The sequence below is a fragment of the Sinohyriopsis cumingii genome, chromosome 5 (assembly GCF_028554795.1).
Source record: "Sinohyriopsis cumingii isolate HCF-2022 chromosome 5, ASM2855479v2, whole genome shotgun sequence".
Lineage (NCBI taxonomy): Eukaryota > Metazoa > Mollusca > Bivalvia > Unionida > Unionidae > Sinohyriopsis > Sinohyriopsis cumingii.
This window is the reverse complement of record NC_142965.1, coordinates 74,394,056-74,528,541: the sequence shown is the minus strand read 5'-3', so window position 1 is coordinate 74,528,541 and position 134,486 is coordinate 74,394,056. Positions and strand designations below refer to the sequence as shown.

The 134,486-nt window shown below is 35.1% G+C and overlaps 1 protein-coding gene and 1 pseudogene across 5 annotated transcripts; both read right to left on the bottom strand.

Annotated features, from left to right (window-relative positions):
* Positions 1–3,384: 3,384 nt before the first annotated feature.
* Positions 3,385–29,444, bottom strand: LOC149799456 (P2X purinoceptor 7-like; annotated as a pseudogene).
* Positions 29,445–65,398: 35,954 nt separating this feature from the next.
* On the bottom strand, positions 65,399–112,851 carry LOC149799455 (baculoviral IAP repeat-containing protein 7-like). Of its 5 annotated transcripts, none has more exons than XM_089958812.1 (10): positions 112,740–112,851; positions 106,311–106,557; positions 104,035–104,198; positions 100,058–100,100; positions 95,793–95,945; positions 88,292–88,467; positions 80,071–80,140; positions 78,665–78,763; positions 77,835–77,960; positions 65,399–71,839 (listed from the first exon to the last, which is right to left on the bottom strand). In XM_089958812.1, the coding sequence occupies exons 2-10, from the start codon at positions 106,441–106,443 to the stop codon at positions 71,655–71,657; spliced, it is 1,149 nt and encodes a 382-aa protein (XP_089814938.1). In that variant the 5' UTR covers positions 106,444–106,557; positions 112,740–112,851; the 3' UTR covers positions 65,399–71,654. The 5 variants fall into 5 exon arrangements, with proteins under 5 accessions (XP_089814938.1, XP_089814940.1, XP_089814942.1 ...); XM_089958814.1 differs by having other exon boundaries at positions 65,399–71,836; XM_089958816.1 differs by having other exon boundaries at positions 80,077–80,140.
* Between the last annotated feature and the right edge of the window lie 21,635 nt (positions 112,852–134,486).

Sequence of the window (134,486 nt, the reverse complement as noted above, 5' to 3'; positions counted from 1 at the left end):
TTTATGTGTATTCGTAAACAATTGCACAATTTGTTTGCGATGATTATATTACTGGATTTAGTTTTTTCCTCCTTAGGCACTGCATTTTCTTATTGTATTCATTTTATTAATTTCAGAAATGTCCTATCGTACCATCAAACACTCTCATGATATATGGCATGTTGCAAAAAACCTTGTTAAGAAAATAATGAAGGTAAGAATCATGTCTAGTCTACCTATTACTCAGCAGTCTAGGACATTGGTATTCCCCAATGTACCTGATGTTTCACTGATGTTCTTTATTTTAGTAACATCTTTTATCTTACTGACAACTTAGATTGTTCTAGAAATGAATTTGTTCCCGTCACCCTATATCTCTTTTTGTGCCCTATTCGTTTGATCTTGTTTACTTGAAAATTTACCCATTCTTGCATATTTCAGTCTTATTGTTGTGCTCAGTATTTGATTTGGGTTGATTTATCTATTCATTGGATATATCAAAGTATTCATCTATGATATTCTTGCACTTGAACATTAACATGGAATTATTGTGAATTCAGATAAGGACACCCTGGATTTATTATTTGAATTATACTATAGTCAGATAATATCCTAGATTATATTATTGTAATTCATCAAGACTGTTGGCACATCTCCATATCACAGGCGACTAAAAACACATCAATACATTCAGAGGTGAATTTGATTTTAACATCACTGGAATTTAATTAGAATTTTATTCATTAGGACTGGTGATGGAACTTATTGGACCTTTTGTGATTTAATTCACAATGCTGTTAAGTTCTTTTTAAATGTTCTTTTTGTATTATCGAGAATTAAACGATTTGTTGAATTGTACAAAACTAGTTGGTTTTCATTCTTTCATGTTATACAACTTTGGTATTGTATAACTTTCTGTTTTGATGATTGCTCTTCTTGCACTTTTAACTTAATTTTATCTACCTTCTTCTCAAGGTTGCCAAACAAAAGGAAAATGCGGCTTTATTACAATGGTCCAAAGACATCATGAATCATTTCTGGTTTTCATGCAAGACTGCTAGCAGCTATGAGTAATTTTTGGTGAGATTTCTGTCCTTGTATTTTTGAACAGATGTATGTAAACGTTTGCAACTGTATATTTATTTATGAAATCAAAGTTACAGTGCATAATCCTTATCTTCCGATTTATTTTAATATATATTTTATCCATGTGTATACATCACCAAATCTTGCAGGTATGTAGTCTACTGAAAGTAGTTTACTTGAAATGTCAGAGTAATTATAGGTTACTGCATTTGTATGGGAAAATATGAACAAGTTTTTCGGATGGACACTGCACGACCATGGGAGTGCAGTATATCCATCCGACAAAGGAGTTCATATTTTCCCATATAAATGCAGTAACCATTTTATTATATGCTCATTTTCTTATTCTTCATAAGGCCTGATTATATAAACAAAAATATACTACAAGAAACAAAGTGACTAAACGTATGCAGTATACAACAACATTATTAATGTGTACATAACTCCGCCCAGATAAATTTGAACTTAGTCGCGTCCTAGACATAACTTTCGAAAGACAGTTTATGCCTTGTCACTTGCATGTTATTTGTAGGAACCCATCAATTTTATGAAATCTGGCATATAAAACAAAAATATTGTATCAAAAGTTAACTCGGAATGTGGCAAAGCAGCTGCTATGTGGCAGTCCATGAAACATCAGCTTTAGTTCATTCAGAAACATATTTAATTCAGCCAAAACATAAACCGGCCTACTACGCGAGTGCACATGATATGTTTACAATTAAAAGTGCTGGCGTCTCTGTCCATTGTTTGTTCACAATAGAAAGTAGTTCCTTTCTGAGTTCAATATGAAGTGCGCGCGAGTTCAGTATCGTAAAATATTGAACGATTCTGACAATGCAAAGTTAACGGAAAAAAGGGGCATAATAATGTGGAATATTGAAGGAACATTGATCCGAGCAAAACTGTAATCCTGCTACATTAACCATTAGTCAAATCTAGAACATATCTTTCCCTTGATTATATAAATCCAGCTGTATTATAATTTATCAATTTAGAGTCACCATGACAAAAGAGACCAGCTTTAGGTGCTTTGAATATTGATTGTGTCATTCTTTCAGAGTATCTGGAGGAGTGTTCTTCTCATCATATCACCAAAAAACATGAGTGTATTTTCTTACATGGCCAAGGCATTAATAAATGCCTACATGAACCTTTGTCAGAGAATGAAAAAAGGACAAAACCTTGACTATATCCCATGAAGGATGCCAAAGTCCTGAAAACCTTGGCACAGGTACTATTGGACCAATGGTTCCTAAACAGTGCGGACTATTACTTGAATTTCAGGTTTGCAACAATTATATGTTAAGAGTGCTTTAAATGTTATTATTCTCAACTTAAGAATAAGTTACCGTATATATTTACCATTTGAATATCTGAATAAGTTAGCATTCATACGATGTGTGTACATGATACATGTACAGTGACTGTCCTTCTCAAGTCGTTTGCAAGTTCAGGTATAATACATGCACATCAGATATAAACAATTCCATGACACTCTGTATAAACACTGCAGTAAAAAAATTATATATGCAAAATTTACCAACATTAATTAGTACTTAATAATTGTTAGGAGATTGCAAGTGACACATTAAAAGATACATTTTCTTGATAATTGCAGAAGTTCTTCATCAGCATATAATAATGTACTGAGCCAAGAGATTTTCATACACCCCTCCTGTGTACAGGATTCGGAATGATCTACCTGCTTTGGATCACAATATCCATAGTGGCAGGGGTGTAATGAGAACCAATGAAGGGGATATAGTGTAAGTTTGTTTAAATACAGGATATTAGAAATAATTTTATATATTGATTGTACATTATGATTCCAGCTTGGACATCAAGGCAATGGAATATTATCCACATTTACAAATCATAAAAATTTTGCATTAGGTATAGTCATTTTGTAACAACTGGCACACATTGTTTTACATTTCTGTTAAAGAATCTTAATATTTTCATGTGTGCAGATCTTGTAATCAGTGTTATCATTCTAGTGGAAGTAAATTTTGATTTGAACAATACAAGTTTAATAATTAAATCCAATGATATATATATATATATATATATATATATATATATATATATATATATATATATATATATATATATATATATATATATATATCACTTTCCCAGAGGACCGACCCACTTTATTAAATATATATATGGGATTCATAGAATTTCCTCAGGAGGTTTGTGCACAATGCTGTCATCATGATGATTACTAATACCTGCTCATGAAAATATGTTGCCTTCTGAAGAAATGGGTAAAAATGCAGCCTGTCTCAAGTAGTACTTTGGAGATAGCAAAAACAACCCCTCGACAAATCCTCCTTAGGAATTCGACAGGAGGCTCAAATATTGGGTGAAAAGTCAATATAGGTTAACATATGGGGATGCTTGTCACACAAGTTAAGAAAATAAAATTTTCTTTAAAACAGGTATCATCGCTGTTACAACCATAAAAGTGGCAGATGGTTCGTCTACCCTTGCAAAGAAAAGAAAACGTATCCCCACATAAGGGAGATTATTCATAAAGCCCTCATCTGTCGACTTGAGGACAAGCAGAATATGAGGAGGAGAAGAGAACTTAAGGAAGATGATCCCAGGAGAACTAGCAGAAACCTGGCACCTCAAGAAGCACCATCAATTCAAGTTTTGATGAAGGAGAAGATCTCCCGAATTTAGCTATGTAATATATGAAAGGTGTCTGATATATGGATGTGTCTGCTAAGGCAGATTACACTTTATATACAGTAATGTAAATATCAGTAGCTGAAAACAATGTATAATGTATCTTCAAGTGGTGAAAACTTTTATATTGATTATATATGACCTTATCCACATTGTTTATTGGCAGAATAGGCTGGTGTTTAAAAATATCTGAATGGGAGCATTATTGTTTGATGGGATATTATGTGCAGTTACAACAAAACAAAGAATGAAATCAAATGTATTCATTTATATATAAATTTTTGCCTGTAAGAAGTGTTTAGAAACAATTTCAGGCAAGCCTGGAGGGGATGAAACCAGTGTATTGTCCAAAAGCATCTGGATATTTGTCACATATCCGCCAAACACAGCAAAAGGGAATGACACGTCTCTGTCCAGACTCCAGTCTTCCATAGTATGAACTGCCTACAGGCAGCATGCCTTTTCGCGCTCATCAAGTCAACTTCATCGTCAAGTGCAAGACCATCCCGTCTGTAAATCCTGGCCAAGGCAGGTGCAGCCTCATCAAGGATTAGAACTTGAAAATCCTGAAAAATTATTCCAGTTTGTAATATGCTATTTTGAAAATGTAAAAAATATATTTTAAAAAAATAATAGGAACATGCATGCATTCAAGGTTTATTTTTTCTTTTACCAGAAATATCCATTGTAAAATAAATACAGATACAAAACTGCAGATTTTTTTATTTTGAGCGCTGAGTGTTCCATCGCAATCAGAACTGATATTAAGTGTATTTGGAGCATTTCTAGAAGTCAGAGACACCTGCATTGGGATCAAATAGAAATGGCTGATTGCCGATGAAGATAGAATCTTATCTTACTATCATCATCAGCTTAGATTTGTTTATCATAGTGAGGTACCCACATTGAAACCAGGTAATGAATAGAATCTAGGTGATGAGTATCAATTGTAAAAAGAAAACTCCTTATCATTTGCTTATACACGCATCTCTATTCGTTTTTGGATGACTTACGATTTTAAAATTTATTCACAGTGATTGCAAAGAAATAATCCAAGCATGTCTCATTTTGTAAGAAGTCTCGCTAAAATTCCTGAAACATTCTAAGTTAAATAAACTCTTAAGCATATCAAGAATAATGCATCAAGCAACAATGTGCATTATAAACAAAAGCAGCAGAGAGACTGAGCCCACCAACCTTAAAGTCAAATAGGACCATCTATCAAAAACCTTTCCGATAGAAGGTCTTATTTCGCAAAATAAACCCTTCCAGCCAGAAACTATGATGACTAAATCCTCTTTTCTGGCCGGAAGGGTTATTTCGACAGCGGCGAATAACTCGCTATCGAAAACAGTTTCTTCACCAGGGTGACGTCGACGAAACACTTTGTGGTGTAGTCCCTCTGCTGCTAATCATTTTAGGATTTTTAGTTAAAAAATGTATCTAACCCAACTCGGTATCGTGTCCGAGGATCATGTAAATTTATCGTCACAAACCCGTGTGGTTTTCGTTGAGCATGACTAAAGAAATTTTTAAATTTATTGATGTCCATGTCACCACTGCACCAAGTCTGATGAATATTTCTCAGCGTGTGTGCGTCAACTCCGTTAAACACTGCAAGAACGTTACAATTATCTCTGATCACTTTTGGAATTTGTGTATACCGTTGAGTCACATAAATGACATCAGTGTTTTTATGACGCCCACGGGAAAATATTCTCGCAGGGTTTGTTTGTTTATCCAGCATGACATCATCGTACACTACTAGATTATTAATTGATCCATCGATGTCATCAATGCTGGGTGCATCATTTATGTCAGTTATGAATTCAACTACGTTTTCGTCGGTTTCAGAAATGCTTGCTTTTCCAATGATTATTTTTGCACTCTCGTTAAAATCTTTTAGCACTTGATAACATCGCTGATCGTCCACAGACGGGGCAATCAAATATAATTTATCCCACTTCATCCACTTCATTATCAAATTCAACAACAGCTGTGTTTTACCCGACCCAGATGGACCTATGATAATCATTCGAACAGAATTTGGTAGCACTGAGTTATGCTTGAATGGCTCTCGTCGCTTTGTTGCGGAAAAGTCAGTGATTTCCATTAGATATATCATAAAATAATATGGATTTATGTTGTGTGAAATGCCGAGCACGTACCCCAACTACGGATACGACAACAATTACAACAAAAAATAATCGACAAGCGCTTACAGGCAAGTGTGAACGATGTGGCACAAAAAAATTTAGATTTATTTTAAAAAATGCGGAGGTGATATCGCAGCCAAGTTAACAGCGCTGCCAGGAGCTCCGTGGGCTAAATACCCAGGAGAAAAACATCTTCCAGGATATAATTACTGTGGTCCAGGAACCCGACTTGATATCAGACTTGATGTTCAGGATCAACCCAAACCAGGTGAGTATCCGATAAACTCTATCGATGCAGCGTGCAATGCTCATGATGTAGCTTACCGAAGCAAGGATTTGCAACAGCGCCATCTCGCGGACGTGAAATTAATTCATGCGTTAAATGCCATCCCTGATAAATCTTTCAAAGAAAGGTTAGCGTCCTGGTTGATAAAAACTGCAGTGAAGGGTAAATTAGCGTTAGGTACTGGTATATAATGGAGTCGATTTATTATTCCCCAAACGGATACTGGAGAGGTAACGCAGCAATTAGTAAACTCGCTGAAGCAGCAAAAGTTACGGCGGTTACTGCCAAAAATTGGTTATCCCGACAGGCAATATGGCAAATTTATCTACCGCGCCCTAAACAAATTCACTTTGAGCATTTCGTTGTTAGTGTGCCAAATGAGGTTCATCAAGCTGATATATTATTTCTGCCACATGATACTATCCGAAGACGGACATACAAGTACGCGTTAACAATAGTTGATGTTGCCAGTAGATACAAAGATGCGGAACCGTTAACGATTAAAACAGCATCTGAGGTTGCTTCTGCGTTTGAAAGAATTTATCGGCGAGGACCTGGACCACAAGGTCGTCTACGATGGCCGCATCTGCTACAAGTTGATCCTGGCAAAGAATTCCAAGGTGCGGTATCATCGTTGATGAAACAACATAACGTCACCATACGACGAGGACACACTGAAATTCACCGTGATCAGGCAATTGTTGAGCGATTCAATCGAACACTTGCTGAGCGGTTATTTGGATATCAATACGCGAAGGAATTCATTCAAGATACGAGATCGCGCGAATGGGTTGCAAGATTACCAAGTGTGATAACTGCGCTAAATAATGAAATAACTCGAACAACCAACATGAAACCTTCCATCGCGATCACGAAAAAAATTATACCCGTACGACGTGATTCTTCAGCGCAGCCGATACTGGGTAATGTTACTGTAAGATATTTATATGAACCAGGCGAACTTGAAGGTGGTAAACGAAGAGCGACTGATCCCATCTGGAGTGTTACCACACATAGCATATCCACCGTGACAAGATCCACTGGCAGACCAGCAATCTACAGGTTGGATTCAACTGCTCCTCAACGCGGATTCACCCGTGAGCAACTTCAGGTAATTCCCGAGGACACACAATTGCCGCCAAAATCACTGAAGTGACTTAACTAGCGCTGGCACCCCGACGTCGATTACATTCAAGACAGGTCAACATGACATTATCACGTGTATGACCGCGACTGTTATCTTTTCTGTCTACGGTAAATTGTCTTGAATTTTTATTCGAATACTGCCATAGCATTATACAATTACAGCTCGCGCAGTGATTATTCTGCTGTTGTTTCAGCGCAACGACGAAGTCAACATCAAGATCAAAATCGCGATTTTTTTTGTCACTCTGTTTGTAACCGGCGAGTTTTTTTCTTATTACATCACCATCGGTGATGCTGTTGTTTTCATCGCTATCAGCGTTTGATTTAAAATCCGAAGGATTTTCCAAGACAATTCTTCGCAGTTGAGATATTCTTCTGACTCTGGACACCGCCAAGTAGACTAAGTTTGACCATTCGATTCGATCATCAATGATCCAGACAGTTGTATCAGAGATAGTCAGTCCTTGAGAACAATGAATTGTCATTGCGTATCCTAGCGTCCACGGGGATTTATTCATCGCTAGTGCATCCTCAACAGCATCGATGTCAACTAGCACAATATCATTCAATACTAAATTCTGTTTCTCTGTCCCTGACGCAGTCAGGCGCCCTGGAATATCAACATCTATATTTTGTAACCGCGTATCAGTTGGTCTATAACATAACGGCGTTGGCAGCATTGGAAACTTTTTTTGTTGTAACCGAAATAGCTGTTGTTGAAGTGTGTCTCTGACTATCTTTCTACTTGCCACTATCAAATCGTCTGGTTTCCACACGCGTAAAAAGTCACTCATCGAAGTTTCAGGAATCATCTCGCGCATGATTTCACATTGAATTGTATTCGGTTGTAGCCTGATTAGTGTTTCAAATTCTTTCAGCGTTGCATCAAGTGCTCGGTAATCATCAGACACTTCTTCGTGATAATCAACAAAATTCCTCAGCCAATCATGCGGAGATGCGCCGACAAACGGAGGTGGTTGACCGTGATCGCCGCACATAATCACTGCGGTATTTTTCGTTAGCAGCCAATCAAGAAATGTTTTTAACGTTTCCAGCGGCACCGTACATATCTCATCCCAAATTATTATATCATTGATATATTTTGTTCCCATTCGATCTGGCGTCCACGTACCGCCGCTGTATTTGAAAAAGCTGTGATAAGTACAAGAATTGACTCCTCGCTGTTTCATCTCTCTGGCAAGTCTGTGTGTAGGTGTTAGCACAATCATATCTGAATTCCGAAATAATTCAATCGCTCGAGTTGTTTTACCAGACCCGCCCGGCCCGTTCAAATAAACAGTTTTATGTCTGGTGATTGGATCATCCACAGACGGTGTGGAAGATATTTCTGGCATTGTTGATTTATAATAATCGTCCTCGATTGCAACATCAGCGGATTCACAATACTCGTGCAACATCTCGGCTTTTATTCTCCACGAACCCCATTCATCTCCGCCGCAGAATTTCATTATATCGGTCAGTGATTCTGAATATTTCTTGTCGATGTAAAATGAATCCCTGGCAACTCTGACTGCCATACCAGTATGGTAATGGCCAGGAAATCGATTTACCATTGATAACAAATTTATAGAAACATAAGCCAGCATTGAAGATCTCAAATGTGTGTATTGAGGCGATTCTCCGTCGATATAACTTACAATTGTGCCCAACTTTTTCCAGTCGGACAATAACACATCCTCCCTATTACAAAATATGTCTCTGGCAACCGCGTCGGCGATTATAAAATCCAATTCAGCTTCATCGATAATCAACCGCGAGTGATGCATTTTATGATCAAATGCTGCACCCTGAGTAAATTTACCGATTATTCTTCGTCCAAGATCTTTCGATGTGATTTCACTGTTTTTGAGTTTGATCTTGAGAAGTTTAGGAGCCTCACTGACGGGGTATTTGGACACTCTCGTGCATACTCTCCGATAACTTCCTCGAGGGTAACACGTTCTGGTGTTGGTAACCAAACTGATGTCTGCGGTCGATAACATATGATTGCTTCGCTGACAGTCAACGATACCAGTATGCCGCTGTCAAGCATGTATTGCAATAACACTATTGGTACCCAGCGCTTTTCGACGAAGAGTCTGCCGAACCAAACATAACAGCACGGATGAAGTCCCGTGGCGAATTCAAACGAAGTCACACGAGCAAATCCTGTCAGGTCAGCGTCGGGTAAAACGCCGTTTACGGCGACTCGTGTCATCGAGTTCGTGGGGTGTCCAAACCGCGCAAAGTATTCGCGGCACTCGCCGTTCCCGAGAAAGCTTCCTGGGTAGCAGGCAATCATATCCACGGAAATCATGTCCCGGTAGTCATACCGGGTATTCCACAACCCGCCATGACCATACTCGACACAACTTAATTGTATATCCGAAAGAAACTGACTTCGGGTTGGTCTCCACGAATTTCTTTCTCTGGTGGCGTGAGCGGCAACACTTGGAACTGTAAAACAATTAACCAATAATTGCTCATCGCTAGCATCTCTCATATACGTTTTTGCGAGTTTTTTCATTTGTTGGTGCAACGATTCTGTTCTGTATAATTCTCCGTTGGGTCTCACAAATTGATCATAGTCGCCATCTTCGGAGCTCCTAAATAACCACACCGACACAGGGTCGGTTTTACTCAGCGCGTAAATAACCTCGTATATGTTTCCACGATAAAACTTGACAACACGGTCTCGTGGAAATATTGTAACCGCATCAGTCCACGCGTGCGAATTATGATCAATAATTTCAATCGGTGTTCCTGACTTTTTATAATGCTTCGAACTGTATAATATTTTCCCGGTTAGTGTTTTTACTGTTATTGAGTATTTTAATTTACTTGATAGCGCAGCAACATCATTCATTGTTGCCCCGGTATTCTTAACCGATTCACCCCAGGCTGTTATTTTTTCACGTCGCAGGTCGGTTAAACCGTTTCCTCGTTTTGTGTTTTTAAAATGTTCCATTACTCGCTCGGCTACACAATTCAGCGTAGAAACGCTTGCGTTTCCAGAAATGCGAGCATTTCCAGAAACGCTTGCGTTTCCAAATCGCATCGGAGCGAGTTTATCAATTTTTGGTTTTTTTACAGGATATATTCCATAAATGACTGCGGTTACAGGATACGCTCGAGCGTAATATGGTATATCAATCCCGGTCAGCATTCCTGGTTTACAATTGCTGCTTAACAGAGCGGTCTTTCCGTTAGCAAGAACAGGGTCGAGTTTGTCACGGATAATCCACGTATCGTCGTCGACGTTGACAATAAATTTTATTCTGAAAAAATATTTCTTGTCGCGTTGATGAATATAATCAATAATTGTTTTTGCTCGGGCATCAGTCATTGTAGCATCGATAATGTCCTCGTCGCGGATAATTTTAAATGTCGACCATACATGAGATGCGCCGTCGTCGCGGAATTCTTTCTTACCCTCGTTGATAATATCGAACAGATCAGTTAGATGCCGTCGTCGTGGATTCGGGTTTAGCCTGTCAAGATCGAATCTCCCAGCGCCAACTGCGGTTAGCCTAGAAAACTCCTCCATTGTTATATTTAAGACAAATATTTAAATAAGAAAATATTATATATACAATGAACACCTGCAGATGGTTAAAAGTTGGATCTGTAACAGTCTGTGGTAAGCCCTGTAGGGAGGAATTCTGCGGTGAACATATACAGAGCATCAAACGAGGAAGCACAGGACCTATTCGTTGCCTGCGATGTGGCATTGGTGTCAGGGGTAAAACACAATTATGTGCGGGGTGTTGGGGGAAACGATACCGGGAACTCAAGCGATATTACAATAAAAAAAATAACGGAGACGCGCTAAAATCCGAGAGTGATTATATAACTAGGTTTTCAGACAAATTATAAATTAGACAAATATATTATTATATAAATGAGCCAAGAATATGTCTCACATCCCACAATCAAGAATTATGAAGCATCACGACAGGGAATAGTTAGAAATAGCAAGTTGAAAAAACCAGTTGGTGTTGTTAGTAATGCTGGTTATTTAATGTTCACTGCTGGAAAGAAACGTTATCTTAATCACAAGTTTGTGTTCGAGTGTTTCCGCGGAGAGATCAAAAAATGTCTTGTAATTGATCATATTGATGGAGATAAACTTAATAATAATTTATCCAATTTGACAGCTGTGACGCAGAGCGAAAATTGCAAGGCTGGTAATACTGGGGGGAAGAGAGAGTCTAGGGCAGTTGTATCCATAAACTTAAATACAAAAGAAGAAATAATATTTCGCTCAATGACCTCAGCTGGCAAGTATTTCGGTATTTGTGCACCCTCAGTACGAAAAGTCGCAGAAAAAATATATAAATCCGCGTTGGCAAAAAGTATAATGATCAGAAAATTATATTTCGTTATCACGATGATTTTCCTAACGGAGATAACTCCGTTAGGCATATCTCATGCAATTAGTCCCCTCCCCTTGTGCAATAGGTAAATTTATCGAGCGCAGTATTACAGGTACGAGCAGACGATTTTCTGCACAAGGAAGTAAATAACCCCCCTTGTTTTTCCCCTTGACGCTATCAAGGTGACAGCGCAAGAATGATTTTATCTTCCGGATTTTATCAGGTAAACGTGTATTTATCTTTTTTTTTCACAGACAATATCGCTATTTTATTACACTTGTTCGGGTTTATGGTTCATCTGTAGTTTCCACACGATAATATTTAAGAATATACGTTTTAAACAAATCACGCTGAGCTATTTCTGGACTTTCAAGTATCAGTCGGTTTATATACAATATCGTCCTAATACTATATTGGGGTTTCGAAACCCAACGAAGTTGCACACGTACTCCGTTATCGCCCCGTTTCGGGGTAACCTTTTACCCGGAAACAGGATTGATTTCAGGGGTACGTGTGCAACTTGTTGGATGTAGAATTATAACCCCGCATTGTGTTTGTACCGTCCTAGGATAAGTTATGTGTTTGTGCCGTCTTAGGATAAGTTATATGTTTGTACCGTCCTAAGATAAGTTATATATACAATTGTAAAATACAACTGCTGTAAATAGCTTCTACTGCTGTAAATACAACTGCTGCTGTAAATAGCTTCTACTGTAAATACTATATGTTTGTGCCGTCCCTATGTGTTATGTGTTATCCCCATATGAGCCTTGCTAGCATATCAAATGGTAAGCTAGGAGGTTCACAAATGGGGAATGTCTCGTCGTTTCGCAAACACACCCTCTGAGCCTTCTAGACTGTTATTTGGCAGTTTAGGGGCTCAATCGGGGGTAAGTGTTTCCGCCCCCTCCTGAGTTTGGTAGGATGTCATAAGACACCCTAGAGACTCAAAGGAGATGTGATGTTGTTTTATTTTAAATATTTAAAAATATATATAAATATGAATCAAGAAAATATCAATAATGTGATTGATGCTATTCAAAAATTAGAAAAACAAGGATTTAAAATATTACTAAATGTTGAAACTATTCTGTCAGATTTTGAATCATTATACGAAGCTAAACGCGTAGGGCGTTATATTCTTCCTGCTCAATATCGATTCATAAAGATGATCCAAAATAATTTGTATAAATCGCTAGCCAGCGTAGTGGAGTCACAGATAAATGAATTTGTTCCACTGTCACGTGCAATCGAAAAGATCAGGCTGGCACTGGCAGCCGAGTACGAAACTAAAAAGATAATTAACAATCGGGTCCGGAAATTAAAGCATTGTATGTCCGCTGACAGCGTCAAGGATGAAAATCCAGAGAATTTAGAAAGCAATGATAGCTTTGTCACCGATGACGAAGTCATCCTTGACGAAGTCAACGGGAAGTAAAAATACCTTACCTTGACTTCGTTAGATGCCTTGATAAAATCAAGGAAGTGAAATCGGGTACCCTTGATAAAATCAAGGAAGTGAAATCGAAAGTAAAAAAAAGTAATATTTTTTTTTACTGTGTAAATTATGCAACTGTCCGATTTCGTTGGTTTTCATAGCAAAATACCGTTATGAAATCGGGAAAATGGTCAGTGAAAAATCTTCGATTTTCAAAAATATATATAAAGTAAAATATTTTTGAAATTCTTCGAATTTCAGGATGGAAATGTCTTTGACATTTTTAAAAATCCTTTGGATTTTCACTGCAGGATCTTATCGAGATGATCCCGTGAAATGCACGAGTGAGCAACATTGAAGATTTGGTCTGCATCACAAGTAATCATCGTGATATTGTTTTCGCGGAGTTGCTTCAGCTGAAAATCTGTCAGTAAAAAGTCATCATTGCCGTGTTTATCGATGATTATTTTAACAACGCCCGGGGAATGATTTCCGGTAAATATTTTTCGGATGAATTCTTCAAGCGCACGCTTGTCAACGATGGAACATTTCACGTGTTGATACATACTATTATTTTCGCGTTCATTTAATATAATTCATTGTGACAGTGCTGTCGCTGATGATGATGCCGTTAGCGTTTCCCACAGTGCTATCATCGTCATCGTTGTCACTGTCAATAAAATCACTGTCAGAATCACTCTGTGATTCACAAAAACTTTGTGTTTCATCATCTTCATCACTGACAACAAAATCACTGTCAGAGACATCCTCGTCATCATCATACTGTTGGTAATTCGAAGACTTTTTGGACATTATTATGATATGAGATTATTAATTGAAACTCCTTGAAAAATACTTTGTATTTTTACGATGGAAATCGTTTCTGAAATTCTTCGAATTTCCATTGAAAGTCCATAGGACGAAAATCCTTGAAAAAATCGAAGATTTTTCAGGATTTCACCAGCAGATTAATACTAACAGTCTCCCCACGCAGGTCCAACAGTCTATGTTGCTGGTCAGTGACTTTAAAATTTATCCTTGTCAGCGTCTGATTCAAACACCGCAACGATACTGGATTAATTGGCTCTTGCACAATCAAAAATCCAGGCGGTTGTGTCGGAGTAAACGAATACAGTATAAACCCTTGCTGGGCTTGATTCGATGTTGTCGTGTCCGCGACGACATCAGTGATTGCTACGATGCCCGGAGAAATATGCCGGCCATCGCTCGCTGTGGAATTATTGTGTGCTAAGATAACGGGTTCTGGTAGTATTCGTTTGTGTTGTGCAAGTATGTCATCGAAGTATTCATCGACGATATCAGTGACGAATTTTCGCAAGATGACCGGGGAAACATATCCTGGTAATTTAAAATTCGGCAGTTCAGCTTCGGTCAGCGAGTACTTATCCAAAAATTGTTGTTTAATGATGGAGCTACTGTCGGTTACTACCTGAATCATTCGTTGGTTAATATATTCCATATCTGCGGCAATCTGATTTAATATTTCGATTTGCTTAATAATTTCTCCACGTGAACCTGTTACATCGGAAATGTGTTCTTGGAAGCGTTGCCGTAGATGCGCTAGTTGCGCGCGGTGCTCCACATTAATAGTTTTAAAAAATTCAGTAATTTCGCTCAGATAAACACGAAATCCTAATCCTCCCACCCCCGTTGAATATGTTGCACGAGTAAAAGTCAACACAATATCGCCGCCGTCACTAAGAGGCGGGATCCACCTATCCACCGTTGCACCTTTTATATCATCCAGACGCGGCCTATAACCGGGTGTAATTCCGTGATATGACTTCGCGTCAGTGATATAATCGGATTTTTCTGGTGCAACGGGTGGTGTCGGTGGTGCCGGTGGTGATTTCGAGGCCATCCTAATACTGTTCTGATTGAACTGTTATAGATATCAACGGCGTAACCCGGCGTTGAGATTTCGATGATCGTGAACAGCGTTGGCTCGTGTGCAGTGATTGATATTTTTGCTTCTTTTCCGGTGATACGTTTTATTTGACGCTGTATTTCTTTGTTGATTTCTTCGATCTGATAACTCCCAGTGGGTAACGCAATGACGTTCCAATCTGGGGTTCCATCAGCGTTATTCTGATACGAAAAAACAAATGAGTTATTTGGCAACTGTCCGTGAAATGATGTCGACCTGATATTGTGCCAACTGTGATATACTCGTAATTGTGCCAACGCGATTTCGGTGACCGGAATTGCAGTTGGAAAATTAATGCTGAACTCTGCTTGCGTCGAGGACACTGATATCATTGTGGTCCTTGTCGGAGTTGTATTCGCGGCTATGTCGAGCAACGCTTGGCGCTGAATTATTTCCATCGTTATTGTTATTGTTGGTTTTCAAATGAAAACCGTTTGCGGTTTCTACCCCCCGCTCATAGTCGTTATATATACCGGACATCAGCGTGAATTCAGAATCTGATATGTTGTTGTCGTCTACACTGGATGATATCAACGAGGACAATTTCGAGTAGGCGCTGTTGGCCGCGTTGGCTAGTTGCTGATACTCGTGTAATTTTGTTATCGCACACGAGGATATTTTTTTTTGGCGATGATGTTGGCGACTCCCGCAATTGTCGTTGAGGCCGAAATCGCGATGGGGATAGCGATTGCAGCAGTTACTGGTGTCAGCGCAGACAATAGCACACCAGTGGATGCAACTACCGCGGATACCGAGTACACTGTTATGTCCAGCACGGTCACACGGCGTTTGTATTTTTTTATTTTTGTTGCGCATCTGTCAATGGTGTTTTTCAACGTTGATTGCCATTCGCGTACCTGATCATACTGGTATTGCTGAGCGCTTAATGACTCTGTCATTGATGACGTTGTCATCGGTGTTGTCGTTGATGCTGATTTCATTATTCAATTACGCGATAACCAATTGAGGCGTTTCTGCGACGAATTCCAAACACCACCAGTAGGATGTTGCGGTTAATTTCTTGTCTGCGGCTTCAAGTATAAATATTTCTTCGGTTCCGCTGTTTAGTATTATAGTTACAACCCCGGAATACTTATCGGTGGAATGTCTCCGGGGAAACGTTGTGAAGATTTCAAACTTAGCGGCTGAAAACACAGACAACCTCTACACGCCAGTGACCATTGCTGTGTATTTGATAGTATTATTTTGTCGGGACCATGTTGCGAATCCCGATGATACCGTGTATACGATGTTGGTGATATGCCCGGGAGTAACTGTAACGGGGACTTTAATCAAACTGGTTTTGTTAACGATCTCAGGAATACCTGATACGATATCCTGCTGTGTTTGTTTGATCGTGTCAATGTTGGTTTTGATTTCAGAAAGCTTCATATCGACGACCAAAGGAGCCCCAAAGAACGTATCCACGGTCTCGTCGGTTTTTTGATAATTTCTGCGAAATCTTGCAAACGCGCCCACGTGAACATCATACTCTGCCCGCAACGTGGCTAGTTTACCGTCAACGGTGTCTACGTATTGTTTGTTTGCGGCATCTTCGGGACCTTCCGGATTTTTTAGAACGGTTATTTTGTTGCCGTTCATGCTTAGTTCACCTGTCATTGTATCACCGGTCTTCGCTACGCGCGTCGCTGCGACTCTTCGTGCATCATCTCGCAGCATCGCAATTGATATCGACGAATCTCTGATTCTGCCGCTGTCAGTAAATACAACGATGTTGTCCGTGACAGCTCCAATAATCCTGCGAATTATGTCATTCCACTTAATGTTACTGGTTCTTAGTTTGCTGTGCCTGTCCTGAAAAATAACAACCTCATCTGGGTCTATCCCGGTTAGATTTAAAAGATCATCAATTTCATCTTTGGTCGCATACTTCGATAAATCGATATCTTTTTTTTCTTCCTTGGTTCTGCTTGATCTTCCGTAAATATCAACCATTATCTGTTATGGGGGTGTTTAAATTTGGAGATGATTTTTCAACGTGTATTCATGCACGACTTTATGAGGAGGAATCGCTGGATGTTTTGTTATCGCGGCGAGAACATTCAAAACCTCTTGACCACATATCGGAGGATCGGTTAGTGTTTGTGTTGGTAACGTTGACTGCCAAACTGGAATTGAAAATCCTTGGACGTACCTAAGAAATTCAACTGGCGGTGCTAGCCCGTACGAATCGAAATAGATAATTCCACGCGGATCGATCGCGTAAGCAACCCAATGAGTCCCAGGGCCTTCCTTGTTGTCAAGATTAATAATTCCTGTTTCTGGATTATTCGGTCGTGCTGGCAATTCATCTCGCATAAATACACCTTTGAAGGATTTTATGCGTAATTGTTTAGCAGCATTAAGTAAATCAAAATTAGAAGCTGGAAGCTTCAATGCTGGAAGTGTTTTCAAAACCTTTTTGGGTACCATGACGCCGGAGTTCCCGGTAGTCTTAGACCCGCTCCGTATTGTTCCACTGGAAGTTTTAAACGATTGGGCTGAGGCATAGTTGTCTTTCGGGGGCGTCTTGTTGGTTTTTGTGTTCCTGTTTGTCTTTTTTTAGACTTTCCTTGTGTAAAATTCCCTTTCCGGTTACTTTCTTTAGTGCCATTCCAGCAGCGGTTCCAACTGCTCCTAACGCGGCCGCCTTTGCCGCGGCGGTTGCTGATGGTGCTAACGCGGCGGCAATTATTGGAAGAAATGGAAGTATTCCGCCGGTCTTTTTGACCATATCTTTGACCGCGGCCGGAGAGAGATCAATTCGAACTCCAGTCGTGCCCTGCTTCGCGCTGTTGAAATGTTTTAGCTGAGTTTTAGTCAGCGACAGCTTGTTGGGACCGCCCGCTAGCTGATCGTGCTTTAACGTCATTGATGTCCCACATGTGCTCGCATTTTTCGATTGTAATTTCTTCACCTGACCAGGAGACAGTGACACATTAACGTAACTGTATAACATTTTATTTAATACGATATTGATCTAATTGTTTACAAGTGGAAACCTAAAAGGTTTTGGAGCACCTACAGGTTTTCTACTGGGGCATCGATGACTCTCATTCGTCCGCCAACACCCTCAAGCAACATTGATTTATCAGAGAGTATAACAGCAATTGCTCTAAAACCAGCGGGACCTGCAAGTACGACTGGAGGTCCGGCTGCATCAACTGCTGCAGGTGGGAAATGGCCCACGTCAGCCTTGAAGTGTATATCAACGACAGATTGTTTGGTTAAATCCATATGTTCCAGAGAAAAGTAATAAATCGGATACTGCGTTGTGAAATCCAACTGAGATATCTGTAGACCGGTATCAATATTTTGATCACGTCCCATAAATGTCAGCAGACGGTGATACGCACGTGCAACCTTATTGTCGTTAAAATCTATACGTATATCCTCGGACGGTTCTTGATGTCCGTTTACCCGCAACGAAACCTCTCTGACCTGAAGTTTGTCAAATGCCATAGGATTTCTTGTTTGATCGTGTAATCTCTTATATTCTTGGAATGCAACGAAAATATGTCGTGGAGCTGATACTCCCTGCTGTGATGATATATGCCACGTAAATTGCCCGGCTCCCGAACCCACAATTGAATCTGTTGTTGTTGTCAACCACGATATTAATGATTTACCACCAGAGTCCATGAAGGAGAGTAGCCGTTGCTCTTCAGTGATCGATGGGGACATCACTGGCATCCACAACGCAAGCTTGGATAATACTACTTTACCATGAAGTGCTCTAGTTGCGTCAACATCAGCGCCCCCCCCCCCCCCCCGTGCCAGATAGCATCATTGCTATCACCCTTTCTGACAAGTACAACAGTATGATTGGCTCCAAAAATAACCTTTCGGACACCTCTGCAGAATCCAAAGATGTGAGACAGCGGAATTGCACATGAAAATCTTTTAGGATCACCTGATAACATTGATTTGCGCGCTGAAAACCCCAGATTGTAATTAGGGTTGGGAAATGATAAATCTTCTATGTCGGCAGGAGCAGGAGGACCAGCACGGTCTTTTGGTCGTCTTAAAATATGGGGTCTATGATCCGGATAATCAGAATTATCCTTAGCGAACATCATGGTCGGACCGGCTGATCTGGTGTAATCATCTGAGTATCTTGCCAATCCGATAATTGTTGTGGCAACGTCGACGTTATCCTGAATTGTTTCAATTTCTCTCCCGTCAATGCTATATGAAGCACTTTTGAACAGCGCCATGATGCCGTTGTTAACAAAACCAACTTGGTCATTTGCTCCATAGTTTGTGTTATCGAGTTTTAAAATACTACCTTCGACTTTAAGAAACGCTTCCGACGGCAGAAAATATCTGCTTGTATCCTGAACTCGTAATTCAATTCGGCTCGGCTGATTGGGTGCTGTTGCTTCGTAAGAATAATACTGATAATCACGCACAGATTCATCTTTAAGCGTTGGTGCATCCATGTCGAACGCTGGATCAGATACACGTTTGAACATTATATAAAATTATCGTCGTCTAAAACGAAGACCACTTCCTGATATCAGGCTCGTATTTATTTGTTCGGGTATTTGGTTTACTAGCTCCGCAAGTTTTTGATTTGCGGATTGATTTATTACTTTACTGACATCCGCGGGCATAAGTTCAGTGCTCGGCAATTTTACTGGCGGTGGTTTAACCGCTTTTGGTCTACGTGCTAACCGTAACAGTCTGTCCTTGATTGACGTGAATGCTTTACCCACAAGATTAACAATTGCTCCAGGGGCTTTATCCTTAACAACATCAACCGCTTTCATCGACAGTTGTTTCGCAATCGGTAACGCCTTAGGGGCTATCCTTGAAAACAAACCCGTAACAACATCACCGAGACCATCTCCGTAGGTTGCTCTGTAGACCTGTAATCGTGAATTCACTACTCTGACTGGGCTGGGTCGAGTATCGTGTATGATCATTTTATTTAATTGTTGTTTTCTCTAACTAAAATTATTAGTCGCTGTAATAACCATCTGCGAGTTCGTTAACAAGTTCACGGTAGATGCCGATATCCATGATACCACGCTGAAATAGTCGTTGACAGATATCTGCGGCTTCATTAATTATTTCCGGAGAGTTATTTCCGGCACGTTTTCCTCCGATGAGCACTTCTAACCGAGATACATCATCGACGATATTATTAGGACAAGCAATAAAACCAGACCCGGTTTTAGGTTCAAGCATCCCCAGTTCTTCAAGAACATCCCCCTTCGGAAGATCAGAGTAAGACGGCGCTGGTTTCTCTTTTTTAGGTCTTCCCTTTCGTTTAGGTGGTTCAGGTGGCGGTGATTGATCTCTCTCTGCGGTAACTTTCTTTTGCACTTCCTTCGCTTGCATTTTCGCGATTTTTTTTTTCTTCCTTTATTTTTTTTGCTTGATATCTCAGTTCTTTATTATACCCAATTATTCCTGTTTTTATAAAAGTATAGGTATCATCATTTGGAGGTATTCGGGGGAGATCTCGATTTATTTTATACACATAATCCCTCCACTCAGCTTGAGACATGCCCTTGGCAGATTCTGGTTTTTGAAATTCATGTCTGCGACGATAATTTTCGACGATCCAAACAGAAAACTGCCGAAGTTCCTCTACATCAGTCAGTGGAATATTTCTTATTTCGTCGATACCATCTTCGGTAAATTTTTAATAAATGTTTCCTTGACAGTTACAAGTGGACCTACTGCACCTGGATCAGCTGCGGCTGCTACTTGTTGTTCACTAAGTTGTTTTATTGCTTGAAGCAAACCCTGCTCTGGTTTTCCACCCTCAATTTCAGCCTCTTCAGGAGTTCTTCCTTTGATCGCAGTTAAAATCTTTCCAGTAACTGCAGTGATAGGTTTAAATAATTCCCCTGTGGTCGTTGCGAAACCTTCCTTTACTTGCTGTCGTTGTTGTAATTTTTCTCTGACACTATCTCGCACAGGAATAAATTTTTTGATTGCTTCTAGTCGCTCTCGAGCTAGTCTAGCAGAATGTGCTTCTCCGATGTTGGCCATTATTGTTTACGTGAATTTTTAATTCACAACAGAAATCCTAAAATGATTAGCAGCAGAGGGACTACACCACAAAGTGTTTCGTCGACGTCACCCTGGTGAAGAAACTGTTTTCGATAGCGAGTTATTCGCCGCTGTCGAAATAACCCTTCCGGCCAGAAAAGAGGATTTAGTCATCATAGTTTCTGGCTGGAAGGGTTTATTTTGCGAAATAAGACCTTCTGTCGGAAAGGTTTTTGATAGATGGTCCTATTTGACTTTAAGGTTGGTGGGCTCAGTCTCTCTGCTGCTACAAACGTTTATATATTCATTACCGGCAAAAGTGATATACAGTGCTGTCTCTCACAACACATCTTTTCCAGGTCTATGGGCATCTCCCTGCATTTTCCACACACACCAATCTGGCAATCCTGTGACGGGGGATTGGTGATAACCACTACACTGCCTTGATCCTGGCTCCAAAACATTAAAGACAGGGCTTGGGTGGAACTGTAACATCTGTATGAAAAGTTCCCTCAGCCGGTCTGGCTCCACATTTGCTATGATCTCCTGGAATCGGTTTCAAAGATTAAGCATACTGAATCCCCATTTGTATGTGGTACAACAAGCTTGAAAGCTAAAATCATGATACCATGGACATTTCAACAACATGTATTTACGTAAGGTATCAATCTTTGCAAGTACAACTTGGAAATAGAAGTGACTGCACATGTTGTATTGTAAGAGTAACTACCAAAGTTTTAATTATGTGTATACATGGATGCAGTATTTGATTTTATCAGTACAAAGTGCAAGTTACATATTCGTAGTCAGTTGTTGCACATATCATGTATAGTGAAAGAGGTTTTCTGTAATGTAGCCCACATACCTGTCAAGTTTTTCACACCTTTTGTGATATATATATTTTGTACATAAAATTAACATGCTCAACAAATACATAAAAGTTGTTGAAAGAATCTAAAACAGTTTCAAAACTGTCATTACATCAAGAAAATGTGTTATTTAAGAAATCATTTACAGTATTCACCCAAAACTGCATGGAAATCAGAGAGGGCAATCAAAATTCGTACCCAAAAGGTTATATCAAATATGAAATAAAAATTCTGGTTTCTTGCAAGCCTTCATGTCATTCTAAACTCTGGGCAAATAAAACATTCTTGCATTCTTAAGTTTTTATGTTAATAATGATAGTGCATACATAATATTATTTTGATATATATTGGCAGGCATCATATTGAAAACAGAAGAATTAAAGCTTAGTCATTATTTTACAAGGAATAATTAGATATATGAATTTTCACATGTCTAAATATTTTTTAGAAAACTGCAACATAGTCAGATCTAATCTCTGAAGATCTCATAGACGTTTTGTCATCATTTTGACTTTTTAAAAATACAAATTATAAATGTATTACTTAAATTGGAAAAGGGGCAGGTTAAACTTGACAGTATCAAATATTTGTTGTGTATACCATTAGTATAGATCATTTCTACCAATATATATGAAATGATTTTAGCTAGTTTATATTTTGATTATCACAGGAATTTAAAATTGTACCACAAGCATTTATTTACTTCACTTATGTATTTTGCTACGTATGGTCACTTTAACTCCTAAACAGATAGCCCTATATCAGTAAGTGACTACCATAGACAAAATAGATGACATGTATTATATAAGGCGGCCATATAAATGAGGTAGCCTCTGTATTTTCAATGGTATCTGTGCGTGGGTTTTCCTTATCAAATGATATTGGGGTGGGGTGGTGAGTAGCAACAAAACGTAAAGTAGTTTAAACATACATTGTTTGGTAAAATAATCAGTCAATAGAAGTATGCATTTTCTAAGTTGTGCAAAACACTTCTCACTTATTTCACTCCAGACCAAGGCAGCCACGAGGGACAATACCACCCTATAAAATCTGGTCAACTGCGTGTGGAACTTCAGTTTACAGAACCTCTACCCCAGACGGTGAACGTCATCATGTATGCCGAATTCGATAGCACCCTAGAAATCAACAGTTTGAGAGAAGTCATTTTAGACTATTAGAAGCCACAGAAGACCGTTATCCCTCTTTACATAGGTCATTATGGTTATCTTTACTCTTTAACTAGGAAACTTAGTGTACATCAATGGCCCAATGACTTCCAACAGTGGAAATCTCAATTTAATACACAATGTTGTCAACCTTGTCCAAAATAGATAGTTAGTTGAAAAAATGTTTGTTTTTTGATTGAATGGTTAATTTGTAAAATAAAATGTTAATTGTTAGTTGTGAGTTATTTGAATAACAAATGTTGTGTTTTGAAGAAAAAATGCGTTTGTCGTTTGTTTTGCTATGGGTTTCATGAACCATCCTCTTTGAATTCTCTCTATCCCTCACATCACACTAATTTAGTGATCCGACTCGAAACCGTGTATGGATGTTTTCCTTCACGTCCGCGATTTTAAAATAAAAGTGGAGTAGTCTTCAGTCTGACCATCCATTGTCGACTCATCCTCCTACGAAGATGTGCTTAAGATTAGCCAAGCTGAACGAAGCCTCTGTCAATTTGCATCGTGTCAGGCAAAGCCTGATACAGAAACCTGAAGAGATAGAGAATGTCAGAATGTTAAAAGTCACTGAAGACCTGATAGAAGAGCTCTTCAGAGAGGAAATAAACAAGGAAAAAGAAGAATGGACGGAGAAGTACAGACTTCAGAAACAGCAGAGACAACAGATAGAGCAGCAGCAACAGCAACAGCAGCAGGAACCTGACAGACGCTTTGTCGACTGCCGTGTCGACACCCAAGAGTTCTTCTCTTTCCGAAGAAGCAGACCCTATCATGTGAGAAAATCTGCCATCAGAGGAGACCACAATCTTAGATCCTAAAAGATTGCCATCACTTCGTTCACACAAAAGACAGCCAATTTCAGGGCTGCGCCATCCTCTCGAAAAGAAATAAGCATTTTATTGCCTATGATATGTTAGTCAGTTAGAAAAAATAGAATTGCGTCAATACGCACATGATTTCTTTATCTTGGTTAGAAAGTGTGACTCTAAGTCCTTCGTGTCCGTCACTTGACAAAAAGATTTAAAATATTGCTTGTCAGTATAAAAAAGTGAGTGAGTGTTTCTTTTAGGTCCGCGCTTTTTTGGTGATCATATGGGTAATGTCAGATTTGGGTATTAGGGGATGTTTTTTTACTTCACGTCCGTGCTTCGGTAATATATACGGATCACTGGCTTTCATTGCCAACGAGACAAGACTGAAAATGAGCAGCAGACTAACAAAACCGTTGGAGCTCCAGATGCGTCTTCAATAGGCAAGGATATTATTGGACGTGCTGGCTATGGGGCAATAGCAAAGGAAGCCAGGATAGAGGAAGAGGAGGAGAAGAGGAAAAAGAAAGAAGAGGAGGAAAAGAGAAGATATATCCTACCTCACGTCATGATGAGAAAAAGTTGTGAGGTGAAGCCTATGGTGAGGGAACATCAACAGCCAGTAGCTGCACCACAGTCACAGCCACAACGTACATAGGAGGCAAGGAGATCAATTCATCCTCGAATGACACACGTAAGAGAGAGGGAACAACAGCAACAAGTGTTCACAATCACTCAAACGGAGGAGTGGGATAGTGAAGCCACTCAACCCCCGTCTGCTCTTCCAACCACTCGAGTGAATTGGAACAATGATTGGAGTCGTCGTTGTGTCTGTGGTGCCAGACCCAGAAGGTTCAACCATTTGCCATGTGCATCTGGAGTTCCAGAAAAACAGCCCTTTTCAGGGCTAACCAAAGTTCTAGAAAATAAACACTATTCAATTAGCCAATCGTATGAGTGTGGAGTATTGCGATTATAAACACTCACTCCTTTAATAATGTGGCTGTGTGTGTGTATGTGTGCGCGCCCGCGCTTGTATGAGCTCATGTACGTTTGTGTGGATAGTAGATTGTCAGGGCTTGTAAGCACTCATGTACATTTGTGTGGATAGTAGATTATGGGTTCTGGAAGCGCTCACATACGTTTATATGGATAGTAGAGTGTGTGGTTTATTAACCTTCCCTTCTGTGTGTATCGCATGTTTGGGGGTGTTTTTTGCTTCTGCGCTTGTGTGGATAATATATTTGAGTTTCAGTTTGCTGCTTCACGTGTGTGGATAGCATAGTTTGGGTTTGATTTGGCTTCTTCGTGTGTGTGGATAGTATAATTGGCGTTTGATTGTGCCTGATCGCGTGTGTGGATAGTATATTATGGGTTTAATTTTCTTCTTCTCGTGTGTGGATAGTATATTTTGGGGTTTGATTTGGCTTCTCCACGTGTGTGGATAGTAGATTGTTTGGGTTTGATTTGTCTTCTATAAGTGTGTGGATAGTAACTTGTGGTTATGCTTTCAGCTTCTTCGCGTATGTGCATAGTTTAATTTGGGTTTGAATTGGCTGCTCCGCATGTTTGGATAGTAGATTGTTTGTTTTTGATTTGGCTTGTGTTTATGTCTTTAGCTTCTTCGCGTGTGTAGATAGCATAAATTTGGTTTGTTTTTCTCCTTCCATATATTTTGGTTAGTTATGTGTCTCCTCACCTTTGTGTAGATAGTAGATAATATGAGAGGAGAAAAATAGGGGATGATTTCCTTCACGTCCGTGCTTTAGGTATAAAAATTCAAGCGTCCGTCGGTCGCGAAATTCTATGGAATAACGAAAATAAGATGGTAGTGTCGGCTTTATTCAATAATTTAAGAAATAGTTTCTTTTGTATGGTAGATGGTGAATTAGCTGTTCAAAGAATTGAAAGAGAATGGATGCTAAGAAACAGTCTTGACTATGTAAACCAACTGAAATTAGCCACGGAGATGATTGGGGGAATAATAGTGAAGATGTTAAGAATATTAATTAATCTCCTCTATGTCAGAGTGGGGACGATAAAAGAGGCTATGGATAAGGTTAGAGAAGTCAGATGTTATTTGGTAGATATCGAGCAATGGTCAGACTGGCCATTTGTCAAAAGGGGACGTGTACAGCTCAAGAAAGCGGAAGAACTCATGAGAGAGGTGTTAACAGAAGAAGTGACGAAGATCAAAGAAAGTTGGTCAAAGGAGAGAAAAGAAAGAGAAAAAATAAAGAAAAAGAAAGAGTTTGAGAGGCTCAACAATAACTGGATCAAAATCCAGAACAAGTTTAGAGCATTGGGCCACCCTGACTGTATGCCTGAGTCCGAAAAGAAGAAAGGAATAGTGGGAAAGGTCAGGAGATGGCTGAAGAAATGGTGGAAATAGAAGAAGAAGCTAAAGGTCCTATTCAGGTCCCCTCATGAGCCTCAAAAAGAAATGACTTTCCTGCCTGAATTTTTTTTCTCATGTTGTATCAGTGTTTGCCTCTTGTCTGTTGTCTGTGTTATATCAATATCCCATGTTAATTTCCCTTGACGCTATACTTCCATGTTAAATTCCCTTTGGGGCTAGAGTCGCCCACGACCTTTTCCCATGTTAAATTCTCCTTGAGGCTAGAGTGCCGGAACCCTGTTTGTAATGGCAAGTCCCATTGAGGTTAGGATACCCCACATAACTAATCACGCACAAACGAAGAGGAACAATGTTTGAGCGGAATTTTGCTTTGGATACTGTTGCAGTTGGGTGCTGTAGAAATCTCACAGAAAAGGTCGAATGGGATCATTCGCTAGACAGAATGCTTTCGTTGTTTTGAATTTTCCTGTAATGATGTAGATTGCTTATATTTTGTTTTATGTCTTCATTGTTAACTGATCAATGTGGCCTTGCGAAAATTGCAGTTTATTTTTCATTATCAGCTTATTTCGGTCTGCAATAATCAGTCACCCAAACCCCAGTTTATTCACCGTTTTCAAACATGATTATGATTTTGATGTGCCCTAAGCTCGCTACTGAAAAAGAACTTAGTATCATATTTGATCAACAATTTATTTTTTCCTGAAAATGTGTAAGTTTTTTCGTATAGAGCAAAAGGTACAGGGTAAAAATGGGTATCATGTAATATCCAATGCAATATGTCACGTAAGTTCATTGACAGAAATTGTGATTGATTCATCTGAAATCTGAACATTCAGAAGTACAACACTCGATGCCAAATGTTCTATTGGTTGGGGTTCTCTCTTTTCAATTGTAAATATATTCACCATAGTCTTATCTATATGCATATAGTCTACCTGCCAGTGAGAAAGAGCAGCTTGAGAAGAAAAAGAAAAGTGATATAGTCAAAATATTGAAATAAAGGTTGTAATTAGATACAAATTGAGTTTGAGAGTTTGGTGACTAAATAGAGGTAACTCCTTCTCTTATCTCTTAATGGGTCTCTTTATCAAGCGATCTTGGATGTATAATGAATCAATGCGGTCAAACAAAGAGAGATCAGACTCTGCTGCGACAGGGAATACGGAAGGTTCCACAAACGAAAACCTCTATTGTGGTCTAATACGAGAGCGTAGTACTGCTAGATCGGTCGTCTGTCGCATTCAGCATAGAAAATACTATGCAGGGATACGTTTAAATGTATTTTTTCAGGGAAAGTTCAATCTATCAAATACAGATGCTGTGCGTCTTTAGTTCTCAACGAGGAATATGCATTTCCTTTCAGGTAAGTTACCCTGTAATTAAACTTGTTTAATGCGGAAAAAATACGATTATTGTTGGTGGACGTGCCAATAATAGGTTTTATAGAGATCAAATTGAGTTGCGCACAAAGCATGAAAGTCAAACTTTACATTTAACCGTCAGTATTTAATACACAGTTAGGTTCCCAAAATTATTCGGGAAATAGCCCTGTCGGAAACTGCCTCAAAGCTTTTTACGATGACGTTGAACATCCTAGCGGCAAATTCGCAGTTTTAAAAGCCGTCGAAAGTACCACCGTTAAAAGCATATACTATATTAAAAGAATGTATGTAGGTAGCTAATATGCGAAATACACTGACGGATCAATTGCTCATTTCTAATGTTATAGAATGGTTATACTCCTTGTCTAGCTTGAATGCGTAATTTCATTTAATGAAATAGGCACACAAACGTTGTCGAGTTTTTTAAATACTTGTCCTGATGTACTTGAAAAGTAATCGTGTTAGGAATCACTTTGGAGATAGCACAAAGAACACAGGGCGAAGAATATAACAACCTGTAAAGTCATTGTATGATATCACTCAAGAAAGCAATGCAAGCATATGATCATAAATGGGCCAGTGGTGGATGAAATCATGTTACGTTCTGTGAAATTACCACAAAAGCAAATCAGTTAGATTACAGCTGTAGCGATTTAACATATCAATGGTATCCATAAGACTTTAATGAGGTATAAGAATGGAAGTACAACACCGAAGAAGCGGAGCACCGCACACCAATATGATCAATTCTCTAAAGACATTACCAGGGTCATTGAACAAAAAGCCATACCAGTAGTGAAGTGGGACGATATAGCCTCAATGGGAAAATACATTACAGACACCCACCCACCCCGGACGATATAGCCTTAAGATTTATAGCCTCAATGGGAATCAGCATTACAGACCCACTGGGACGATATAGCCTCAAGACATTTAAGTATACCCTGGGACTCTATAGCCTCAAGGGGAATTGAACATGGGAATAAATCATGGGACTGTATAGCCTCAAGGGGAATTGAACATGGGAATATTGGATATGTTTACGAACAAGGAGTTTGTATAGCGTCTGACGTCACGATAGGGGAGATTGGTAACAATGTAGCAACTAGGAAAGGTCACGTCACAGCACTGAGCAAAGAGCGGAGTGAACAGAGAGAACACAGACAAGAGACAAACACTGATACAACATTTTTTTTTAAAAATGTGGGGGGGTTAGGCAAGAAAGTCATTTCTTCTCGAGGCAAATTAGGGGCCCTGAAAAGGACCTTTGGCTTCTTCTGCTTCTTCTTCTTCTACATTCTCCATTTCTTCATCCATCTCCTAAATTTTCCCAATATTCCTTTCTTCTTTTGTTCCGACTCTGGAATCCAGTCAGGATGACCTTATCGCTCTAAATTTCTATTAGACTTTAATCCAGTTGTTGTTCAGTCTCTCAAATGCTTCTTTTTTCTTTCTGTTATCTTGTTCTTTCCTATCTTTTGCCCATGTGTCTTTAATGCTCTTGACTTCTTCTTCCAGGACCTTTTTCATAATTTCTTTGGCTTTATTGAGTTGGTCCCGTCCCCTTTTAACAAAAGCCCACTCTGTCAAATTGAAGATATCACCCAAAAGGACACATGACTTTGATAACAATTTCAAGAGACTGCTTCAATGTTCCGACTCTTACATATTCAGGCTGGATGAAACCTCTCAGCTTCTTTACCTCTTCTTCTATCATCCCTTCTATGTTCTCCCTGGCTATTTTCAGGTTGTTCGCAAAGTCCAAGATGCCTGGAAACTTCTATTCTCTTTCAAGTCTTTCCACTACATACTATGCCTCTATCATCCAATACCAACTCTCCTTGAAATTGTTAAATAAGTCTGATACTGCTGCCATCTTCGTTTCCTTTATTCCGTAGAATGGCGCGAATGACGGACGCTTTCACATTTATTTCTAAAACACGGATGTGAAGGAAAACATCCCCTACTTTTCTCTTTTCTTATTATCTACTATCCACACAAAAGTAACGAGACAAAAAACTAACCCAAAATCTACTATCTACACACGCGAAGAAATAAAATCACACCCAAATTATGCTATCCACACAAACGAAGAAGCAAAATCATAACCATAGTCTACTATCCACACACGCGAAGAAGCAGAAACATAACCATAATTTACTATTCACACACGCGGAGAAGCAAAAACAAACCCAAAAATCTACTATCCACACACGCGAAGAAGCAAAAACATAACCATAATATACTATCCACAAAGGCGGATAAGAAAAACCAAACCCCAAAATCTACTATCCACTCACGTGGAGAAGCAAATGATAACCACTAATCTACTACCTGTACACGAGGAGAAGCCAAACAAATAACCAAAATATACTATTCACACACAGGAAGAAACCAAATTAAACCCAAAATATACTAGCCACACACGCGAAGAAACCAAAATTCCACACATGCGAATAAGCAAAGTCAAACCCAAAATCTACTATCCACACACGCGAAGAAGCAATATTAAACCCAAAATCTACTATCCACACACGGGAAGAAGTCTAAACAAACATAAATCTACTATCTATACACGCGAAGATGAAAAGAAATAACCATAGTATACTATCCACACTCGGGAAGGTTAAAAAGCCATGCTCTCTACTATCTAAACAAACGTACGTGAGCGCTTACAAAACGCAATAATCTACCATCCACACATACGTACGTGAGCGCTTACAAACACAAACACACACATACACACACACACAATCACACCAGGAAATGAGTAAGTGTATATAATCACACTACTCCACACTCACACCAACTGGCAAATTGAATAGTATCTCTTTTCTAGAGCTTTGGTTAGCCCTGAAATGGGCTGTTTTTTGTGAACTTCAGATATATATATATATATATATATATATATATATACCTTTCTCATCCTTTGTTTATTTAGACGTTTGTTGTAATTAGTTGACAAATAACCAGCAAGACCTTTTCATAGGGTTCCTATAACTAACTGACAACATGTCTGCCGATCTGGGATATAATTTATTTCACTCATCTCTACCGTTAGGTTATATATTTACAGTACAAGATTTATTCGTTCTAAAACTTTTGATTAAAGCTTTCTACAAACCCTATTTCAACCTGCCTCTGTGGAGAAGTATTAGATATTTCTTTCCCAACTTGTTCCTTAACATTTTAGATGCAAAATATTTTCTTTGATCGACCTACGTTTTCTGGTGACCTCTCATTACAAACATTCTGTACTGTCCTTGATGAGGCTGCCACAAAATACTCTCTTACATGTTTTGTCATTAGATTGAATAATTAATTGTATGTATTCATTTTTAATTGTATATATTATGAAATAAGTTATGTCCTTTTTTCAAACTTCCAGTCTTGCAGCTTCGATTCGATTAATTTTGCACTTCAGTATCACCATCTTGTGGTAACATCGGCAAAATTAACGGCTAGGATTTTCGAATGTTATTGCGGACTACTCGTTATTTATTATTAGTCACTGAAAGATTCCATAACTTTTAAAAATCCACGAGTTCAACCTCATATCATTGACACCAATTTGATGGCATACTTGCAACAGACTGGCAGAGACTAAGCAGCGCTGTTCTGTCAAATTGAGAGATATATAATTTACTGGTTGCTCCCATATTTGTATAGTGGTTGTGGGCCCTTAATCATTGGTACTAACTCTACGTCACTGGTTGTATTTAACATAGCCTTCAGCTATCATTTTACGTTTGCTAATTAAACAGTTAAGACAAGCATATGCAATTCATCTTATGGAGCAAGACGTCATGTAACATCACCCTAGTTTTGTATCTTTTAACCAGGTGAAACGGTTACTTCCGTTCCATATTTAAATAAAAATAGGACCGTGCCCACTATAACAGGTTAGCGTACATAATGAATAAGTAGATAATACTCGACGTGTTGGTAACTTTGCTTTGTCACTGGTGTCACGTTTGTACTAATTTTACAATAAAACTACAAATTTATATATCAATTAACTATTTGTTCTGCATATCTAAATATTAAATTATGTCTGTTTTGGCCCGATAATAGTTCTCTCAAGTACAACACACTGCAGACTGATGAGTACAATTAGATATTATTTACTGAAGACATCAACAACCTAGTTTGGCTAGCACATTTGAATCTACTATCTGAACTGTTGATTTGCAACTTCTCAGTTGTATATGTTTGCTATCGAATCTCATCATTAATACCCATAAATAGATGTGATTATTAGCTCCATGATTTATTCAACTATTTTTGTCAGCTTTATGAACTAAATAATAAAGTTATGATTTGAACACCACGGCCAACGTTCATGAGCTTATCGTAATTAAGCAAAGGCTAAATATATGATAAATTTACTTGAAAATTTTGACCTCATCTGGGTATAATTACTTGAGGATTTGGATTCGTCGTTATTCACACTTACTAGAAACCTTTAAATTACTCTTAGATTCTGAGCTAGGTATTCGAAAAACAATTGAATAATGCTTTAGCTAAAACCGCAATTTGAGTCTTAGGGTATGTATGTATGTATGTACGTATGTATGTATGTATGTATGCTGTTGTTCTCGGGTTTAAAGCCATTTTTCAGCACAAGATAGGCTATACATGGCGGCCAGTATAACTGGTGGAGGAAGAACCATGGAAAACCCAGGGAAGAACCACCGACCCACGAGAAGCTACTGGCAGGCTTTCCCACGTACCCACGCTAGCCGAGCCTTGGACTCGAACCCACGCAGGCAGAGGTGAGATGGCAGTGATCCGGAACGGTGAGCGCTTTAGACCACTCGGCCACTCGGGTCCCCTATGTATGTATGTATGTATGTATGTATGTATGTATGTATGTATGTATGTATGTATGTGTGTGTGTGTATGTGTGTATGTAGGTACGTACGTATGTATGTATGTATGTATGTATGTATGTATATTTTGAATCTCAGGGGTAGTGGTTGAGGTGTGACTACGAATTATATTTTTTTTGTATTAGCTAATGGACACTCCGACTTTTAAGAGCGCAATTGGTTTTAGTCATAAGTTTTCAGAGAAAGCTAAGAAAGTTGCTACAAGAAAGGAAACAGAAAAGTATTATAAAATTTTTAACTATTTCGATGGCTAAAAGTTAAATGAGAACAACTGTATTGCTAAATTCATGTTATCTCAAGAAGCTAATAATATATTTCTAAAACTGATCGTGATTGTGCCAAATAATTAAGCGTTTGGAAGAAAGGAATTTGAAATATGTACAAACATTAATAGAACAACTAGATAATAAGTTACAGCTATTAATCAGGGTATGTCCTAACAAAATTACATAACTTGAAGATCTACAGAAGCATATTGGTAATGACATGAAATATATATTTCATACGGAGGAACATTAATCAGAGATTTAATATCTTGTTTAACTCATTTCCGGAAGCTAATCAAGATATATAATTGTTAACTAGCCTTTAAAAGCTTATTTTCGACTAATGACATAGTGTACGAATCAATTTAATTAGACACGATTTGAAGGTTCTCTTGACACCTGGCTATTGGTAGTGATCCGTTTGAATTATGTGAGTGACCGGCTGAAGTTTTGACACTTTAAGACCCATGTTAGTGACTATTACGAGAAGCAATCACTGGACAACATCCAGACCTTAATTGCTAATCAAGTCGGTAACCAATTACAAATAATACGTGTCTTAGGTCTTAGATCGATACACAAATATAAGCATGCTTTATAAAAGTGGCATAATCATAACAAGATTTTGCCACGGAGATTATAATTCCTTGGTGAACATTTATATTTGTCTTTACGATTTATGAACTTCACCAGATACTGTTCATTGAGATTAATGGTAGGATTCATTTGGCTTGATTGGCATAAATCGTATGTGACTTAAAGTGCATGTGCGTTGTGAATCAATTATAGTATAAATAAAAAGCGTGTTTCCTTCCTCATCTCCACCTAGGATGTCGTCGAAAATTTGTAAGTGAGTTTGACGTAAGTGAAGAAGGTCACCGTCGTCTTCTCATTGAATATATCCAATTAAATTATATATTTTTGTAATATCACATGAAGAGAAAATGTTTTTCTTGTAGTCAATTATCAGATCTGTTCGTGGATTGTCAACATATATTCAAAACTTAGCAGTCGAATATTTAAAACCAAGAGACACTATTATACGATCACCATAGTGATGTAAATTTCGGAGGGCTTAAATAGTGATCAACCATACTAATGTTCCATTCACTCCCGTTGATCCAACGTTTATCCCATAGTGACTCACCGCATGCATCTTACATTTCCAAATATACACATAGCATATCGACGCACTAAAACTATCTCAATATATTATCTATGTTCACCTCCACATTTCTGTCATATTTACCAATTCTTTATGTTTAGATACCCATATAATTTTTTCAGGCTTTACTGTCATTGGCTGTTTCCATGAACAAATTTAATAAAGTTTCAACTAGAAAAGTTACTGTAGTCCTCACAAATAAATATGCAGCTTATCATACCGGAAACAGTAAGAAGTGATTATAAAGAAAGCTATAGCAATATATAATGTTTCATTTGCAGTACAATAATTCAAAATTGTCCAAACTTTTATTGGATGTAAACGGTCACGTGGCACTGATCTGGATTTTTTAAAACATATTAAACGTTTCTAATAACTGCTTTTTGGTTCCCTGTTTGCAAGTCATTTTATGTGAAGTTTTATCTATATCAGCACCTTGCACCATAATGATAACAACACCAAACACAACCAATCCACTCATGTGATTTGCGACCAAATGTACAAATCCCAGATTAAAATCGCCAATTAGAAGTTACGACAATGTAATTGCACATACCTTTATGCACTCCAGTAATAAGCTCTTTTGCCGAAGAAGGCATTTGACAGGACTTACAATCCAACATTCAGAAATCATTCTCCTTTGCTTCAGTAGCAGGTTACAGCAGCTGTTATTAAAGGTCAGTGTCATGTGACGAACAAGGGATCTCACAAACAGGATACGAGTTTGCTTTTGATAGATCAAAATGCGCAGAAAGCAGAAACAAGGAAGACATTAAGAACACATGACATACGCAAGCGTCATGTTAAGAATATGAATATCCTGGTTTAAAGAGCAACAACCATTCTTTTAAATTAAAGAAAACAATGATCAAGAAATGTTCTGTTTGACAAAGTGACATGACCCGCTTGGTCACTTTATCTACATGACTACATACAAATTTATCAGTCTTAGCTAACGAAGATGGGGGCTTTGAACTCTGTGTCTTGAAGAGCCTAGTGTAAGAAAACTTCTATCTAGCTAAAACTATTGCTTTGTTAATAAAATCCTCTGATATGATGAAAGAAAGAAAGTAAACTGGAATTATAAAGATTAAAGAATCATGGTTATCTATTTATCGATGAGTAAACTGTTTCTATCCCATCAAAAAGTGAGCATGAAGTTTTTCGGACTTTATTTTACTTATTTATTTATTTATAGATAAATTCCCAACCAAGATCATACGATCAAATCATGTATCCTCTGTGTGTGTTTTATTTCTGTGTGTCCTAGGGGTATATACTTTGGTATAGTGTGCGTGCGTGCGAATATACTTTTTACTTTCAGAACAAAGAGGAAAGTAAATATCATCATAAATGAAGACAATATTGGCTATTGTGATATTGCAACACCTTCAAGTGGCCTATGGTATGCAACAAATATGTGAATCAATCAAAGCAAAAGAAATTTGTATACAAAAAAAATAAATCTGAATTAAATACTGTTGTACATTTCATCATGCTGAAAATAATAGTATAAGCTGAATCGGACAATATATAATGTTTTCTTTCTTCTGATTTACATACGTTACAAAATCAGTGCATAACTCTAGCCATTTTTATACCATACGATTATATATACATATGTAAAGAATCAAATGCACAAACTGCTTACTATAAGGGTATGTATTAATAGAAAAACGGTCAAAATCTAAGTACTAATTAATAACGAAACATTTACCAAATTTCAAATGTATATTTAGCTTCGTATGATCTTTAATTGATACTCATATTTAAATGATATACTTTTTCCCATCAAAGGTCAGAACTGTAATGCTGTTTACAAAACTCTTCCTCACTTGGAGCACCGGGCGCGGAGCTATACGAAAGCTGCGAATGAAATGTACTTGACCGATGATAGACTGGTTTACAAATGGTATAATGTTAGGAAGATGAATATTCCGAATGACCATAAGAGTCCAGTGGTTACAATGTGTGGCACATATTACCCTCTTTGGATGGATGATCAGTTTTCTGTTTACAATTATGTTTCTTGTATCAAATAATAAACGGAAACCTTCCTCTGTATTCGTAGGCAAAATAATCCTGTCAACAATGTTCATTTTATCGAAGCATAGATCGTAGAGATACTACCTACTATTAGTCATCGCCAAAGAGATATAAACTGTCGTGTATTGCATACGAATCTGTATCATTAGATTAATCTCTGTTTCCCAACGTAATGTTAAAAGGTTAAATAATAATTAGTATTTTGTACCATGACAGCTGTACTAATTTAATTGGAAACTTTACCATTGGATCACCCCGTCATTTTAACAAACATAAATAATTATTCATTATTCTACCACGTCTAATGGAAATGAATTTAATGTTCGAAGTTAACAGTCGGTCTTTTTTAATAAAAGGTATGCACAAGGAAACAAATGAACAAACAGACGTTGATACATGATTACCCGTTAGGAATAGCAGTATATGTTTTCATCCCACTAGCCTCCCACTACTACAAACAAACTTAGAGACAATATTAGCTGTCCTAAATGTATCCAATCATCTACAACTAGTTTCAATTTATCATCTGTATGTAGTTTGTACACATTGTATGATCTTTGAGCACAGGGCATATGATCATAACATTAATTCCATATTTGACAGTTCATAGCTGACGTAAATGCATCCAGATAATTTATGCAAATCAAAACAGATTTTGTGACATTGGGTTACTATACTAAGCACATAAATTTGACATAAAAGTATTGTTCATGTTTGAAACGTAAGTATAAACAAATAGAAGTGTCATCATTCAATACTTACACATATTGAGGACTTAAGAATTGTTCACATATTAGCTTCCTCAAATGAATCCTAGTTTTCGCGTCGCTTGAATGACTATATGAGAGTGATTGGACCAGGAGAAAGGACGCTACTGCATGCCTGCGCTATGGTAATTTGCATTATTTGTTAGCAGTAGACTCGTCTTACTTGCCTGCGCTGTGATATGACGATTTTGTAAGGCATTGATTGTTAGAGGTAGGATATTCTTTCGCTGTATTGTAACTGATATATATATATATATATATATATATATATATATATATATATATATATATATATATATATATACATGTTATTTATCTAATAACGATTGAATTGATATATGCTCTGCACAAATGCCATACCTCAAGTGCGTCATTTAAGAGCTATAACAATGTCATCTTCAGACAATATCGTTGTTTTCAACAGAAGGTCTCTTCTGTAATTTACAAACATTTTCATCTTGGTTATTTCAAAATTCCATGTGTTGTTCCTATCGAAAATTGCTATATTTCATTGCATGGAATGGTTAACAGTTCTTATACATGTACATTTAACACAATTACTTTATTTTGGACCAGCAGACATTTTAAGCTAAGGTATATTTTAGAACGACGTGGCAGATGTTCAAAAACAATAGTATATTGCAAAATGTAATTTTAAAGTATTTCCTATTTACATTTTTCATTAGCAATACTATTTATTTATCAATTGATGTTAATAAGGTTGACGATTCCCACACAAAAGCAAAGAAACAAACAATACATTTTAGTCATGATCTTTATATATAGCATGATGTGTACAGTCGATAGCATAAAACTACACCATCTGAACAATGCAGACGTCTGTAGGCAATAGAACAAATGTTTACATGTACAATGCGTGTACGCAATCACAGTTTATAATACCCAATGGAGATTCTGATTCTATAACAGTAATTTTACTTTTATATATGTAGGCGCAGTACCCGATGAAACCGATGGTGTTGTGGTACGAACTGCGTGCATTTTTTCATTCAATGCCTTCTGTTCTACCAAAATACCAATAGAAGTACGCAACTGTGGCACACATATGATCTACAAATTAGGACCAACCAGATCTTATAATAGCGCCTACTGCTTCGGTGAGTCTTACATTAGAACGATTGGATTCTAGTTCATTTACCCACATATCATTTGCCTCCAAAAAAATGTATATCATGGAGTTTCTTAAAATATAGACCACTAATATTGAAACGTTAGACAAACTATATAAATATGTGCAGCACGTGAGGTTTGGAATCATACGGGATATTAAACATTCTTTCTTATTTTTGTTTTAGACCTTTCATCACTGATCACGTATCTGCAGCTCAATGACCTTGTATGTGTTTTGAAAATAATACTTTTAACAAATATATAAGATAACACTAATTCTTGAGACCAAAGAAATATGTTTTATCAGTTTTTGCAAATAGGAAAAAATAACTTTTTTTCTCCAAAAGGTTTGAAGTAATATTAAATATTTTTGCCCTAATGGCCCACGTTAATATTGCTGCTTTTATGTTGGTGTTTGTGGTGTTACTAATGATGTTGGATATAACCAGTTGATAAATACATATTTATTTAACATTCCAATTAGTACATACGAATACCGAAAGCTTTTAATGCAAATAAACGTTATTCAATAATATCTGAGCTAAGAGTCTTTGCTATCTCATTTCTGTCCCCGTGGTTTAAAGTCTCCGGCGCAGCCAATGTGGTATATCATATAGCTTGTCATTAGCTTCCTAATTGTCGTTGGTTTTTATGGGAATTTTCCAGGAGTATTCCTCTTCCAGCTATACGGGCCACCACGTATTGCCCATCCTGAGCTGAAAAACAAAAACAACTGCATTAATTAATACATACCTTTGTCTTAAAGTTGGTTCTATAAGGATGTCAACAATCATATGAGATTTGCAGTGCGAGCTACTTGTTTCAAATGTAATTTATACGGTAGTGAATGTCTTTTGGGAAATGACATGATAGCCTATGGCATTTACCGTTACGAAAACAATAATGACGGTATGAAAACTTATGAGAATTATCTGCAAGTTAACATCTTGTGACATTTTTGCTATCTATGGGAATTAAACGATCTGTCTCCGTGCACATTATGCACATTAGCATCACACCTGAAATGGTACGGTATGGACACGCAAACGACATAACATTATGTCCAAAAGTAAGGTATGTTTGACCATGTAAATGTGTCGTTATAGACCATGTGGACAATTTGCCATTACGGATGGCAATGTAGCTACATATAGGAATTTAACATGAGCGATCTTTAATTGGCAATGTGAATTTAGTATAGCAGCTTATAATCCACTGTGTGAAAGTAATATTGGCGGATTATGGCTCACTATACCGAATGAACATTTACCGATTATAGCCCCAACCTAAGTATAACATTACCGGTTTATGGAACAACTATGGTTACAATCTTTTATAGATGGTTAATCTCGCTCTTGAAAACATTTATGAAAAAGGAAAAGGTTTCATTGAAATGTTATTATTAAAGCTATATTAATTGTTTACCTCATTTTTTAACCATCATCAGTACTCATACTCCATATTTATCACATAGTCGGTATAGTTTTCCAATAGTATGTGCAGCTTCATATTTAGAACATGACAGCCTGTTACATATCACTTTATATGAATTCGATTGGTAAAAACGCCCATGAAATTATCGTGTAGTTTTCATTTTACTGATTGGCTCCGATCGTGCGAAAACATGATTTACCCCGCTTTTGGAAATGTTTCTTTTTCAATAAAAATTTCGCTGTCATTTTTCATGTCGTTGTAAGAAATGAAATTGATAAATTTATTTCACCTGTCTGAATATGGACAATTGACCCCAACGTGGGTTTGCTATGTCCTGTATAACAATATCATCGTAAGAAAAATGGATTCGAAACTCCAAGACAAGAACAAAAACAAGAAGTAAAACTAGGGGGTATTGCTCTTTTGATAGCTAGTGGCGACCTGGGGGAGGATGGCGGTATATCTCTAGAAATAAAATTATATTCAACCATATATACAACCGGGGTTTAAATGTTGACTTACAGAAGTAAATTCACTCACCTCTATTCACAGAAAAATATGGACATAAACTGGTCTCCCAACCGACAGGACTTTGACCAACCACATCATATTTACGCAGAAATTATGTGATACAAATCGGACTCAGAAAGAATTTTTCTAGGATTACTTAGTACAGCATCAGACAATGTGACCTCATATCGCATTGATCATTCTGTTAGGACATTATTCAACTCGTTTCCTCAATTCAATATATAATCATTACCCGTTTGAGATTTTCTATTTAGTATGTACTTTAAAATAGCTGTTCTGTTTGATTCCTGCTACCAAGAATTTGAGAACTATATATTGAAGAGTAATTAGATTGCTAGTGCAATCCATCCTTCTACTATAGAAAGTTATTATGCTAATATTTCTAGCAATCAGAGTATATGCCGACCATAAAAATAGAAATATATAGACATTGCACCACATACATAAATTCGCAAAGTGACACGAAATTAATGCAGTTCTAACTACATATGGATAACAAGAAAGCTTAGTGACGTGGGGCTATATTATGAAAGAGAGTGGGTTAAATTATGAGACCTTTCTTAATTAAGTGTCTTTCAAGAAAATGGATATCGCTGGGCGTTAGACATACGCTAATAACAGTTGAACCAGGGCATATGTTAGATTATATATTAATTCTCATAAGACACAAACCAAGACATATATAAGTCAATACATAGCAATACAAATAATCACAAAATAGGAGATTGTTATCCATTGATTCTACAAAAGAATGAGTCGTAAAAATAAATTAATTAGTATTAATACGACAAAACAACATGCAGATCAGAATTACTTAGTAGAAGAAAAAAAACATTTCTCTGTTGTGGAAAATAATGATATTTATTTGTGTTCATAAAACATTGTGTTGGTATAATAAAGCACTTATCCTCTCTGCTATATAATTTTAACTCCAAAAACACACACATCTTTCTATATACATAGAACCATTTTGCTCCTTATTGCGTGCATCCATGATGTAGCACACTCCAAAATATTGTCTTAAAATATTCATAAATATTTGACAGTACAAATTTCATATTAAATAGGAAAGATACGATATAAAGGGATTCCGTCATATACAAGAAATATTAAAACTAAAGTCGAACGTTGGAAGGTTCTATCTCAAAACCTACCCAATGACACTTTTCCTTGAGGGTTTAGGCTATGTAGGTCAAAGCAGATGTACATTATCGCATGGTTCAAGCAGCTACAAATTTATGGAACCATTTTCCTCCTGAATGCTCGCATGGATGATGTTACCGATGCCAAAGTCTTGTCTTCAACAATTCATAAAAGATACATAGTCATTATCGATCTAAAAGTACACCTAAAGATCCGAGTTTCGTAAAGATGCGGAAAGGAAATACACCATGTACCTGATTAGTGTAAAACTCGATTAAAATCTTTTTCATCTCAAAATTCGCTATACAAATATTCACAACACGAATTTGAAAGCAAACATTATGGCAAGAGCTTTTAATGGAAACCATAACGATCGTTATCCAGCTTCATTTTTCATAATACATTATATCCAGCTGGAATTCTCTTTCAACTGCCCATCCTATTGACTCATATAAATATGTTAACTATGAATGTCAATTATATCATTTAAAAAACTAATACGAATACCAGAAACTTGAAGGACATTAAAGAAAAAGTAAAGTAAGTTTACTGTACCGCTTAATAACAACCTGTTTCCTGTCAAAGACCTCAAGACCTAGCATATGACACATTTCCTTGAGGGTCTCGGCTATGTAGGTAAAACCAGATGTACACTATAGCATGGTTCAAGAAGCTACACATCTATGGAAAAATTTTCCTCCTGATTGCATGTATGGATGATTTTAGAGATTCCAACGTCATGTCTCCAATAATTCAGGAATATTTCACAGTAATTGGAACATTGATACTTTGTGAATATTTTCTTTCCCGTACACTAAAAACACTCAGAAACATGCAACACAATATCAGAAAGTTCACACATTCTTTTCGACGTGTAAGGCAGTTTTGAACAACAACTTTGGTGCTACACCATTAATTAAAGTCTTTGTTTTAGCACAATTCAAAACTAAATGCGAACTGCTGCAGGTTGGACGTACAAAGTTCATATTAATTAAGGAATATACTATCTAAAGGGACTCCGATTGTGAAATGTAACAACATTTCTTCTATTAAACATAAAGATAGGATGTGTCATACGGTGTGTAACTTTTTGCTGAAAGAGGAAAATATTTAGAAAAGGTGTCAACCTTGCTAACACAATGAAGTAAAATGCTGCAATTTATCATGTAAAGCTCAATTATTAACTTGAGTCCCTATGTATATGTGTCTTTTCTGTGTTTATTAAAACTTGCATATTTAAATAGTTTTCGAAAATGACTACAGTTTTAATCATTTGAACAAAGCAGTAAGTTCGGGTCCTCTAACAACCACTTATAAATGTATATTGTTATGAAGGAGTACACAAATGCTGTCATGTGTGCCGACTGGAACTTAGTTTAATATAGTGGTCTAGCTGTATATAAATACAGAGCAATAAACAGTCGAAAATAAAGAGACATACTACTAGATCTAAAAACCTAATTAAATTTGTACGATCAGTAGAGACGTTAAAACGCAGGGAATGAAAAGTAAATTCAGAAAGATTCGTTTAATATGGCAAGTTTAGATTTTTGTTTTGGATTTAAAAAAACAGAGCTTAAATTGTACTAATTTCAAGAATACATTCATATATCCCACCTTTAAATATGATTATCCACCGACGATATTTACCTGTCAACTTGCCAAACTTAAATAGGGACTAGTTTTCTTGAAATCTAATAACTCGTTGCTAAAGGACAAAATATATTTATAAAAGGTAAATAGAACATCAAACGAAATAAATAAAGTTACTATATTATAAAAGTCCTATTACTGCTACCGGCATATATTACTTTTCAATAAATATTAGTGTCTTATTATACATTTTTTAAAGTGATTTGCAAATATCTCCATTATCTAAAAATCTATGTATCATTGTATGTATGTATATGTATGTATGCATGTATGTATGCAACCTCTTTAAATTATAAATCCAGTAGTTTGTTTAGTCGGCCTATTTATCTCTCCATGAAAATTACGATTAGCATTAAAGAAAAAGCACTTAAAATGTATTAATTGCATTAAAACCTGTTGAAAAAGTAGATGAGAACCATGGACCCATACAGTGTTGTATATGAAGGTGATGAATATTCATTCCTTTGGAATTGTTTGAAGTGTTTGACCAGCATATTGCATGTTCCCTGTTTTATAGGGTATCAAATATTTCACATCAATTTATATGCGGTCAGTGTGATAAAGTATAGCCACTAAAATAAGTACTTTCTTTAATATTTGTACATTGCGAGTGCCGACGTCACCTACATATAGATGATGAGAAAGATAATTTGATATTTCCTGTCGATTTAGTTCTGATTTATTATTAATTAGAATTTTATTAGTTCATTAGTTAGAACGTAATTTTGGAAAAGGCCAAGTCCAAATAATAATTATCCATAGCATATAATATTATGAAAAATATGAACAAACTAACAACCAAAATATGCAAATCAAATATATATATATATATATATATATATATATATATATATATATATATATATATATATATATATATATACCAAGTTTTTGATAGCTGTACTTTTGGACAGAATTTGCGATAAATGTAACAGACAGAAAATTCCTTGAAATTTAAACCGACGGTACCTGGAAAAATAAAAGTAAAATGATTAACAACATTCCAAAATGAAAAGACTGGTGGAATAAGGCATACCATTACTTTTTATACAACGTGATGGTGACTCCAGTTTAGAATTAACTTCGATATACTGACTAGATATTGTTTCTTAATCAAATTGTTTTGTTTGGTTTTTTTTGCAGATGAAAGTATGTGTTATTTCTATAATACTGAGGCATAAACAAGGAAACATTTATTTTGCAACAGTATTTTTATGAAATCTTTATTTCGTCGGCTTTACATTTTGGTAGATTGAAATTGAGTTAACATGCAAGTTCGCACACATACACATATTACTACTACTATCAATACTAATATATTTAAATAACTCGACCGACAAGATTCATTTAAATCTCCATATAAAATAATAATTTCAGAAATATTGAAATTAACTCAATTTCAATATTTCTGAAATTATTATTTTATATGGAGATTTAAATGAATCTTGTCGGTCGAGTTATTTAAATATATTAGTATTGATAGTAGTAGTAATATGTGTATGTGTGCGAACGTGCATGTTTTGGTAAATTAGCGTGCCTGTATATACATGCTCACATGTTTGTTTCCCAGAAACATTAACATTTTCCATATGTATTCATATGTTGCATCAAAAATATATCTGTGTGTAAATAATATTTCTGTGTTTTTTATCCATTTTGCTCTTCCTTTTTACCATAATTCATTTCATTTTTTTTCTAGAAGCTTACAGTGGGAACATTATTGTGTACAACCGTATACATGTGTATTTGATGGCTTAAATATTATAATAAGATATATGTATAACATGCATTCATTATCCATCAGTATGTCAATAAAACTTTAAGAAAGATTGTTCGTGTAATGTACCTTTCATTTTAAAATCGTTATGATGCTTTATCGGAGAAGAAACTAAACAGGCTGACGAAACAATAACTAAACTCCAACATTTATGTTGCTTCACTCAAGAACACATTCTCCACACAGCCACTCCAGTCAGCCATTTGCAACATGCAATAACTGTCAATGACGTATCAGCACTGATTAATGAAAATAACCATGCATATAGCTTAGACACGTAGAAAACTAACTCTGTTTCAGTTTAATTATCTGGTGACGATGAACATGGGCATGAAGAATTAATGCCGGCAAATATGAAATGCATAGGTTCAACTCATTTTTATCAGGATTGACAGACCTTTTACAAATATATGCATGCCAATGAAATAGGAGGAGATCATTATTATAAAACTAATTAGTCGAAAATGAACTGAGTTTTTACCTAGTATCGTATGTCGTCGGTACTTGGTAAGCATACACAATACACCATACGCTTATTGCTCATAGCATGACCTCTCAGTATGTCTGCGGCGACTCAACCGTGCCTAAACACAGTCACGCCATACTTTAGTTCTTTCATCTTAATAAAGCAAAAGCAAATATATTTTGAAAGAATGTTTCATGGATTTGTTCAGTTATTTCTAATTTCATGGATTTCAAGGATTTTATTTCATTGCAGTTCCATGTAAAAAAAAAAAGAATCGATATGTAAACATATAGAACAGTTTAAACTTTTGGATCTTGTAATCTCGATATGAATACAGAGACCCAATTCTACTTCAGTTTTGCTCACAATATAAATGCAAACGCCAAACGCTTCAATCTATAAAATGATAATATTTGTAATGTTTCCTTATTTAGGACTACTTTATAAATGAATCACTTGTTTTTTACAATCGGACTTTACCATTGTGAATCACTCGTCAATAATTGGACTGAAGTTTATGTATTAGCACAAGTGGAGAATTCTTCCACAAAAGTACCTTTCTGGGGTTTCCATTTGAGCACTAGCATAGAACTATGTTAGTAACAACCAGTCAAATGTTATTCTTGTGAACGTCATCGTAAGTGCAATTAATAATGCAAAGAATGCATCGCAGAGACTTAGATCTCTGTCATTTACGTACTTAGTAGGTATGTCAATATTAGATCAGAAGATTATTCTCCGTTTCTCCGCCTTTGCCTTTATGCATGTCCGTTATCAGGTCTACTGGTTGATAAACCAAAATATATTTGATTATGCACCATTGGATATCACTGGTCAGTATATATATTCATGGTTGATATCAAAGCACAATGATTCTTTAATTCAGCACAACTAACGGATTCATTGCACAAGGTACAAAACAATATTTAACTTATCTTTAACATTGATATAACATATGTAACGTTTGGATAATAGCGTTTGCAAATAGTGTTACATGCATGTGTGATGTTGAACTTAGTGATGATTCTGGAATGTAACATGTACAAACTCATTTCTTGCAAAAGCCTGTTTTATATATTGATATACCTAAAAATATATGCTGTATGGACATACCGGTAGGTTTCTCATAAGTATTTTCTTTGCAAATTAGAGCTGCTATATTTTGGTCTTAATTTGTTACTGAAAATATTTATAACATGCTTAATTATTATATCACATTATCGTACACGATTATGTAGCTTGCATATGCAATTTTAAGTAGCTCTCCTTTTTCAAACAAATATTGTGTGATTAAGGACTGAACAAACTCAGTCATTTCCTTTCGCTGAGTAGTAAATGAAAATTGCCATAATAAATCTAGTATATATATATATATATATATATATATATATATATATATATATATATATATATATATACAAACTTGGCATTCAATTGTGTGTTTATGCCTCTAAGGGTAGAACGTATCGCATTGATAAAAATGTTATAATTTTGGACAAATGCTCATATATCTTACTTTTAATAAGGTTTCGTACAAGGAATCAAACGTTCGCATAAAACGAAAACACTGAGAAATTTGAAGTTATCTGAAGGGCATAACTTAACCCATAGTGTTCCATTTTTCGAAGACAATATAAACATCTGACATAATCTGCAAGAATAACTTTGATTTGAGTTGGTTGACAATCGTTTGGTATTTTACTATTTACAGGATATGTATTGTTATGGCAATTTTGTTTAAGTTGACAGCACGTTTTATGTAATTGCATATTCCAATTCCAAATACCAAGAACAAATGCTTCCAGTGTTGCTCTGTGAGCCAATACAATTTAATATTATTCAATTTTAGCTACACTATAGATCATGTGCTCTTGTTGCTGTAAGCAAGAAATGAAACTCAGGTTTATCCAGGTTTTCCTTAACAAATGAAAACGAATTAAAGCGTTATAAAGAGATTCATTGCTCAAGAAACATCAAACGTGTGGATGAGGTAACTGACTCGGAGATTATTAAGCCTACTGAAATTATAGTTGTCCACAAATAACTGGCAACTGTCTACATTAATTTTGCGAGAAATAGTAATGAGACTATTGTGGAAATGAATCCAGAAGATCTAAATATTCTATTACCTATATTTGGTCACAAAATTAAAATGTACGAAGTAAATTTTAACATGAATCTTATATACAAATATAGGATATATAATGGGATTTGTGTATAAATTGCCATTGTTGAGAGTATTTGGATTTATTGGACGTAGGACATCCTTAGATCGTTTTATATCAGCGTAATGACTAGATATCGTCTCCAATTAAAAACTAAATAAACGCAATGGACATGTATCATAAGCCTAATTACATACATGCCTGTTTGGCATGGTGCATCTATATGACATTGTTTCCTATAAAACACGATCTTGCAATATTATGACATATTCAAGAACATTTCACAAGCAGCAGTGTATTGTGCTCTCGCCGTGCTACTTATTCTATATGAAAGACCCCTACACATATCAAGATGTATGTATGGCTTACATTAGTGTCATATATGCACTTGTGCAATGAGATATTAAGAAGACATTGATGATGCTTCAAAACCACCACTGCCACCTCTCAAGGAGAATGCAACTATATTCGCATAACAATGCAGACTTTTCAGCCCAAAAAATGTTTATTTGATACATTGTTATTATTTCGCACGTGCGCGCTACTGAGTAACGACATACGGAGATTCCTGATGATGGCCCACCGTCATATAACAGACAAGATACAGTAAACGTAATGAATAAGGACAAAAGGTTGGATAAAATATAGATTAAGTCACATGATCTTTTTTAACATCAGGTGTTATCTCGGGTTTGCAGATACGAGTATACAGCTACTAATAATATTTGTTTCATGTAGCAGTGACTTCCGGGGCCATCCATTCGTTTGCAATGTTCAGGCAAAATGTGCATTTTAAAGTAGAAATTATGTACAAACAATATATACAGGATGTATTGAGAAAGACTAATTGTGAGCCAAGATACATAGTATCAAATGGAAAAGTGTATTATCAGCATATTATGAAAACCAATAAGAAGACGCAATGTACTAAATTGAAGGAAACATAATATCAGCTGCCATAATTTGTAGATGATACTACAGTGACTCTTGGATCTTTCTAATCTTTTGAATCTGACAGTGAGATATTAAATTTGTGTGCAAGGATTTCAGACCTTAATCTCAGTATTACCTAATCAAACGTTATCTCGATTGAAAACAAAAAGTATAGTATAGGAACAGTTCTTCATAGGTTAAAAACTGCAATCGGTTGATTAATTAAGTCGTATTTTCAGTCGATTTGAAACAAATGTGAAAGTAAACCATATATAATGAAAAAAGAGTCTCGGGAGGCAAAAAACGAATACTAACTACAAATGGCAAAGTAACAGTTTTCATATTTTTAGTAATTGCAAAATTCCACCTTTTCTCCAATTTGTAAAGCATTGAGCGAATCATATTTTGGATTTATATGAAAGTCAAAAGTAGATAGAATTAAAAACTAAACTGTGCTTGAGAACATAAAAAGTAGGTGTGATACATATATTACAAACCTAAGGTAAAATTGGTCACTTGTTTGAATACGAACTCTGTCGGATCAAACATTGCTGGGTGTAGAGTATCTTTATATTTGTACCTCCTGGTGCATAAGTTTAACTAAGTTTTGTAATATTTATTTATGACTGTTAATTATAGTTATTTCCCATTACTTTTAGTTAATTTTTCCCTACGTGAGTATGGTCTCTTTTTAAATTATTGAGAGCGTATAATATTCTTGAAGTCTTTGGGTTATTTTCCTATTGGCTGATGGGGTTTGGACGGTTTTAGAAGAATCATCTAATTTCCCATTGTTTGGGCTAGAAAAATTGACAAAGCAATTTAAAAATAAATTGAGTAGTATGATTGATCACTTTGTGGTATGATGTGAAATATAGTAGTCATAGAAGGTATATATAAGGAGAGAAATTAACATTCAGATTCATTTATATTTTGGATTCATTCTTATTTTTGGTCCTGCTTTAAAACTGCAGATGTGATTTGTGTTGTAGTTAGATATTATTGGAGGGGAAAAGCAAAACTAAAAAAATTTCAAAAAACATTTTTGTGGACTGTTCTCTGGAAATAGAAAGTGCCCATTATATTGGTTATAATATTATTCTGTATCTTTTGTGAATTATTCAAAGTATTTCTGGACAAGGCCACTTTGAGAACCTTGCGATTCTTGTCTGTCCAATACATTTCTAGCTTTGAAATAGATGCTGAACTTGTCAAACTTTTGGATTTTCATCGTACTTTATCATGATTATTTTGGATTCGCTTCATCATACTTAAGTTCCTCTCACATTTGCATCTATAACATTGTTACTTAAATTATTTGTTAAATTTTACAAAACTTGTTGGTTTGGCTTCTTTCTGTTTCTTAATTTATCACCAAAGAGTCTTAACAATATATTTATATATGTACATATAAATGAGACAGATATATAGTATTACCAATAAAAACAGGAACATCACCAACAACAATAGCAACAACAACAACAACAACAATAATAATAATAATAATAACAATTGAAATATATACAAGGATACAAAAATATCTGTTGGCGTCATTTTTATTTCTTTTGGAAACTTTTAATAGAATGAGATGTACTGCAAACAGTAGTAGACCTTCTGACAACGAACTTGTGGATAAACACAATAATATATATTAATGATTTACTCACCTACTAGACAACTTTGTTTTAATTGAATGCATTAAAATAGAGTGCGACATTAATACACATTGTATTACCTCTCATTGTGTTTTGCAGTCTATAACATCATTTTGTAGATAATTCAACATACAATTGACTCAGACTCATCACCTCACAAGACCAAATGCGTATTGTCAGATATGCGTATACTACGAGACGATTACATTCTGCTTAAGCGAGATTGCCAGCAGTTGTTCCCGTTTCATTAGGTAAGGAATCGATAGCAGGTACATTCAATATTAGGATCAGGCCACAAATTCATTTTCAGTTTGAGAAAATACAAAAATATTGTCCTCTAGATAACCCAATACACATCATATGTAAGTAGTGATAAATACCCCTAAATCGGTGTACTGAATACAAATCTTAAGTATTTACCCAGTTTCTCATCGGAATAGAAATATTTGATTTGGTCCTGCACAAACTGCGTTAGTGTAGAAATTTTGAATACTGATGAAAGCTTCAAAAACTGAAATAAAAATAATTCCAAGTTATTGATATAGTAATTTGCCAGGACTCAATAATTATGTACTATATGCATTGCAACCGCCAGTACCACCACTTTGATAATTATATCCTACTAAACAAAGAATTACTTGTTGGATTTCTTAGAAACATGACTTGCATAAAATATTATTCTTTTTTGTTTAAAGCTAGCAGCACAAGGTTAAAACTAAGTCATTTCATGCACATTGTACGACACTGCATTTATTTAAACTATTTATATTAGTATACCACTGGCCCTGCATATGCTTTCACAATGATGAAGATGAATCTTTCAACAAAATGTGTAAAAGGTGCCGTCAATACATTGCGTGTATTATTTTTATGGTAACCATTTAAAGGGGGGTCTTTTTTAAATTTATGCAGGCACTGCACAATCTAATTTTTATATAGTATGTCATTTTATATATACAATATAATGCTGCTGACTGAAGTACAAGGCAAGTGTTTGACAACGTCTTCTAAGTTTCTTTTTAAATATTGTATATTATAACAAAGAGATAATTCCAGTTGACGTGGAAGAACTGTACGTACCCAAGTTTGTACTACTACAAGTTGCCTCCCTTATAATTTTATTTAACGTCAAATTCTTATTGCTACATTATACAAATAATGATAATCTAATCGTATCAGAAATCATGATACATAAAACCTGTCTTAAAATTCCGATCTGAACGTAGCCTCACATTGCATCGATTTCTAATTAAGTCTGTCAGCATGCAAGGCTCGTGAATGAGAAACATTTCTGCAATCGTCAAATTCTTAGCTACCTGAAATTGCTGTACGAAAATTTTAAAAACGTCTATATGTCCTGCCTACAGCGACATGAGAAAATAATTAATTATTGCAGTCATGTACAAAAGCGCCATTTTGGACAGTCAGCTAGCCCTGTGATTTCCAGTACACATCTTCAAAATGTCTCCACTATCTGACGAAATAATATACAATAAGCAAATTAAAGTTACGCCATAGTTGATTACCTTATACAAATTACCCATAATATATTACGATGTGATTAAGAACGTGAAGGATTTATTTACAACACAAAAATAAATACCTTGTCAATTAATGTTACAACAACAACAATAATTTATGGATAAGAAACAGGCAAAATTTTACTAAACTGTACGTTCCTGTCCAACATTTTATTATGGTATACCCATGAGCTCACGTGCAGTTAGAGATGATATACCTTGAATGCAGTCAGAGGTGAACCATCGTTTTCGCATGGTAATTCGTCACAAATGGGTATTTCTAGAGATAAATAAAGAGTAGAAATACTATCATGCAAAAGAGCATCTTTTAACATAATTGTAAGATGAGATTGCTACGCCTGGACCAGTGGTTAAATTTTGAAAGGCGTGGAAGTTGCAGAACAAATAATTTTAAAAAAAAACTATCAGCGACATTTTGATTTGCTAATTCGTATTATCTAGCACGAATGCTGATCATTTATTTACATTGTACACCGTTGGTCATCTCTCTTACGGTGATATATAGTTTTCTATCACATCCTGTTTGTACATACAGAATCAATAGTTAGTATATGTTATTATCGATTTTAATAGTAGAATTCATATTCTAGTCTTGATTTCATCCGTAAAATTTTGCAAGGACATTGTAGTTGCTTGGTGCTGTGACCAGCCAATTTGTTAACTGTTCCTTTGTTTCTCACATATAGAACATGTTGAAAAAGATTAATGTCTTGTTGGCCAGTAGGGCAAGGTGAGTTCTTAGCAGAATTTGTTTGTTTCACAAAACCTGTTGCATTTGCATCTTTTTGTTACTTAGAGCATGACCAAATAAGAAATTTAGGACTCGTTCAAGATACGATTTCCAAAATACATCTCAGAGAAATTATAATTTGTTTTCCAAATTAAGTTTTTTTTTTTCTTGTGGGCTTTTCTTTGTCAATGTTATTTTGATTTCACAAGCTTTCACGATGTCATCAAATATGAGTTTTCTTTTAAATGAGGACTCGGGAGGGGTTTGGGTGTTTAAGCAAAGAGAAGTTGCTGGAGCTTGAAATACTGTAAAGATGCATTTGTAGGATGGCGGTCGATTTGGATCCTTTTTACAAAAACGTTGCCCTACATTGATCGAGAGTACATCAATGAATTTTAAATATTTCAGCCAATAACTGAGTTTTAATGATTTCAGTCAAATTGACAATGAATTTGGAATATAACAAGATCTCGGATATGTTGATAAATTAAGCATGATTTTGACATATTTTACCTCGTTTCTTCCTATAACTGACATAGTAAACTGAGATTATGTAAGCAGCGTACATATTAACCTCGGGATCACCATCTAAACACACAGATGAAATAAGGACTGGTTGCTAAGTTAACTTGATATAACGATAGTAAAACATGACAAGCAAGCTTGCAAATACTGTAAGAACGCATCCTGCTTGTTTGTTTATCGAACGGATGATTTAGTTATTGATGTATTGTGTTTATATTGTTTGTCTACTGTAGCCCAATGTCATCGAACTTGCTTGTGCTGTACTATCACAAAATCTTAACAATGTTGGAGTGCATCGAGCGCGCCGCCTTTGAATAATTCAAATTCATTCAAATTGCTTCACGCTTTATTACGTTCAAAGGTTTGTTTCTGTTTTGCTTTGTCAAATCAGCAAGAGACATTTTGTGAAGACACTTATCTCCTATTTCCACCGGCCATGCATGGCTCAATAGTTTATCATACCAAATAAATTCTTGAGGTTTCAGTTTCATTTCCTGCTTGAATTTATATCGTGAGTCAGACAATGTACGAAAACTCGAATCTAGCATGACATGTAAAGGGATGCTGGCAATTGAGATCAAGAAGTATGATGTTTGTATCAAAACGCTTATAACGAAATTAAAATGATTATATGTCTTCATGCATGAACAATTAATACAAGAAGGGACAACAAAAGCATAAAATCATTTATTTTAATTAAACGTGAAATATTTAAACACCTTTATTAGTCAAACAAGAAAAAACATAATGTCAGTAGCGTACAGTCAACCGACAGTCTAAGTCCGAAGAAAACTCTGACCTATATACGTTGAAATCGTAAAATGATATTACATGCAATATATGAGCTGGAAAAAAATGCAAGTTAAAAGAAAAACAAATATGATGACTGGTAAGAAATGGTTCTGCAGCCCCACCACTTTTATAAATTAAATGGTCGATCATCTATACTCATTAGAGTGCAAAGTCGCAAGAATTGTCTATGCCACACCTGTGAATCAGTGTAGTCGTGAATAAGTCGGACATTACTTGCTAGAAACGCACTATTCGCGAAATGTAAATTACGAATAGTGACATATCCCATTTTTTTAACTATAGTGCACAATATTTTTTAAAAAAAATGTGTTTTCTTATTTTATGTCATATATCCATGCTATTAAAATAGTTGTAAAAATCCCAGTAGGTCGCCCTGTATGCTGATACCGCTTTATTTAACATAAATTATGGAAACCTAAGAAAGCCATGGGTTTACACTCTCTCATAGGCGCTGAAAATGACGCTATAAATCAGATGAGATAATTTGGAATGTTCCAGATATTTCACAAGAGTTTTGTTCTTTTGATTAATCATTTTCATTGAGTTTCTGTTTTAATTTCTTAAATTTTCTAATAATAATAAATGCTCTGTAGGTGTTATTTCATTATGCTTTACGTATTGTTTGCAATGATTGACTGTTCATTATCAAAGTGTGATCTATTTTTTAACTTTTTTTCTATTCCAAATTGCCTGTAGTATCGTCTATTTTACTTAATTTATGTCTAGTCCAGGACAACTACTTTCATAGTTGCCTCATGATATCCAAAGAAATTGAATTTTGCATGGTGACTGTTGTGTAGGAGAAAAAGCTAATGTTGGCAAAAGCAATTAGATAGATCACTTTTGTTACAGACACTTATCCCATTTTAACCAACCAAGGAATTAATCGCCTACCATCACATTTCACTCAATCTAAATATATTTCAAAGGCTCCAGAAACTGCCAACAGTTGCTTATGCCGGGTTTTCATTCCGGCGGTAAAAAGTCCTGTGTCAGTTTAGTCTGACAGAAGGAATTGTGCTTTAATTTGTGCAGCAGCGTCAATATCAGCTGCCACGTATGTGTATACTGCTACAAATTTGACTTCTAGCCGACTCTGAAGTGGGCCGTGTATATTATACGATTAGATTGCCAGTAACCCAACATTATTATATGCTCATTTTTTTCCCCGTTAACTTTACATTGACAGAATCGTTCAATATTCCCCGATACTGAACGCGCGCGATAATACACATATAGCATTCACGTGAATAAACGAACTACTTTATTTTGTAAATAAACAATGGACTCAGACGCCAGCACTTTTGATTTGTAAACAAATCATGTACACTCGCGTAAGAGGCTCTTTACGTTGTGGTTGTTTATTTGTTTCTGAATGAACTAAAACATGCTTCGTGGACTGCAAAAAAACCCAGATGTCTTGACATTTTGCGTTGATACAATGTTACGGATTTAGGCTAGATACCTTGTATAAATGACGGATTTGGTCCTTACAAATAGCAAGGCATATACTGTTTTCTTTAGCTGGTGATAAGAATGGCAAAATAAAATATACTTACAGTTTTACATCCTGAATTTCCTCAAAATGTTTTTTCTTAATTCTGCAAATCCGAATTACATGAGCCATGTCATAGGTTTTCAATCTGGATCACACATTTCGAAAGAAGTGTGCTGTAATTTCGATGATAAGTGCAATTACATCCTCCTTACTGCACTCAAATTGAAATACACATTAAATTCCATAGCGTCTTTTTGAAAATTGCAATTGAAAGACTTCATATTTTCCCCAAGTTATGATTTCAAACATTCAGTGACAGAAACAAAAACACATTTGCAGACGTAAACACGCTTCTACCGCGCCACTTCAATCCGATGTATTTCATGTATAATTTGCACAGATGAATCCAGTCCAAAATCACAAACTTTCGTTGAATCGAAACAAAATACCAAAATATATTCACTCCAGATCAAATGGAAAAGTCGCGGCAGTGTGCATTCATTCACAATATGACTGCAAATTTAAATTTTAACTAGACACGCCATTTTCTTTCGAAAGTTATGTCGACCGCGCGACTAAGTTCAAATTTATCTGGGCGGAGCTATGCGCGCATTAATAATGATGTCATTTTGTAATGTCAAATATGCGCTTGTGTATTTAGTTTGGAATACGTCAGTCATTCATTTACGTTGTTTCTTGTAGTGTATTTTGTTTATATAATTAAACCTTAGGTTGAATAAAAAAATGAGCATATAATAAAAAGGTTACTGCATTTGTATGGGAAAATAGGAACTCGTTTTGTCGGAAGGATATACTGCACTCACAAGTTCGTGCAGTATTCATTCCGAAAAACTCGTTCCTATTTTCCCATACAAATGCAGTAACCTATAATTGCTTATCTTTTACCCTGTTAGTACGACGTTAGTACGACGTTGACCCATCCCTGCTATTAATGTCATGGTGTACATCTTGGTAAATTATGTGTGTCAAGAGAATGTTGTTGTTTTATTGTTGTTGTAGGGTTTAACGCCATTTTCAGCACAAGATAGGCTATACATGGCGGCTAGTATAAGTGGTGCAGGAAGAACCCTGGAAAACCCCGGGAAGAACCACCGACCCATGAGAAGCTACTGGCAAGCTTTCTCACGTACACACGTTAGAAAAGCCTGTGACTCGAACCCACGCAGACAGAAGTTAAATGACAATGATCCGGAATGGTGAGCGCTTTAGTCCACTCGACCACTCGGGGCCCCAGAGAGAGAGACAGAGACAGAGACATAGAGACAAAGACAGATGGGGGGGGGGGTGCTAACGAAAACAAAGTCGTTTGAACAAAGGGGAGATTCCGATGATATTGGGGAATGTGTTTCGGTCATACAGAAAACGAGGCTGTTCAAGTCCTTTTTTAGTTTTATTAAATATTAATACTGGACAGCCATCATTAATCTAGAGAGCATAGGCGTATTGTATGTCAACTATTATATGCGTATTCATACGCCGTGGACGAATCACAAAATTTGATACCCCAACATTAATAGTATATGAACTTTCCTTTTTACGTAAACACATTATAAGATATGTTATATGTGATTTTACTCGTTTTTATTAATCTCAGCTACTCAATAACAAACGGCGGTTATGCACCTAATACTAACGAAAGTTATTTGTGTCATCATAACATATACTCGCTGATGTGACTTTCCTCCGTAAAATATGACAACGCCAAGACTTTGATATGACTTTGAAATCTCAATAAAAACAGGAAATTACATGAAAAAAATATTATTATGAGAATAAAATAAATATTAATATGAGAATAAAAATAAATATCATTATCAAAATAAATATTATTATCAGAATAAATATTATAATCTTATTCTTCGCTGATTCTCAAATTTGATAGGGTATATTTAACTCGCAATTGTAAAAATCAGTCAGATTTTATAATTTGAGAGAGTGAATGTTACTTAAAATCATAAAATCAGTCAGATTTTATAATTTGATAGGGTGAATGGTACTCGTAATTGTTAAAATCCAACTAAAAAGAGAAAATTACATAATAAATATTATCAGAATAAATATTATTATCAGAAAAAAATAGTATAATCCGAATAATTATTATTATTATTATTATTATTAGTATCAAATGATCTTTGCAAATCCGTTAAATTACTGATTTTTCAAAGGGTCAAACCTCATGCGCTTTTCTAACTGAATTTTATGATTTGTTTATTAATTCTCATGAAACAGTCTGAAGTAATGTTTTCTATCTGATTCTGGTTACATTTCTACTAAAAAAATGAACAAAAGTTTAAAAAATTATCAATAAATCCTAAAATCACTTACAGAACTGCGTGTGGTCTGATGTTTCAAAAATCAGTAATTTAACGGATTTTCTACTAACAATTCGACTAACATCGATGAAAAAACGAGAAATATTGACTAAATTTCATCAGAATCTCAGATTTTTCTAAGAAATTCAGCATCATTAATAAATATTATTACCAGAATCAAAAATATTATTTTCAGAATCAGAATAAATATTATCAGAATAAATATTATTATCCAAATAAATAAAAATCGTATTTTTTACTGATTTTATAATTTGTTAGGGTTATATGGTGATACTACCTTTGTGCATTCAGCAGAATTGTTTTTAGATATGTTCTATGGTTGTCAGGTAATTTTTGGCCTATGGTGAGCCTATGTAGCGACGTTCCTTTGTGTTGCTTATACCAATTTATTTATCCATTCACTAATTAATTCATTTCTTTATACATTCTGTAACTTCATAAATATTACTGGGATTTACAAGGATATATTGTCATAATATTAAAGAGGGTATCGTTATATATATATATATATATATATATATATATATATATATATATGCCAGTCTGACAATTTTATCTTATCTACATGTTTAGTACAATTATTTAAAATGATGCGTCCATGTATCTTGTTTACAATGATTACGTTGCATTGAGGAGGCCCCGTGTGGTCGAGTGGTCTAAAGCGCTTTCCGTTACGGATCACTCCATCTCACCTCTGTCTGTGTGGGTTCGAGTCTCGGATTCGGCTAACGTGGGCATGTGAGAAAACTTGCCAGTAGTTTCTCGTGGGTCGGTTGTCCTTCCCGGGGTTTTCCCGGATTTGTCCTCCACCATTAATACTGGCCGCCATGCATAGCCTATCGTGTGTTGAAAAATGGCGTTAAACCCAACAACAACAACAACGTTGGCTTGAGACGGTCCCTCACTGAAAGCACTTGTCGGCTTTGAATGAGATCGACCGACAATCATTTTATCAATTCTGATGATTATTTCAACACGTCACTATGTTTTGAGTGACTGTTAGATACTTATGTATTACTAGATGACGATATTTTATGCTGCCTTATTTGTTTACGGTGTATTTGAATCAAATATTGCCTCCCGAGACATGCTCCGCTAGGTTTATCATGACGCCATTGTTCACAGAATTCTATGTTGCTGAGCACGAGGTGGAGAGTATAAATACTGCCCCGTCGTTGCAGCCAGATGTCAGAGCCGTCTGTCTCCATTCGGACCAAAATTTCAAAGTTCTAAATCCAAATTTGCATCAGTCGAGACTAATTTTATTCAGGTACAAATAATCTCTAAAAGTGTTTTGTTATTACAGTACCCAAAAATTGGCTTTGCCCAGATTTTGGATTTATGCAAATTTCAGGCTTGTCTAGATTTTAAGTTATCCGAATTTCGGATTTGTCCAAAATTTGGATTTCACCAGATTTTGATTTATAATAATTTCGGGTTTGTCAAAAATTTCGGAATTGCCCCGATTTTTATTTATTTTTAAGTTTTTTTTATAGAGAGTTTCTACAAATAGGGTTAGTACAATTCTCGGGGCCCCGAGTGGCCGAGTGGTCTAAAGCGCTCACTGTTCCGGATCACTGCCATCTCACCTCTGTCTGCGTGGGTTCGAGTCCAAGGCTCAGCTAGCGTGGGTACGTGGGAAAGCCTGCCAGTAGCTTCTTGTGGGTCGGTGGTTCTTCCCTGGGTTTTCCAGGGTTCTTCCTCCACCAATTATACTGGCCGCCATGTATAGCCTATCTTGTGCTGAAAAATGGCGTTAAACCCTAGAACAACAACAAGTACAATTCTCCACCAATAGGATTATAAATTGAAGTTATAAAAACATAATCTTCTTTTTATCAAATTTAGTTTATAAAACATTTATGCTAAAAATGTTGTATCTTCAAGTATACATGTCAGTTTGTGTTTTCTCTCATAAATATGTACGTTACGAAGTATGATTATTTTCTTTCAAAGAATATCAAAATAGTTTGTTTAAATTTAGTCTTTTCCTAAAACCTATCTTACATAGCATCTACTTGTTTGTTGAAGAAAAAGAATGTACAAACTATTGTTAAGTTTGGCCGAATTGTTTTTCGAATTGGGCCGAATTGTCTTTGGGCCAAAATCACTATAATCCGGCATAAATGATATAACTTTCCCATCCCTCCCTATTCGATTCCACAGATTCAATCCACTTTTTATGATAAATATGGTCTTTCGGAAAAAGAAAGAACCCTTTGTCCCATCATCACTCTTTTGGTTACATCCGTATGCAATACAGTGCACCATATTTGCTGTACAAAAGCACGATCGTACGCTATATAACATAGACATTTACGTGGGGAAATTAAATACTTGAATGGCTAGGTTAAATAGAAGGGATAAATGTACGTCATATCCCGTTTTGGTACGCAGAAACTACTGACTGTTTACAGAGATTGCCGAATAATTTTTTCATTTATAAAAGCGGAGTTTAAAGCCTAATTAAACATTTTTATCGTGTGCATACATAACCAATGCATTTTGTTTATAACTATAATAATATCACACGTTTGTACAACATAGGTGGTGAGTGACCTTTAATCATTATTCAGTTGCACAAGAAAGCATTAGCAATTACATTTTGACATTGCAGCTACTGATTCTTGTTAAGAACAATATAAATAATAAGAAAAAAATTCATCCATGATGTAGGGGACGTAACCTATCTACTCCAACTCTTACCTTAGCACAGATAGTTGAAAATTAGATTAGAAAGCACCATGCAGCATAACGTATTAGACTGTTAGACAAAAAGGTAATATATTCATTCAATTCATTTCCGATCCAGTGAGAAGAGCATATACAGGAAACATGTCTTTATAATTGTCCACTCCAATATCTGCAACAAAAAATTGACATTTGTAGTGTATTTATATTTCTGAGATGGTTTTTGGACCAACCAATAAGAGAAACAGAGACTACAATCTATGATTACCATGAAACAATGGTGAAATATGCCTGCAGAGCAAAGATTATTCACTATAGAAGACGACAAAGTAATTTTAAGAGGATATGTAAAAATGTAAATATTGTAAGAATAAGATAGAGTTCATTAAACATGATATTAAAACTTCTGCAAAGCCTATAAAAGAGCTATAAGAAGACATAATCCTACAGAAAATATCCAAACAAAAGGTCTATATTACAAGAAGAATTGAAAGGTGTTAAGAGTAAAAAGCACAAATAGTTGGGTGAATCTTATTACAATGTTAGGTTAAGGGTTTAAACAACTGTACAAATGAAAATGTGCAACAACAGCAATTATTACAGCGATTCCAATGACAATTATCAACTGCTGCTCTATCAGTAGAAAATTTGGTCTCACAACCATCAGTATCATGGTTAACAATTGTGAGTTTATGCTATTGTTATTATTGATTTCATAATATCTAAATTATCATATCTCTTTTAAGTGTCAGGGACTCTAACACAATGTGCAGATGGGAAGTGCAGAATATTGTCGCTGTAGGCGAGATATTTTGAAGAAATATCAACGCCAAGGTCTTTGTTAACTGCATCATTATAGTCAATTTGAATTCATTTTATTCCTTTACAGTGTTTCTGTTTCGCTGTCAAGAGTTGTTTGTTAGCCTTTGGAACACATCTCTTGGTTATATCACTAATGATGGTCTGATTTAACCCGAGTTTAAACGAGCCACTGGATTTCTGAAAAATGTTGTTGCATCTACCAATAATATCAAATTTTTACCTTGTCACTAGATAACAAAAACATACACATTATGGTGAGATTTCTTATTTAAATCTCGTGGGTGTTATTAGAATTAGGATGTTCTCATCTGTATTGTTACTTTGCTGTCTTGTAGAAGATGCCCCAAGCTCCACAACAAACTTGGCTAATGTTAAATTGAAGTTCGGGACAATAGTAAGGTCATTACATTTTGGATTTTAAAATCTGAAACATGTTGTTTAAAATAAAGAAATCAGTTTGGAAGTGAAAATATGCTCTTTACTGTAGTTCTATGATGGACACGATGTATAATCGTTTCATTTCCACCATTATTATACGATCTTCATCTTGTTCATTTATGCAGCCTATTTATCTAGGGTACATTGTATATCCTTTTCCATCTACTCCAACAGCTTTTGTCTGTAGCATATTGCAACTGCTATTGGACTTTGCCCAGTGTTGGGCGTTTAATCTAATACTTCAGATTCTACTGGATATCTGTGAAAACTAGCTGTTCAACATATGTTTATCTGCACAGTATGAAATTTGTACTGGTTTTACTTCATTGTGTGACATCTATTCGAAATAAACTGTTTATCGTTATTTATTTATTCATTTATTTATTGATTTATTTATTTATTTATTGTGTTTTTTTCCTTCAAAATTCTTTGCGCTTGAAGGTTTTTGGGGTACCATATTGTTCATGCTAAATATTTAATCCAGGAAAGGACATAGCTGATTGACTATTTCATTGACTCACTGTTATACGTTCCTCAAATTAAGCTTGAGACAAGTTTAAATTTCTTTACTTTTGCACAAACTTTTATTTGATTTTCATTACCTTTTTATTTGCTCAGATTCTTGTATGGAAGATTTTTTATCTGTTTCTTATTAAGCTTTATTCAAATGTAGCTTGTTAATTATATACTGATTCAAGATTCTTTTGCATATTTAGCCTCGTGATCAATACAAATTCACATGATGTGAATGTTTAAATTCGTTTGTTTAATAGTGTCATGTTTTTGTTACATCTGTTACATTCTAGAAACTCTTAATCGGTCAAAGACGGATACTAGCAATCCTGCTAGTTACTGCTATATATGTACTGCATTTCCTTCATGTTAATGGAATTATAGTTTATCTTGACTCCTATCTATTAAAGGAATAATTATATATCTTCCGTTTCATGAGAAAATACTTTATTTCCATTTAATTTTGGTATCTTCAAAATATTTTTCATTTTTCTTTACGTCACAGCGATAACCCATGGTCACAAAGCAAAATATATATCCTCTCCATTCAAGACTCAGTATTACTTGCCTGACTTTGAATATTTCCTCTATATAAGTATAGGGGTAACCCTTGAAAAATTATTTATTTTGAAATTCTATTTCAACAAGTTTGAAAAATATACAGGCCTAGGATGTGTTTAGATACTTATTTCCAAAGAAACAATGACCGTTTAAGACTACATGAATAACACAGATGATTGTCTCTCAGCAAATATTATAATTTAAATTTTTGCTTTGAGTCAGAATTTACTAGCACATCAAATGAAAGAGAATGATAGTACAACTAAATGTAATAAGACATACTTTCTAATCTTTCTGTAACAAGTCCAAGGCCTTTTCTGTAACAAGTCCAAGGCCTTTTCTGTAACAAGTCTAATGCCTTTTCTGTAACAAGTCTAATGCCTTTTCTGTAGAAGATGTATTAAATCATAATGACGTGTGACATCCATTTTCTTTTTGGTCTTGTTTGGTGTATGTGGTGTGAATTACATTGGAGGAAGTATCAAAACTAATCAAAATAATAATGTTGTTGTTGTAGTTTTGACCACATTTCAACGCCAATAGACTATACATGGTGGTTAGTATAGCTAATGAAGGAAGAGCGCAGGAAAAGTCTGGTAAGAACCACCAATCCACGATAAGCTACTAGCAAGCTTTCTCACAAACTGACATTGGCCAGAAATGAAACTAGAACCCACATGGACAGAGGTGAGATGAAAATGATCAGTAAAGGCAAATGCCTTAGACCCCCAAAATAAAAACTAAATATTGTCATCAAAGCATACAAAAATAGCCATAATAACTTCTGTAATGAATTGATAATGCCATATATATATATATATATATATATATATATATATATATATGTGTGTGTGTGTGTGTGTGTGTGTGTGTTTACCATTATATATCTTGCTAAAGCAATCAAGTTCTTTTATCAATATTTGTTAATATAATATTCCTCTGTCGTTGAAAAGATTTAGTTCTAGTAACCAAATTATTTGAAGTTTGGAAAACAAGTCAACTGAATTTAAATTACTGACTTTAGTATTTAGGAACTGCCAGTGCTTTTGATTATAAATAAATGATCATTTTACAGCCTTCATATAATCAAATATAATAATGTTTTTCACTGCATGATGCACCTTTTTTAATCATTATTGGTCCAAAGGTTATCGAATTTGGTGTAAAAATGATTTAACAATGGCATTAATGTTATGATACAGGCATAATTAATCTGAATAGTTTGCAAACTGATTTCACTAGAATGGATTTGTAATGTTTATTTAACTTAATCTCACAAGTATGGTTGTTTGTGAAGGTCTCAATATTGTCTCTGGATGGTTCCAGGTGTTTCCTTCACCATATTGTTTTGATGGAATTGTTTCTCTAAGGTTATTGGATGAGTAAAATTATGGAACTGTCTTCTGTATATGTGCTTGCACCTCTTTGGAGTCAATCTCAGGGATAGCCATTGAAATCGCTTTGGTTTGTTTCTGCATTTTGTACGTTGTCTAGCTCTTCCTCTTGATTTTTCTGCAGCTGCATTGACAAGTAGAAGCATTACTGAGTCACTATACTTCTCTCTTCTGTCTGTAATTTGTCTGGATCAGATTCTTCATCAATAAATTATGTATATAACAGAATGCTAGTTTATATGCAGTTGTCCATTGATTTCTTATGTTCTGTCTTGGTAGTGTATAGTCTCCAAGTACAAAGCTGAAGCTGTATTTTCTTCATACTTTTTGTCCCTCTTTTATTCTTTGTGTTTTCTGTCCTTTTTTAATATCATTTGAGGTCAGGAAAATGTGACCTAAAATTGTATAATTTCCTTTCCTTTGTGTTACTCCAATAACAAAATTAAGTTAAAACGTCATGATGTTATATATCCTACACAGAACCAACTGGTAAATATAAACTGGGGTCAGAATTGATGTTTTGAAGTAAATAGTATTTGCATGATCAACAGATTTGACAATCATCATATTAGAATGTTTGCAATATCCATTTAAATATACCAGAATAGTAAGTGTAATATAAATAATTTTTAAGCTGATCTCACTAGGACAAAATGGTAACAGACAAAAGGGTACAGACAAAATGGTATGGACAAAATGTTAAGTGGACATAATGGTATAGGTAATTATTATAAATTATCCATGGTCAGTTCACAATAGCAGCCTATTAATGTTATTTACTACAAACTTTGTACCATTTAATCCAAGTACCATTTTTTCCATACTAATTTGTCCAGTACCATTATGTTCACTTAACATTTTGTCTGCTACCATTTTGTCTGGCCACCCAGTTAAATCTTAATCCCATTTAACATTGTTGCCTGGTATTAAACCAAACTTGTACCTTTTCCACCAAAAGCACGTCCTTATTTAGTTTTTGTCTTCTGTCAACACACACACACAGATGGAGGGATGGACAGACAGACAGACAGATGTACAGATAGATAGATATATAGGTATAGGTTTTTCTTACTTCTGATTTATGCATGGCACAACAACTCAATTAGGTCAAAAGCAATTTTACAACATCTAGGAACACAACTGGGTTACTTGGGTTATGAGCCAATAATTTTATATATCTCTAAATAAGTCACTCATTTTATCACACTCAAAATATTATTCATAAAAATCACTGGGCTAACCATATAGAAACAAATATGGATAGAGATATGCCTTTTTCATTACAATTAACACTTCATAGTAAAAAGTATGACCAATGTCACTACAGTCATAATGTAAATGAAGAAATCGGCTTTTACATGACCAGGACTATTAATTTTTAATCCTTTTTTCAATAATTGGGTACTCTTTGGGTGTCATATCCCTATTCAAAATATTATGATGTGCATTTCAATCTCTCTGGTATCAAATTTTGTTATAATAACACTGCTTAAATGTACGTGAGATTTAACAAGTAATGTAAACAGCAACATACTGTACATTTGTATTTTGCTCCAATATATAAAACAATAGACTTATAAAAGAGTATACAGACACAAAGACTTGAAAACAAGCAACATACATCTCATTTGTTTGGTCAATGTGAAATTTTGTGGCTTTTAGACTGTCTTGCCTTCAACAAGAAGAAATGTACCCTTCCATATTGCAAAAATGTTTATCCCAGCTGCAACAGTATATGATGATCTGCATAAATTGACAAAGTAAGTCTTTTTATGTGGTGGCAAAATTTATTTGCTTCATTCAGTTTGATGTAAACAAGTCATAAAAAACAAAATATATTGAAATGCATTTCCATTTTGAATGAAGATATTTTTTAATTGTTGGTTCCTGATAAGAAGATTAAAAGATCAGTTTAAAAAAATGACTGTACATGACAAAGTTTAACAATACCAAATATGAAATATAATATTTCATGTTTCAAAGATAAGTTTTCATGACAATACCATCAACATTTCCATAGGCAAATTGTGATAGAGTCCATAAACAATATCAAATAAACTGATTTAAACACAAAAAAATCACAGCCACTCAAATGACTGATCAATAATTTGGACCACAATCAATATTTCAAAGAAATAATCTGAATTCTAGAATTCCCTGTAGATTTTATGGTACCTTTGGTATCCAAAACTGTTTAGAATTTTCCATACCCGTTGTATGCCTCAAGAAGCCAAAGTTTGTTTCTGAATTTGATATTTCATATCTATAGTAATTCCAGCCATAAAAATTTATAAAAATATATAATAAATGACAGCAGCTTGAAATATAAAATGCAGAACAAAAGTTCTGATTACAAATTACTACATTGCAATAAAGACCAACTAACAAATGTAGACATGCTTGGATTTTAAAGCATAATTTCAGCAATTCAGCTGTAAATTAAAAACTAAGAAAAAAGATAAAGAATTATAACTCTGTTTTCATGGTAATTGACACTTTACTAAAAGAAATAATGATATTTTAAAAAGAGAAAACAAAGTCTTTAAAGGAGCAAACTGTACATGCTTCTGTAAAACATGATGCAATACAGTACTGAAATGGTATCACTCTAAAAATGTCAAATAGTTACAATTCATTTTAAAAACGGTATTTCCAAATGAACATTAGTTAAACTTCTCTAAAATATATAAAATTTATTTACCTGCAGACATAAATATTCATTTTATTTCAATATTTATTTCAATATAATTTTAAACTTTGTATCCTTGAACAAAACAATAGTGCAATATTTTATGCCAAAATGTTATGCATGTACTTAATTTATTTGTCTTAAAAATTATTTATAAAAAGCTCTACCAACTCTAAAATTTCAAAACTACGCAAGCTGAGTGTGCAACTAGAACTTTTTTTCTTGATGGTTACTATAAAACAGTGACCAAACCACTCTATGCTTTAAAGATGCATTTCAGTTTTGTTTTCCTTTGAGAACATCACCTGTATATGACAAGTACAATCCATGCAGATGTATTGGATTTAAGATCAAATGAAGCAAATGCTTCCACCACCAATATGTCAAAGTTTCGGGCATTTCTGCCCCACTGAAGAAATTTATTACATTTCTTCAATGAAATCCATTCTTGTCTCTGCCTCAAGAGTTCAAATGACAGCATCTTAAATTTACCCAAAAAAAATGCCACCACTATCATTACCTCCCAAGTTCGAGTATAGAACTTCATTTGCCCCATATAATTAACTTAAACCATCTTGCCAAGAGTTCAAATGACAGCATGCCCATCTTAAAATGACATGCAGTCACTATCATCACCTCCTGAGTTAGACACGTTTAAGTAATTATTTCAATCATAATATTTTTCAAGATTTTTCTGAAGATATACGAGTTCTTGATGATGCTGTTTTCTTTTCATTTTAAAAAGCACACAGACTATGCATACTTCCTAAGTCTCGTGTGTACCTCTTCACAATAATGCATGGTTAATGTAATGTGTTGTTCTCTCTGCACAATTTGACACCAACATTTTCATTACATCTAAATTTGATATTGACTGAAAAGGTCTGTACCCATTCACAGTGGTTATATAATTTTGGTCCATCCCCTGGGGCTGAGGATGGAAATGTGAATATCAAGCTCCAAAGGGAGAGGAATGGATGTCTTTCAACACATTAAATAATAACATACAGCTTTTCTTTTGTAAAAACTTTTCTTGTTGTTTTACTTCTGCTATTAACATATTTTCATTTTTAGTAATTCTCTTAAATTTTCCAAGTAATTCAACTGACTTTTGTTCACTGCTTTTCTTTCTGCAAACAATTTTGAACTCATCTATTGTACTTTATTTTCTTTTTTCTTGTACCTTTTACTCTTTTTTTTGTTTTTTATCCCTAATCAACTTAGAAAACTTTTAAAAAAGGAAATATCGAACTTTTTCCATGATTATCAGGAATCTTTTATTGATTGTCTTTTTATGTCTGTAATGCTTTTGCATCAATCTGAGGTTGCTTTAGTCATGATTTGGCATCAATCTGAGGTTGCTTTTGTCATGATTTGGCATCAATCTGAGGTTGCTTTTGTCATGATTTGGCATCAATCTGATGTTGCTTTTGTCATGATTTGGCATCAATCTGAGGTTGCTTTTGTCATGATTTGGCATCAATCTGATGTTGCTTTTGTCATGATTTGGCATCAATCTGAGGTTGCTTTTGTCATGATTTGGAATCAATCTGAAGTTCCTGTTATGATATTTCATCAATCAGAGGTTGCTTTTCTCATGATTTCACATGAATCTGAAGTCACTTCTCTCTAAATTTTGCATGTCTTTGATAACCATTGCTCTTGTCATGATTTCGCAATCTGAAAGTTCTGCCAATTGTTCTGTTCTTTGCCTTCTTAACTTTCTTAAGAAATTTATATCTGATTGGCTGTAAATTTAGTCAGATCGACTCTTATTCTATCATGGTACATAAAGTAGGGGTATTGCTGGTAAAAATGCTCGTACTTTTAAGCTCAAAGAAAAAAAATCACTGTTAAACAGCCACTTGCACAGGATGTGACAAAACCCAGGCTTTGTGATGCAATCAAATGTATCCATGACATGATGGTAGTCATGGAATTTTCAATTTTTAATTTACATTAATACATGTTTTTAAAATCATTTCCCCTGGATTATCGATTAATTTTTTCTGATATCGTAAAACTATTAATTTACTCTGATACCATTAGCTCAAATATGTGAAGCTACATACCCTGGTGTAGTAGTCCTGATAATACTTTATTTAGAATATTTCCCCATCAATGTTCTTGGCCTGCTCTGGATGTATTGATTTTGTTTCATGCTTTACAGCACTGACTTGTCCATTATGTACAACAACCAATCAGATTGTAATATGATGGTTCTGGTTTTGGTTTGGATTTATGTCTCACGGCACAGCATAATTAGTAGATTATTCAGTACCGAGGCAATTGGAGTAAAGTGCCTTGCCCAAGAGCACACCATGGTAGCCAAATTGGGCTGATCTGATGGTAGGATTTAAGTCCACACCATTTTGGTCACAAGTCCAGCATGCTAATCACTATGCTACCATGAATCCTGCCTCCACTAGTTATGATATACAGGAGGGTGCAATGGGTCTCTTCTACATCACAGAGTCCAAAACAGATGGCTCAGATTGGATCTGCATAGAAAATTTGCAAATATTAGTCTGCGAAAAATACTGTAAAAAATGTGCCTCCTTGTGGATTGTTGACTTAAATGGATAGATTTTGATCCCAGCCAATCAGGAAGTGCTTAGATCAGAGAGAATAAGATGTCACACTGATCATATCAAGAATGACATTATGCAATCTACTACAAGAAATGTAATCTTTACAACATTTTTCCAAACCTGCATTTATATAAAATATTTAACTAATACGTGGGAATTGGCAAGCTTTCTTTTCATGAATAATTAAGTCAGCCCTCATGCCCTTTTTATTTCCCTTCCTAATATAGTTTTAAAAAAATCATAATAAAAAATAATACAACAATCTTAGCAGCTTTGAGTCACAAAATGAAAATAAACGTTTGGCAAAAAGAAAATATGTCTCCTCAAACTGAGATTAACAATATCTTGTTTATGATACATTAATATTTTTTTCAAACGTTTAATGAAATCATGAAGATATATTCATGTAATGCATATACCAGGGTTAGTAGCATATTTATTTTAAAATTTTCCAGGTTTTTTCAAGGTTTTTCATAGTTCATTATTACATTAATTTTAAAGGATTCATAAATTAAACTGTACGTAAACACAAGTTACTCCTTACTATTCCTTCATACGATGAACATTTCTTGCAAATTTTTAGAAAAAAAGATGAAGTGAAGAGTATTATCGTTGATACCCTTCCCATTAATACTAAACATCCTATATCTGGGCATTAGAATAATGTACAGTCACTGGACAATGTTCGTTTGACTCGAATAATTTTCAAGGTGTTTTCAAGGCCTTGAAGGACAAATTCATTTTTCAATGCTTTTCAAGGTTTTCAACTTCCCCTATGGACCATGATATATACAGGGCCAATATTTCAACCAAGAGACAAAATTATGTATAGTTCTATACATCAATTTCATCACTGTCAGAAAAAAAAAGAATCTTAGAATGGGACAGTGGAATAGAAAAAGAAGTATTATTTATGTACATATTTTAAAGATAACATACCAATATATATGAAAATATCAGCATTTCTACAAAAGACAGCTGCATATATAGACATACTCATTCACAAAAGCCTCCCCCCCAGTATCAAAACAATTGGTCAACATAGCCTACATCATATATATATAGACACATTTCCAATACTGTAGTTCATGACTAAGAAAAGGTCTGCTACCTTAAGCATGATATTACCTACTTACACGTGTCAGTTTTATATGTGCTATATTTTTCAACATTAAAGTTAAAGGCAAAATTCTTTATGAATTGAAACAAACATAGCCAGTCTATATTAAATCTTCATTTATAAATACTCTGAGTCACATATATAATTAACAGATTAATTATAGCATTTGCCTGAGCCATTTGTGAACTCCAAATTATTTGCATTGCTCACATTTACCTTTTATCCAATGTAAAATATCATTTAAAAATACTAGTAATATGACAATCCAAATATATATGACAAATTGTCTCAAAATGTAACATTCAAGTTTATTTGAGACAAGTTTGATTCCTTTGAAAAATGCAATAATATACAAAATTTAAAGCACTATTTTCATCTGCAACCATCCAAGAGTTTGAAATTTTAAACTTGTATATGGTAACAAGAAAAAATCCTAACAGTCATCATCTCCTAAACTGCCAAATTCAAAATTCCATTTTATTCTAGAATTTGGTACTTCCTCGTTTCCAACCAGTATTTCATATATCCATTTTTATTTCTTAGAGTGGTACACACTGAAATATTTATAAAAAGTTATTGCAGATATGAAGTGTAATTGATACTAAATTTACTTTTATGTAACTTTAATGCTGCAAGTATGCCTTGAAAATCAATGAAACAATTTTTAATTTTAAACTTATATTTAGAACTATCAAAAACTATCCAGGAATTAATAAAATCATTCACAAATCTAATGCACCTTTGACAAAATTTTCTTAAATAATGTTATATCATTTGTAATTAAACAAATATATGCCACTAATTACATTTTACAATATTATATTTGTATTGATAGTCTTAGTGATAACATATCTATGGTAGTGCAGCATTACATCTATATTTATAGCGCTTTAAATATATATTGGCATGTTAACTATATGTACACAAAATAAAAAAGCACTATCAATGTCAACCTAATAATAACATTTGTAAACCTTACTCAAGCATGGGAAAACCAATTTTCTTACGTACTTAGAAGAGTTATTTCCCTTGCATTACACAACAACAACAATAATAATAATAATAATAACTATAGCAATAACAATAATAAAAAGGGGTACTGGTCAGAGATGAAACATTCAAGTCTACTTTTACAAATCAACACCTCACAGCTCAACCCTATGTTTCTAATGTAGAGACTTAAAATTATAATTTCAGCTACATGTTTCCAAAAAGGAAAGGGTATTTATTTCCAACATCAAAACAATGAAACTGTCTATTTCCAGGTCTAAGATTATCCAATTAGGGTACAAGCTGCATGCACTCTCTTTAATGAGACATACTTACTTAAGAAAAAACATCTATATTTCCTGTTATAATTTTATTATGGAATGATAATAGATATAAATCTATTCTGAATTGTGATTTTTTTCAATGTTGTCATTCCTGACATGAAAACCTTTTTGTTTTAAATAAAGAATTGAGGAGTTCCTCAAATTTGTGAAATCTTCCAAATTTTCTCAGATATGAAGCCAAACTCCTTTATAGAAAATTAGCATTTGTGAAAGCAATAAAAAGAATTAAAATATGTCAATTTAAGGATGAAATTTTGAGATATTTAGTAAATTTGTGGCCTGATCATATTTAGGTGTCGCTATCTCTAACTGTTCTTGAACAGTAAGAACAGATAAATTTACATCCTGCACAATTTCTAACAGTGCTGTGATAATTACATGGTAAAAACAATATTTCTATCCTTCCACAACTGGCACATCGCATACGTTGTTGCAGTGGTTGTGTTTCTTCAACTGAGGACTGATCAGAACCTGCTAAAAGAAAATATTAATATGCAGTAGATTTAGCCTGATTCAAGCTAAGAACAAAATTCTGTTTATTTCTAACCAAAGAAGCAGACACATAGATATAGAAAACCACTGGCAAGGAAATGAAAACTAAAAACAGACTAGACCCAAGTGGGCTGGGTATAGTTCATCTGGCTTACCTTCCTGCAATTGATAGTGCAATCTGGAATTCTCACAGTTTTCTCACAGTTTTCCAAGCAAATGAACATGGAATCATCTGTAAACCTTGCTCTTAGAAGTGAATCTCTTCAGTAGAAACACTGACTACTTAAAATAGGTGGCAATGTGCAAAGATCATGTCCATAATAAAATTCAATCAAGGTCTAAGTATTCAAGTTTACATCAGCCATGAACAAAACTTCCTCCTGGGCACTCAACGGAAAAATGATTTTTAAAGTCACACTGGATCTGGCCCATGGGCTGTATTCTACCCACCCTGGATTATGTACTAACTGTGATTAAAATCTGTTCAGAAATTCAGCTATGAATGAGGTCATATAACTAGGCCAACAGATCCACAAAATTATATTAATATGCGCTGATCATAACTAAATTTGTCTGTGATCTTGATAATGCAAGTTTACATTACCAAGTTTGCTTTTTGTTTTAGATTTTTAACATAGCTTTAACAGTATTGAGTCATATCACTATGATATCTGCAGTGTGACAGTTTATAATGATGTCTAGCACTGAGGCATCATGCCGCAGAAACATCATGTCACACCCAGTCACCTCATCCTGACACCAGGCCAACCAGTCCTAACACTAACCTCTGAATGCTGAGCACCAAGCGAGGCAGCAGGTAGTACCATTTTTTCAGTTTTTGGTATGACTTGGCCTGGGTTTGAACCTGCAACCTCCCACATCTGAGGTGGATGCTCTAAATACTTAAGCCATCAGAGTAGTCTCAAGTTTGGTTTAATGTAAATCCGTAAGAAGCGAATATCAAGAAACTCCTTAAGGACATATGACACATAACATAATGGATACTGGGGCTTGAATTAACACACACTCTTGCCCTTTAAATATTTTCTGATAGCTTCCTATAAGTAAAGAATCAAGACCTAATGTTATACAAGTCTAAAACTAGAGGAATGGTGTGCACTTTGCCACCCTAAATATAACTGCAACAATGGAACTGTGTCCATTACTAGTCTTCACTGACAATAGGGCAAATAGGACAAATAGTTTCCTACAGCTTTAAGCTATAATGAGAAATAATTCCAGTCTGGGACACTGACCTAAGCAGATCGTGTGAGGTGAGAGCTGTAAGCTATAATGAGAAATAGTCCAGTCTGGGACACTGACCAAAGCAGATCGTGTGAGGTGAGCCATGTGCAGCAAGGTGCCAGTCAGTTCAGTTTACTGCAACAGTGAAGATGGGAGAAACTAACTCAGCTATTGAGTTCTTGCAAACACTGGAGTAGGAAAACTAGGCATGTAGCGACCAGTTAATCTAAAATCAATGGCTTCAAGATGGACTAAGTGATGCAAATGAGATCACCACCAAGATAAGTACTCATAAGAGCAGAGCTACAGGAGCACCTAGCTAACCTAGTAATAGGGTTTTCATTCTGGCCTCTGCAAACCTAATTTCAGATATAACTAATGCTAATTAAATTGCCTTTGGTGACATTCTGCAAGACTACAAAACAACTAACATAAGTAGTATGTCCTCCACACCAACTAAAGTTCACAAAAACAAAAATAATTGAAAACGTTTGGTTCCAGTTGGTACACTTTATGAACATTTATGGCGTTAAGTACCAAAAGTTATAACATACTCAATCAGAGTAGGAAAATTAAGCAAATATAGAATAGTATTTTTGCAACCAACACACCTTTGGTAATAGGGACTGCCCCAATACAGGAAACTGGGCATAATTTGATGATAAGGACTGCCCCAATACAGGAAACTGGGCATAATTTGATGATAGGGACTGCCCCCATACAGGAAACTGGGCATAATTTGATGATAAGGACTGCCTCAATACAGGAAACTGGGCATAAACTGATGATAGGGAGTGCCCCAATGCAGGAAACTGGGCATAATTTGATGATAGGGAATGCCCCAATGCAGGAAACTGGGCATAAATTGATGATAGGAACTGCCCCAATACTGGAAACTGGGCATAATTTGACAAAACATCATGTGGCACCTGCGGTAAGCTGCCAAATTAATCTGCACAAAATTACACATTTTATTGTAGTCACATACGTCAGTATAACAATAAGCAAGTTTGATTAAACACTATAACAGCCACAGATGTTAGCTACAAATGTCAACAATTCCTATAAAAATCATTAAATAACAATGATTTCTCCATATATGGTCAGATAACTATATATCTGAAGTAATATCTACATAAGTAATTGCTGTCAACACCCAGCTGTTAATAGAAAAGATTAGTAGCTCTTGAAAAATTCATGGGAGTAAAGTGAAAAGATCAACTGTTTTCATATATGGTGTGTTTTCCTTTTGGGTATTTAAATTTGAAGCTGCTACACTTTTGCATTACTCAGAGTCTGTCATGGAGATAATATTTCTGCACAATTATACAAAGCCAGCTGTAGGCACATACAGTTTAAAATACATAAAAAAAATTCATTATTGTTTTTCATAACAATTTTTCAATATCTTCTAACATCTCTGCTTATCCTGTACCCTCATAATATCAACATTCATTAATGTTATTTCAATTCCAATAAGAATTATTATTAAAGTTCATATCTTTGATTTTCTATTTATTTTACTTAAAAACACACATCTAAATCTTTTGGGTACTGCATAATATAAAATAAGCATCAAGCTGTAATAACCAATATCTGAATCAAAATCAGACTATTTTGATCCCCTCCATCCCCCCACCCCAAAGATTGTTTCAGACAAAATTTGATCCCATCTCTTGGAATATTCTTCACATGATAGAAATTATGACATTATAATGTACATGATGCAATTAAGAGGAGGAGGTGGATTTCAGAGATGACATTAAGCAATGTACAACAAATATGATCTTTACAACATTTTTCAAGACAAGCACTTATGTTAAATTTGTTTAACGTTGGGTTCATAAATGCTTGCAGGATATAAAATATCAGAAGATTCATAATTCACAAAAAAATAGTGAGTCTGATCGAGGAAGGAGAAGGTTGAGGCGTAAACTCAGTTATATTTAGAAGAAAACCACTGATAACAAAATCAGGACAGCTTTAATAAAAGAGGCAGATCTCTATGTACTTGACTGCAACTGACACTGTAATTGGAAATTTGTAAATATTTTTCAAAGCAAAATAGCAAGAAATCTTGAAGTCCAGTTATACAAGCTCTCATGTTTAAGATTTAGCAAAATAAGCAAACAAACTCAGGCCTGATGTTGAGACCAAGGTTAAAGCATTGCTACAAAGAGTGGGACCTTGACCCCAAAGTCAAAACACTGAGTGTCAGCATATCACAGAAAGAACCATTTGTAGCTTCATGATAATTCATGCCAGGCCCATAAAATGGGAATCTTTCAATGGGTCTAGGAAAGATAGGAAAATGAAGAAAAGCAATTGATCAAAACCTAAAGACAGGCAAATAGAGGAACTTTAAATGAGATATAAAAAAGATGTTACAAGTATAACCTTCACCCCGAGGTCAAAGCAAGAAATGAACAAATTATTTTAGCCTGACATCAATTCATGCTTAGTATGATTGGAATGTATCAAGGGATTAGGGAAATATAGGCAACTACAACTAAAGACATGTAAGAAAATGTAAACAAAAACTTTATATCATTGTTATCCTGACCCCAACATAAAAGGTGAAAGCCAGCATGGTCAATTAATTATATTAGCTTCATTATGATATATTTCAAGTATGACCAAGTTCTATTAAGGGTTAGTAAACATAGGCAAATTAGAAACTTGGACCAAATATTAGCCAACTGTTAATGCTGCTGTTCAAAAAGCAACTGTCATGTATCATTTCATACTAATGTGAACCGTCATGTATCATTTCATACTAATGTGAACTGTCATGTATCATTTCATACTAATGTGAACACAAGAAATGCTATGCAATAGTAGTGGCAATGTGCAAAGCTTATGTTCATGATAAAATTCAATCAAGGTGTTTAATGTTACAAGTTTACGTACCATGTATGTTTAATTTCAGTTCAAAAGTACAGCCAATCAGATGCCACAAAATCTCAATAATTTTGCTCATAATCCTTTGGGATCTTGATAATATTATAGGATTAAATGATCATGGCTGGGCATCTATCAATGTGTAAATTTTAACTAGTCACTCAAGGTAAATAAAGTTAGAAAAACTTTACGTTAACTTTGTGAGTGATTAGGTAACAATTTACACATCAATACATTCTCAACCATGATCATTTAATCCTTATAATTCCAATAAACTGAACATATGTGTTCATATCAGGGAATTTCATCAACAAAACATTCACTTTTAGGTACCTTGACGTTTTCTTTCTTTAGCTGCTTTACTGCGACTGGCTACATATGCTCATCTTCACTAGCCAAGAGTAGCTATCGATTCATTGTATAATAATATAGGGTAGAATGTCAGAGTGGGTCATGCCAGTGATCTAAGGAACTTATTATGGTGGGGTTTTTTTTATATATAAAATAGTTCTTGCTGTTTAAACCAGGCTTTTTCTCACAACATTATGCTTGCATATAGCATGTGTCGTTACAGCATTTGTTCTTGCTTTCTACGCATTTTGATGTTTCAAAAGTAAACTTATGTCCATTTATAGTGTGGTCCCTTGCTACTCATATGTCCCTGACCTTTAAAACATGATGGAACATAATGTTCAAGCAAAAGGCAATAATCTCAAAAGACTGGCTTGTAAAGCCTGTGATACGATTTCTTCAGCAAAAGGGATGAGTGCTGGAGTGCAGGACATAACTTCTGTGCAATGACACTTTCTTAACTTCTAATGGGCAATTTAATTCTCTGGTGTTGTAAAGTGTGATCATAAATCACGGGGGGGGGGGGGGGGAGAAGCTTGTTGCTGTTATTATTATGGTGTAAGGCATTGGTATAGATTATGCTTCACATAAAGTGACCTGGAAACAGGGATACAAAAGGAGCCAGCATAATTTACTTATGTGTAAAAAAAATTCAGATTAGTATCACATGACCATTTGTATCCAATCAGATTGTAGAAAGCTCAGCCAACTGATAATAACTGGAATTATAAGCATATACACAAAGTTTGATCATAATCTATTAAGAACTACAGTCCCCAGAATGACAAAATGCACATGCTGAATGAACTCAATAATACCTGTGAAAGACACCTATGTCTAAATGCAAAACCAAACTTTTGATGCTACAAACCTATATAGCAAGTGTGATCAAAATCTGTCAATCAATACAGTATACAAAGTAGAAGCAAGCTCAATTAAGCCAACTCTACATCAATTTATTTGTATGTGCTGATGTCATTCATATTCACTTGATATCTTTATGATACAAGTCTAAACAAAGGTTTGATCACCATTATTTCAAAAGCAAGGCTTCTTAAGCAGTCACTTTTAAGCTCAGCATCTTGATGCTGGGTCATCCCATTAATACTTAAACATGTCTCCTGCATTCAAGTACTTCTACAATCTTTCTTATATAGGCCTATATACCAAAATAATATCAAAATGTACTCAAAATTACAACTTCTATGATGATTAGAAATGAAGTCAAGTAGATGCAAGATAAATTAATTATAATTCGTGGAAGTTCTTGACAATCAAACTCATCTGAGATCTTAATGAAATAAATTTACATACTTGAAGCTTGCCAAAGATAAATCAGATCATAAACTGTATATATAATAGAAAGAATAAACTGCTGACAATGCACAATATAATGTAAGCAAGGCCTTGCCACAAGCTTATGTTGCCAATGTCAGCAAATAACAGAAATAATAATAGCCTCGTAAAGAAACCCACTTACACTGCAGTCTGCTGGTATTACTTGGTAATGGGGAAGATGAAGCATTCTCATCACATTTTGTTTCCCCTCTTTCCTCCATGTCAAGAATGACTTCCAGTATCTGGGCTGCTGTAGGTGCTGCATGACCTATAATCAAGTCACACAAGAAACAGTAGTTATTATTCACACAAAAATATTGTATATTATTTTTATTACACTAATGACTCAGTATTTATCGTAAAACTAAACTCTAAATAATTTACAATGGACATGGCATATTCAGAAAAATTCCACCCTATATACTCAAACTGTCCTTTTGGGTAGCTGAGCTGAATAAAATAGCAGACACCAAAAATACTATAAGAGAGTTCACCATTGATTTGTGTTTCTTGATCAAACACCCTATACCACAAAGACTGTAAAACATATTCATTTTATGTGTAAAAGTAAATACAGCAAACAATTTCATAAAGTCTACTTGACAAACACTGTTAAATTGTTCACAACAAATATTTAATACATCAAACTTAAATGTGTTTCTCTTATATCAGCGCCAATAATTTCCAATAAGACTCCTGCTTAACTGCTAGTAGTATCTGTAATTTAGTGAACACTTTTAGTAAAACCAAAATTAATGGAAAAAAATGCCCTATTTCACAAGTACTATGCACTGAGGAAAGCTGGATATCTTTTTACTATGTCCTGACAATATAAACTAAAATCATGTAAACATTTCTCTGATAGGCAAAATTCAAATCTTCAAGAATAAAACTTTAACTTTCTACTTTCTGGTACAGATTTAATCTTTCCGACACTAATAATTCATATAATATGTTCATGTATTTATTTACCTTCGATCCTTAAATTATTTATCACTGCTGCCACAATATTCGCATTGTAACCAAACTCAATTACACTTCTTGCAGCGGCAGTTGTGAGTGGATCACAATCTGTAAAACAGACTTTCTTTCATGAAATTCTAGTTCCTACATTACAAAGTCATATGACATAGTTACCTGAACTTGAGAAGATAATGCACTGGAATAAAATTGACCCTAAGAGGCAATTTATATGAAACTTTATTATCAGATCATGGTAATGTTTTAAAACAATGGTCTGTAAATTTTAAAGCATAATATTATGAAGATGAATTGTCTTTAGTCATTTATTTCTTATTATCATGGTACTTACTGCCAATGTTGTTAGATCTATCAACTGTACTTGAAACCAAAATATTTTGACAATTTTAATATGGAAAAATATTCACTGGCTAAATAATGTGTGGTTGACTGTAGTTAAGGAATTTTTTTCCTCAAATCTGAGCATCCGGTCAGCTTCTCTTAGTCATATTCTTCATATTGATTTATCATTAAAGCAGACTGAAGGGTCTTTATAACTGATTTATTTCCTTTAAATTTGAATGTAATTAAAATCAGTTCATAGCGCTAACCTGATCTCCACAGGAAGGATCTAAAGAACTCACACTGGAGCTAAAATCAGAATCACTATAGTAATAACTATTATTCTAATATTTTCCAAACAATAGTTCATTTGCTTGGGGTTTCTTTGACAGAGTCAAGCCAAATTGATTACCTGTTTGAAATCTAAATACTAGATTTTGAATGGGCAATCCAAAGATCATCTTTGCAAGACCTCAACTATTTCTGATCCTTACAACGTAAAGCAACATTAGGGTTAAATTTTATTATAATAAAATAACACATTTCTTGTCAAGTATTAAGATGAAAGTCCCAAGGTGGGAAGTTTTCAATTAATGAGAGTACAATATAGTTGACTAAATTAATAGACAAGGTTAGTTTTGCTCATTATCAGATACACAATCTGGTTTTCTTGCAAACACATTCTTAAATTATTTTGTGTATTGTGTTTGCACCTCATATGAATACATGGAACTCAATCATAGTAAAATAATTTACATGTATATTCTGCACCATTTAATTAATCTCTAACTCTTCTAATACAAGTTTCAGAAAAATCTGATTAATGAACAAAATCATTTTAAAGTGCCAATGTAAATTATTCTGTGATATTATTTCCATAGCATTATAAAAAGGTTTATAGTAATCAGTTTAAATTGGTTTAATTCACTTTGCTTAAATACTTGATACTTTCCTGCACAGTAGATGTGTGCATAGCTGTAATACCATGCATATTAACACCTGCAAGGTGTGCTCTTAAAGAATGTGTTAGAATACGAAAGCTTATCTTTGGTGCAAACATATCTTGTATTCTTTACCTTTACCTTCCTCTCTGTTCAAATCTGTGGCCATCAATGAATTATCCATATCAGAATCTGCATCTTCATCCTGGAAAATTTTCAAGAGTTGAAGTCCAAATTTAATTAGAATGTTTTAAGTCAGACTTAATTTTCAGTAATTTGAACTGCTGAACTCTAGTCTTATATTTAAGTCCAGATTCATGTTCGCATTCTGAAATCCAAGCCTGGAAATGGAAAAACTAGAAAATGATGTAGATGTAACTGAGCATACCATGTGTGTGCATATATATATATATATATATTGGGGTTCATGATAATAGTGAATACTGGAAAATTGTGGTAATAAACCAACAATACAATAATCGCAATATAACTTTCTTATGATCAACATAGTACGATATTGATATAAATTTTGATTTAAAAAAAGCAAACAAACTCTATTATTTTTTATATTAATTTTAGCCATATTTCACTACTTATAATAGTTTCTGACTGACAATGACCTACTGAATTCCATTACCCTTACCTCTGGTAATCTGCTTCAATAACATTTCTATTTTGTTTCCTGCATGCAGTTGCGGCATGGGTTATAGGAAGTTTTATGTCTGTGAATCTTCATCTCATCGAAGCATCAACTTCTCTTTGTAAACAAATAAGCACCTTGCTGATACTGATGACTAAATGACATTGACCTTCAGCTACAAGTATTTCAAGCATGGCTGAATACAACCTGGTAAAAAATTCAAAAAGTGCAGTTGGCCATATGGACTCATTTTGCATTAAGAAAGAGTATAAGGGATGGGAAAACTGATGAGGCAATTGCTGTGTGCAGACTATGTGAGGCTCATGTCAAGTTTTCCGTTTAAAGCACAAATCTTACCTAAAATATGAACAAGCACCATACCAGGAAAAAGTGGTAATTACAAGATTACAGACAATAGATCATTGATACCTGCTAATGTGAGTTCATTGTGTGACGATAATTTTGATCTTTCTAATCTAAAATGTTGCAGCCAACCCAGAGAACCTTACCAGGGCTCATTGGTACAAAATACCCATCCCATTCTTCACATGCTTTACTGATAACTGACAAAGTGTACAGATTTATCATAAAGGACATGTGGCCATACTGAATAGTGGATTCACCAAAATTTAGAAAACTTTTACATACACTTGATCCCCAATATAATGTTTCAGGTAGAAAGCAGTTTGCAGAGGTGATCATTCTTTAAAAATATGCTCAAGTTAGGGCACTGGTAACAAGACCTATGAAATGCTGAGAAGACAACAGATAGCTGGACGTTGAGGTCAACTGAACCTTATCTGACAATCATGTCAACTCACATTGATAAGGATTGGAAACTGATAAACTATGTTCTTCACTTGGCCCATGTATGAAGGGCACACAGGTGAGAATATAGCTGCTGTGATCCATGAGGCCATCAAAAATGGGAAATACAGTCTATACCCAAAATATACCACCAATTGTATCAGATAATGCATCTAACATGGACAAGCCAGGGACTCTTTTAGGATGCAACATTTACATCAGGTGTTACACATATACATATGTCTCAAAATCAGATGCAATGAAATTCTCCTCAGCAGGAATCATCAAATAGCTGGGTTCTTCCACCAAAGTAAAATTGAGGTAGCTAAACTGAGAAGCCAGGCTGAATTGCTGGGTCTACTAGATCATAAGCTTATAGCTATGTGTCCACTAGATGGAACAGTAATGTGTGCAGTAATTGCCATTTTGAGATCCAAAGATCTTGCTAAAATAAAAGAGAAAGATTTGAACATATTGTCAGATGATGACATTTGCCTGGCAGATGAGGTAACGGGTTGTCTAAAACCTCTTAAATTGGTGACAAACACTCTCTGTGCTGAGCCAGTTCCAACCATTTCTGTTATCATGCCACTTCGTTGCAAACTTATTGAGAACCTTTTCCAACAGAGTGATGATGCCCTCTGGAAATAACTCAGATGAAAAGGGATGTGGTTGATGATCTTCAGGATAAATACACTCATCTAGAAACTCTCACCATTGCTGCTGCTTTGGATCCACATTTTAAAGCCTCAGTGATGCAGGAAGGTATGAGATCATTACCACAATTTTGCAGAATGCATCAGAAATCATTGTTAGAGTGAAAGCTGAACATGGCACTGATTACTCATCTGTGGGTGACAGCTGACAGTCAGAACTGCCATCTTTGCCAGAGCTACCCAATCAGTTATGTGTGTCTGCAAATTCAGCTCCTAAGGATAATCAACTAATTTGCAAGAAGCTCAAGTCAGACATTGGTCAGAGTGATACGATAAAGGTACCTGTTGTTCTGGCATGCAAGAACTTCTTGGTGATGTCTATATAACTGGTGTTGAGACTTCAAAAACACAAATGGAAGAACCAGAAGAAGAGTTTAAGAACTATAGAGTGTTTCCATCTATTCGCTTGAATTCAAGACCTCTTCAATGGTGGAAAAATCAAAAGCAGAGATTCTCTATAGTACAAGTCACATGGGTCGTGTAGGCATTCAACACCAATTATTTCAGTAACGGGTGTCATTTTTTTAGAATTTGATTCTAAATACCTTTAAGTGGAAAGTATTCACTTCATTTGGATTTTGTATACATTCATATTCCTTCGGAAGGTCATTATTTAGACGCGTCAAGTGCTGCATACAGGAAAATCAATGTTAAAGTACGCAGACATTTTTGGATGAAATGAACCTAAAGGTGTGATTCAGTACAACTGGGATTCAATGCTGTGTGCTGTGATGCAGAGCTGCCAACACTCCAGACTCGCAATTAGTGAAAAGAGGGATGCAAATTAATGAATTTTGAACACATTGAGTACAAAATTATATGACACTAGCTCCATCCACTTTGACAGTCAGTACTGCATTATATGAAAATCCCAAAATAAAAATAAAACATAGTATTTACACTGATTACATGTACAAATTTATTTGCAACCAAATTTACTCATAAATACAAAATTCACACTATTTGTCATGATATGATGCTGTGGCAGACATAAACTTCCTCAACTGGTCTATAGTAAAAAAAAAAAAATGATAAAAGTTCAGGATTCTTGCATGCTGGTTGATCTTGTGACTAAAATTGTTGCAAATTTTCAGCACCTAAGAAGGCACCAATTTTTTCTTAATTTTTCCTCACAATAGGAAATACACTTTCACTGTCACTGTTGTTGATCTCCAACTGAGAAAGACAGGTTATATTCAACAAGAAAACTCACAAACGATGCTTCTGCATTTGTAGATTGCTGGACTTGAGTAGGTGGATTAAAGTAATCCAGAGCTGAAATCTGCTGGGAGTACTCTTCATATATCTAATATCTATATCCTTTTTGCTAGCAGTGTGCTTTTTCACATTGTTCTGCCACATGCCCACAGGGGCTTGTATCAATGCTTACAATTTATCTGTCATATATGTACTATATAATAATATCATTATATAGTACATGTATGACATGTAAATTGTAAGCAATGGTACCATCCCCCGTGCACATTCCCCAATTATAAAATTCGCAGCACATTACTGTGTGAAAAGCATAATGTCCATCGATGTTTCATGGCTGAATGCAAGACCAATTTTTGGTGTACTCCAATCTGTGCTTCACATTTTGTGGGATACATATCTTTTTCCTTGGAGGTTAAAACATTTTAAGTATAGTGTAGCTTAATTAAGAAATGGTTTTAATCCAATAGATGAAACGTTGAACAGTAACCAATTAGTGTTGTTGGCACATGTGCAGAAAAAAAAGAACTCGAGCAAATTACGATATATGCTAATTATTCAATATCTCAAAAATTCCTACACTCGAAAAAGAGTTGTCTTCATTTAGCATTTGTTTAAAAAAATTACAGTTCCTATGAGTATGTACATGTGCCATTTTAAAAAAGTCAGTTGGGTTCCAGGTTTCTTCACGAGTATTTGTAAAACTTCTGCTCTAAATATAGATTAAATAGTTTACAATGCTTGCTACAGGGCAAACTGTAACAAATGGTTATAGTTCTGCTAACATCGTGACTAGCAATACAGGACCATTAATGGCATCAGTGACCACTGCTGATATAATGACTGGCACTTAACAGGACAAAAGTTATTTTATTCCTCATTAAGGCTGATTGAGAATTCAGGAATTCTTGATTATTTTGCATGCAGCATGAATCCATGAATCGCTATCAAGAGTCATGAAATTAATGCCAAAATCATAAGGGTTGGCAGGTCTGTGTGATGTCACAATGAAAGCTATACCTATTGATAAACAAATTCATGCTACCCTTGACTTTGATGATTCCACTCAATGCACTCTTATTTTGATCCAAGTATAGTACATGGCAACCATTATAAAAGTCCACAGCAATACATAATTTTTGTCTGGAAGTTTCTTGGTGACAGTTCAGGTGCAGGGCATTCAATAATCAGGAAAAATATACTTTGGTTAAAGAAAATTAGTGTCAAATTTTAGAACAACAATTTATATTCAACTTAAAATGAGCAAATGTACATTCATGACCCATGTGACTTGTACTATAGATTTAGCTAATCGTGCTAAATCCTTATTGTGCATCCCAGCAACAAGCATCCCTTCTGAGAGGGTGTTCTACACAGCAGGAGATAAAGTAAATGCACAACGTTCAGCCCTAAAACCAAATCATGTTGATGCTCTTATCTTCTTTAAAAGATATGAAGTAAGTTCCATCGTTTGATTTTCAAGGCAGTTCAGTTTGAACTACAGTGGGTAAAGTGACAATGAAGAGACCAATCTACAGTTTTATGCATTTGTGTTTATCAAAATATAAAGCACAAACTGTGAACTGTCAAAGACTTAAATTGTAACTCTTTAGTTCTCTGTTAGATTGCATCTTCTGTACTGCATTTTATTAATTTTTTCTACTGTATTTTAATTATGAAATTAAATAATTTTAATTACTTTTTTGCAGTTTGCATACAATTTATTTCAATAAACTAACAGCAATCTAATTCTTTCTTAAATCATTATATTGCAATAATATTGCAATATTTCTCTTAATATGGTAATATATTGCAATATGATTTTTAAATCAATACTCACCCCTAAAATATATATATATATATATATATATATATATATATATATATATATATATATATATATATATATATGTAATTTATGAATAAATAGAAATAAACAGTTTTATTAATAGTTTTATTATGTATAATGCACATTAAAAAATAGATGCAAAAAAATTTTAAAAATTTGAAAATTAAAAGAAGAAAAAACACAAAATATATTATATCAGGATATATTATTGGCAAATGTTCAATATTTCATCAGAACTCAATTTATATAATAAAAAATTATGGTGTGCATAATACTTATATTCAAGTATTTTATAAATAATTAATCATATTATATTGAGAATTAATCTAAAAATACATTTTCATTCTTAAAGATTTGGTTAACTTATTTTTATGATATGAGTTTATACTTTCACTAGTAAGGTTAGTCCGTAAATTAGAATAATATAAAAATATTCTTAACTAATTGTAAACAGGGGACATAATTCAAAATAAGAAAAGATTAATGAATGTTGTTTAGTGTTTTGGAATTTAGACCTTTTGGATACACCGTATTAAGACGTTGAATCCAACAGGTTTTCTTTAGCAGACATTCCATCTCAGAATCAGCTATAGCAATCGGTTGAAAGGAGAAATCTTACAAATTATGGGAACTCTTGTTAAAATGTGCGGCAACATGAGATGAGAATGATTGATCGACATAATTTTTTATGTCTGATCTATGTTGTCTCATACATTTAGATATTCGTTGACTGGTTTGCCCAATATATTCGATGCCACATTTTTTGCATGCGATCAAATAAATAACATTTTGATGTTGCACAATTAGTAATACAATGCATATTAAAAGTTTCTTTTGTATTATTACTCTGAAAGAAGTATTTTAATTAATAAAAAAAACAGTGCGAACATCTAGGTCTATTACATTTAGTTGATGATCCTTATGATGTTTTTTCTAATTTAGAATTAATTTGGAAATCTGTAAGATTTTAGTCCTTTTATAAGCAAGTGAGGGTTTGATTTTGTGTAGCGATTAAACATTTACTTTACATGATAATTTTAATAATTTTCTACGTGTTGGAGTTGTTTATTTTATATATATATATATATATATATATATATATATATATATATATATATATATATATATATATATATATATATATATGGGGGGGCCAGTGAAATGTCTTTTTAAATATTCTGTCTCACAGGTAGAAGCCCATTAACTTCACAAGAACATTTACTCTGGGCACTAATAAGTTATGCATTTTGATTGATGTTCACCATTTTGGAGATACAAAGGCCTTTTTTCCCATCACCTGATGACATCCTTATAAGTATCATGAAACCATGATTTGTTCACACATCCAGGGTTCACCAAAGTGTTTGTTATTGTATTCACAACAACATGCTAGAGCATGTTAGCATAAAAAAGAGTACTGCTACACTGTTAAAAAATATCAGCTCTCAGATTTGATTAGCTGTGAGAATGAGACACTTCCCTGTCTGACTTATTCAATCTCTCGTCTATCCCTGGTGATTTGGGAGTATTCTTCTTAATCATATTGAAAAGTAGTCCCTACCAAAGAAGTCATCTCTTACTTCACAACAACAATCAATTACAGATGGTCAGATCTAAAGAAAAGTGGATTCTGTCCTTTCCACTCTCATTTATATATTTTGCTGCTCTAAAGAATATGGTGTGCATTTAAGTCATCAAGTGGAACAAAAGGTACATAGCCTGTGTTGTACTGACATACTGTAAAATAAAACCACTACTCACACACACACACACCTACCTACTTACCTAGCTACAGACTGTCATGGGTTATAAACGACATAAAACAATATTTTTTTAAAAAAAAACGTTCTATTCTTTACAATCAAAGTCAAGGTTCTAAAATATTTTTGTCAAATGCTGTCTTGCATTATTTTTCTTTTTAAAGGATTGTTCTTAAAATCTGCTATATGAGCTATTATCACTGTCCACCCATAAAAGCCAGATTTTACTGAGTAGAAATCACAGACATCAAGTAGTCTTGGAGAGACACCACAACTACATATATAGTTTTAATTTAATGCATCAATAATTACCCTGATTAACCATTATTAGTGAGGTCTCACATGAAAAGCAGTCCACTCATCTAATTCCTACACTCATTCACAACAATATGCTGAGGGTAATGTGTAGTCATTAATATGACAATTGTATATCTATTCCTACTTCCAACTACATTGTTCAGAAGGGCTTCTCATTAAACAAGTATATCAAAGGTGAACCAACATGATCAAAAGCACAAATATTAAACAATGTTGGTATAAGAAAATGTAGGTTACCATGACCTTCTTTGGCTGAAAGAGTGTAGTTGTAACAGATATGCATCCACTTAGTTCTCAAAAAATTTACTATTAACACAACATTTCAACAAAGTAAATGAAGTGAGAAATATAGAAAAGCAAGACCACTTTTTGCACAAAGGATGTCGTACTAATCAAGATACACAGAATCACCAAGTTTCATGATTCTAGGTAGACAGTATGCATATCACATGTCAACACTGTGTGTGGTTATAATCTAAATGCAAAGAAACATAAAGGCAGTAAGACAAGGTCACAATGAACTTTTGTAGTAAAAGTGTAGTAGTAACAGATGCATATTATCATCAATTTCATGATTCCAGCATAAAAAGTGACTGAGCATCAAACAAACTTTAACCCATAAAGTCAGCAAAGCGACAAATATGGGTCATAGTGACCTACAACTGAAAGGAGAGAGTGGAGCTCATCAAGATGCTTCTGCAAGTTTCATGATCCTAGAAGGATAATATGCAAATAGCCTGCCAAAATCCTAAGCATGCACAAGCTAAATGCACAAAACTTGGGTGTATATAGTATCTAGTAAAACATAAACAGTAAAAATAGCAAAATGAACAAAAGTAAGTCAAAATAATGTAAAATATGGGTCACAAAGACAGTATAACTCATCAAGATTCATCTCTTGCCAAGTTTTATGATTTTAAATTCTACATGCCAAACCTACATGCTAAACCATATTGTTCCAACATTCTTCCTATAAGATCCACGAATTCTGATTATATAAATGTAACAGCAGAGGAAAATTAACTTCTAGTTTTAAGGCAAACAAGCCTACCTCATCAGATTCTTCTGCCATCCTCTGCACAAGGTCAATGAAATTCTGACCTTTAACACGCTTCACAAAAGGACATTGTGGGAACCATCGTGCATGTTCAATCCAGGGATCATCATCTGGGTCCCAATTCCTAAATCCACCATCACAAGCAAAAGAACGAACTACATCTTGGAGCCCTACAAAGTTACAAGTAAATGAGAAATAATGAATAAAAATATGTCTTATTTTGTTTAGTTTTTTAAACACTTTTTTGTTTTGTACTAGATTTATGGTTTGACTATTAAAGTGTTTACAAATTCACTGACAATTTAAACAATAAACATTTAACCACTTGAGAGAAAACATATTTAAAACACAATAATTGATTAAAATATTAAAATTACAGTTGTAGTAATTTTATATTTCTTTGAAAATACTTACCTGATCACATTAACATTTGAAATTACTTCTGCTACCTCCGGAATCACCCTCCTATTGACTTGAAAACATCTCTCTCTCTCTCTCTCTCGTGGTTGAGATTGATCTCTCTCTCGATCTCTCTCTCTCAAGTGGTTTTGATTGATTGAAATTGGTAATCAGGACAAAAAAATCCTTGTTATGACCAATGTCTTCCCTTCCAGGATGTCTGAAGGGATTGGAAACCATGGATCTATATGATATCCCTTAACTGTTATTGGGGCAAACTTCTTCTCTTCAAAGAGAAAAAAGTCTGCCTGACCCTGGTGTGAAATCATGTGAATGACACTAATCAGTGAAGGACACATAGTATTAATTATACGGAAGAACTGTGTACCAGTCTAGAAAGGGGTGAACAAATAATAGCGTATATACAGGTTTGGTGGTCCATAATTGGTTAATAATGAAAATTAAAATTTTAGTAAAAATATCTTTTGAGAGCTTATCCTACATGTAATTTTTAAAAAATATAGACAAAGTTCAATTGATGCAATTTGAGTATTTTTACAGGCTTGACTCAGGAGTACTTAATAATGAAAGAGGCACCTGATTCATTTAGTGAAGAATCAATAACATGTGTTTTATGTACATGTAGATAAACAAAATGCCGTGGCTCATATGGTGTTCTCCAAACATAAACTTGCACCAAGGTTAGATGTGCATGGAGAATTATAGGTCTCATCATCAGCACCCATACATTTTAAGTTATTGAATTTTGAGTATGATTGTGTTTCCATATGTTTGCCATTGGAGTTGAATTAGTACAGTGAGTCCTGAAGGCCACTTTCCCTCATATGGTTTTAGAGTGGAGGGTCATCTAGCTGATGAGATCCTATCAGTACTGCTGCAGCATCAAATTTTCCAATCCAATGCATGCCAAGCAAAAGCCATGTGTCAATGCATACATTTTCAATACATAGATGGAATACCAGTGACCTCAGCTCTTTGAACAGTATCAGGGTCATTACAAAATCTGATATATTCTATTTCAAGAACATATAGATCAAAATCTGATATATTCTATTTCAAGACTCTCTTAAAACATATAGATCAAAATTTGATATATGATCATACACAATATAAACAACAAAATGTATCACAAGAAACAAGTCTGACTACTGTTACTTTTCATATAATGGCATGTCAAGTCTTTTCCATTTATAAGTTTTAAACAAGAATCTAAGTTTACCTGGCTGAACTGCATTACGTTGGTATGAGGAAACAATAACATAATGAACATAGATTAGTTTTATTTCCTTTCAAACATTATAATTAAATCAGAATAATTATTACAAATAAAGATAGTAATATATATGCATGTTAAATAAAGTAAACATTTCCTATCACAGTTTAAAATTTGCAAAGCATCAGAATCTTACCTAGTAAAGAAAAAAGTTAAAATCTTGATCTACTTAATAAAACCCAAAACTAACAGGACTTTTCAAGCAAGCTGAGCTCCTCAACATGATTTGGTTAAAACTTCATTATTTAAGATGACCTAATCACAAAAGGTTTGATTTCAATTTTGACTTTTGTTGTTGTTTTGGCGGCTTAACACTATTTCTCAGTACAAGATAGACAATACAACTCGTTGAGAAAGAACCCAGGTAAAACCCCAGTAAGAACCACCGACCCACAAGAAGCTACTGGCAGCATTCTAACAAATCCAGAATGGCCGAGTCTGAGACTGAAATTAACGTAGGAAGAGGTGAGATGGTAGTGATCGGTAAAGGGCCACTAAATTTTGACAAAAAGACATTCAAAATTATATACTACTGTAAAAAAAAAGGATTGAATTTTCTGCAAAATTCAACGTATGCCTGCTTGTAGTGCGATAAACTAGTCCCCAAACCTGTACTGATACAGAGTTTAACATAGTTTCTTAATAGAAGGGATGGCAATCTCCCATTTCCACTGTATCCAATACTTCAAGCTATATGTTACCATGTAATAGTTCTGCTCAATGATTCTATATTTTAAACTATAAATTTGACTTACTAATGACAGCCTATTTTCTATTCCACGTTTCCTCTGAATATTCCGACCCCATTTTTCATATTTGGACATTTATGCTGGGGTGTAGGGCCTGAGCCAATTGCCTATGAAAAGATTAGAATTCGCCACCACCACATGGTAACTGTTTACCAGCAGGCCTTGCAAACTTTGGCTATGTTACATGGGGTGATACCTACATGAAATCAGTAGGAAAATGATTTTTTTCAGAAAATGCAAATTTTGTCTTTAATCTGCTAACAGATATGACAAAACTACAGCATTGATGAAACCTGGTCTGGTACTCGCCAATAGTCATATGACTACATAAATTTCTCAACCTACAACATCGGAAGTCAAATAGTCATGTGACATCAACAACAAACCTTTTGCAAATGCTGTACCAAAATTAACAAATATTAAATAGAAGTTACATACCTTTTGTAAAAACCCAAAGGATATGAAACATTGTCAACATATTTATTCCAAGAAAACAACCAGAAACCTTTCAATGTCACAGCAACCTGAACAGAGCCAGATTCATAGAGCAGAGAGTACATCAATGGGGCATCACATGATACAACAAAACCATCGCTGATACATACTCCATGTTTCATGAATCCTAACCCAGGTATTCTGTATAACCTCCAGACCTGGAGTATGGAAATTTGATAGCTGGCAACCTGATTATTCTTGGAGACTTCAGTCACTGTGACTGTCCTGGAAATCCATATACATGTACATCAAAACTCCTATTTTTTATTCACATTTTCAACATCAAACAGTCAGTTATCCAACCCACAAACAAACATGGTCACATGGATTCTTCACAGACCTGATGATAATATTCCAGTCTTAATAGTTGTCTCACGTGCTTGCATCAGATCACCTCTGCATCAAATGCAATCTCGCTGTATCAGTCCCTAACCCTCCTAAGTGAAACATCCATATGATAAATAGAACCCAACTAATGCATGACATCCAAACAAACCTAACATCTACATTTTGTTTTGTAATTTCATGTTATTTGTTTTTGTAATCTTGTTGTGATATATGTTTTTTGTCTTATTTAATAATGTAAAGCACTTTGAGCTTCTAAAGATTGGGCGCTGTACTAAGTTATAATTATTATTTTTATTTTTATTATTTGTTCTCTGAATAAATATAAAGAGAAATTTGTGGGTTTTTAATTGTATGGAGGCCCCAAGTGTCCAAGTGGGTCTAAAGCACTCGCTGTTACAGATCATTGCCATCTCACGTCTTTCTGCATGGGTTCAAGTCTCGGGTTCGGCCAATGTGGGTATGTGAGAAAGCTTGCCAGTAGCTTTTCGTGGGTCAGTGGTTGTTTCCAGGGTGATCCCGGGTTCTTCCTCCACCATTTATACTTGCTGCCATGTATAGCCTAACTTGTGCTGAAAAATAGTGTTAATCCCTACAACAACAACAACAGCAACAACAAACTGTATGCAACTTTCATTAATATTTTATATTTGTTTCTGCAAAATTTGAAATGGGTTATTGTTCATGTCACGTGACTACTGGACCTATGATGTCATGAATATGTAGGCTGCAAGATTTGTGTACTCATGTGACTAGTGATTCAAATGGCAAGTACATGGACAATTTCATCGACATTGTGGTTCATCTTGTCTGTCAGTGGATGAAAGACATATCAAATGTAATACTGTCAATTTCTGAGAAAATGAATAATTTTCCTGTCAATTTCATGTAGGTATGACTCAATGCAGACAATCTGGTAAGCATCTACCCCATGCTGCCACCATGTTGGCTTATTGTGACACTAGACTGGTTTGCATATCTTCCATGTAAGAAAAGATACCAATATCTTGCTTGTCTGTGAACTAACTAGTCTACTAGAAAATCTAATCCACCATGTGTTTGGATTGACTAAACAATTATGTTTATGGCAAACACCCAAATGATCTGTATTGCAATCTCCAATTATTCTGGTCAAAACTCAATCAATTTAACTAATGGTCATTTCAGTTATGACTCAATTACATAATTGTTTCTGTCATCAAGTGGTGGCATAGAATTCTCAGGTTCAACATGCCTTTCATCAATATTTTCAAAATTCAAAAGCTTTTCAGGGTTGGAGAAAATCATTTCTATAGGCTTTTCCTGATTTCCTAGTAGCATGGGAACCCTGTAGGTCAATCAGATCAGTTACCCATGTGTTACCTATGTTTTGTCCCATCAAAGAGGGGATATAAGAAATCATATTGCTTTCTGTGCCCTACAGTTTGTTAACCAATTTCAGAATAATAACTGATGAATGGATGGCATGGGTCCAAATTCCCTCCCAGTTGATTGGTAGAGATGAAGGTGGGCAGCTTGCTGTTCCACCATATCCCAAATAAATCTGCCATCGGCTGACCCAATAGAGTGCAAATACGACTGAATGTAGACGGATGGAGAGCCTGCATGAGAAGGAGTCAGCAAGACAACCCAGAAAGAGTAGGACTTGAATGTTGAAGGAAGCACCAACAAAGTTATTCCCATATCAGAGCTATCAGTCATCAGGATATTCTAATGGAAAAAATTATTTAAATGTCAATGCAACTGCGAAGTGGATAAAATATAGTTACCAACTGAAATACAAATAATAATAATGAAGCGGCAACTAAATAATGACTAATAAGGTAATAACAATTATTGTATAGGTAAGTTCAAATAAACCACCTCACATTATGAGACTTCCTATGAACTGTCAATATATTATGTCATGTGGACACCATATTATCATAAAGAAGTGATAACAAAGTGCAAAATAGTGATACATGCAATATAATGTGTGAAATTAAAGGATATACTACCTTTAAGATTATTAAAACTTACACTATCTACCAACACAATAATGTAAGAAGTGTGACAACACAGATTTAATCTAGTGGATTCCAAAAGTAGGCCTGCTGACATCACAAAAGAAAGTAAAAACTGATGACACCCAGGTTCTGGGTCACCACCAAACAGCATTATGATAGTTGCTTCTCTTTCTCTATAGACATAAAGACTTTTTCATGTTGCAAGTAGGGTTGGATTCCGGAGGATGCAGAGAGTAATTCCTAATGTTAATATGATTGGGGAATTTAACATACATAGTAGCTATGTATAATAGATGCTTATTATGTTTGGTGGTGAATTCGTACAGTCATGAACAGTCTTATGCCACATAAACCATGGGGAAAAAGAAACCTTTAAGCCACAGTAACAATGATGTGAATGGTAAAAAAAATTGAAAATCTACTAGATTTAAAATGGATTATTAACAAATAACCAAGAATGAATTCTTACAAAATCAATCAATATCTACATAGAAAATTCACTAATCATATCAGATTATCAGAAGTAAAATGTACAATGTTATCAGTACAGAAGCAAAACTAAAACCTAACTATGCCTGGTGGTGTCAAGGGGAGGTAATGGACAACAGTTATTGTCCTTCGTCTAAATGAGATAGAAAAATATGAATTCTGTCTTTTAGAAGGGCTGAATTCATGAGGTAGCAGGCTAATATTCCAAATAAAATGTGACTGGGGAATGTATTTGAAGGAAAAAAAAGAAGAAAGTATTTTATATTGTTCCAATGCACATGTATCGACAAGGTATCCAGTAGCTGTAATTTCCACTCAATCATTAAATCAATATGTGAAATAAACAAGGATGGAGAGAAATGAGAAACAGCTTAAGATATTAGCACACTAGTAATACTGAAAATGATATACAAAATAATACAAAATGGAATTATATATGAAAATTAAATTTCATACTCATTAAAGCTGATTGAAATATATGAATCCTCCTGAAAGTACTATTATTTTATCCATGCATTTTGAATTTGTGTGTGTGTGTGTGTGTGTAATTTGGATTTTTAACATAGCTTTAACAATTTTTCAGTCATGATGTCTGCAGTGTGGCAGTCTGTAGTGATGTCTAGCACTGGGGCATCATGTAGCATGATGTTCCACCCAGTCACATTATCCTGACACCAGGCCAACCAGTCCTAACAGTCTAACCTCTTAATGCTGAGTGCCAAGTGAGGCAGCTGTTAGTACCATTTTTGTAAGTCTTTGGTATGACTCGACCGGGGATCAAACCCATGACCTCCCGCATCCAAGGCGGACACTCTAACCACTAGGCCAACGGAGCAGTATTTTTTAATTTGAAAGACAAACAAGCCTGCAAAAATTTATGCTTGAAGTTCTATTATTAATGAAACACAATGTATATACACTAATTACAGCTGAGTATTAAAGCCCACACTGTGATGATTTTAGGACAAAACCACTGAATCAGTATCATGTTAATCAAATATCATGGTACACATAAATGCTTGTCAGGTAAATAATCCCCAAAATTGCACAGCTTTCTCAGAACCACTGATAAAAAGGTCCAATCTTTCTCTCATTGTTGCATGAGCTACAATTATCCATCTAGTATGAATATCTGACATGATGAGTGAACATCACCGGTAACAACTTTTACCATTATGGCCTATATGACCTATTGCACATATCAGTTGTGGAAGAGGTATTTTAATTCTTATCTGTACTATTTATTATTGTCAAGTATAGTTTGTTGAAGTTGGTCTGTACACAAAGCTGTTACAAACAAAGGAGTGATTCTACAGTCTTTTGACTTAGTTAGCCTTCTTGCCCAATGGTGGCATCAGTTTCCTTTGAAGTTCAGCACTCAGATGAAACCACTGTGTAAATGATTGATCTTGACATGTATTTTACTTGTACTCATAAAGGTAATAATAATGTTTTAGTGCTGTTGGCTGCATCGGTAATGTGATGGTATGACATCATGTTACTTTTTTATATCAATATGGAGATCCAAAAATAGCACAAAACTTTATGGTTAATATGTTTAAAAGTGCAAACAATAAAGTCAAGTTCATATAAAAATTGTTTTCCATGCTGTGCCTGTCTGAACTTTTATTTTACTAAATAGCACAGACAAGCTATTTATTTCTGACCCACATCCAAGATTACTAGCTTCAACACTTAACTATCAAACTTATATCTACCTGTGTAGTAGAAGCCAGCATTTGCTAATTGGTCTGGTGTTTGTGTCATGTCAGGAGGCCAGCGTGCAAATGTACCCAATCTAGCAGATAATGTTGCATACTGAGGACTTCTTATGCGGTCCAATGCAGTCCATTCTCCTGGACTTCTTGAGGCTGGTAACAGATATGGCTGTATTAGAATATTTATATAATCCTCTAATTGTACCATAAGTTTAGCACTGTACAACTGGCATATCTGAAACATATTAAATGAAGATCTACATCGCAATTAAGCCTGGAGAAATTTTATTTGAGGACGTCAAAAGTGCAGCTCTGTTTTGTATTTTATGGTTATATTTCAAGTGCACAAGATTTTTACCACAGTCTATATCTTTTGGTGACTTTGACTGGCCTTGCTTTACATGTAATTATGGTGATATTGATGTGAGTGAATCATGTATCATATTTGGGAAGCCAAGGATACGTATTGTGAAAATTGAGAGAGAGAGAGAGCAATTTTTAGCTTTTTTTGTCTGGACTGCACATAATTCATACCAATAAGAATAAAATGGACATTTAACTGACAATCATTAAAATATAAATTGATTATAAAAATATTATGCTCTATTAACGATCTCAACCACACTGTATGAATATGCACAAAATATGTGTTAATGGAAAACATTCACTTTATTTCTTTTATGAAGAGAATATTTAACTAAAAAAGACAAGAAGAATACAAATAAATTTTACTCTACAGTAAAACCTGTTTTAAGAGACCACTGCTATGAAAGACCACCTGTCTTGAGAAACCATGTTCTCCCTACACAGATTTATTGAAGATACAGTATTGTTACCTCTCATGGGAGACCACCTGTTTTAAGAGACCATTAGTTTTTGTCAGAAGGGGTGGTCTTTCAAGACAAGTTCTACTGTACCACATTATTGTAAATTGTTCACAATTCAACTTTTCCTGCCTTCAAATATATATTGTTGCTTATATGATCTGATTGATTAAGTATAGTCTATATACAGCAATAGGGGATACACTCACGATCATTCTCATTGCCCTCATTAATAAGGATGAATCATATTAATACAACACTTGCAAAAGCAAATGACATACAGAAAATATACCCTAGTAAGATCAAACTGAATCATATATATGGCCTAACCAACTCATAAAATTAGGTGTAACAGCATATCATTAGCATGCATAGATCTCAATCATTCTGAGATCTTAGTGACGCAGTATATATTCCAAGTCAGATCAAAATGGGATCAGAAATCTGCACTCCACTCCAGAGTGGTGACAAGGTTAACCATTCACCTAATTAATATGTACTGAGCTCATATTCTACGTCTGATTGAAATCAAATCAGAGATATGGACACCAGTGATGGTGACAAGCAACTGCTGACAGACAAGATGATGAATAATGTATGACACAAAATGTGCTGGGTTTGATGAGTGAGACCTTAAGGTTTTTTGTTCTCATTATCTGGGAGATGATCAACAATGGTATTATTGGTGGAATCAAGTAACTAATAACATAAACAATGAAATTAAGGAATAGGATAATAGAGAACTGAGCAGAGGTATAGAATAGAATAATACAAACCCCATATCCAAAATACAATTTAATCAATTACATAAACAAAAATTACTTGTGAATGATTTGCTTTCTCTCACAAATAGGGTTACATGATTATGCAAAATTCATTTAGCCATTCTGTTACTGACAGAACTAATTTTTATTATATGATAGAGTGATTGATCAAACTCAGATCAGGGCTCGAAATTAGCGGTAGTCCGCTAGCCCAAGGATAGTAGATTTCCTGTTGGACAAGTAACTTTCATAATGTTAATAGTCTGATGGGCTACTAATTTTTCATTCATCGATAGTCATAATTGTTTTATGCCATTCCCTAACAAAGAACTGACTTCAGCAGATAAACACAGTCATAAAATATTAGCATGAGAAGATGAAGACAATTTCTGCCTCAAAAAGGTGTGTTTCTATAACAAGAAGCCATCCGATTTTGTGCATTTTGCTTAACAGCACATAAAGGTCTCATCATTAACAACGTAAGTTTGGTAGTTGATCCTAATTGATCTGATAAGGAACTAAAAAAAATGATGTGACATCACACTTTATTAACTCGACCACAGTAACAAACTACAAAGTGGTATACCACACAAAAGAACTCGGCAAAACCTATTCAAAGAAATTAGTCTGCATGCTTTTTTCTTTAAGGTTTTTTTTGTGCTTGTTAGCCAAATGCTCCAACAGTCACAAACGGGAAACTGTAAATTTTACATCTGCATCGAAACAATTATAAGAACTAGATCAATTTATTATGATTACGTTATTGACACATCCTTTCCATACAACTACTTTTTCTATGATGATAAGAATAGTTTTTATATTTTTTCCCTTACAAGAATGAACAAATAATTGAATAAACATGGACATATCCAAGCAGAATGCTGTACATTTGTTGGGAATTAACATTTATATTAGCATGGGCATCTCAGATTTGAAAATTTTCCGCCTTATTATTAATTTCAACAATACATGTAGGTCCGATTAATTAGGACCAATTACCAAACTTACGACTGATGAGATCATAACTGGAGCTGTTTAAATATTAGCATTAGAAGATAATGTTAGTTTCAGCTTGGAAAAGATGTGTTCCCATCAAATGAAGCCATCTGACTCTGCGCATTGTATCTTCTGACGCTAATATTTTATAACAGTTAGTAATAAGCCACAGCTTTGATCATGCAGAACATCCGCTGAAGTCAAGTCTTTATTCTTTATTAGGGAGAGGTCATTTAATTTTAGTGGTGGGCAGGACAAAGGCATGTGTTTTGAAACATGTTTCTTGTTCTTTTTTATATAAAGGACACTGTGCCATTCCTTTTCTTAATTTAAATAATTCGCGTCAGCTATACTGTAACATCTCGTATTTCAAAACAAGGCACAATTCCCTCCTTATAAGACAGGAAAAATGTGACATTTTATTGAAGGTGTTCAGCCACCAGAAAAAAGCAAAAGATGAACAAAAATGACATAAAAGAGAGGAATAATTCTTATGATAGGGAAAAGTCCCAAAATGAACCATTTAATTACAGCAATATGTTTTTCAGTATCACATTCTTAAGACCTGTGACTTCATGTGCAAGCCATCATAAACTGATGAATGCATTCAATGTCCTTTTAAATGTATAGTACTTGCTTCAGTCAGACTTTGCTTAACATATCATGAATTATGTTTGTATCAATAGTTCTGTTGTAAATGAAGTCTTATTAAAACAACACAAAAAATGTAAACACAAGGCATCAATCTATATTTTTCTCCCAAATTTAACAATAACCAAAACGCTCAGGATGTTCTACTGGACCAACATGTATTTATATTACTTAAAAGAACATTTATTAAGAGCTGTATTAGACTGTAATATTCATATTAATTTAGTCTTTTTTCTGTATGTTTTACAAAGAAGGTAACGCAGAAGAAGAAAAAAACTGTTTCAAACTTCCAATCAGACTGTTAAGACTGGAGTAGATATGCAAACACAGTCTCCATGATTTTTTCAAATAGTGTGCGTCCTAAGTTTGCATGGATTATGCAGAATGTTTGTGTAAATGTGTGCATCCTCACTTGCAATGTTAAATTTCATATTTCTTAGAATTGATAATATAGTTCCCTCTTCGATACATCACCATTTGCTATTAATTTATACTGTATTTCTTGTTGCTCTAACATCGCCAAAACAAATATCCTCGGTATGCGGTTCCATACCTGAGTCCTCAATATCCACCAAATACAAGAATGTGTGTGTATGTGTGTGTGTGAGTGATTTGGATTTTTAACATAGCTTTAGCAATTTTTCAGTCAAATTGCTATCATGTCTTCAGTGTGGTCATTTATAGTGTTGTCTAGTACTGGGGCATCATGCCGCAGGCATGTAGCATGTAGCATGATGACCCACCCAGTCACATTATCCTGACACCAGGCCGACCAGTCCTAATACTAACCTCTTAGTGTTGAGCACCTAGCAATGCAGCTGTTAGTACCATTTTTATAAGTCTTTGGCATGACTTGGCCAGGGTTCAAACCCATGACTTCTGACATCCAAATTGGATGTTATAACCACTGAACCACCACAGTGGTCTCTGAAGAAAAGAGAAGATTGATCTTTATAATCTAAAAATACACAGTAAATGTGCATGTAACAACAAAATGTTGCAAAATATTGAAAGGAAAAGTGTTACCTACCTTGTACCTGCTGTTGGTTTAGGTTTTCTCTTTGAATTTTCTCCTAAAAGAATATATATCAATATGCAAATAGCTGATGTCACATATACCACAGGAATTTAATCTCATCGTACACTAAATATTGATATCACACTTCCATTAGTTTGTTGTCATTATATTTTAGTGTAGAAAGAAGATATAAATTAACAGATTAAATATAAAAATATAAGGATAAACTACTAATATAACACTGCTTTTGAAAGGGATCAAGTCAAACATCTATAACTGTATGTTGAAGGGTGTTTCCTAATAATTTCAAAAGAGCAAATAATTAGTTGTCTTTTACTTAAAAAGAAAAATAATGATTTCTTGAAATAAAGTATGCTTTTAAGGTTAATGTCATGAGAAAAGGTACAATATTTAGAGTAAATGATAAAGTCATCCCAATGATTTGATACCGCTAAATAAATTTTTATGAATGCTAAATCTTTCTCACTGACTAATAAAAATAATGACAAAATCAGTTGCAAATAATAAAAACTTCTTGTTATACAAGTATTTAGTCTCACTTATTGGCATGATTGGTGTTTTCATTTATACCAAGAATTTGCTTGCATTTTTGCAACCAAACTTTTTCTGTACACATACATTTCTGAAGAGGACCTTAACAAGAAAGTCACTATGACTGAATGCTGACAAGTGAGTTCTTCTGAGGCCTTGTAAAATAGTAACTAAAAAACAAGCTTGTCAAAAGCTATAGCAATAAAATGTTTACTCTCAAAAACCCAAAATTTTACACAGTTTTAGGTAGACACACATGAAATGCCACTTTAATAATGGCAGATTTCAACTTTAATGCATTTTAAATGTTTATTAACTGAAGAATTCATGTCAGACTGTAAAGTGACAATGATATTAATTTGTTAACTATTAACCCTAAACACAAAGTCAGCTTTTGGCTAAATATCTAAAGAAAAGTTTCACAAAAAAAAGAGGCAATTATGGAATGAAAGCTAAGTTATTTTCTGTAACCCTGAACCCCATGATGCAAACTGACAAATATCTAACATGTTCAAGATTTTCTTAAAGAATGATCATATTTTCTTCAGCTAGGGAACATTCAATTTTGTATTCACATGCTGTCATTTAGGGAAATACATTTAACTAAGCTGTTATATTTTTCTTTCAAAATCAAAGTTATTGTGAGCTGATTATCCAAATCATAAAGAAATAACATGAAATAACATGATAACCATGTGGTTTTTAATAAGTCAATCCCCAAAAAAGGCCTGAATAAATCTACACCAAAACCAGCAATGCAAACCCTGGTGATATGAAATAGGAATGTCGGCCTTAAAAATAATACAAGAATCTGGATATAAAACTATAAAAATACATCCAATCTATAAGTTTATTTCAGTATTTTATTACTGATTTAAATTTTAATATGTAACACCCTTTTGTAGCATTGAACACTTTGTGGTCCACGACTTCTTATCATTTCTAGAGACTTTTATTTTAGCAAGGAAGATGGTACATCATTTAACAAATCTGTCATGAAGTCTGTTTTGTTCTTTTGCACCGATGCTAAAAATCTGCTGCTGTGGAGTGTCACAAGCACACACTGATTACAATTTGAGACATCAATTAAATCTGGGGCATCCATTTGGTTTATTCAAGTTTAATGTATGATGCCAATTTCTGTCTTCCTACAGTATTGTTTGTAAGGTTGCCCAACTGGTATTGTACACATTTTGATCAGGTTTATCCAAGAAAACGTGACTGAAGTCATACAGAAAATCTAATTTGCTGACAAATAATGGATTTAATACATTATATTTTACATACTTCATTTACATTCACATATTCAATTGAGAGTTTCTTTGAAATTTTAATCTGATTCCTCCATTTTTTAAGACAATGTACGTGTTCTTCCTAAGTTAATATTCAAGATATTCCTAATGTATCATCCTACTTCAGAACTATGAATAGTTCACAAGTGGAACGTGTCATTTAAAATGGAGATTGTTTTGAATACATGACTTTTTATATTCCAAGACTGACTCATTAGGTCACTTTAGTCACTTTTATGTTACGCGTTTAGGCTCGAATAAACAGTAACACAAGAAAGAGTGAAAACAACAAGCTTTGAACAAATTAACAAATAATTTATTTCCCTGGAAAAATACTGAACAAACGAAAAAATAAGAACTTACAGTTTTAAGAATCAAATCCAAATTAATCCAAATATAATCCATTAATAAAATTTTAGAAGTCTTAATAATAAAATGTTCTAATGATTTCAAATTTAAGTCCCGATGAAGAATCCAAGATGGAAGGCAATGATGTATGCTGCAACCTGTACTGTGTTGAAGTCAACAGTTCCTTGTAGAAACACAAGAAATAATCCAGTGTTTGAATTAATACAATTTCTTTGTTCAAGAATTCTGCATGAGCACTCAGAATAGTTCCAGAGAACGAATTAATCTTTTAGAATCCAAATAATTTGGATAAACATTAAAATTTAATTCCCAAAATGACACAACAAAAGAAACACCTTTATGTCTCATTGTTTAGAAGTCTGACTTAGATTATTTCTCTAAAACAATGGTTATACAGCAATCTGGAGACGCAGAATGCGTACCCATATGATGGTCATTGATCATGTTTACATCATGTATTCTCAGCATGGCCCTGACAAAAACCAATCAAGAATAAAAAAAGAAAAAAATTATTTACTTCACTAAAAAGTATTTACAAGCCTATGGTTGCATATCCAATACAGCCTCAGTCTGGCCCTTATTATTTCCACAATAAAACTAATGTTCACACAGCTGTTGCTAATTTTTAATTAAGGTCGAGAACTAGGTCAGTTTTAAGTTTTTACCAAATGAATCAGTCAAGGTCAAACTATTTTCTGAAAAATTTTCCAAATCAAATAAACAGGATTATATTATAACAGCATGTACAATAAATAAATTTTTAAAGCTGGCAACAAACAATAAAATTAAAACATAAGAATTAAATCAGATATACGTAACATCACATAATTTTAACTATTCTGAACATGAAAGAGTACAGACTAGTCTGTCCACAGATTCATGTCAAAAAGTATGTACTAATGGTACAACACTAGTTCAAATCCATGTACTTGAGTGTAAGGTTTAATATGAGTAATTCTGTAATTTACGAATACGGTCCCAAATGAATGGTTGCAGATAACTGATGATCAATTTTGTATCATCTATGCTAAAGATTTACCCACACACAATGTTTGATCAAGATCTTTTTTGTTCTACAACACACAGATTGTGTTGACAAAACTAACTTGATTGCAAAACTCTTCACTCCAACATGGCAACAAAATGTTATGAAGGTCCTTTAACCAATCTGTCAGATACATTACCAAGACAAATGTTTAAACAGATTACTCATGGATTTGTCTGAGTAGCAATGCTCACAATCACACACCAACAAAGAGATGATGCAGGAAGTGAACACAAAACAAGCTTGACTGGCCTTAAGGATTCACGGTATTAATTCAACTCCCATGGTTAACCTATGCAAAAACCATGATAATAAAAATTCAATAACTTTAAGTTTCTGAATGCTCATGATCAAACCTACTTTTATCAATACAGACACATCCTTAATGACAGCTTCTGTTTAAAGAAAACCATACGAGGTGTGGCTCTACATGTGTTTTCAATTATGCATCGAAGAGTCGAGTGTTAATTTCAGTAACAAAGTTTTCAAGTCTGTAAAAGGATTGAAATTCCATCAGTAAAACAGTGTCTCTATTTTTGTCAGCTATAGCTAGGATAAAATTTCAAAAGATTCTTCTCACAAAAAAATTACTTTTATTACCAACCAATTTTTGCCAGCCAAAACCCATATATCCCCTACTTTATGTTCACTCATCTCTAAGCTGCTTCCCATTCTTCCATATCATTAGTAATTGGAGTTCTTAAGGCCATTAGAGGTTAAAAAAATTATACCTCGTACTCCTTGATCCTATTTGTTCCAAGTTTCTGTCTTAGGTAATGACAATTTCGAGACAATTTAAAGTGATGGAAGAGAAAGTCATCTTCGGGAGACATGTTGTTGAACTCTTTGCCACAATAAAAACATCTCAGCTGGATAACATCAGTGGTACCATCACCTAAAACAAAATATTTCTCAGATCATGACGACATAAGTTAACCACATCAAGATTTTTTTATTTCTGCTAGCAAAAACTACATTTCAATTCAAAGAATTATTGCAAATTAAAAAAATTAAAATGGTTGTCTGGAAATATAAAATATGTAAAAGTATAAAAAAATTCATAGCAATGTTTTTCTGACAATATTATAACAGTCATTGAAAACTGAGCAAAGCTGAATGCTTTGTGATCACAATAACAGTTATTCCAAAGATATGTGCTGATGTATAACCTATTTATGGAGCAAATCAAGCATGAAAAGCGTAATCAAAGTAGATCTCGTGTTCAATAAATGAGTGAAGCTTCGAATATGAGATGGATAAAATAAGAGACTAGCAGCACAAAAACAAAAGTTTTAGATCCTGAGGATAGGAAACCTAAGCTTGCATGTAGAACAGTCGGCTCATACGTGTATTAAAGCTTACTACATGACTTAACAATAAAAGCCTTAGACTAAATATTTAACTAAAAACATAAATCTAGCCTATATTTTTTAAGCTGAAAGCTGAAATCCAGCAACAAATACTGGAAGCCCTGAATGTATTATATTTTTTATTCAAAGGTATGAGACTTACAATGTCTAAAATACTGATTGCACATGATTTAAAAGACCAAATTACTAATGCATGAAATGCAAGTCAGATTAGCCTAATTATAATTGAGGAAGTTCTACATGTGCTAGCATTTATGTATAGTCCAGGTGTAATATTTTATGGGTACAGGCTCAGGTCAAATATATAGCCTCATGCTTGTTAAGACCAATGAATGATCACAGGTAACTACAGTATATTTGAAGGAAGCTCTTTGATACTTCTACAGAGGTGCATGGTTACAGATAACAACTTTATGTAGCATATAGGATAAATGTATAAATTGTTATGCATATTTAATTGGATTGTTACTTACTTTTTCCATGATTATTATTAATTGAAAACATGTTTACTCTGGTTTGAGTTATAAATACAGTCTTGATTCTGACCTTTGAAGGCTCTAAAAACTAAATTCCATTGGGATGATAGAGTATTTCCAGAAATTAGTAAATTAAATTGTGACCTAGGTCAAGTAGATGGGTATATAAAATTGTTTACTTGGAAAACTACTCATTTATATCTTGACATCTGAAAGTAAAACCAATCTTATTGTTGTATTCAGTTTTTAGTTTGGGTGGATTTTATTATTTAAATTATTCATTGGAAATACAAAGTGCTCAATAATACTTCTTGGACTAAATCATTAATTTGGAGTAATGGTGAATTCAGTCAAGACATTTTTGATTATAGTATTGTGATACATCAAATGACTATTAAAATGCTGACACATTCCAGGTCACTAACACATCAGCACATTCAATATTGGATTTCATTTAGAACACCGCTGGAATTTGATTGGAACTTTATACATTTGGACTTATGGTAGAACTTTCAGGACTATTTGGGATTCAATTCACAATAATGTAAGTTACTGTTAAATTTTCACTTTGTATTCTTGATAAATAAAATATTTGTTGAATTTTATAAAACATGCTGGTTTTCACCCTTTTCTGTCACTTAGCTAAAGACTATCGAGTCATAACAAAATATGTGTAATATTGGTAGCTGCATGATACTATGTGAATCTAAAACTTTAAGTTAGAAACAATACTGTACAAGGATGTTGATTTTCAAAAAATCTCTTTGATTCTCAAACATGCATATACTTACATACACACACATTACAATTACACTTGTACCATGGAAGACAGTAAAGAAGATCCTTCTGTCAAGTAACCCATTATTTGTTAAATCTGGCACAACTAACAGATAATAGGCAGAGGCTGAAATTGAGAAATTATCCAGTGAATGTTTTTATTCTAAAAGTATAATACCATTTGAACAACAAGAAAATAGTAAGTTACCTTTGTACATGTATTTGTGAGCAAACTGATGCTTCAGCCTTTTTTGAAGAATTTGTTTGCAATACTAATAGCACCCAACATTATTTTTCTCTTACAGAAAACAAAACTTTATTTCTTGAAAAATACAGTTTATAAACGAACAATCATTTTAAATTAATCAAAATTTTTATATTTACCATTGTTATGAAAACCAGCTTGAGCCAAGGCATCTATGTCAAATTGATAATATTGTGTCCAAGTAGCGTAGGAGGCTACACGAATATCATAGCTCTCAAATTTAGGATATTTTGGTTGTTCAGAGTCACCCATACTGGAAGATCTTGCTTTCAAATTGCCAACAGCAACACTTCAAAAGTGAATACTGTAATGCTCTTGATATAAGGTGCAAGTAGAGATGATCCTCTGCTTTGATTACTGCAGAACCTGAAAGGAGATATTTTACCTTCTGCCTGAATGAATTACAATCAAACCAGTAGTCTAGAAAGAGTATATTGGTTATTAATGAAGACAAAATTATTTATATCATGTTTATCTAATCAGAGCTTAAGTTTTTGGTATATTTGATTGGAAACCCTTTAGAAGTTTCCAACTTTATGTTTTGTTGAGCAGAGGAAAAATTCAAAAGATGTAAATGGTAATCTTTCTGTATACACCCATCAAAACGATTCATTTTAAAGAAATATTTTAACACTCCTGCATATATGTATTATCCTTCTCCCATGTGTGGGAAATTTGATAACATTCTTGATTTTTCACTGTTCCTGTAGGCTAAATCTGTAATTTGAAATGTCATGAACATAAAATTATTTTCTTCACTGGTGGCAATTTTTTTAAAACAGTAATGAAAGGCAAATCTAATGACAATCAGCTGGGAATACACATTGCATGCAGTAAAAAGCTAGGCGGGTCTGTCATATGGGGAAGATGACACAGATGACTGCCCAGGTTACCATTGTTTCATAGATATTACAGTATTTTCTCCACGTGGTGCAAGAGGCAACATTCAACCAGAGCACTATTTCATCCAAAGCAAACTTACGTATATTTGGAAACATCATCAGATACAGTAGATGTTATTTGTGCATTTGTTAAGATATGAAAAAAAACAATATTTAACTCTTTATACATCAGGGCCATTAAAATTAACCCTCTTAGAAACAAGTGAAAGGTAGGTGAATTTCATTTTCATTTCTACTGTCATGCCGGTATGTGGTTTACACTCTATAAAGTCATCAAACCATGAGCTGAAATATATTCTCAGCAGCACTTTGAGAATGAGTTCACATCTTCACTTGATCAAATTCTCAAAGGGTGCCATGGAAAACTAGAATAATGACAGTCACTTTTGATCTTGCATTTTTTTATATTGTTCTAATGCCATTTTTAAGACATTATTAGGTATGACGTGGAGGAAATGGGAGCTATGTTCCTTTCTCATGGAAAAGATGAGGCATTCAACCCAGGCTGGCCTGGATGGGCATTCAACCTGCTACCACTAGATTATGTGTATAATTGACTAACTGCATTACCATGGCACCTGATCTTTCACTTAAAAACTGAGGTGTAAACTTCATGGAATATAAAGGCCACCATTCTTTATTATTATTTTAATCAGGACATCAAAGTCGGATGCCAACAGCTCAAACAATCCTACATCCACTCCCTGTTTACTGATTTAACAACTCCCAATAAAGATATGTACATGCATTGATATGTTGTATGTACACTGAAGTGGCACTGAATATATTATACTATACATTATGGAAAATGTTTGCTCAAAGTACTTTCCAAGTCTTACTTTTTCATTGTGTGGCAACAATTGCATTCAGACCTTGAAACTCTATGTAAATAAGATACTAGTACATGTAATTTGAATAAAAACTAAATCAAATGGTCTGCAATGCAAAATTTCAATCTGTATAGGCAAGAAGAATGCACATCTCTTGAATTCATCTTTTCTGATAATCTGGAACAGCATTGATGCTGCATATATCGCCTTCTTCCCGTCCATCACTATGTAAAAGTCTCATTGAATGATCTTTTAAAATGATAAATTGTCTATCTATAATTGTAATTCACTTCTTGGCAATACTGAATTAATATATCAATGAACAATCTTAAGTATAAATATCCACATTTGTCTTTTTTATTTGTGTGTAACCTTTTCCAAACAAAATGGCTCACAGTGGCATCCAATTTTTTTAATAAAAAAATCATTTCTTATCTACAAACTTTCTTATAAGCTTGAACACCTAATTCTTTTTATTTATATTTTTTTTACTTTAAAAAAAATAATTAAATTCCCATTCTAGGAAAGACAATTAACCCAGTCAATAAATAATGCTGTAAATTTTGAAATAATGGGTGGCTGGTATTCAGCTGACCTTTGGTCTCAACTTCTGTTCTTAATATTCAAGATTAAGAGAGGTATCTGCACTAATCATTATTGTAATCTGTGTGATTCCGACCAAGCATAGTTGCCATCATATTAGAACATGTCTTCCGGTTATGTTCCTACTTCATCATGGCAGTTTGATTTTTATGCTATATTTCAAGACAATTAATGAAAGATAAGGTGTATTCCTTTGCATTTAGGGATCATGATGATAATAAAGCAAATTATGGTGAGATAATTTATAATACATGCACAGTTATTGGTAACTTTATTCAAATTACTATGCAAATAATAATTACCCCCCCCAAAAAAAAAATCAAAATATTTGTACAAAAGGGGCTTTGAACAAAATGTTTCCCCTAGAGGAGCATGACTGAGGGCTACAAATACCCTTTGTGGCAGAACTGAGGGTCAAACAGTGAAGAAGAAAAATAAAACTGGTGCCAGATATGGTGGTAAAATTAAAAACTTGGGGGACATTGATTGCCAAATAAGGGTAAAGGAAACACTAATACATTTGATTAGTGGTACCCATTCTGAATCAACGTTTTTGCAGACACTTTGTATTCAAATAACAATGAAAATAGTAATTGCCAAAAACAAAAAATTGTATGCGAAAAAATATGTGGACAAAGGGGCTTTGTAGCTTTGGTCACAATAATGATATGCACTTCAAATCTGTTTGACACTGTATAAGATAAATCTTGTGTCGTATCTTAACCTAAAATAAAACTTGTCTTCGTGAAGCTAACAATGTGATTTAATCAAAACTACCAGTACTAAGCTTGTCAATTTAATCATCAAGGACCCATGAAACAATTACTCCAAACTTAGGCCTCTATTCCTACTACTGCGACATTTACTTCCATATTTATAACCTGCTCCTGAATCTAATTGAAATATAAAAACTGCATTCTACTGTAAAGACATTCTGGGTACTAGTTTAAGTCAAGACAGCAATTTATATTAGACACTATATTCTTATGTAGAAGTTATTGATTGCCAAGTGCAATAGTTTGTTTGTTTTGTGGAGTTTAATATCATTTTCAGTACATGATAGACTATACATGGTGGCCAGTGGGCCCCAAGTGGCCGAGTGGTCTAAAGCACTCACCGTTATGGATCACTGCCATCTCACCTTTGTCTGCATGGGTTCGAGTCTTAGGCTAGGCAAGTGTGGGTATGTGAGAAATCTTGCCAGTAGCTTCTCATGGGTCTGTGTTTCTTGCCGGTGTTTTCCAGGGTTCTTCCTCCATCAGGTATACTGGCCACCATGTATAGCCTATCTTGTGCTGAAAAAGGGTCTTAAACCCTGCAACAACTACAACATGGCAGCCAGTATATTTGCTGAGAAGTAATCATATGCCAGCTAAGAGGTTAGAACCAGTTTGCCCCTGCAGATACAATGGTTGTGCCAAATGCTGATGACTTTATTACAATGAATGACTGTACAAGATGCTTTTTACATTAAAGCCAAAGGTAAAATAAATATGTAGTGTTTGACTAAATGAAAGATGGCATGGCACAAAGTCTTCCAGTGCAAAGGGAATAGAGATGTTGTCACAAATATAAGTGCAGAAATATGAAGACACATACTTGATATGCACTCAAAAACAACTTGAATAAACCTGGTACACTAACTTGATAGATCCCTCACTGATAATGTATGGTGCCTTAGGCATCTGTTCAATTAGCATTAAGTACCACATGTCCTTTATCTGCCATTATAATGCATTTCAATGGCAATTTAAATTTTTTTGAATTTTCATGGGACTGCAGAAAAATGATAGTAATTCTAGCTTAAAAGTTACAAATAAAAAATAACAAAGGATTTTTTCCAAAAAGCATTCTTGTCAGATTTAATAAAACCATTTAGGCTAATTCATTGCACAACCAACAGTTTTACACTGATCCAACACTTCCCCCAGCACATCCTTTACATTCATTTTTTTTAACTGCAAAGAGTTATTTTTTATATTTTCCTGTGAAAAGTCAACTCAAAACAATCATTATTAACCTTATGCATGTTTAAAGTTTACTGGTATTGTAACGAACTGGCATGCTTCTAATCAAAGGTTACCCATCTCAATGCTGAGATATTTAATAATGCAGCAGACACAAATATGTAAAACAAGATGGTAGTTCATTTGCTGCCTAAGTTACACATAGATCTTAAATGCAAGTCTAACTGTGGAAGTCAGTCACCAAACAAGAACAACCATTTTCAGACCTTTAACCCAAAGTAAACGTAAACCAAATCATTGTTGTTGTTGTAGGGTTTAATGCCATTTTTCAGCACAAGATATGCTATACATGGCAACCAGCATCAGTGGTGAAGGAAGAACCCAGAATAACTCCAGAAAGAACCACCGACCCACGAGAAGCTAGTGGCAAGCTTTCTCACATACCCACACTGGCTGAGCCCGAGACTCAAACCCACGCAGACAGAGGTGAGATGGCAATGACAAGTAATGGTAAGCCACTTGAGGCCCCTGAACCAAACTGTAGATTTAGCTTATGTGTGAATTTATAACCGCAACGTTTACATGTTTTAGGCCCTATCTGAACAACTTAGGGTTGGGGGTGTCAAAATATGTCACCATCCAGTGAGGCCATATGTAACTATCCCGTGAGGCAATAAAAATTTACATTCAAGTGTGACAAATGAAAAACAAAGCTCAGTTCCAAAAACTATGGGCAATTTTGAAAACAATGTCAACTTAAATTGTTAAAAAATTCTAGAGGGTTTGTTTCCTATAATTAAATAAACTACCCAATGACCCATACGTTATGATATGGAGCAATTTATGGCAATCAGACAGCTACAAGCATTACGAAAAACTAAATGTTACGTATGCAGACGATTTTGATAGCAGTAGCAACTTATTTACTTATGTCTGCATTATGAGCATTAAATCAGTAAGCTCCCAGACCAGGTCTTTAATAGGCATTCAAAACTGTTACAATCTGAAGGTGTTTGTAAATTATTGGGAAGAGAATACTATAATTTTGATGCTGCATACCAAAGTGATTCTAGCCCATACCTTAGTCCAATAAATCAACCCCCCCAATCTGTTGATACAATATGGGGATCTGATGTGACCTGTTCAATAAAATGTGCAATTTTGCTGCATGCATATCATTCCAGAAGAAACCTGCATACACTTTAGACACATACTGGTAATTGGTAACAGCCACATCAAGCGCGAAATTCAAAATGGCCACGGGACAGATGGTTGTGCTATTCCAGGTGGATTTACAAGTCACCAAACATGATCTGCTTCGGATATATAATGCACGTCACCTTTAGCCGACAGTAGCTGCACAGCCACGAGAATTACTGGTATGTGTATAAAATGTACACCGATAGGTGCAACCAAATTTGAATGCAGATAAATTCAGTTTTTAATGAATAGGTGATATCAGCCTCTCTCCCAAAAATCAATGGCATCACGGGTGAATAGATGATTTATCAGCCTACCCATACCTGTACGTTCTTATGTTTGGGATCTCCACAGTGTTTACTTAGCTGAAATCAGATAGCTCTAACCGATAAATCAGTCGTTCACCTATAATAATGACTGTAAAACATGCAAAAATCTGCTGCCACTCTTGTCAGCACAGATTGATATATATTTTACACAGTTACCGGTATTTCTCAGAGCTGTTGAACTACCATCAGCTGAAGGGTTCTTTTGGCGATATGTACATACTATTTCAAGATCAAATCCAATGTTAGCGACTTGTAAATCAACGTGGAATAACACAACCGTTTCTCCTGTGCCAGTTTGGAACTTCGTGCTATATATGGCTGTTACCAAATGCCGGTATCTGTTTCTACTGTGTGCAGCTGTGTTCCAAACAGATCGGCATGCAGCAAAATTTGAACCACCTATCGTCCAACAGTATCAACACAGAATTGAGGTGGGGGGGTGGGGCTGATTGATCTCGGATTATAAATGATGTACCCCATACCTGGTAGATGTTCTTACGTTTGGGATGTCCATAGCCCTACATGTCAGACGTATCACATGTTATTTATGGTTTAGTGCTACCTAACGCACAAAACATAAATATCAGCGTCGAGGTCTTACATGTATGGCTAGGATCTCCATCCACAGCGTTGAACTTTTATTACAATAGTTTTCTTTCGCACTACTATAAAAAAAAAAAAAAGAAAAATGGAATGTTAGTTTAGATCACTACATACCTGCATAATTTACTTAATTTCAGTTATTAAGGTATTTTCTTCATAAAGAAGTGAGGTAAATCGCTCAAATGAGTAAGTACATCTAGGAGTAACATCCGATACGCAGCTCTGTAAGACATTCATTAGTTTTGCCTGACAAAGTACCGCATATGATAGAATTGGTTAGATACTTAAAGCATATATTCCAGACCTAATTTTAAAGTACACTGTTTTCAAAGAAGAAACTGATTTATTTTAATTTTGTTCCAAGTAAGGCATGTAGAAAAATGATACTTTTGGTTGCCATGAAGTTATGTGTAAAATTTGTTTAGGTTACACTTAGCTAAGCTTATACGATAAAACTTGTAGGCAAAGATAAGAGATAAACAATTCGGAAATTCCCTAAAAACCCGATCTAAAAATATAAATCTTTTGTTCAGTTGATTGGGATTTATAACTGAGGGGGGCGATCACTAGTTAATATATACTTACCAGAGAGTGATGTAATGTAAGGTGAAGCTGTTTGCATTTGAAACATGCACAGTGAAGAGAATGTTGGCATATATATGTGCTGCTTTAATGTAATGTGGCTGACATTTATTTGGATATTGTGCTTATGGAAATTGTACATGATTTAAGCACGCCAGAAACTAAAATGACTGCTCCCTTATACTAAAAAAATAAAAAATGAGCCTGAATAAAGAACACTATCTTTAGCGCATATTAAAATAGGGAAAATTGATTTTACCCACATAGACATTACCAGCTTCTGAAAGTGCAATGGATGAATTACTACATATATATAATGTATTTTTTAAAAAGATATTGGCTCTTTTTTTTAAAATACAATTTACCTTAAGTCCAGTAAGTAAAAATGACCAAACGGAGTTAGCAGTTTTTGAAAGATGCACATCTGGATTAAGGCCAAGCTATATACTCTATAACCCACATTACACCCATCAATCATACAACAAAATAAAGAGAATTCAAGATTTTTTAACAATACCTTAGATATACAAGTTTATTTTAAATAGCCAGTATAGCCAATGAGTAAACTCTTGGAAATTCTTTCTCTTTAAAATTATAACCTATGCAAAATGTGAAACTAGAGTGCGCCACATGAGTAATAAGCCATCGGAGTCATCGACGACCCAGGGTACCCTGATGTGAAACAAAGTTGTCTTCCTCTTGAAGTTCGGGACAGTTTCTTATTTGACCCTCCACTCGTTTGTAAGGTAGCGTCGCACAAGCCTAAAAAGCAGCCTACTGTTTATACATTCATACAAAAGCAATGTATGTCTTTTTTTGTTTTTGTATTTTTTTTTTGTTGTTGTTGTTGTTTTATGTGTGTGTTTTTTTACATATGATTTACATTAGGTTTGAAAATGGCTCGGTTTGTTTGGCGACGATCTTTGACAGTTAGACTAGCATGAGATCAAAGGCGTAATTTGTGCTTCAAATAAATGAACAACTTGATTCACGTTTTTACACGTCAGCTACAGATATAACTGTCTCTAAATTGAGATGGCTGAGGAGGTATCACGGTACCAATTGTTTTTGCATAAACCTAAACGCTAATGTTTTGTGAAATAAATATACTTTCTATCCTACCTCAGCATGCATGTTACACACTGTCATAGAGAACAATGCTTGATTGTCAATTTGACAAGGACAAAGCCAGGTACTCCATTGCATTTAAGAGAGATAACTCTGCTGGAACTAGACGGGGTAAGAGTTATCTAGTCACAACAGACACAGTTACAGCCATGTGTACCACATTTTTTTTTTTTAAAATCATAACAAATACAAAATATGATCTAGATCGGAATTAACATTAATCTCACATATTGCCAAGAAGCTTAATTTTTTTTTAAGCCAAACAGAAAGTACAACTCTTACATAATGCACCAAACACAGCTAGTATTGTTCTTTATTTCTGAATGCAATCTTTTACACCATATGCTCCGCCCACCTGGACTTGCGCAGTTTGTATCGTTATACCAGGAGTAACGAGAACCAATGACAGTTTGTTATCGTAATAGTGAACTTCGACCACGCATGGAGCCTGTATGGTTTGTTTGAACAGCATTTGTCTGGGGCAAAATTCAAAATGGCCCTTGACTGTCATAAATTAATGCAAAAAAAAATAGGAGTTGGGTAGTGTTTTCAGTGCAAAAACCATAATTTGTACAAGGAATTAACATCAATATCAGTTAAAATCTTACAAAAATTGCTTTCCGCATAAAAACATTGGATAGTTTTAATCTGCATCTTTACTGGATAATTATTCTAAATTTTACGTTTTATTTTTATTACTATTATTGTCCCGTAATAGGTTGACCATTGGGTCAAGGAACCATACCAGGGTCACCTTACATTCTCACATAATCTAGGGACAATAAACGTAGTTAGGAAAAAATAATGCACACACATTCAATCAAACGTGCACATATTTGTATGTTCTGTAACGGGGGCAACATTTACAAAACTTAATTAGTGCTTTCTCAGGATTTTATACCCCAGTAATTAGTTGAGAAGTTTGAACGAGTCTGATATAACGCCACACAATGTTGACAGTACTAATCAGCATCAACAACCGCAAATAGCGATTCCAACCGACTTTACGCTGGACCGGAAAAGCAGTCGCGTCACTAGGGTTGGTGTCACCCAGTGCGGTAACTCATGGTGTCACCCCCATGGACTCTCTTCCTGCACAAAAAAAATTCAAAAGTTTTATAGTCATGTGCTGTAACTCAAGGTGTCACCCCCATGGACCTCCTACCTGCACAAAAATTGTAGACAGTCATTTTGGTGTCACCCCAGGCCCGACCCTAGGGCAAGGCGAACGAGGCATCCGCCTTAGGCCCCGCGCTTTCAGGAAATCAACTCCGCAATGCAATAGTTTTGCTTTGGGCCCCGCTCATCGCTTGCTGCCTTGGGCCCCGCACATCCAAGGTCCCGGGTTGTGTCACCCCCTCTGATGGTGTCACCCGGTGTCGTCCGCACCCCACCCCTCAGTGACGCCACTACTGAAAAGCATATTTAAATTGAAATGCATACACGCGCCGCGAACAGATTATCCGTCATGCGCAGAGAATGTACGCGTGCGCTGACGGTAATAATGGTCCGACATATACAAGGCTTAAGTAAACACTTCCTACAAAAAACGAAGGGGGTTGGGGAATACATTTTAAATGTCAGTGTAAATTAAGTCCCCATTGAACCACATCGTGTATTAAAGAAATAATTCAAGGACATTACACATTAAATTTCCATCCACCATCCCATCCCCCGAGCCTCTCTTAAATCCAATGTGATCCACACATTGTGTCTAAGTGATTTATTTTACCATTTCAAGATACAAATTTTTATTTCATTTACATTTTTTAAAAAAACACATGCATGAGAAGTTACAGTAATGATAACATTCTGATTTGCAACGGATAGACATACATTAAATGCACGTTATCCTAATAATCCTTTACGAAATATAACTAAAACACTTTAATTGAGAGAATGACATTCAAATAGATTTACTACTAGGAGTTTGTCAAAATAGTTACAATTTTACTTTTTACTTCAAAATATTACTTCTTGACCAACTTCAAAAAACAATTGTAAAATAAAACTAAGAAAATTACAGCACGATCTTCAACAACAGTGAATAACTTTAGGATGGTTTTAGAAGTTTTAACAATAATAATAAGAAGAAATTCAACAAATTCATCGGCAAGAAAATCTTCGCAACATTCTGATTTATGTGTTCGGTCTTGGTGTCGCTGTTTTTTTTTTCCCTCCTGGACAGAGGTGTATAGTTGTGCGGGATACCACTGTGCATGTCATGTGAACGGTAGTACCCCTGTCTTAAAACGCTTGACGGCTCAGAGGGTCCCATCTGGTCTTCGAAATAATTCTACTATCTAATCTCTGCGGACATAGACATTCAATTTGGTATAGTCCTGGGAATCTTTTGGGGACAATGCAGCTCGCAAGTGTCTGTTGTCTTGCTCTAGCAACCTTCTGGTATATCTTTCCTGTGCGACTCTGTTCTCTCTCACTTTGTTCAGTAAACGAGTCACTGCCGTTTGCAAAGCATCTGTTAACTTTTCCTGCCCTCTCTTAATCCAGGCGATATATCTGAGAAGTTCATCTTTAGTCATTGGTACTGGGGGCTGGGGGGGATAAGGGGTCTGATACAAAGTCCTCCAGCAGTAATGATATGCATCTCTGGGGTATATGGTATTGTCGGGTTGCGGGTGTCGCTACAAAAAGCAGCGTCTCCTCTAACGGCTGGTAATGGGGGGGGGGGGCAGGAATACCGGTCTTAGAAGACAGGGTTGAAGATAAACAGCATGATGCACTTCCTTCAGAAGAATGGAATGGCGTAGGACCAGACAGGAGTGTTTTGGAGCAGAATCTATTACAGGAAGCAGAGCCTCCTCCAGGGAGTGATAATAGCTGTAAATGAATGCCATTAGAAGAAGAGAGAGTCGAAGATGAGCTGGAAGAAATGCTTCCACTAGGGTTGTCTTTAAGTCACGGCGGAAGGAAAATTCCAGGGTCAACGTAACGCTTATCGGTTCTCGTCTCCGCCCGTGATCTGTCGGACAATTGTTCTATCATATCCGAATCCAAATTCTGTAACCGTCGTAGATGCCGACGCAGGTCGCTGGGTGTCTTGAATGTTTGTCGACAGATTGGACATTGCATGTAAACATGGGACGATGAATTTCCTCCTAGTGGTGTAAGTGTTTATGGATATCACAGTTCAGGCAGTGATGGCATTCTTCAATGGGACAAAAAATGCCTTCCTTTGTTACAGGGATACGGAACACTTTCTCGCCTTCTGTGATGCCTTCTTGAGCCAGGAAGTTTATCAGCTCTTCATCGACATGTAAGTCAATTTAGTCAGTCTGTAAAAGAGAAACAACCACAACTGATTGCAAAATCTCTCGCAGACATCGTAGAATACTTTTCACCACAATTAAAATATTTGACTCATGAGTAATTATTGTAATCAAGAAGCTCTTATTCCTAAAAAAAATGTTAATGACTGTAATCTACTTGATAAATTGCCATTAGCTATACAATCTTGTCAATTCAGAGAGAATACATATGTAAAACTATCTTGTTTTCTTCTTTTTGTAAGTTAATTGTTTTTATTGCAACAACAATTGTTATGGTACAAGTATATTCCACAAAATTCATATTTATTAATAAACAACTGCCAATTTGCTAAATGTATATTAAATGTATATTCAACTGACTAAGCATTAGTCAATATAACGAATGAAAGCATTCTGAGATATGTTCAGAGGAAATATCTAGTTTTCACCTCCAGCGATGCATTTTCCTGACTAACATTTATACCACAATAACTATCATGGATGTCAGAATCTGCAGATACATAACTCTTCTCAGCGCAAATGGAATCAGTGTCTTCAGCATCATCACTAGAATCTTTGGGCGCTTTCAAGATAAGTTCCAACAATCGGGCATCCCATCACTTTGATATGTCTTTAAATGGTCTAAATGGAAGACGATGGCGTAGATTCAGGGGTTCCTTGTATTGTATATGTCACACCTAACATCTGCTGTAAGATTCTAGATGGACCAACCCGTCCTAGTCCTAATTTGTCTTTAATGTTAAGTGGGTACCACCTCCAATCCCATTTTCCAAATTCAAAATGACCTAATTCCGATTTTCTGTCATTGTAAACGTTTGGTCAAGAGAAAATATTGTTCAGATTTTAGTAAGCGAAGTTATATGCCTGCCTGAGGGTGTTTCGAACCAATTGAACATTAGTCCGATAAATCAACCCCGCAAATATGTGTTGATACTAATGTACGATGTTGTGGGTGTGATGTCACCTGTTCATTAAACTGTGCATTTTGCTGCATGCAGATCATTCCGGAATAAACCCGCGTACACTTTAGACACATACTGGTAATTGGTAACAACCATATCAAGCGCTAAATTCAAAATGGCCACAGGACAGATGGTTGTGCTATTCCATGTGGATTTACAAGTCACCAAACATATGATTTGCTCCAGAAATATAATCTACATGTCACCAAAAGAACCCTTCAGACGACGGTAGCTGCACAGCCACGAGAAATACCGGTAAGTGTATAACATGTACACCGATGAGTGCAGCCAAATGTGTATGCAGATAATTGCAGCTTTTAATAACTAGGTGATATCAGCCCCTCACCCGAAAATCAATATCATCACGGTGAAGGGCTGATTTATCGGCCTAATTGAAGATATTCGACAGGACACACGTCCTCATCCTGTTATGGAGGTAAACCGACCTGTTATGTTATTGCGTTAAAACATAAGATGAAACGCCGTGTTCTAACTATCAATAACTTTAATATATACAAACGACTACTGTGAGGTCTTAACACAGAGTGGTATCCAAGAGGCAGACGCCTGTAGATAGTACCAGTGGAACTATGACTCATGCACAGAGGGTTCTGATTGATTAGTTACACATGTATAATGTTACATCTCTCTTCTTACAAAGAAAAGGTTTTAATAAATTTTTAATAAACTGTCTAAATTAATCATGAGCCATTATAACTAATATATCAAAATCAAGCTCGTCTTTCGATTGGCCGTTCGACTGAGGGTATGTTGGACTCGATGTAACATGTTTAAAGTCCCATTCTTTCGCGAAGCTTGCGAACTCTCGGGAAGAATAGCATGTTTGATTGTCGCTGACAACGACTTCCGATATTCCGAAGTACGCGAATATGCTTTTCATGTGATTGAAAACAGTGCACCTTTTTGAGCTTGCGAGCGCCTTAACTTCAAAGTAACGACTAAAATAATCTACTACAACAATGTACTCTTTATTATCCCATGGAAATAGGTCTGTGGCGACTTTTTGCCATGGATATTCAGTGACGTCATGGGTGATGAGAGTTTCCTTTTGGTTAGAACTTCTGCACTCCAAGCAGGTAGAGCATTTTGACACTAAATCGGAAATGTCAACTGAGATTCCTGGCCAAAACAAGACATATCTGGCTCTTTTCAGACACTTCTCAATACCTAAATGTCCTGAATGTACAGTTTCTAGCATTTCTTGCCTGAGGACTTGTGGTATGACTATTTTTTGACCTTTCAAGATTTACCCATCTACAACTGAAAGTATATATCTATAATTACAATAGTCAATTATCTCTGATTAACAGCTTGACCTCATTTCAGGTTACCTTCAATTATGACCTGTTTCAGTATGACCAGCTGGTGGTCTTGTTCGGTGAGAGATTGAATTTCTTCCTTCTTATTATCAGATACATGCATATCTATACCTTCAGAAAAGGTGGGGGGTGTATCAGATACGAACTTACGGTAGAGTGTGTCTGCTACGGGTATGTTCTTACCTTGGTAATGGTTTACCTCTAGGTCATAACTCAGCAGTTCCAAAAGCATGCGTTGTAGTCGCGGTGGGGCTGCATAGACGGGCTTTTTCAATATAGAGACAAGTGGAAAGTGGTCAGTTTGAACGTGTACCTTTCTCGCGTATACATGTTGTTGGAACCATTTGATTCCGAGCAGTATAGCGAACATTTCTTTCTCTATCTGAGCATAATTAATTTCAGTTGTAGTCAGTGATTTTGATGCATAAACCACGGGCTTATCATCTTAAATTAGACAGGCACCTTTTTTGACGCGTCAGTGGTTTCTTAGGGTCAAAATAGGACCGAACAGATCCTGTGCTTATAGTAATTAAGTCTTTTACCATTTGAAATGCGTCTATTTGCGGAGAGTCCCGTGCAAATTCTACGTTTTTTGCTAACAGTTGTCTTAACTGACTGGTAACCTCTGCCATATTTGGGGCAAATTTGGACAAGTAGATAACCATGCCAAGAATGGTTTCTAACTCCGCGCGGTTACGAGGGGGTTCCATTTCTCTGACCGCTGCTACTTTTGCCGGGTCGGGTTTGAGACCTTCTGCTGAGAGAATGTGCCCGAAGTACTGTACTTCTAGTTTTACCTCATTTAGCCGGATTCCTTTGTCGAGGGAAGATTTGAGAACATTTCTCAAATTTGTATCATGTTCGTCGCGTGTGCGTCCGAAAACTAGTATATCGTCGCAAATCGAAATGATACCATTTAAACCTTCAAAACTCTCATCGATCTGCCTTGGGAATTCATCCTGAAATGTTTTCAAATGTTTTCAAATCAAATGGGAGACTCAAAAAAGGTAACGGCCGTAAGCGGTGTTGAAAGTTGCAAGGTATGACAAGTCAGGTGACAGTTTTATTGCCCAATATCCTGACCGTGCATCCAGTTTGGTGAAGTATTTTGCACCTGATAATTGGGGTAGGATATCGTCTAATGTGCGCATAGGGTAACGGGGACGCAAAATTGCTCTATTAAGATCTTGTGGGTCGAGACATGCCCTTAGTTTACCCTATTGCTTTTCTACGACAACCATATAATTTTCCCATGCTGTAGGTATCGTAATCGGGGCAATGATATTTTCATTTTCCATGCGATCAAGTTCAGTTTTGAGTCTGCCTTGAAGTACGACAGATACTCACCGCGGAGGGTGCAATACAGGTGTAGCCTTGGGGTCGATGTGTATGGTACATTCTGGGGAAAGACCTATGCCGTTGAAGAATCCGGCATATTCTTTGAGAACAACTGCCTTAGTGAGGGGAGTACTGTTGTTACATGTAAATTTTGCATCTGTGTCTGAACAGAGTATGTAAATTTAACTAAGCCTAACTCCATACAAGATTGTAAACCAAGTATAGGTGGTGCTTTCGTTTTAACAATGTGGAACTCGAATTCATGTGTACGTCCAGTGCGTTTACATGTGAGATTGACTGTACCCATTGTACTCAATAATTTGCCATCATATGCAGATAATGTGTTTAATGTAGGTTGAAGAAGATGCTTTATGGCTAGCTTTTTGAATATATGCGATGGTATGATGTTACCTTGAGAGCCAGTATCTAATATAAAATCAAGAGAAATTAAATTAGGTCCTACCTCTATCGCCGCATACGCCTGGCCATTGGCAAGTATATCCCTTTTTACACTGTCAATATATAAATCCCCGTTTTGATGTTCATTGTTAATCACACTGACCGTTTTTGGCCTACATACTTTCTCAAAACGATTGAGTTTATGACACTTAATGCAAGTCCTTTCCTTTGCAGGGCACTTGTCCTGGCTTGAATGTGATTTGTAAATGCAGTGTCCACAGGTCGCGTTGACGCTATGTCTGGAAGACGTGGTCCATTTCTTCTTCGGCTATAGTTCTTTTGTTTTGGTATGTAGTTGCATTGTCGCATGCACTTCTGGTCTGGCTGATGCAGACATGGCCTGGAGCTGCTCCTGGGCATATTCATGGCTTTGATTGCTGTTAATAGCCTTTTCCAAGGTCAACTTTATTTTTCACCTTCGCTGATAAGTTTTTCTTGTATATTTGATGACGATACCCCGAAAACAGAGGTTCTGTTTGGTCGGTTACATCTGTATAATGTTACACGACTATACTATCTACTGGACGGGCTAATTCTCACCAGAACATCAGGAGATTAGAAGTGCAGCTTGTATTTTCGTTATCTAACGTACGATATGCCATTATTACATTGAACGAGTGTTCATCATCAACCTCGTTCGTGTTTATCAACGAACAATTAAAGCATTTGTTACAACATTCTTTTGAACCTTTCTACCATTTCGTCTGATTGGGGTTGATATGGTGCTGTTCGAATTTTGCACATTTCTTGTTTTTCACACAAGGAAGTAAATAAATTTGATTCAAATTCTCGTCCTTGGTCAGTGTGAATATATCGCGGACACACAAAACGACAAATAAATTCAGTGACCAGTTTATCGGCGACCGTCAGCACAGTGTAATACGGTATAGCATATGCTTCTTTCCATTTGGTAAAATAGTCGCCAACTACTATGATGCACTCGTGTCCTACATTGGTTTCTGGTAGTGGACCAAGACTATCTAGAGCAATTCGTTCTAACGGCTAACGGATAACCAGTTCTCTGTCGCTGTAACGGAGCTCGCTTGCGACATGGTCCGGATTTGGCACGTTCGCACAGATCACATATCTGGCACAAATGTACCACGGCTACCTTTGACCAGGCCAATAAAACCTCTGCCTAACTGCATTCAGAGTGTTCGCTCTACCAAGGTGTCCCCTAGTCCTACACTCGTGTAGGTTCCTTACAAGGTGAACCCTTACCTCAGGAGGGGCGACCATCAGCAATACTGACTGCTTACTATGGGTGGTCTCACAATGCTTATATAACAGGCCGTCTGCTTACTGTGAGTGCTCTCACAATGCTTGTATAACATGCCGTCTTGGACCTCCAGCTAGGCCACTGTCTGAGCATTGGCTTCGCTTCCTGTCTATTCCCAACTAATTGAGGGGGTGGGTGGGTCAGTACCATCTTCCTTTAATTTCAACACTAACCCTGTATAAGGGTCATTCTGGTGAAACTTAGTTGTTCCAAACTCCAAGCGCCTTACCAGTAATAAGCGCTTTAGGCATTGCCGCTGCAGCCGTGCGCCCCACTTGCAGCCGTCTGCTTCTTCTCTACAGCACTCTCTTCGAACTGTTGAGAAACTGTTCCAACAACAGCCTCGTTTACAGTCATTTTCTTCGCATCAAGACTCAAGCAATACTGATAATATCTGCGCTTACATTTACTCGGGATCCTGCTTAGTAAATCTGCGTTTCCGTGCAAAGAAACCTTTACGGTGTTGTATTTTAAAGTCATACGCATTTAATACTGACAACCATCGTGCGACCATGGCTTCTGATTCTTTGAATTTATTAAGACATTTTAGTGAACTGTGTGCTGTCCTGTCAATGAATTTTCTTCCCCACGAATTGTGTTTGAATTACTTGACAAATGTAACTACAGCTAATAATTCCCTATATGTAGTGCAATAGTGCCTCTGTTGTTTATTCAGAGTCTTACTAACGTAAGCAATAACTCTCGTTATCATCTTGGAGATGCGACAAAACCGCTCTAATACCACACGAACTAGTTAGTATCTGTGTCTAGACTAAATGTTCCATCCCTGTTGGGATATATCAGAATAGGTGCTGTTGCCAAAAGCGCTTGCAGCTTATCAAAAGCATCTTGATGGGTTTGCAACCAAGTAAAGGGTTTGTTTATCTGAGTCAACTGAGACAAAGAATGTGCGATTTAGAAGTTTTTTAATAAACCTCCTATAACAGGAAGTTGTACCAACGAAGCTTCTTACGTCCGTCATATTTCTCGGTGTTGGCCAATTGTTAAAACTCTCTACGTTCTTTGGATCACATCTTAAATCCTCTTCGGTCATAACGCGCCCTTGATAAGAGTCGTTCGCTTGAAACAAACTACATTTTGATGGTTTATATTTTAAATTGGTATCACAGAAGCGCTCGAAGGCTAATTTCAAATTTTCTTGAACAGACTCATACGTGCTACTACTAAACATTATAATGCCATCTAGATAAGCTAAATACCGCTCTAAAGTTATTACGTGTAGCATATGGACGACACGCATCAAAAGCTAGTGAGTTAGACCAAACGGCAACACCTTAAGCTGAAATGGTCTTTTGTAACTAGCAAAGGCTGTTTTCTCACTATCGCTTTCACCTAACTTTACCTGCCAGTATCCACTAGCCAGATATAAAACAGAAAACCACTTCTCCCCAGTGAGTGCGTCTAGAGAACCGTCCTTTTTATTAAGCTGATACGCGTCTTTACGAGTTACCGCGTTCAATTTCCCATTGTCCACGCAAAGTCAACAAGTCCCGTCTTTCTTAGTTACCAAAACTATAGGCGCAGCCCAAGGGTTATCCCCTGGTTCTTTTACATCTTCAGCAAGCCTTTGGTCAATCTCTTTTTCCGCAACTTCTTTCTGAGATAATGGTAATCTACGGGGAGGCAATTGTTAAGGTTTACTATCACTAGTGTATGTTACATGTTTTACTTTATCGGGTTTCCCGAACTTATCATCAGGTCCTACAGAAACACCGACGTCCTCAGATAAGAGTTTCTGTAAGGAACTGTTTTGTTTGACTGAAACTTTTTCAGATACTCCGTCTGCCAAAGGTGTTAGATGATTTGCTACGGGTTTATTCTAACTACAAGGTATCAAGTTTTCAAAAAGTTCCAGAGCAAACACTCTGCGCAGGATGTACCTGAGCTATCGATACTCCTTTCTTCAGTGTGATCGGTTGAGAGGTAAAATTCAATAAAGACAAAACCACTTTCGAATTTTATAGTTTTACTAAAGGCTTAGGCAAAATCAAACCATTTTTTCTGAAAATTGCTTGATGTGTTCGACGATTCCTTCTCCGGTTGTTTCCCATTCTCCCTTTTGGTTTTCCTTAACAAACATATTTGATTTCGGAGGGATAGCGATCGAGTCTGTGACCTGTATTCTTGCACAGGAAAAAATTATTTTCCCTTTCCAATATGATTTTCAGTTTCTAATTTTCAGAATCCCCTTCGTCAAACTTAAGGCTCTCATTTTTTCCCCAAACAAATAAAAACCAATTATTCCAGTAATCAGGAAGGCCTTGCGGATTGTGTACATTCTACTTTTGGCTAATTTTCTTGAGTTTCTTCAAAATAATTATGTTTCTTGTAATTGAGTGTATCCATGCTAAATGTCTGCGGCATGATGCCCCAGTGCTAGACATCACTATAAACTGCCACACTGCAGACATTGTAGCGATATGACTGAACAATTGTTAAAGCTACGTTAAAAATCCAAGTCACATCACAACACATCACAGCATTGAGTGTATCCTGATGATACAACTTATCGCTTCTGACGGCGTTTTCAAGCATACCTTTGTGTTCCACTGAATATCAGAGCCTCTGGTCTGCGTGCATACGCATGCATCACAAGCACACAACAGGTTGCAAGGATTTCACGTGGATCACTGGCATGGATGCCATTCATATCCTCAATCGGTGAGTACATTTCATATTTCCTATTCTTCAATTCACTATCTCACTATCTTGAACGAGCATGGGTATCTCATCATGAAGATCTGCTGCCTTGCGCATGTTTCGGAGGGGGGGGGGGATCAACCTTGACACTGTGAGACTGAATATCTAAATAAAGCCTTGACATCATACCGAACTATTTGCCAGTATAGTACAACTCACATATGTCATGTACGCACTCTGAGTCACCTTTTGCAGCTATAGGTGTCATTTTGGAGAATTTAATTACACATACCTTTTATATAGTGTTTATTCTCCTTACTTCGCTCCTTGTCCATAAAAATACCTTTGAAGATTATTGTATAAATTCATCTATAAATGCTTAACAGCAAATTCATTGATAACAAGTCGACATTTTAGACGCAGTCACCATAGCAGGGTGATTTCGTTTAAAATGGTTTCTGTCGCGCGCTATGTTAACAATGAAAATACCTGCTGTTGGGAAGAAGTTTTACTACAAACGAAAATAAAGACGCGACGATGTCGTCGTTTATAAGCAAAGCCCTGGAAAACAACGGCAGCAAAAAAGGCACACATGTTCAATAAATTGGAGTTAATTATGTATCTTAGTATATATCGTATATATGGTATGTCGTGTCTTATATTTCAAAACGTACATAATACCTATTTTAAATCTAACGTTAATTTTTAAATTTATATCAATAAATGTGCTTAATACCTATTTAAAAACTAAACTAATTTTTTAATTTATATCAATAAATGCGCTTACATGACCCGTGTGACTTTTACTTTAGGTGTGTCTAAACACTAGGTATGTGCGGGTGTCTGGACGCTATCGTCCCCAACTTCCATATTCGAATCATAAAATTCATAATAGGAGCAAAAATGTGCGCGCTTTCTGAAATAACTTGTCTACTTTAACCATAATTTGAGTGGGATTGGGTGTAAATACATCAACAATCCTGATACCCCAATATTTTAATAAACTCCGAACAGACGACATGACTAAGTTTGATTACTGTAAAACTTTAATAAAGCCAAACTACACCAGTAGTAAATTTCTCCGAATATCCTGGTCAGGGCAGCAAACATGTAAAGGGGGCATATCTTTACAAAACATAATTAGGGCTTTCACAGGTATTTAGACCACGATAAGTAGTTGACATGATTGATGGGCGGGGGGGGGGGGGGCTGATGCACATCAATGAAGTTAGTGGACGAACGGACGGATTGAAGCCTTCAAATAGTCCGCACGCATTTCAGTTATTTAACCCAGGTTCGTTTCTATGAAAAAGGATGTTCGGTAATATAAGTTAGATATTGGAGAGAGAGGATGAAAGACAGAAGGTCCAAAAGTAGAACGACAGAGAAAGAAAAAAAGAGTTTATTACTTACTGAAAATAAGAGGCGATGAATAAATTCCAATGCAAATAATAAGTTTTATTTAAAGAAAATAATTAGTTTAATAAGCAGTTACAATGAAGGGTCTGTTTTATGATGGATGGAGACAAAACTTAGCGCGAAATTTGAAAGTATAAAATAATTTGATAAATAATGTAGCTAATGGGGACGTGCTGAATTTCTTACAATCTTGTACACCAGACAGATGATTGTATCGTCTTATTTAAGTAACTTTTCAAACTAAACGAGTTTGATATAACGCCACACAATGGCGACAGTACTAATCAGCATCAACAACCGCAAACAGCGATTACGCTCGACCCGACATCGGACAGGTCGAAAAGCAGATATAAATTGAAAATCATACACGCGCCACGACCGGACTATCTGACATGCGCAGAGAGAGGACGCGTGCGCTGACCGGTAAATCTGGTCCGACATACGGAATCGGATCACAAGTATTTGTACTGTATATCATCTACAGTTGTTTCTCAGTACTGAATTTTCCATTGTGTCCAAATGATAATAAATCATAGCTTGTTCTAAAGTACCTTTAAAGATCAACTAACGGTGAAGTTCTTGTCATAGGTCATTCGGCATATTTTTGAGAGGCTGGACTATAAACAAAGCACCGTATATCGGGTCACAGATTTCACTACCGGATCATCATCAATGCCCCATTACTCACTGCACACTGTCGCCGAAATAATACACCGACAACCCACCGTAATGCTCAAATTCTAAAGAATAAAGCAATTGTCTTTAAATCTGCACCAAGAACGCAAAAATCTAACTCTTGTATCACCACCGAAAGGAGACAATAAAAAAAATGGTCTAAACATAGACGGGGACTACATTCGTTCTGTACCAGAAATAATAACTGTGCTCTGATTCAGTATTCAGAGCCTAAGTCAACAGTTCCTACAGAAAAAGAAGGGGGGGGGGTATACATTTTGAATTTCAATGTAAATAAGTGCTAAATGAACCACGTCGTATATTAAAGAAATAATTTAAGGAAACTGCACATTAAATTTCCATCCACCATCACAGTACACAATCTCTTTTTAGATAGACAAATACAAACATATAACGTCTAGGTGACACAGACACTGTGATAGTATAGAATTTTGTTCCTGTTTACCATCAAATCAGACTCAATGAGATATTTTTGGCTAGCTATTAACTTATAATACAAACACATTTTATACTATACCATGATGCTATGAAACATACATTTGGATTATAACACATCATTCTTAGTTACTCGTGGAATAATAGCGGTCTTTACGAAAAACTTTCTACCCATCTAATCTAGGCGCATCCCCTTTCGATGTAGTATGTGGCTAGAAGAAAACAAAAATTAAAAGGTTGTTCATCTGTTCAATCTCTACTTGTATCTTCGAAATAACAGTTTTTGTACTTGGCACAATATATATGTTCACTCTATTCTGAAACCAGTGGAACACATCATTCCACAGCCTGATTGTCATATTTTATATTGTTATTAGGACATTTTTACCAATGGTGCATTTATCAGCATCAGACAATTTTACTTTATACAGAAATGAATTCATTTGTAAAATTCAAAGAGTAACATGAAATTGAAACCATTGTAATTTTGTGTTTCTTGCTGTTTTACAACTTTAGCATATATGTCAAGCCATATATCCATGTTCAAATTGAAAATATTCCATTTATTTTCACTTTTTGGTTGAAAAACATGTTCAAAAAGTAAATTGTGATAGTTTTTACATCCTTTATTGTTATACAATAAAATTTCAAAATGGAAAGGGATAAATGGTCTGAATAGTGTACTTATCTCTAACTGTAACATAAGGACTTGACACATTAAATTATATCTTAAAATTATTCTCATTTTCGTCGCGATCTGTCTTAGTTCGAAGAGAATTTTCAAAACAACTGGCCCGTACCACCTAACATCAAAGATTTTAAAAATGACACAAAAACCTGTTTTGAAGCCTGAAAAAACGTTTCACTCCATTGAATGCAACCACGTAAGGTTTGTATGTGTATTTCTTAAAGTCATTGAAGTACGTATTATACTGTATATACAGCTAGCATGGAAAGAACGTTAAATGTAGTCTAACCGTTTGTAATTGTCATGATAGAATAGACCCTTTGACATGTTGTGCTTATAATACAACCATCGTTTGATAGCACTACAAAATTATACATTACTACTACGTGCACATATTTAAGTAAAGCATTTGGTAAATGTTTTTGCAAATGATCAATATGACATCGGAGTATTTTGGGATAAAATGTAAATTCACTGGGCACTATTGCATTAGTTACAATAATAATGCATTAGGCCTACTAACATTTATTAATACATCTATGTAATTCAATGCATACTTTAACTCAAATTAATTTAGAAAAGACGTACATTAACAAATAATTGTCCAATAACACAGGATACATAAAAAATTTTACCAGTTTTTCATTTAACCTGTTTATTTCAACGGCTCTTATTTCCAGTGGTTATGCATATAATTTTTTTAATTTAAATTATCATGCCAAAATTATATTCAGATATCACTGCAGGTTAATATGGGTGTTATCATCAAATCAAGCCATACACCACTAGTTCCTTTTTTTTTGTAGATTACTCGTATAACACGTGCTATCACCAACTCAAGAAATAAGTTACGAGCTTTTACAACAAACAAGAGTGATCACCAAATCGAGTCATAAACTATGGCTCAAGAAAACATACATTATCAGCAAACCAAGATACATAAAACCATGCGCTTCTTTATTCATGGTCATCAAAATGTGTGCTATCATAAAATCAACATGTAAAGATCTAGGATCTCCTTAACAAATTAAATTATCAAAATTGTCCGAAAATCACGAAGTAGACATCCGTAATCTTTTTAATATACGACTCCTCAAAATAGGTATTACCGACAAATTAAGATATAACGTATAAGCCCCTAAACATGCACCTCAGGCACATTATAATAATTTACCTACAACAATACCAACAGAGGCAAACAACTAAATTCAAGTTCTTCGATACAGTTACGTGTACCAGACACTGTGGGATATGACGTTTGACTACTACGCAATAATCCTGGATATTGTGAGGTATGACCTTCAGCCACAATGCCGTAATCCTGGATACGGATGGATATGACCTTCTGTCACCACACACAAAAATCCTATAGTGTGGGCATGACCGTCTGATATCATGAGGTAATCCGCTCCATTGTGAAGCTTGACATTTTAACACCGTTATGTATCACTATTATTTTTGTAAATTATATTCATGTTTATAAATTCTAGTAATTGTCCATAACTAAATTTTGTACAGGGAATATATGTTCTAGTTTAAGATATTAAGAGTGTAGATTGCGTAGGATATATAACTACCCGATGATATAGGTGTTTACGGACATTAATATTAATAATAAACCCGTGTACGTGTTTGGGGTTGTTTCCCATTGGACAGGTGGGTCAGGTGGATTCCTAGAAGAATTACGTTATTTCCCATTGGATGGGTTAGATCATGTGGATTCTTTAATATGTGGGATATTTGCGAAACGTCACCTAGCTAGTAATAGCGAAATGCGTTTCACTCCTTATGCTTGTATATAAATAAATACGTGAAACTGGACAATTTTAGTCATCCATATTTGTGTTCATTTTGTAGCATCAAGTCTGCAGGTGTATTTCATTTTGTGTTTGGATAACATTTGAGACGAAATATTTGTTTTGATTATTCTTCAGAGCTATAAAGTACTTACTTAATGTTGTGTTTAATTATTATTTGAGTGGAAACAGATTATTCACTGGAACTACAAAGTGTTCATTGGACATAAAATATTACTCTGGTACGATTATGAACTATTGAAAGAATTTCTGGATAGCTCCATCTTGATACATCAGAACTTTTGGCAGACCAGTGCATTTGAGGATCTGAAATTCATTCGAAACATTCGATTCTTTTGGAACTGAATATATTGTTTTGATTATTTTGGGTTAAATCTTAGTACTGTAAGTTCCACTTATATTTTCATTTTAGGTCTATGAAAATCAAATTATCTGTTACATTGTACAAAACATATTTGTTTTGAATCTTTCTGTTATTTAGTTCATGACCATATAATCGAAGCCACCACTCTAGATTTGTTCTGTTTACCAAGCTGTACTATGTGCCGTGCACATCTAACAGCATACAATAATCCTGTATGCTGTGGGGTATGACTTTCTGCCACTATATAATGATCATGGTTACTGTAGGGTATGACTTTATGCAACCATGCAGTAATGATAAATATTATACAGCGTTACATTTCATTACCTCACAGTAACAAGGTTGCTGAATGTGACCTACACAAGAAGAATTGATGTGAATCTGAACGACTGACACATTCTGATCTATTATTCTTACATGAAATATATTATTCTTACATGAAATATATTATTCTTACATAAAATATATTATTCTTACATGAAATATATTACAACTGTCCTACGACCATTCAATATTATTAACAGCAGAAAGACAGTAATAGAAGTACAATTAACAAATGAAGCATGTATTATAAACATACCACACATCGGTTTAGCCAAAGCTTGTGAGTCTATAAAGCAAAGGAAATAAGAGTTTACAATTGTTATATATAGTGATACCGCCTTATTTCAAAAGTAATTGCAATCACATGAAATACAGTTATAAAGTGAACGGTGGAACTTAAGAAAATAATGTATTTATTTCTCCACCATCTGTACATATATGCGATAATTCCAGAACAGAGGATAGCCATAACCCCATTGATACACCAGTTTTCTGGTCAAAGGATCACTGTAACCACAGTTATGTGGCAAGCCGATGGAAGACTATGAAAGCTCCGAGTAAAAGTGGAAGTGAGACCTAATATTGTTCTACACCGGCCATCTGGTGTATTCTGCTTCTTCATGTTCATGGGTGGAGGAATACGGCTCTCTCTGATTCCTATTTCAGACAGTAGGATGTTAGAACTGAATATCACACAAGTTAATATTTACTACGCACTGGAAATTATAAGAAAACACTGGAAGTTTTGTCAAAGTTAATCTATTTTTTATGGTTACAATAGAATTTGAGAAAACCTTCAATACCAAACTCAGATTCTGCATGTTTATATACAGATAGAGTTTATAAGACTTCGTTTTAAAACAAATTGATTTGATAGCATGGAAAAGAGCATGGGATTAAACACCCATCAATCACTTTGCTATATTCAATTTAGCGTACTACAATCAGCAGTACCTGTGAGATTGCCTGTATCAATAAAGGGAGATAACCTAATTTTTCAGAAAGGTCTACGCATATAATGCAAATTAAAATAAACTATAGTTTTCAATAAAATAAAATTTCCTTCGATTTACATGAATATATATCAATTTATAAAATGTGTGGGGAGAAAAACTATTTAGGAATATCAATGGGAAAAAAATTGTAAAAAGTACTATGTTATGCAAAACACATAAGGGAAGAATAAATTATCTCTGTTTAAAGGCGGTGGAAGAGGGGTTAGGGGATATTATGCACAAGGGACTATGGGGAAAAATTAAGACTGAATGGATTTTTTCTTTTCTTTTTGACTCATGATAATTGATCTATTCGAACTAATATTATGGATGTAATAATAATTACTCTTTATACAACTCGGAGCAAAATTATTTTGTCCAAGTCTTTTGAGTCGGGATTTGTTTTCTACAAAATCCATGCCACCTGCTCCCCGTATTATTAAATGTTTGGTCCCTTATAAGTTATTGGTGACGTAAATGTATTATCATTTCATTTTTGAAAAAGTACAAAACATGATAAAACAGTTAGGAAGATTTCTCTCCAAAGATATTTGCTCAGTCAAAAATGACGTTTTGATTTATTTAGCATTATTGTATATGCAGTCATGTACTAAACTTCAGTGTGTTCTGACTCGAGTTTGAAAATCAGGTGAAGATTTGTTAACATGCTGTAAAAGCTGCTTCTGTTCATAGTGCATGAATTCCTTAACTGAGTTTTAAATATTTATTTGAAGCTCCTTTTATGAAAATACATTCATTAATAAAATTGTTTAAAAAAAATTATAAAAAAAAAATGGATATTAAAGGGTTTTTCTAAAGAGGGTTAATTATGGGAGGTGGGATTACAAATGTCAATCATTTACTTCTGGAATGATGATTCGCTATATATATAAATAAAAGAGATATCGAGTTCATTTGAATTCTAACTGCATGGGAAGGTTACAATATAACAGCAAACTAAAAAGATAGTTCTGTAATCTTCAGTTTTTGTAGACAATATATTTTTCAAGGAAATGAAATATCTCGTTATGGTAAATTGTTGATGCCGATGAAACAAACCTATAAAATAAGAGTTTAAGAGATTCACCGATTGTGGAATAATGCTGTCGATATGTCCCATTAATGCTCCTGGAATTCATGAATAAACATTTCTACAGTTCAAACTGTTTAAATCTAAATTTATGGAAAATCTGTAGTTATTATTTGATTAATATGTCTAGATTACATGATGGGTTGAAACTAATTAAAAAATTCAATAGCACGAACTATCAAAATCAAGAAAAAAATGAACATTTCAAAAGACATGCAAATGAAGTTCCATATAGTAAACAATGCTTTCTAAATTGGATTGATCATTGTCTTCAATGTCTTTCTGATAATTATTACCTTAGATTCAACCTCAGTGATACTATCCATATGAAAAGTTAATGGTTTTGCACATAAACGGTCACGGAATCGATTATATTCTCCAACCCAACATCTCTAAATCTACTATAAAATCAGAATAGATTTCTCACAGATGACTGTTACATGTCGACAGATTTTTACTGTGATTTCCAGAGGCTGAATGTAGCCAGCTTAACTTACCTTTTTATTTCCACCCTCTCACGATTTCCATGCATTGACTTTGCATGCAATTTTGGGTGTTTTATATGAATTTGTACAAGTCTGGACACAGGAACTGCTAGTTCAATGCTAAAATGACAATTCTTCCTCAACCCTCCTGCTGACCTGATTCAGATGCCCGTCTCTTCTGACTGCTTAACATTTATGTTGGAGGCTAGGTACATTGTATCCATAAAGAAGGCCACTATATGTAGTATCCCATTTTTTTATGAGCGAATTAATTCACACACAGTTTAAGAGAGCTGGTATTAACATCACTGCATCTAAATCATTGCGCCAGACTCATTAATGTGCCTGTCTTAGCCTGCTTTTGTCACAGCTGTCTGAAGTTTACCAACCACTGATTTATCATGTCATGTGTGTGTTTTGTATCAATTTGTACGAGTCTGGACTCCAGGCTTATCACCAAGATAATGATTCTGATCTGATGAAAATGTCTGCCGCTTCTCTTACATTTT

Bases quoted from the DNA above. Each gene is read 5' to 3' on its own strand.
- LOC149799455 (XM_089958812.1), bottom strand. From the start codon at position 106,443: ATGGGTGACTCTGAACAACCAAAATATCCTAAATTTGAGAGCTATGAT. The intron at 95,946-100,057 runs GTAGGTAACACT...ATCTGTTACCAG, and splicing joins AAACCAACAGCAGGTACAAG to CCTCAAGAAGTCCAGGAGAA. The intron at 77,961-78,664 runs GTAAATAAATAC...ACTTGATTATAG, and splicing joins AAATAATTTAAGGATCGAAG to GTCATGCAGCACCTACAGCA.